This window comes from Micromys minutus (genome assembly GCF_963924665.1).
Source record: "Micromys minutus genome assembly, chromosome: 1".
NCBI lineage: Eukaryota > Metazoa > Chordata > Mammalia > Rodentia > Muridae > Micromys > Micromys minutus.
In genome coordinates, this window is record NC_137969.1 from 233,517,534 (window position 1) to 233,661,712 (window position 144,179).

General features: G+C 37.3%; 3 pseudogenes across 3 annotated transcripts; 1 reads left to right on the forward strand and 2 right to left on the reverse strand.

The window, feature by feature from the left end:
- Positions 1 to 38,175: 38,175 nt before the first annotated feature.
- On the reverse strand, positions 38,176 to 97,387 carry LOC308417712 (heat shock cognate 71 kDa protein-like; annotated as a pseudogene). Its single transcript has 4 exons — positions 97,241 to 97,387; positions 89,399 to 89,478; positions 38,756 to 40,789; positions 38,176 to 38,306 (listed from the first exon to the last, which is right to left on the reverse strand). The product of its transcript is annotated as a heat shock cognate 71 kDa protein-like (transcript).
- Positions 97,388 to 109,999: 12,612 nt separating this feature from the next.
- On the reverse strand, positions 110,000 to 111,160 carry LOC308431940 (adenosylhomocysteinase-like; annotated as a pseudogene). The gene has a single exon. The product of its transcript is annotated as an adenosylhomocysteinase-like (transcript).
- An 11,366-nt stretch (positions 111,161 to 122,526) lies between these two features.
- Positions 122,527 to 123,456, forward strand: LOC308417723 (FMR1-interacting protein NUFIP1-like; annotated as a pseudogene). The gene has a single exon. The product of its transcript is annotated as an FMR1-interacting protein NUFIP1-like (transcript).
- The last annotated feature ends 20,723 nt before the right edge of the window (positions 123,457 to 144,179 follow it).

The window sequence follows — 144,179 nt, forward strand, 5'->3', positions numbered from 1 at the left end:
CATCAGTATAGCAGTTCCCTGGGAGAAACAGGAGAGACAGTGAAAAATAAATCACTATGCATTGCATGGTCACAGGAGAGCCACTGTGACTTGCCTGACTTTGTATCATCTGCATTCCATAACATTGTGCCTGCTTGTTTGTTCACATAGTTACTAAGGGATAGGCTGGGGGTCTTAATAAAGATCAAGGCCCAGCCTTGTATTTTATTGTTATGTGGCTAGCTAAGATGACAATTGGAATACTCAGTTTGCCCTTTGGGCCTACTTAGACACTTTGGCAAAAGGCAAGAGTCTCACCAGTATGAGTAGGTTCAAGGTGAGGGTCTGTCCAGTCCAGATCCATGTCACAGAATGCTCACATCTCCATGTATGAAGTAGCCTTCTCCATCAACTTGAAAGGTTTTGGTTTGTCATCAAACAACAGTATTCACTTTTTCTTTGTATTTTAATAAACATCGAAGAAGCTGGAGCTATTTATTTATCTTAGGAAAACAATACAACTGGTTTATTTGGTGTAATGGAACCTTTTACCAATCTCAGTATACAATTAGTAATCAGCTATTTTGTATACTTGTTTTCAGTGTTCATTTTGACAAGCACTGTAATTACATAGCTAATTTATAATTGTATGTAGTTATTTTGGTAAAGTCTCTTAGCTACTAAGTATAGCAATATGGAAGTACAAAAGAGCAAGGGGAGCCAAAAAATTCTGAACAAAAACAATACTACAGGAGGTATCACAATATATCTGATATCAAGTATATTACAAAGCCATTGTAATAAATACCTCATGGTTCTGCAACAAAATCTGTCATAAAGAAAAATGCACAAGAATAGATTCCAGATGCATGCTCATGCAATAACAGCTACCTGATTTTTGACAAAGATGCCAAAATATATATTGAAAGGAAAACTATCATCTTCCATGAATGATTCTGAGAAGCCTAGGTATCAACATACAGAAGAATGAAGTTATAACCTTAAGTTTCAGGTTGACAAAATTAAGCTCCAACTGGATTACGGATCTCTACATAAGCGCTGATACTATGATATTCCTAGAAGAAACAGTAGTGAGTATAGAGGCACTGGTAAGGACTGTCTGGATAGGACACAGGTAGTACAGAAAAATAAGACCAACTTTTGACCAATGACCCAGTAGAGCAAAACAAAATGTTAACTGAGTAAAGCATCATCACATAGGATGGGAGAAAATCTTTGCCAGTTAGTCATCTAATAGAGGAATCGTGTCTCTAATACACAAAGACACTAAAAAGATAACAACCATTAAGCAAAACAAATAATTCAATTAAAAATTAGCAGAAAGTTCTCAAAACAAGAAAATGGCTAAGAAATAGTTTTAAAGTTTTTAACATCCTTAGCCATTGGAGATGGAGACTGAAGTTACTTTAACATTCTAGCTTAAACTACTCAGAATGAGCATCATTAAGAATTCAAATGCCAACAAATTGTGGCAGAGACGTAGGGAAAGGGGAACACTTTAACATTGTTGATAGTAGTGGAAGCTAGTTGATCCAGTTTAAAAATCTCTCTGAGAATTCACAACTAGAAGGAGAATTAGTAATCAAAGTACCATACAATCCACCTATTCCATTTCTGAGCATATCCCCAAAGGCTCCATATCCTGTCACAGAAAAGCATAAAGGTCTATTTCTATTGCTTCTTTATTCACAATACCTAAAGAGTAGATTCACGAAGATATCTATTAGCTGATAAAAATTCACCATACATACACAATGAAGGTAATTTTTAACATGGGAAGAATAACAAAATAATGAAAATTTACAATGATGAATCAAATGGAAAAATAACTAAGCTGAATAGGTAACCTTGATCCAGAAAGACAAATGTTGCATATTATCTCATACGTGATTCCTATTGTTAAATCTTTTGCTTTATGTGGTTATATTGGAAACTAAGAAGGTAGGAAGGAGCCACAGGGGTATCTTGGTGTAAGTGTGTAGCGTGGGTAGAGGAGATAATAGAGCATAGTTAAAGTGAAATAATTGAGGGGGGAATATTAGGAGTTGAGAGGTTTAAGCAGGAAAAGGGTAGATGGGTTGGTAGGAGGCAGTTGGGCAGGGGCTAAGCAAAATGAAGGGTGTATGGCAAAAGTCATATTGAACCCCTATCTTATATACCAAATGAAAATACAATATTTAAAAGGAGTTGGGGATCATATACTCTCTGGTTAGACAATGTTTCTTCTAGAATGAGTAGGTTTTCAAACCAAACAAAATTCCCAGTGCCATATATATGACATCTCATAATAACTTGTCATGGAGCCTCAGAGCCCTTGTAATGATATAGTACTTCCTATTCTTTTTGATTACTGTTTGGAGCTATATGATAAGACCCTATTCCTGAAATCACCATATGTCTTGGTTGTATGATATAGTGAAATCAAGTGGGGACTGACTTGGAAACTCTCCCTGCTGGCTAATGTATTCCAATGTACTGGGTTGTATGTTGGGGGGAAAGAGACATCCATAGTCTTACCTAGCCACTAACCCAAAAGATTATAACCAACTTAACAGGCAAGACATGTCTACATGTGCAATAGTAGTCTAACTGGTAGGAATTTATGCCTTATACCTTGTAAAGCCGTAAACCTATGCTTTGGGATGCCATACCTCCAAGTGGGAATCTATTTTTGTTTAACTAAAGTAACAGTTTCAAACTGCCTTACACATATCTATATTTTCACCTATAGGCTAATACTACTTTCAGTCTTAACAAGGAAAGGCTCTCTTTGCCATGAAGAACAACGGCAAATGTAGTATCATGACTATATAAGTCACTGGGAATAAATTACAACTGCAATTAGCCCTAAACATTGCTAGTATCCCTAGTTTCCAAATTCAGGGAGCATCATAGAAAAGAAGGTCTAAAGAATGTCAGGGATGGAAAAGAGAAGAGCTAAAAAATGCTATGTTTAAGGTATGCCAGAGCCATTGTAATCTAAACCTCACTGCACAGATGAATGCTCTCACTATACCTGTACAAGGTCGACCTCTTCAACAGTCGATCTGGTGAGTCCTGCAATTCCCTGTTCCTCTCACCTGTCCTGTTAGCTCCATACAGATTTTTGGGAGAAGAGAAGACATTGTCTTTAGCTGTGAGCTTATCGGGCACCAAAAAATAGCTCTATATCCATGTTAAACTCAGTGAGTCTCCAAACAAAGCCAAAAGACAAGGACATAAGAAAGGGATTTCTTAAAAAAAAAAAAAAAAAAAAAAAAAAAAAAGCAGAGGGTTGTCATGGGTAGGAGGAAGATAAGGAAGGGCAGGGATCACAGTGCGTTACACATACGCGTGAAATTGTTGTGGAATGAACTTAATTATTAAAAATAAACTATGCTTGTAATTAGAATGTGTTGATAAGAAGATAGAATTTCATGCAAAGAAAGAACACTCGGGAAAACATTTAATGGTCTATTTGTTTATATGAATGTTAAGCCCAGGACCCAGTGGGAGACGAGGTATTTTAACAAGCAGAGTGTAGAAATTTCTACATATAGCAAAATATCAAGAATAGAGTTTGGCATGAGGACTGGTTAGAGCATAAGGGGGGAAAACAACTACATTCAATAGCAGCTCAGAAAAACCAAAGATAAACTTAGAATCGTAGGCTGTTATTAAAGTTTGTGTTCAATTTCTGCTTTTTCTGTAATTGCAAAGCTGAAACAAGTATATGCTATTCCTCATCCAACTGCTGTCCAATATCGATTGTATATACTGTCATAGCAGGTAGTTTATGCCAAAACAAAACAAAAAGAAGGGGGAGGATCATCACTAAATTAACTTTAAGACAACAGCATCCAGAAAAGATTAATGACATATAATTTACCTTCATGAAAGAAGCAAGCATCCAGTAAATTAGAAAATTCATGCCATCATCCAAATAAATTGTTAAATACCCCACCAAGTGCTTACCTTATTGAGTATTTGACAAATGGATCTCACATCCATTCTATTATATTGATAGTATTTCACATCATTCACTCTATTGTTCATGTAAATACATGAGTTTGCACTAACTGCTATGTGCTTTTAACTCCATTCATAAGCATACAATGAGGAACGTTCAGGATAAGCAATTCTTCTAGAGTACTGAGTGGGTTCTGGTCATGTGTTAATCACACCACAGCTTCGGATTGCTAGATTCCAATGACACTCTCATTTTGTCTATATACAATGCCAAAAGTTAAATTTCTTCATACAAAGATTCCGGTATTATGTCTGACACCTCCAACACTTTATGATTAGATGTTAGTTCCAAGTAGCAATTTCTTTCTGACTTAATAAGAAAACCAGACAAAATTGACAAGCAGGGTTCCTACCCAGGGAACAATGACAGCTAAATAGAAAAGATTGATTTCAAATACACAGCATTGAGTTTTAATTGTGCTGCTGACGGTTCCCAAGATCAATATACAATTTCTGTTTTCTTGCTAAAATTATGAAAAGTATTTGTAAAGCCTATTCTGATTTATTTGCTCACCCCTTCTGTCACTCATAACCTTAACTTACAATAACATTTTTTTCTATACTAACTAGTTTCCTGGTTTTTTTTTTTTTTTTTTTTTTTTTTTTTTTTTTTTTTTTTTTTTGATAAGACACCGGGTATTGGGCAGCTTACAACAGTAGAATTCACTTTGGGGGGTTTGGGAAGCTAGAACTCAAAACAAAGGAATCAGCGAATCTATGGTCTATGAAAACCTGGGTGAACACTCCTTCTTTAAGAATTCGTCTTCATCATGGCTGTTTTCTAGAATCCTAGGCTCTCCTTGATTTATGGCTTCTTGTTTCTAAGCTGTCTTCATCTTTACATAGGGTTATCCCTCTCTTTTTCTGCCACACTGTTTTCTTATTAGGAAAAAAAATCATACAGACCAGAAAGTTCTTTGCCAACCCTCAATAACATCATTTACAAATAAAGTCATATATTTTTATGTTATGAGCTAAACTCTAGCAATTTTTTTTGTCTTTTCAGGATCCATTTCAATCTATACCACTGCTATTCTTGATATTTGGGGTATGTATAATTTCATAACAGTTTCACAGGATAAGTATGTGTTCCAGACCCAGTCCATTAAAACATTCCATTGTCTTCCCACACTGCTGGGTCAGGCCAGTAAGAATGAGTTAAAGTAGAGTTTGAATTTCTCTCTTATTTTAGGAGAAGAGGTATACTTATTGCGCCTCATTCATTCCTTGTTTGTTTCTGTTTGTTTTGTCTTTGACTTTTGAATTTGACCCCAAATGTATGAATCCTTAATTCATGATTAGAAGTTAGTTAGTTAGTTTGCTTTTCCATCAAATAAATAATAAGGTAAAGATGAGGGATATAGAAAAATTAAAACAAAAGAGAAATGGAAAGTACAGTAGTTATAATTCTTGAAGAAGGTGAATCAATAGAATATAATTTATGGATGTTCACATGTCCTCATGCACACGCACACACACACACACACACACACACACACACACACACACACACACACACACACACTAGATGTTCCATGATAGTAAGAGAGTCAATAGTGCACCTTCAGTTTACCTTCAACTCCTGAAAATTTTGAAAAAGAAATAATCATTGGTGGAAGTTCTGTTTTACAAACGCATGCTCAAGGACTAAAAGCAGACTGTTTCAATTGAACACAAAGGCAGGAAAATAGATCTCTACCTCAGAGTCAGGCAAGAGGTAGTTTCTTTTCTTTTTGGAGTGTCTAATGTGTTCTCTTATTCAGGTCAGTTCCTTTATATCACCAAAATCTCCATTGTTTTCCTCATTGTCTTCATGACTCTTGGCCTTCTACAAAGTACTCTTGTTCTCCCTTCCTGTGCTCTTAGCATCATCTTCCTATTCTTTTATACAAGATGGCTTCATTCTTCTGAGTTTCTGAGAGTTACTCCCATGTGTCCAGTTTGGAGTGCCACATAATTAACACTAACACTGGGATGACTTTCTCCACCTGCCACCATCTTCAGATCTTCCACAAGTGTACAGAACTCTGTGCACAGGTGGCTCTTTGTTAATAAATAGAACCAGTGATAGTTCTTTAACACAAGTGGGAGTGACAAGCTATAAGTGTTAATTTTTGTATTTCTAAGGTTATTTTTCTCACCTACAATATGATGGTTATGTATACTCTCTGTTATATTATCTATTATTCTCTCAGGCTAAAATAATTCATTATTAACACAATCAGCTAGTGGCCTTGAAGAACACATAACCTTATGCCTAATAGGGACTAGAGTATTTGTACCATTAAAGAAGATACTAAAAGTTCTCCTCAATTTTATAAAGTTTGTAAACTGCAACTTTTCTAGTCCTTGAGGTCTCTAAACTTACAACTATATAGAGAAGAAATTCATGCAACCAGGGTATAAACTCAGATTGTTTTCTTTAGCATTGCATTCTGCAGGTATTTTTTTAATTACAGTGACACGCAATCATAACAAAATATTGTTTCCCATAAGACAGAAACTGTACTGACTCAAGGGTGAAATAAATTATTTAAAGTCAGAAATATCTCTGAGAGTTAGCAAAAGATTCTCAGAAGGCACTTGATGTTGTGTGTACTCGATTTGCCTTCACTCTAGAGCCTGCTGATGTTTTCGGCATATTAGTTCAACAGTGAAGAAGGTTGAGCTACTGTTTGCATGACATAATAACAGTGCCTAGCCAGATGCATGTGAATATTTCTGAAGTTATTCGTAAACTGAATTACATTAGAGCCCCTCTAAGGGAAAATGTTACTTAACAGGGTCTTACAGAAATCCCTTTTAAGAGAAAGACATTTATTTGATAAAAATAAAATGTTTTCAGATTTGATGTCTATTTTAAAAGTTTGGGTTTCTTTTTTTGTTTGTTTGTTTTAATTTTGGAGTCTTGTTAACAAAGCTTATCTAAAGTTCTCTTTCTGTTAAATTCATCAAAAAAATCATGTAAAATTGAGCTATCAAACTTCTTTAAATCTAGTAAGCACAAGAGAAAAATAGTAATCAATAGAAAACTGTAGAGAATTGAAACTAAGACTTTGACAATTTCCCTTTTGAGTAGTTTTTAAATATTCTGAATGAAATTTTTACACATACAAGGATAATACATTTTTATTTTGGTAAAGCAAACTGTTTCAAAAACTGATAAGAAATAAAAGAAAAATTTAATGTGGAAAGTTTTGCATTCATCCTATAATAAAGGACAGAAAGCAAGCTCACTTTAGTTTGAAAGGAATAAATAGAAAAGATAATTCATGATTCCATTAACTTTCATTTCTATGGGAATGTCTAATTCTTCAAATGGTTGGGATGCTGAACTCTGTTAATTTTCAAAATCAATTTAAAAGGTAGATTTTTATTGCTGATTTCTGTTGACTTTCTGTCTGTTGATTATTGATAGAAATCTCTTCACATTTGTTACTTAACTGATTATTTTCTCCCATGAATTGTACATGTGTTCATTTTATTGAAATGTTTAGTAATCATTCAGAAATGATCTTTGGGTGATGAGGTGTGTGTGTGTGTGTGTGTGTGTGTGTGTGTGTGTGTGTGTGTGTGTGTGTGCGTGCATTTTAACTATACAGTATATATGTTATTTTAAACATCACTTGTCATGCAAGCAACCTGGGTTAATTGTTCCTATATGGAGTAGTATTTCCCATATAACACATTTAGAAAAACCTTAGCACTTAAAATTGTTTTGCCCTTTTATTGCTTCATGTTTTATGCTTCTACACTTTGAATTTTGCTATACTAAGGCTCTAGCTGGCACCTGATCTGCTCTTTGTTTCTTTTAATCATTGGCCATAGAGAGTGAAACAATGACATGCACAAAATGATACAAACATGATTTGGGGAGTTTGATGATTTTGTTTTGGTTTCATTAATTGAAATATTTATGACTCTTTTTATAAATATCTAGTAGTTGTCAGATCTTCTACTTAAAAATCAATTTATCCCTTATACCAAATTGACCAAAAAAAAAAAAAAAAAAAAAAAAGGCGTAGATCCCTTATCCTTGTGATTTCTGTGGATCATAGATTTAGGGGAGATTCGTTAACATGCTGTTGTTTTATCTCTCATAGTAGAGCTGTAGTACCAAGCAGCGCATACCTGATGACATTCATGAAACTTAAGGCTCTGCTCCCAACAAGCCTCACTCACTGTTAAGGTAATGTAATGGTGATAAGACCTCAGATCTACCTCTCTAGGGCCTCTCATAAGACCAATTGAGTGTCTTCCTAATATGGTTTTTGGTGTTTCCCAAAAAAGTTGAACCAAGTCCAAAGAAGCTAAGGTAAAGAGAACTCTGATGAAAAGAAGAAAAGAAAATCAAATTCTATCATATGTACATAAACAAATGATAAAGAAAATGTGGTTAAGTTTTCAAAATGGAGTGTTATTCAGCTTTTAAAAAAATTTAAATCATGATACTCATAAGATAGAATAAGAAAACAATCATCCTGAGTCAGGTAAAAATCAGACTCAGAAAAATAAAAGTGAATGTATTTACTTGTATGCATATATTATCTATTAAGTCTATGATAACCAAGCTATAATCTGTTGAGCAACAGAGGTTAGGTATAGAGTAAGAGACTAGGGGTGATAGATAAATCTCCCTAGGAAAGGGAAATAAAATAGAAAGTTAGGGATGGATGAGAGAGGGCTAAGATGGGAAGATTAAGTGGGGAGGGCGCAGAAATCGAAAATATATAGGAAATACAATATAGCAGAAGCTTACACACACACACACACACACACACATATATACATATATAATGTGTATGTTCTGTATTAATACATATTTATATATTAATAATATATAATTATATATGTTATGGTCTTAGTCGGGGTTTCTATTCCTGCATAAAACATCATGACCAAGAAGCACGTTGGGGAGGAAGGGGTTTATTCAGCTTACACTTCCATATTGCTGTTTATCACCAAAGGAAGTCAGGACTAGAACTCAAGCAGGTCAAGATGCAGGAGCTGATACAGCAGCCATAGAGGGATGTGACTTACTGGCTTTCTCAGCTTACTTTTTTATAGATCCAGCTCTACTAGCTGAGGGATGGTACCACCCACAAGGGGCCCTCCCCCCTTGATCATTTATTGAGAAAATACCTTACAGCTGGATCTCATGGAGGCATTTCCTCAACAGAAGCTCCTTTCTCTGTGATAACTCCAGCTTGTGTCAAGTTGACACAAAACCAGCCAGTACAGTTATCTAATGAAAATACAAATAACAAGGAGAAAGAGCCCTTACTGGCCATCTTTTTGTCACCAAATGAAGTTTCCAGTACCCAAATCAAGTTGCATGTAATTGAGTGTTTGGCCAAAGAGGTAACATGGGAGCTAACTGAAGCTGTTGCCAATACTACAGGTTGCTCTCTACAAACTGACATCAAAGTCCTGTTGCTAAAGACAACACTTAAACAACTAAGTGGACATCGAAAGGCAAGCTTGTCCCTAAAATGAGCCCTTGTCTCTACCTGCTTGTGTTTTTTATATAAAAAGATATGTGCTATCAAAGGAAAATCATAAACATTAATCCTGACCACACCCTTTGATCAATAACGGTGCTAGGGCAGTGGTTGGCATGATGCTTGTAGGAATAACCAACCAATATTCATTATTTGATTTATGGCTCACTTTATGAGATGGAATCCATTTCTGATAATGATTGTAACCATGAGCCTGAGACTAGAGAGCCCTGGGACCTAGTGTAAAACCAAATAATTCTGTTCTTAAAAAATCAAAAAGTATAAAATAATGATAAAATAAAAACTAAGAAACAGGAAAAAACAATAAAAAGCACATCAGATGATGGGTAGCAAAAAAAAACAAGGGGCTCTGAATTAAAATGATCGACACACACAGAAACTTACTGAGACTGACCTAACATACATTGGGCCTACATGGGTCTGCACAAGATGGGAGGCTTAGAACTGAAAGGGAAAGTGGACATACTCCTCATCTGTAACCCAGAAGCAATTTATATCTAAGAACCACTTGCAACTAAAATCGTGGTTTTCTCCAAGAAAGTCTCACTGGGGAAACAAACTATTTTAAAAGTAGCTTGCATGCCCAGCAATAGATGGCCAACAGAAAATGAATTTCAATGGCATCTTTGGAGGTTCCTTGACTCACAACTTCTCTGTCTCTGTCTCTCTCTGTCTCTCTGTCTCTGTCTCTCTGTCTCTCTCTCTCTCTCTCTCTCTCTCTCTCTCTCTCTCTCTCTCTTCCTCCCCCCCTCTCTTCCTCCCTCCCTCCCTTTCTTCCTTTCTTTCTCTCTTATTATATTTTGCATTTATTTTATTTATGTAGATTTTGTTCTCTTTTTACCTACTATTCCACTGCATATATATTATGACTTCCAGTGTAGTGTTTTATGAAATATCCAAGGGTGCAAAATGGCCGAGTTTCTTTGTCTGTATCTGATTTTTGTGCCTTGGGGAGTGAGGGGGTGGAGCATTATTTCCCCTCTTTTTTGTTTTATTTCTCTTTTTTTTTCTATTTTGGTGTGTGATATGTTCTTTTTGCTTTGTATTATTTATTTTAGACTCTTGGAAGCCTGTTTATTTTTTAATGATAGTCAGAAAAGGAGTAAACTTTGATGAGAGGGGAGGTAGGGATGCACTTGGAAGAAAAGAGAAGGGAGACATTAACTGTTATATATTATGTGAGAGAGAAAACTCTATTTTTAATAAAAGTAGAAAATGTAAAAATAAATTATAAGTTTTTTTCTGGTAAAAGACTAACTACATATGATAGTATTTTTGAAATAAAGACAAGATTTTGCTGGTAAAATATCACATTTGTGACCATTAAAATTTTTACTTTAGATATGTGTGTGTGAGGCCCAGATGTGGGTGCCAGGGACTGAACTCTGGCCATATGAAAGATCATCAAGTGTTTGTGTTTTTATGTTGTTGTTGTTTTGTTTTGTTTTTGCTTTTCACTGTAGAACCATGTCTTTAGTTTCCCATACAGCTTCTTAGAACAGCTTTCTGTGTATGTAGCTGCATATTCTCAGACTTAGCATAACTATCTTTGGCTGTATCTTTAGCATGAGTTTATTATTTAAGTTGTTGCCATTGCCCAAAATGTCCCTTACCTATAATCACATGAAAGGGATGCTGTGGGCGTGGTTCTCTATGGTAGCAATAAGTGAACCTACCATACAAAGCAAATGTCTCAGAGTGAGGGTTTTAAATCACATCAATGTCTAGGAAAAGACAACACTCACTTCTTTCTCAATTATGTGTGCTATAGGAAAGATGGAACCCTTGGCATTTTATATGACTACACAGTTACATAATGGGGTGCTTTGAGAGTGTCAGAGTGTGGAGCACTCAGTGTGAATGAATGCAAATGACAGTACGAATGGGAATCAAGGAGAAGATGGAACTAAAGATGAACTACTCACTTCTCTACAGATGCTCCTTGACTTGTCTGTACCTCAGCTTGTGGTGTTTGTTTTAACTTTATAATGCTTAAAAACTGACTCACTTCAGTAGAAACTACACTTCTGATTTGCAAACATGATCGTTTACAGGATAATAATATATGGTGAAAGATTCCCTCACAAATTGCTTCACCAGCTGCAATGAGCCACAGTTTTTCAAATAAGCACTCTGAGTGTGCCATGCTAAGATGTTCAGTGGGTTAGGGGTAATAAAAGCTCTGTCATTCTGCTACAGGTTTGCCAGGACATGACCTCATCATAAACAGTATCTATTGCTCTTCCACAGGAGCCTGGTACTCATTTCCTAAGAGATGTAAAAAAAAAAAAAAAAAAAAAAAAAAAAGAAAAGAAAAGAAAAGAAAAGAAAAGAAAAAAAGAAAAAGAAAGTTCTGGGGTGTGATATTGCTTTGGGTAGTTTCCCTATATTCTCTAACTCCATTATTAGTCAGTACAATGGTTGATTTTTATTGTTCATTGGATTTAGAATCCTAATGGAGAGACATACCTCTAGGTGATTCTGTGTACAATTTTTCTGAGAAGATTAATTTTAATGGAAACACTGAGCCTGAATGTCAGTGGAACCAAGACAATAATAAAAAGGAAAAAAAAGTCAAAGGCTTTTAGTGTTTACCTATGAAGTGAACAGCTCTCCCCAACCATAGCCCTTGACATCCTGATGCTCTACCCAGATATACACCCAAGAGACCATGGGCTGAGTGCTGTGAAATCATAAACCAAGAAAGCTTTTCTTTTGTTAAACACTAAGTATTTGATCATAGCAATGAAAAATTATTAATACAGTTATAGTTCTATAAGAAGAAAACAATAAAAGTATGTGTGTGTGTGTGTGTGTGTGTGTGTGTGTGTGTGTGTGTGTGTGTGTGTCTGGGAACGTGAGTGCAAGAGAGGGAGAGAGAATGACAGAGAGATAGGGATTAGAGAGACAGAGACAGAGACAGCAAATCAAACAGATAGACAGAGACAGACAGACAACAAAGAGATGGATGAGGAGAGAAGAGAACAATGAATTGGGAAAGGAGTAAGGAGATACAGAGAACAAAAAGAAAGACAGATATACTTTAATAAATTGACCTATAAAACCATTCATGGTTTTCAGGGAAAGCTGGCCACTCATGCAAGAGTTTTCAAATTAACCGCTTCTAACTGACTTCCTTCTTTCTCTAGAAAGTCAGCCTTTAAAAAAAACTAAGATCATCAACTATTTGCATGAATCTGAACTATTTTGTTAAGGATAAGCTGTTTGATTCAACATCCACTTATTTAAACACTGATTTAATTTAAAGATATATTCCCCCAAATGCTTAAAACCATTTTGGACCCAGCAAGTTGAATTGGTGGCCAGGCCAAGTTGGCACATAAAACTAACCATTACATTCACTGTAGTCATAGTGGCTGACAAGCACATGAGCTTTCAATTCTGTTTTCCTTCATATGAAACAGCTTTCTGAATGAAGAGTTTCTTGTCCAAACAACCTTCTTCAAAACTATGGCCACAGGAATGTGACATGCAATGGGGAGTTAACAAAACAGTGCTTCTGTCTTATGTCAGCCAGTCACATCTTTGGCAAATAAAATTTACTCATGCCCAAGAAAATTTGGTTTACACAATGCCAACTTTAAGTTGCAGGGATACAGTAATGAAAGGTCAATCATCTGCTCGTGGAGCCCATGCCTTCCAGGACATACAAAGGTGGTGCTTACTTTTCTAATTGAATTTGTTTGTTCACTAACTCAAAAACAAGGTTTAATAGTGTTGTGCTTACATGTGAGCTAACTGGGTCATATATAGAGTTTAAAAATTAACAATCTTTCTGTCACAGGGACAAGAGAAAGGTGGCTTAATTGAATTTTGTATCACCCTTAAAACAAAAAAAAAATGGTAAGACTCAGAAAACCTCAATTCTACATAAAAGAATGAGATGGTTTCCATACTGAGGCTGAAATGATGTTATAATAATAAGAACAGCTTGAAATTTAATTTTGTCCTTTAAAATGAAACAGGACGATTTCACTCCCTCGTTCCTTTCCTTCTTTAGCACTTCCCATTAGTTTCCTCAAGGTTCCCTCAAGCTTCTCCATGCTGAGGTTGATAGCCTCATTTTCTTTGATTCTATTAGTTATATACATGTGTGTGAAGGGTGGTATATACACATATGTTTTGTGTGTGTGTATGTGTGTGTGTGTTCTGCTAAGTCTGTTTTTGAGAAACAACTTTAATAATAATAATAATAATAATAATAATAATAATAATAATAATAATAATAAAAGATTCCTCGAACACTTTCTATGTATCAAGTACAAATTGCATACATATTACATGTATTTATTTACTTACTAAGTGATATTTTACCGGGTATCTTGAGTAGGTGGCATTATAAGTAACAAAATATCATTAATAGTGTCATGGATGGGTCTCAAGTTGGGCCCAGTTATTGGTTGGCCATTCCTTCAGTCTCTGTTTCATCTTTGTCTCTTTATATTTTTTTTTTAGATAGAAAACTGGGGGTTGAAAGTTTTGTAGATAGGTTGGTGTCCTTGTCCTTCAACTGGGGGTCCTGCCTGGCTACAGGAGGTGGCCTCTACAAGTTTCATATCCCCATTGTTAGGCATTTTGGCTAAGTTCACCAGCATTAACTCCTAGGAGCCTACCTCATCCCAGGTCTCTGTGTCTTCCTAGAAATTTCCCCTACACCCACACCCCAATAGTTGCAGATTTCCATTCATTCACCTGTTCCTCTATGCCTCTTTCCTGTCTCTCCCCACACCTGAACCTATCCTCATTTCCCTTTCTCTTCCCTCTCCCACCCAAGTTCCTCCCTTCAATGGAACTAAAAAATATCTTCCTGAGTGAGGTAAGCCAGACTCAAAAGGACATGAATGGTATGTACTCACTGATAAGTGGTTGTTAGCTATGAAGTACAGGAGACTCATGATAAAACAAAAAGAAAGTCCCAAGTTAGGATGCTTGAGTCTCACATAGAGAGGGGAAGAAAATAGTCATGTGGTGGCTTTCAGTTATGTGATAAAACGAGCTTTTCTCTTTCATGTAGGGAAAGAGAGAGGCACACAGAGATACATTTTAATTCTTCCAAGCTTTGTCTTATGGCAGTATCTTCTTATATTTAAATAATATTCAGAGTCTTATCAATATTAATTAATTCATTCTAAGTTTTCTATATATAAATATCTATTTCTCTATACTTTTTTCATCATACCTCATCTATTTATCCTTTTACCTATTACTACTATCTTCTATTTGCAATTAGTAAAAGAGATCAATACAAAAAATAATTTGACTGCTTAGTCAAGTACTTACATGTAAGTATAATATAATATAAATTTTCTTTATATATTAGAAATCTTCATATATTTCTGATTCTGGTTGCATTGTCCTGAAAGGAAAAGTGGAACCCTCCTGACCTTGGACTCAATGACCCTATTTGTCTTCTCATCTTCAGACTCCAGGGGGCAGTTCATTTTGTCTCTAGTTGGTGAGAGCAGGAAAAGACTGCATCTGTGTCTGCTGACTGTCCCAAGAGAATCCCAAATCTTCTTCCTTGATGCTCTTTGTCTTATGTCCTTTCAAATACTGTCCCTTGGTCCCTGGCTGAGGATCAAAGAACATATCAGAATGTTTAATATGCAAACATGATAGCTTATAAAATGTGACTGTCCCAGGTGACAGCCCTTCTGGGTACTGTAATTTTCCATTTCACATTCTAGCTTTCTTCCATGTGTTTGACTTCTTTATGGTAGCAGGGGCAGGGGAGCCAACAAAGGTTGAACAATTCATAGAGCTTAGAAATCAGGAATTTCTGAAGAGTATACTGTTATGGAAATCAAGGAAGCAGGGACAAGATAACTAGGGAATCTGGATTTTTCAATCATTACAGGGAATAGCTCAAAAGGATCACTTTGTGTGAGGATAACACTGATCAAATTTTTGTCAATGCCAACTGGGTTTTTTTCTTCCTCCCACAGGAGACCAAAGAATGAATGGCAAAACTCATTCTAAATCCCAGGCTGGCCTTAATCTTGTGATCCTGTTGCTTTTTACCTGAATGTTAGAACTGTAGGAATGCAGCCCACACCCAGCTGCCTTTTGGGTTTGTATCAGCATTTCCATCATTCTGTTTGAACATATTTGCTGTGGAGACTACTAATCTTTTGAGTTATCATGGCTTAAAACTTTCTTTTTCCTCAAATTGCTACAGAGTTCTTCTGGCACTTTCTTTACTTGTTCTGACTTATTGTTTTATTAAAAATGAGTGGTTTGAGTGCCTCATAATTTTTTATCTAAATTGTTTCTATTAAAAAAATTAAGTCTCATGGAGACAAAATTCGTATAACATAAAGCTCAATATTAGAGGGTTAAAAATTCAATGAGTATAAATATATTTATCGGTTTCAACAACTATAACTATGATCTAATGTTAATGTCTGACATTCTCCTAAAAAATAACCAATACATATTAGCAATTCTTCATTATACTCCTCTCACTCAATACTGACAGTCATGATTCAGCTTTCTTTCTTCCTCTATTTTAACTATGCTGGACATTTCATATAAATGTCATCATACAACAAAAAAAAATTTTAAGTCCCTTTTACTTAATATATTTTCAAAACCCATCCACATTTGAATATGCACAGATAATGTATTCATTTTTATTACTGAATGATACTATCAGATTTGAATTATACCACATTTTGTTTGCCTTTTCTAAATTAATGGAAATTTGTATCACTCACAGTTTCTGTCTATTATAAGAGCAACTGGTGTGAACATTGCTACTGTGAATAGATTTTTATGTAGGAATAGATTTTAGTTCACTTACATGTATTGCTGGGCATGGAATTGCTGGGTTTGTATGGTATTTGCATGTGTAAAGTCTTCAGCAACTGCCAGAATACATTCTAAATGGACCAAATTGGTTTCCATTTGAACCAGAAGTATGTGCAAATTTTACTTCTCTCTAATCTTACCAACGGTGCTATGATACATCTTTTTGCTTGTAGCTCTCCTTTTGTGTGTAAAGCAGTAGCTTGTTGGACTGTTAATGTGCATTTCTCTGTTGACTAATGATATTGATCATTGCATAATTTGCTTATTGTTATTTGTGGATCTTCTGTGGAGAAATATTTTCAAAACCTCGATCATTTTAATTGGGTTGTCTTTTGCTGTTGAGTTGTAGGATACATAGATAGTTCCTCTCCTCAGATATATAATTTTAGAATGTATTCTCCATAGAGTTTTAATAGTTGAGTTTTCTTAATGAGGACTTTGCAACACATAATTTTCAATATTGATAAAATCCAGTCTCTGTCTCTCTATCACTCTCTGTTATTTTCTGATATATATTAGGTTTGCCTGATTATATATATATTAGGTTTGCCTTTCAAATTTTTAAGAACTGTTTTCATGTTGTCCACTCATAAAGATTACCATCTAACCCTGCAATTGAGAAAGTCTGATCACAACTTTCTTTGTACCATAAAGCACCAAAAACAATAATCCTTCATGGGAGGTTGGTTATAGGAGTTAAAGGACAGAGAAGATTGGTTCCTCCCCACTCCCCACCCTACAGGATGGACCAGAGATATATACTGTAGACATTCTGTCAACTATGGCAGGTTATAAATATAGAGATATGTAAAATCCCAAGGCCATAGAAGTCATATCAAAAGAAACAAAATTAAGAAGTTTCCTGAAGAATGAATGGGAATCACCGAATACCATACCGAGCAAATTGCATTGTCACATAAAAAAAAACTATAAGAAGTTTGGGTAGGCCAAGTGTAGTGGCACACACCTTTAATGGAAACACTTAGCCAGCAGAGTCAGGCAAATCTCTGAGTTCAAGGCCAGACTGGATTATGGGGTTAGGTTCAGGAAAACCCAAGCTATATAATGAGACCCTGTTTTGGAAAAAAAAGGGGGGGGGGACTAAAGAAATGACTGAAACTATTAAAGGCTAATTCCAACAGATACTTTACAGTAATGGTAAACAGGGAGGAAGGATGTCACTGAGGCTTTGATGGTGACCTTATCAAGTCCTTAGGCTTGCTAAGATGTAGACGAGTCTGAGAACATACCAAGGAAATTAGTTGGTTTCAATGAGAAAAAAAATCTTTCCGATTAAAAAAAATAGCCACACTGAGTAATGGTTGTTCATTGTTCCAATGTTATAAATTGTTGTCACTTCCTTAACCAAAAGTTATCTAAATTACTCTGTTTATTAAAAAATATTTATAATTTTCCCTCAATACCCAAGGAAGAGATGATGTATAAAAGAGAATGAATGTATTCACTTTGTCATTTTGACTCTTGCTGTAGTGGAGAAAAGATCTTGAACTTTATCTTCAGCTCCTCACAGAAACAACTTAAAATTCTCATTTCTCTATGCAAATTAAGTGCACCTTAAATGGTTGTATGTGTTTCCCTCTAGAAAGAAGAAACAAATTGTAAATTATGTGACTGTAATAACAGATGAGGCAGAGGCAATGTGTTTCTGTGTATTATATCTTTGTAATATATATTACTTCAGTGTAACCCCTGGGGCTTCTCACACAGGTTAACTTTGTACATGAGAGATAAAGGAGTGAGGAGACATTATTTTTTTATCTGACTTCTTTCCTAAACATTGATGAACCTCTAAGAAGGAAAAACAGTTAATCAACTGTCTTACCAAAATCAGGAGATTACATGTAATATACATAGTTTTTAAAAATATAATTACATAGCATATATAGATATATGTCATGTACCATGTAACATATATAATATTTATTAAATTTTTTATCTACTTTCATTCATCTGTTTATTATATATGTATCATCTATTGTCTATCTATTAATCGTCTATAATATATGTAAATTGGACATTAGTTATTTAACAGGAGAGACATGTTAAGAAATCAAATATTTTCTCTATGGATAAGTAGTTAAACTTCTTTTAGAATGTTTCTAATTGTGTTTTAGGGGGCAGCTTTTTGTTTGCATGTGTATTTCTTTTTTTGGTTTCTGTTTGTCTCAGAAGCTTTAGGAAATATGATGAAGTCTACAAACATTTTCCAAGAAAACACATTACAATAATCACATGTAGATATACAGATTGCATTAAAATCTTATTAGACCAAAAGTGATAAACATGATAAGTGAAAATTATATTAAAGTAACTACGTAAGCCAGAAAGGGTTTTTGATAGTACTATGAACTTGACAGAATCTAGAATCACTAGGAGAGGAGGCTCTAAGTATGGCTGTGGGTATTACCTTGATTGCAGTAGATAAAATGGGAAGACCTGCCTATGGTGAGTGGCATCCATCCCCAGATGAGATACAGGACTGTATCAATGGAGATCTTGAAAAAGCAGATATCATCTATTAGCACTTGTTTTGCAGACATGAAAGATATCAGATGGACAGGAGTTAGGGGTCATGAAGTCTTATACTGTGATCCCAGATAAAACTGAAAGCAAGCAAAGTAGGAATCTTGGCAAGGAAGCTCTGGAAGGGTTGCATAAAACTAGGAAGGTGATGCCTAAATTGAAATGGAGACCACAGGATGTTGAAAAGGGTAGAATTACTGAATTTCCGTTGAAGAAAAGCTGCATATGCAGAGCGAGGTCAGTATAAAGAGAGGCTATGTGTGTTAGTGCAGCAAGGCTGCAGTGGCAGGCTGCCAAACATATCTACAAGTTTTACACTCTGCTAGGTATTTGCAGTCTAGTGCTGTTCCTTTCCTTCCTTGTTATGCCCCATTTCTCCCTTTTCATATAGAAATGTAAACATGCTCTATGGTACTGCATATTGGAAGAATATTTTGGGGATTTTTTTTTTGTGGTTTGGTTTTGTGGGGTATTTGTTTATTTGTTTTGAAAACAAGGATCAAAATTAAGAAGTTTTTTTGAATCTCAGAAGAGACTAGGGATGCTGGACTTTTGAGAAATGTTGGGACTCTCCACCATGTTTATAGTAGCCTTATTTATAATAGCCAGAAGCTGTAGGAAACTCAGATGTCCTTCAACAGAGGAATGGATACAGAAAGTGTGGTACATTTATACAACGGAGTACATTATCTATTACAAACAATTATTTTATGAAATTCCTAGGAAAATGGATGGAACTAGGGACTATCATTATGAGTGAAGTAACCCAGTCACAAAAGAACACACAGGGTATGCACTCACTGGTAAGCGGAGACTAGCCTCAGAAAGCTCTGAATACCCAAGAAACAATTCACAAACCTTATGAAGCTCAAAAAGAAGGAAGGCCAAAATGGGGATGCCTCAGTTCTTCTTAGAAGGGATAACAAAAGACTCATGAGAGAAAATACATGGTCAATTAGAGGAACAGGGATTGAAGAAAAGATCATTCAGAGGATGCCTCACCTGGGGATCCTCATGTTCAGTATGATGTTTAGCTGCAAACATGCTCAGCTGCATCTGTATGACTCTGGCAGAGCCCCTGAGGAGGTATCTCTCTCTGGTTCCTGCCAATAAGTGTCTGGCATCAACATGAAAAGAGGCCTTTGGTCCAGGGAATGCACATTTTCCCCAGGTAGGGGAATTCCAAGGCAATGGGGTGGAAAGGATAATTAGGAGCAAGTACACATTCATGAAGATAAGTGGAGGATATGGAGAGACAGGAGTGAGGTGGGAGAAGAAGATAACATCACCAGTGTAAATAGAGAAAGTATCTAATAAAAAATGGAAAAAAAAACAAAAACAAAAACAAACAAAACAAAGATCCTGTGGGGACTTCTTAAGTTGGAATGCATTTTATATCACTAGATGGTTATGAGCCTTCGGGGTCGGTAGGATAACATGTCCTGGATCAAATGTGAAGTGTGTCCCATAGGCTCGTATTTTAAACACTTGTCCCACATAAATATTCATATATTTCATGCAGCAACAACTGGCACCATTTGGGAAGGTTTTGAAACCTTTAGAAGATGGAGTTTTACATGAGGAAGTGAATTACTGGATTCTGTCCTTGAGACAGGAATCCCAACTCCTGTCCAGTATTTCTTGCTACCAAGACTTTGCTGCCTGCTACCCATGTCCTTCAAGGTTTGATGTACTCTATCCTTCTGAAAATTTAAGCCAACAGCCCTTTCTCCTTTAAATCACTTATGAAAAAGTAACTAAAATATGTGTCCTGAATGTCTTGCCATATGGTGAGTAAAATCAGTTGGCAAACTTCTCACATTTCCATCACTGAGCAATAGTCCTTACATAACCAAACCTTCATCATCCTCAACTAAGTCATATATTTTTATATTGAGCCATTTTCAGGAAGATGTGGAAATAGCTTGCCTATTCTATTTTACTTGTGTATTCTTAGTAAGGCTGATTCAAAGTCTATGCTTAAATCAAGATTTACTTAGGGTGAAAGATTCCCCCCACACATCTTATTTGCTGTTTGCATTGACAGAATTAAGCACTTTGTTTTGCCAACCCTTTTCCTAAACTACAGAAAGCAATGGTTATAAGGGTGTTGGTCATACTGGCACATAATACAGTATGCTTTCTTCTTCTGGTAGCTGACTGTTGTGACTGTAAGGAAGCAGCTTCTATCCTGGAATCTTGTCACAGATATCTAAGCAGATGAGCTGGGCTCAAATAGATTGTATTCTGGATCCCCCATATTAGCTGTGGCAGGCACCTAGAAGAAGCACGTGCAATTCCACGGTGGCCAGAAATCTATAGGTCAAAATGTATCTGGCATTGGGTTTCATAAATTAGCAGGAGAAGAAGGACTATTAAAAACAAGGCTCATGGAAGACCCTCCAGAAACAGCTGTATGGGAAACATTTTTCTTTTTCTATCAAAGGTAGTTAGCACATTTTTGGAACCATTCACCTTCCCCTTGACAGTGGTTAATCAATCATGTCAAATTGTGAAGTTAAGCTCCCCGCCCATGAGATGAGATGCCATTACCACTTCCATCAGAGAATAAAAAATAGGCCATTTGGCCAAGCATACTGCTTGCTAGCCCTGTTATGATTCTGGTACATTCTTCGTGCACAGAAAAGTAGCCTTGTCAATTTAGTTTTCCTTTGTCCTTGTGTTTCTTTCTTTTTTTTAATTTAATTTTTTTGACTCAGAGTTTTTTGGTGTAATACTGTCTGTTCTAGAATTTACTCCACAGAGCAGTCTGACCTCAAACTCACAGAGATCTGCCTGCCCCACCTAGAATTTTATCCCATATAATAACACCAAACCCAAACACTCTCCTGGATGTCACATACTGCTTGCTGAGAGAAGCCTGATATAACTGTCTCCAGAGAGGCTCTGCCAAAGCCTGACAAATACAGAGGCAGATGCTCACAGCCAACCATTATACTGAGCACTTGGTCCCAAATGGAAGAATTAGAAAAGGACTGAAGGAGCTGAAGAAGTTTATAACCCCATAGGCAAACAATACCAACCAACCAGCACCCAACCAATTTCCACTGTATTACACAGGTCTACTCCTTCAAACGCCCTTTCCCTCACTCACTGCCATCCCAGGGACTAAATCACATCCACTTCTGCCTCAGACCACTGCTGTGACCACACCCTCTCTTCTGCTCTTCCCCTTTCCTCTGTTCTTATCTCCAGCAAATACTGTGGATACCTCTATATCAAAACAACAATTTAAGTTCAGCCTGAGAATTGGAGGGGACAGTATATAATCTTAGAATCTGTTTTTCATGTTGGGTGTTTGGGCGTTTTTATTTGTGAAGTTTATTTAGTTCTCATGTTTGTCACTTACAACTGCATGCCTGAATATACTTTTCAATTCTCAACATTTTACTCTTCCCACTTATAAAATGAGACAAGGGTTAGTTTGTACCTCACAAGAGTGTTAGGTAAATGCCTTACAATATACTATTACAGTGACCAGCACAAAGTAACTACTTAGTTATTATGATAGCAGTTACTATTAGCACTAAGAACATCAAGTTCTAAGCATAGAATACTGTGGTCAACACTAATTGCTAACCTGAGCTCATCCAATATTACCTAAGGGACAAACCTACCTCTGGGTACAACTATGATAAAGTTCCTAGATTGAATTAATTCAAGTTGGAAGACTCATCCTGACTGTGGATGGTACTGTTGAATGGGATATATGTAGCCTAGAAAAGTATAAAAGGAAGAAAGAAGGATGAACACCATCATTCACAACACTCTATGGCCTGCATAGCTTCCTCATACTTCTGTTGCGATGCCTTCCTGTCCTGAGAAACTCCACTGTGTGAACAGGGAGTCAAACACACCCCCTCCTTATGTTACTTTTATTATAGCAACAAGATGAATAGCTAAGGATTTATATCAAAATCCACTCTCAACAACAAGAAAATATCTTCAGGAATCACCATTCCTGACCTCAAACTATATTACAGAGCAATTGTGTTAAAAACTGCATGGTACTGGTACAGAGATAGGCAGGTTGATCAATGGAACAGAATAGAAGATCCAGAAAAAAACCCTGACACATATGGTCACTTGATTTTTGACAAAGGAGCTGTAAACATGCAATGGAAAAAGGACAGCCTCTTCAACAAATGGTGTTGGCTCAATTGGCACTCAGCATGCAGAAGAATGAAAATAGACCCTTTCTTATCTCCTTGTACAAATCTCAAGTGCAAGTAGATCAAAGATTTCAATACATGCTATCAAACCTCTAAAAGAATTGCCAAAATTCTTTTAAAAATCTGTACGTATTTCTCTTCTTCAAATAAAGTTGAAAGAAAAAAAAAGGATTCTTACTAATTACCATAAACATAAAGTACATGTAGAACAGAAGGTAACATAAAAACAGTCAAAGTTTTCTTGTTGTGTATAGATTAAACATAATGATTTTTGAATACCAAAAATTGCCAGAAGGCTGTATTCTTAGCTACTGAATTCTTTATGATTTAAGGTCTACTTGTACCACACTCTGAGAGGGTGCTATACACTTATTTTTTTCTAAGAAAGACTGTATGGCCTGTGAGTTGTTCCTGGGGGTATTCAGAGCTATCTGGGGCTAGTATCCAATTATCAGTGACTGCATATTGTGTCTGCTCTTCTGTGACTGTGTTATCTTACTCAGGATGATATTCTCTAGAGGCATCCATTTTCTTAGGAATTTCATAAAGTCATTGTTTCTAATAGTTGAGTAGTATTCCATGGTGTACATATACCACAATTTTTGTGTCCATTCATCTACTGAAGGACATCTGGATTCTTTGCAGCTTCTGGCTATTATAAATAGGGCTGCTATGAACATGGTAGTGCATGTACCCTTATTGTATGTTGTAGCACCTCTGGGTTATATACCCAGAAGTGGAATAACTGGGTCTTCAAGTAGGACTATGTCCAATTTTCTGAGGAATCGCCAGAGTTATTTCCAGAGTGGTTGTACCAGTTTACAAACCCACCCCACAATGGACAATTGTTCCTCTTTCTCCACATTCTCACCAGCATCTGCTGTCATCTAAGTTTTTGATCTTAGTCATTCTGACTGGTGTGAGGTGGAATCTCAGGGTTGTTTTAATTTGCATTTCCCTGATGACTAGGGATGTCAAGCACTTCCTTTGATGCTTCTCAGCCATTCAATATTCCTCAATTTAGAATTTTTTGTTTAGCTCTGTACCCCACTTTTTAATAAAATTGTTTGATTCTCTGGGGTCTAACTTCTTGAGTTCTTTGTATATAGTGGATATTAGACCTCTACCAAATGTGAGATTGGTTAAGATCTTTTCCCAATCTGTTGGCTGCCATTTTGTTTTCTTGACAGTGTCCTTAGCCTTACAGAAACTTTGCAATCTTATTTAGTTAACCCAGCAGCATTCCTGCTGTGGTTTCCTCTAGCTGAAAGCAGTTTTGATTTCTCTGTACTGTGTCTCAGTCTGAGTAAAGAGACATAATGAAAAAAGCAGCTTCTGAGCTGCTTCTCCAGCCCTATGGGAGAGTATCTATGGTACTTTCTTGAGTACAGTATCATATGCAGCACTCAGAGATTTTTTGTTGGAGGTAGTGATGGGGGTAATGATAGTGGTGCTGCTTTTGACAATTGTGGTGGTGTGGAAGAGGAGGAGGTAGTAGTGATGGTGGTGGTAGAGATGGTGCAGGAATAGGTGTTAGTGATGGTGCTGGAGGTGGTGCAGAAGAAGGAGGAAAAGGAAGACATGATGGTGGAGGAGGTAGAGGTGGTAGGTGGAGGTGGTGGTAGTGGTGGTGGTAGTGGTAGTGGTAGTGATAGTGGTGGTATGTGTATTGGTTTTCAAGATAGGATTTTACTCTGTAGCTGATGCTTGCCTAGAATTCATTCAGATGTTCTAGTCATTCCCTCGTCTCATTCTTGTGCACTAAGGTACACACAGATCACCATTGCCACTCAAGAGTAATGTAAATGCTTGGGAACTGGATTTGTTCCCCATACTTGCTCAGCCAGTTCTTATCTTTTGACATATTTCTCCAGTCCCTCATAGGTTTTAAGTATAAGTCTAATTATACTGTGAATATAGTACATGCTTGTATGTACCAGATAGTTATTCCCCTGTGTAGTGTAATATGTGGAAATGGGTTGTACAGAATTGCATTGCACAAAACCAAGCCACCCATTTATGTTTTATAAATTCATTTGTAACAAGCAGATGCCATGTCTTGATAAATAAATGGAATGTACAACTCCATTAATATTTTCTTGAAATGTTTCCTTGGTTTTATTTAAGTTGACATAGGTATAACCTCTGCTAAAATTGTAAGTCGGGAAAATGTATTTACCTAATAATCCAGGGCTTACAAAGGAACTGTACTAGACAACTTAGTAGAAAATAGTGAGAAAGTGACCACCTGCAGGAGATGGGGCAAAGGATGAGGACATGTAGGCTGAGTGGGGAAGAAGAGAGTGAACTGAGTTGTGGACAGAAATCTCCCATTCATTACATCAACAACAAAATTGCAGTGACCACTTAACATGTTCTGGGCTATGACCACAAAACTATTTATACATTAGTGGACCAGAGGGATATATCCTCACCCCATAGTGAGTCCATAGGAATGAGGAAAAATAATTTCCAATTACAATGTCTGCCATAGAGTCACATGATGTACAAGGATAGGAACAAAGTTTGAAAATGAATGTTTCTAGTGAGATAAGACAGTCACAGGTCTGTCTGCGAAGATTTTTAAATTCAAATCATTAAGAGATAAGAGATGATCACATAGATGTGATGGGCCAGTCATGAAAGAAATGGTGCCTGTGTTCATGTACATGTGTAAGTGTATGCATATCAGTCTATCTGTCTGCCTGTCTGCTGTCTGTCTGTCTTTCTGTCTGTCACTCTCTCTCTCTCTCTCTCTCTCTCTCTCTCTCTCTCTCTCTCTCTCTCTCTCTCTCTTTCTCTCTCTCTCTCTCTCTCTCTCTCTCTCTCTCTCTCTCTCTCTGTGTGTGTGTGTGTGTGTGTGTGTAAAAAGTTCATTGAGTTTGAGTAAATATGAAGGGACTGATGATTCTGGAGAGCATGGATGTAGTTGGTAAGATCATATGAGGCTACAGGGTAACAGAGACCACAATTTATCAGGTCCTTCTGGTATACATAGAATTTGGGGGTTAGAAAATGTGTAATAGAATGCAGCAGCATTATTCACTGGGTACTGCATGGGAAAGTGGAAGTTTTGACAGCTTTCACTTTAGCTTCACTTTCAGGATAGTCTATGTTCCTATCGAGCCATAAGTCTTACATTCTTTCTATCTCTAACAAAATGATATTTTGAAAAAAAAGAAAGAAAGAAACCTGGATGGTAATAGGCATAGGAGAAACTAGGTAACATAGGAAAGTACTTAGGCCAGTATGTTAGAGTCACAGATAAATGGATCTTGTCTTCCATTTACCATGAGTTAATCTTTCCTACCTGTCAGAATTGTAAGCAACACTTCTGCTTGTCAGGGCTTGATTTCACAACCATTTACTTGCATTAAGAGAACTGAACGCAATCATCTTTTGTACATTCATGTACCAAATATTCATTGTTCCAGACTTAAATGGTACACACTGACACAAAGAAAGGAATGTGCTCTTCTGAAAAATATGTCAGAGTAGAAATCAACTCTGATTTTCTACTCAGACATTCATTAAATGTCAGGTGTTGAAATGTCAATTCTTTCTCCTAAGATGAGAAATAAGATAATGGAGACCAACTGCCTGTCAGTGTCTATCATTGGAGATCTCAGTATGTATACACAACATTTTAGGGTTTAGGGGCTTGACCTTTACAATGTAACAAAGTTGAGGGAGAGTATACTCAATACAAGAGTAATCTCCAGTCTGGAGAGTTTTTAAAAGGCTGTGATTTTTCTAATATAGAAGAGGAACAGGTCAAATAGTCACCAGAAGAAGAGTATTACTTAACAAAGTTTATATCTGGAGAAATTAAGTCTTTTAAATTTTCTCTTAAGAAATAGATGCACGTGAACAGTTCCAACTTTGCTGCACATGTGGTATCACCTCTCAACAGTTTATGAAGCATGTATATTAAAACCAAGGATGTTTGATGAACCCATTATTTTATTAAAATTTCAATGACTCAACATTTATTTTGCATATATATATATATATATATGTGTGTGTGTGTGTGTGTGTGTGTGTGTGTGTATGTGTGTGTGTGTGTGTGTGTGTGTTTGTGTGTGTGTGTGTGTATAGACAATACCAATCTGACTAAACAGATGTGGTGGTTTGAATAAAAATAGCCCCTATAAACTCATACAGTTGACTGCTTAGTCAGCATGAAGTGACAACATTTGAAAGAATTAGAAGGATTAGAAGGTGTGGCCTTCTGGAGAATGTGTATTACAGAGAGTGAGCTTTGAGGTTTCAAGCAGCATGTTAAGTCCATCTGTGTCTCTCTCCTTGCCTATGGTTCAGAATGTACATCTTAGGTACTGTTCCAGCACCTGCATGCATGCTACTATGCTCTCTACTATGATGATAATTGACAAAACCTCTTTTTTTTTCTCTTTTACAACTTTATTTTTTAAAAAAGAGGGATACATAGACAGATTTCTAAAGGCATTGTGGCATAATACTATATGAACATTCTTATCAGTACTTAAATCTTTTAAAGGTTTAATAGCATGCAATAAAATCCCACTAATTACCATAAGTATAAAGTACATGAAGGACAGAATATAACAGGGAAACAGTTTTCTTGGTGAGTATAGATTAAGCATAATCAGTTTTGAATACCAAAAATTGCTACAAGGTTATAGTCTTAGCTCTTGGATTATTAATGAGTTAAGGTTCAGGTGTACTACACTCTGAGAGAGTGCTATGCATTTATTTTTTTTCCTAAGAAGAACTGAGGCTTTCATTTTTTTGGCCTTTGGTTTTCTTGAGCTTCATATAACCTATGAGTTGTTTCTGGGGTATTCAGAGCTTTCTGGGGTTAGCATCCAATTATCAGTGATTGCATATTATGTCTGTTCTTTTGTGACTGGGTTACCTCACTCAGGATTATATTCTCTAGATGCATCCATTTTCTTAAGAATTTGGTTAAGTCATTGTTTCTGATATCTGAGTAGTACTCCGTTGTGTAATTGTACCACAATTTTTGTATCCATTCATCTACTGAAGGACATTTGGGTTCTTTCCAGCTTCTGGCTACTATAAATAGGGCTGCTATGAACATTGTGGTGCATGTGTCTTTGTTGTATGTTGGAGTTTCTCTGGGGTATATGCTCAGAAGTGGAATAACTGGGTCTTCAAGTAGGACTATGGCCAATTTCCTGAGGAACAATCAGACTGATTTCCAGAGTGGTTGTACCAGTTTACAACCCCACCAACAGTGGAGGAGTGTTTCTCTTTCTCCGCAACCTCACCAGCATCTGTTGTCATCTGAGTTTTGGATCTTGGCCAATCTGACTGGTGTGAGGTGGAATCTCAGGGTTGTTTTAATTTGCATTTCCCTGAGGTTTTGATATTAGCCATTCTGACTGGTGTGAGGTAGAATCTCAGGGTTGTTTTGATTTGCATTTTCCTGAGTTTTTGATATTAGCCATTCTGACTGGTGTGAGGTAGAATCTCAGGGTTGTTTTGATTTATATTTTCCTGATGACTAGGGACATCCAGCACTTTCTTAGATGCTTCTCAGCCATTCGGCATTCCTCAATTGAGATTTTCTAAAAAATATTTACTTACTTACTTACTTACTTACTTATTATAAGTACACTGTAGCTGTCCTCAAACACACCAGAAGAAGATACTGGATCCCTTTACAGATGCTTGTGCCACCATGTAGTTGCTGGAGTTTGAACTCAGGACCTCTGGAAGAGCAGTCAGTGCTCTTGACTACTGAGCCATCTCTCCAGCCTGTTTAGAGTCTTAAGTGTGCTTTCAAATGGGGTTGAATAGTACTTTGTCTAACAACTTTGATTAAAACCAAGATCAGCGCCTTCAGAAACTAGAATCAGAACTGAACAGCAAAGGCTAAAAAAAAAATAGTGTTAAAATTTAAACCTGACATGCCTTTAATCCCACTCAAGGGACAGAGGCAAGTGGATCTCTATGATTTTGAGGCCACCCTAGTCTATGTAGTGAATTCCAATTCACTAGCAGGCAGAGTTACATACTGAGACCCTATCTTAACAATGACAACCCCCCCCAACAAATGAGGAAAGGAAAGAAAATAACATAAGTAATAGTCTACTGAATTTTTTCTTTCATCCTGGCAGAAGGTTCATCAATATAAATTGAGCATTAAAGAAATTGCAGGACCAAGCTTCCTACCGTTTCTTCTCTATTGCTTCTTATGTTTGCAAGAGACCAGTTCTCACACTGGAGACAAAAAAAAAGCACCATTTATTACATACTATGTGTTTTTGACATAATTTTTATGATATGTGACCCATGTGTCAGTTTCTCATTCTTATACTGAAATCTTTGAAATATGATTGAACTATGACCATAACGAGCAATTGAAGAATTTTTCCAGGGAAAGTGAGGCATTAAACTAGAATTATTGCTAGAGGCATTAAGTGGAATTTAATCCTGAAATAGAATAAGGAATTCACATCACTTCTTTCTTCACAAATGCATATGATCTCACTGTCCCTAGTATTGCTAAGGCAGTGAAACCTGGCTGTCCTTGTCTTATTGGATGCATACTTTCCAGGTTGGAGTTTCTCACTGTGACTTGGGATGCACAAGCAGTAAGGTAATACACCAACAGACTTCAAGCAGTTTCTTAAAAAGTAAAGTATGTCATAAGAAGTAAAGATGTTGAGACTACTTATAGATGATACTGTTTTTAAGCATAATTTCTATTAAAACGAAATGTTTCCAGGGGTATGAAGAGTTATATGTGAATACTGTGTTTTGTTTTTGTTTGTTTGTTTGTTTGTTTTTCAGACCTGAGATTCCTCAGTTGAACTCACTAGACCAGTGTTCTCAACCTGTGAGTCACGATCCCTTTTGGGGGGCAAATAATCCTTTTGCAGTGGACACCTAAGACCATTGGAAAACACAAATATACTACAATTTCTAACAGGAGCCAAATTATAGTTATAAAATAGCAATGAACGTAATGTTATGGTGGGGGGGTCACCACACATGAGGAACTGTATTAAAGCATTGAAGCATTGAGAAGGCTGAGAACCACTGCATTAGAACATCTGGTGAAAGTAGACGCTCTCTCGATGTTCCAAATGAGTAAAGGAATCCAGACAGAACATGTAGCTGCCACCCCTGCCTGGTCTCTCCTCAGAAATTATCTACCATGCTTGTTTTATAATATTTCTAACATTGCAGGAATGTGATTGGGAAGATTTCCCAAAGCTATAGGGACATTATTATCAAGACCATAAGAAAAGATAAGAAATGTCATATCTAATTGATATCTTCACTGTCAGCCCCTGTACCACACCAGCCCCAGCAATTTGACAGTTATAAAAGGTAAAAATTCCTAAAGCTAAAAGATACTCTGCTCTGAGATACCATCAAGTTTCTTTGAACTTGGCTCTTTTGTGTGTACTTAAACTTTACTTGTCTCTCTAGCCACAAGAGAACGTTTTATAGCCTGTCCTATACAGCTCATCACACAGAGACATGCCAATAGACAAGGCTTCCCTTGCCAAATGTCAGAAAGCAATCCCATGAAACCTCACAGAACCTCTTTACCTAATTAAGGAGACAAGAATCCACTCTTGGCTAATGTAAAGTCTTAAGGAGTTAGTATTTTTATGTACATTTCTTAAAAATAATTTTATGCTAAAAAAGAAATTGAAGATATTTGCAGACATAGCTTGTCTGTTCATGCTAGCCTTTCTTTCTTGAGAAAGACTTAGAAAGGATGCTAGACTGTTAATGGCCTATTGTGTTCTTCTTCTCCCTCCCTTGGGGGTTTGTTTCATCTTGCTCCTGGGGTATGTGAACACTGCTCCAGAAGATAAAAGGAAAAGGTAATAGGAGTGATGGGCTTGTGGAATTTAAGGGAGGCAGAATGCAGCCTAAGATGGGGATCCCAAACTGTGTTTCTTCGGGTGAGAAATGGCAGGGCTGGGGCTGAGGTTGTGATTCTCTAATTCTTGGACACCCAGGCATGCTGGGATTCATGAGAGGTTGAGGAAAGGCTGTGGTTCTGAGATGAGCCCAGGACAGGGAGGCAGAAATCCAGCGTAGCTCAGAGTGAGTGTCAGGAACTTGCAGACTGTCTTCTGTGGGAGACTTAGGCTGTGCTGCTTGGTAATGAAGGCTTCTTTCCAGGGAGGTTCTTGCTGAAAGAGTTCATGCTTGATCAAACTGTTTATTCATGATCAAAACATGGATGTCTAAAACTTACTCAGCACAGACTAAATACCCTTTGCAGGAAGGAGTGTCTGGGAAGAGAAGCTTATTGGCTAAACTCTCAGTGTCAGCCCATCTATATACTTCATTAATATGGAGAACTCTGGTCTCTATGCTACATGACTAGTTATCATGGTCCTCTTAGTGGGGTGCTGTGGTCATGTGCTCCAGGATAGGAACCGGGTCAGGAGCAGATTCAAACATCTACCTTTTATTCTCAATTATGAGAATTGCCGGGGTTCCTTAATCTGCTCAACCTTAACAGTTTTTCTATCTGGTGATCCAGTACCACTTGCCCCACACTCCCTTTCTTCCTTGCAAGCTTTGTGCCTAGTTTGGAAAACAGTGAAGAACACACTAAAATGATGGAGATGGAAGCCATAAATCAGCCTGGTCTGCATTACAATGTCAGTTCTATCATCTAATTTCATCCCCAAGAAACAGGAGCAAAGCTCTGGACTCTTTAGCCAAGGATGGTCCACAAATACAAAACTCACTGTCATGATTGAGCCTATCTCTATATGAGCGCTCAAGAGGTGTGTGCACTGTGAGTTTTAAGTCAGACTGGTCTACAGAGTAAGACTGTCTCAAATAAGTAAGTAAATAAGAAACAACTGAACAGATGAATTAGAAGCAAATGAATGAAAGGTGTATTTGCTGGCTCTGTGCCCCGGGACCCTGTGATAAGCACCTGGACTTTATACTCCGTATCTATCTTCTCAAAGAACTCTGTCCAGAGAGAGAGAGAGAGCATCCCTGCATCTCTTGCTTTATCTTCAAAAAGAGAGCCATCTCTATTCCATGTCATGAGTATTTGCCCATTGCTATTAGGGACTGTGGGAGTGGGAGGGGTGCACTGTGTTGGCATAGGGAGGGCTGGAATCTTTTGCATAGGAGCCTAGATAAAAGACAAATTAATTAACTTGTCAAACTATCCTCTCAGATAGCATAAATGCAATAAATCCTCACATAATGAAATGTCATCTCCAAGTTGTACTGAAACAAGCAGATCCAAAGGCATCTACTAATTTCAGCGTTTTTCTGCAACGTCTGTGTGGTGCCCGAGGAACATTCTGCAACAGTAAGCATTAGCAAATCCATGTTATGTTCAGTTTGTGTACAGCTGGAAAGCGTGATGTCATCGAACATCAGAATTTCAGGGAATAATGTCCAAAGTGAGAATGTTTTACATAAAATATTAAACAGATTTTATTCAAGTTTTAAAAGGAAAAGAAATTGTATGCTTATTTAAACTATCTTCATAACATTTAAATACGTTGCATTTGGCTCTTTAATTTTGATACATTAAAGTATTTAGAAAATGAAGAAATTTCAAATATTTTTGAAGCACAATAATTTGATTTCTTATGTGATTTGTATGTTATTGTTAAATTTCTTGTATAATACCCAAATTTTGATAGACTGTATTGAAATGTGCATACTTAGAATATAGTTATGTTTAAGTTTTTGTATGATTATCATTGATAGCATCTAAAGTATACAAAATACTTTTATAACAATATTATTATTAGATACACTGAAATGTATAGAAGAATATATATATATATATATATATATATATATATATATATCTTTATTACTAAATATATACGACAGCCTTGCATAGATAACATTTTATCACAATAGTGCACATTAAATGTTTTCTTCTGGGGGATAATAGACAAAGATTTTAAAAGATTTAATTTTGTCTTTACAGTATGACAAACTTTAATGTTATAAAACAGACTGCATAAGCTGTCCAATTTTCCTCTTGTGAAAGCATTTGTGTCAAAGAAAGGACTAAGATACTTATGTACTGTTTCTCTGGCTGTAATTGTAATTACAAAGTATGTCCCAGTTTAGCATGAACTTTTCAATTTATACCTTTGCCCAGCCCTTTCACTTGGATGAGACTTAATCTATGATCTTCAGCAAGTTAATTAAACCTCATAGAACTAATTTTGTCATCTGTAAAGTCAACTTGATAACTCTTCTAAAAAAGATGAGGAATAATATTTGGGTAACAGCACAAAGTCATGAGCACAGCAAGCAACAGTCAGACTTTGGCTGTAGTGCTGACTCTTGCCTGAAGTGAAATAATGTCTACGTACTTTATGATACGGCTCACAATGTGACACTGTCTGGTCACATGGCATATAAGAAGCATTGTGTCACTTATTTATAGACTTAATTTGCTGAAAACTAAGAGTGCAAATGGTTTTAGGTTTTTTAATAAAATATTTAATGAGATGTTATTAGATTTCAAAATACTAATAAACATTTCTACTTTATCCAAAAAGTTTTTATTTTTATAACATCTATTTAATTAGTTATTTGTATAGTGTGTGTGTACACATGTGTGGCCCCACATGTGCTATGGCACACATGTACAGATGGGAGATAGTTTCAAGAGTCAATTCTCTTCTACTGTGTGAGTGTGAGTGCTAGAGATTGAACTCAAGTCATCAGGCTTGGTGGCAGATGCTATACCACAGTGAGCTATCTTGCCAGCCTATCCCAATATACTGTTATAATCCCTCCTAAAATTCTGTGAAGATAAAATAAAATGATATCCATAAGGCCTTTAGCTCAGTAAGTACTTTTTCAGGGTACCCCAATTAGGGGAATATTGTTTCGCATAAAATATCTCTTAACTAGCCTGAAATAACACTGTTTCAACTAAATAATGTGCCCAAATAGAATACACACTCTTTGTTTCGGGTTCCAGATAAAAATATGAAAATATATTGTGTAAATTTTTAGCTTCAGAAAGGCATGGATATTTTAAAGCATGCTAGGCTACCAACCTCCATGTTATCATAGTGTGGTAGCCATGGTCTCTGATAAAAACTTTTTTTTCAATTTTATTGGCTATTCTCTGTATTTACATTTCAAATATTATACCTTTTTCCTACCACTCCCTTCCCTCCTTCCCCTCAATTTGTTTCCAGGAAGGTGCTCCCTCTCCCAATCACCCTCTCCAATTCAGTGCCTTGGCTGGTTGATAATGTTGTTCTTCCCATGAGGTTGCAAAGCTTTCATCTCTGAATCAAAAACCTCCACATAAAACCAGATACACTGAAATTAATAAAAAGTGGGGAAGAGCTTAGAACACATAGGCACAGGGGAAATTTTCCTGTACAGAACAACAATGGTTTATTTTCTAAGATCAAGAATCGACAAATGGGATCTCATGAAATTGCAAAGATTCTGTAAGGCCAAGGACACTGTCAAAAGGATAAAACGGCAACCAACAGATTGGAAAAAGATCTTTATGAATCCTACATCTGATAAAGCACTAGTATCTAATATATACAAAGAATTCAAGAAATTAGACTCCAGAGAATCAAATAATCCTATTAAAAAATGGGGTCTCTCACAGAACGTAGCACACTGATTCTGCTAGAATGGGCTGATAAGCACATTCCAATCATCTTTTTGTCTTTACTTCCCTAGAGCTGCAATAATCTTAGGAGGCACTGTGCATGAATGTTTACTCATCTGGCCCATTGCTGTGTGAGTCATCTTCCATGATTATTGAATTTTTAAACATCCTCTTACTTACAGGCTAACATTACTTTGTAAAGAACACATCAGTTAAGCTGTAATGGCCAAATAAAATACCCCAACTTCTCACATAGAAACATAACCTAAGGTTGCTATGCAAATTTCCTAGTGATATTTCAAACCATAGCACCACTCAGTAGGTCTGGTTTGATTTCTATAGCTAGAAAAGTCACTGTCAATGCACATATTCCCTATTTTTTATTCGAAGCTGTGAGGACTTTTAATGTACTGGGTTAAAAGTAGAAAAAAAAGTCCCATACTCTGATGTGATTTGGCAGCTACAGAACTGAAGACTAAATCCCTTGAGCTGGAGAGCTGGACTGATGACCTATTGATTGGAAGCATTCGTTGCTCTTTTCAAGATGCTGTAATCTATTTAACTAGTCTAGAGTGGCTAGAATTAACTATACTTCCAATGATATTTCATCTTTCAGTGTCTAATTTTTTATGTCTTTCTATAAGATGTCATGTTTCTCTTTGATCCCAGGTATGAGGAAGAATGAATATCAATGATTTCATCTGTGAATACTCATTAAGTGGCTCTCAAGTTGCACAGATTAAATAGATACCCACTGAGAACACTCTGAGCTGTTTCCTGTTCCAGTTGGAAATAGAGAGATGATTAAGAAATCTTAAGTTTCTCTTTCTTTTCACAATGAAACATCAAGAATTGGGGCTGTGAGTACATTTCACCATTAATGATCCCACAGTACAAATTGTCCAAAATGAGATACTCAAAACCCATACAGCTTGGCCTAGCTCCACGGAAAGTAACTACAATCCATCTTCCTATAATTCTCAGTGCAGCAAGAGCTGGGTTGGGGTTTACCTTCCGCTTAGCTCAGTGTTATGCAACATCATTGGGTGGCAATGCAACAGCTGTTATGTTTGACTTATTTCTACTGTCACCCAGATTGGGCATCTCAACATTCTTCCACAAAACAGTTTGGCTGAGAACCTAGCAGATAAGATCTAGACATTATTCCTACTTCCTCTTAGCCCAGGCATTCTGATGTTATTATATACTCTCAGCTCTGCAGCCCAATGGCTGCATGATGTGTACATGTTTAAAGTTATCACCAGGCATTTGTTTTCCACCTTCCCTGTCATCAAGAAGTCACAAAATATTCTTTTAATTTCGACTGTAAATAAAGAAATTTATACTCCATGATGAAGCACTTCTTAGATTCATGACCATAAACATAGAGCATGAAAAATTATGGTGCCTATTTCTGGTGGTCAATATCATCACCTGCACTTCATTTCTTGTAGGTCAAGTTAGGTTTATTAATGGTATGTTAAAACCAGAAACCTTTTGTATATTCTACCATTAGCAGATAATTACAGAAGGTAATGTGAAGGAAATAATTAACATTTTTCTTTTCTCATTTATATTATATATTATATAATGTTCAAATGGAACTGGTCAGTCTTGGTGGCCATTGATATCAGCTCAAGGAAAGTAAAGCAATGTCTTTCAAACAGGAGAGTTACTGATTACTATCATTCATCAGAAGCATCTTGTGTGACAGACTGTATGTTAATGGTGTGGCTATGCAATTCTGTTCAATTGTTATAGTAATTCTGTAAAGTAACCTTGATATTCTCAGTTTAAGAAGAAGAAGAACCAGGCTTTTCAAGGTAAGCAACTTGCCTAGTCTCACGCCAAGAAAGTAGATAACTCACAAGGTAAATATCAGGTAGCCTGACCCTGAAATTCTTATATAAATATTGAAATAATAATATCAAATATTATTGTCTTGGGGTAAGAAGACGTAAGGAAGTAGAAAAATAAAAGAGAAATGGAAAGAAGGGGAGGGGTGGAAGAGAACAGGTGAGAAGTGAGAGGGGCGTTTTACAGCAGCTAAGAAAAACTCTCAAGTTATTGGTAAATAAAATGTAATAAATTTCAGTATATTTTTGTGATCTAAAGGGCCGATTACACACATGATAATAACTGTTGTCATACCAAGAAAGGGTACCCAAATGATTTTTCCTCCAAATGAAAAAATTTAACTTATCTTAAATAGAACATTGAGATAATGCATATTGTTTTCTGAGCCTGGATTTAAACAAGAGAAAAACAAGAATGGAATTTATTAAAACACAATCCTTTTAGAAAATGTTTTTCTGTTACCATAAAACAATCAGTAATATTTGGAATAATATACTGAGAATGCTAACAGCACCTGCTAATACAAAAGAGGTTCATTTAGGTTCCCTTTCCCCCAGCTGAAGCATTAAAGTGAACGAACAAACACAATCAAACACATTTGTTTGAGGCCTGCTTACAATCTAATTTGTATTTTGTATTAGTTTCTGTTTTTGTCCCCTCTTTGCTGTTGTTATTTAACCCTTGGTTTTCCAGAAAATCTATTTAGTAAGATGAATGTATTTCTTATGTATTTTGGCCAATGCAGAGTTTGCTGTCAGTCTCTAAGGGAGGGTGAGAAACTAGAACAATGGTATCCTAATCCTATCAAGTTTTTAAAGCAGCTCCTTTCTGACTAGAGATGGTGAGAGAAGCCTGGTGAGTGACACCTAATACTCCTTCTGAGAGGCTCTCAAAACTGTCACAAATGATTTGGGTTACCGTAGTGGTCTCAGGGAAAGCAACGCCCATATGTTCATGTATTTGAATATTTAGTTGCTAGTTGGTGAACTTATTAGTAAGGATTAGGAGGTGTGGCCTTGGAGGAGGTATGGACTTGTTGGAGGAGGTGTGTGTCTAGGAGTAGACTTTGAGGCATCAACATCTTTCAGCAATCCCAGTATCTCTCTGCCTGTTGCCTGCACATCTGGATGTACCTCTCGGTTACCATCTTAGGGTCATACCCACCTCTTTCCAATCAGAATGATTATGGACTAGCCTTCTAAAGCACTAATCAAGTCCCAAAATATATGCCCATTTTTTATTTTTATACAGTTGTCCTGGTTCTAGTTTTTTATAGTAACTATGACAGTTATACACAAGCAATACCCCTATACTCCTAGATGATAATTGGTAAAATTTGATGTGCACTTGAGACACTGGAAGAACTTCATTCCAGCTAGCTCCTACCCTCCGAACTTGGGCTTCATCCTAATGAGTTTCTAATCAAGACTTAAAGACTAAGGCCAAGGATGTCTCCTTCTAACATATGCCCTGGTAATGTTGATACTGCTGGTATGATAGCATACTTTATAAGACTTTTCTTTTTTGTGCCAGTTTAAGTCGTTTTTTTATTCCATGGTACTTGTTTTGGGTCCCTGTGAAACAATACTATTGAACTGACTTAATCCACCTCTTCAAGGGTAGGCCCTGAAGAAGCACCACCAGGTAAAGGAGCTCCTCCACCAGGCAGGCCACCAGCATTCTGGTACACCTCCGTAATGATAGGATTGCAGACATTTTTGGAGTGGCAGGCTGCAAAAGGTATCTTAATTCCCAGTGGAGATAGGTCAAAGCCCAGGAACTTTAAGGGATGGTAGAAGCTCCTTAATCTCACAGGAGATCAGGTTCCTCTCACATAGCTACAGACCCCCACAACCCTTGTACAGAGCTTTGAGACAGATCAGTCACATAGAAGCAGGACCATGCCCACAAATATGTAGATGAGGTAATCCCAAACTCTCAGGCCAAATCAATAGTATCTGCTGTCAGATCCTGACCCATCCCAAAACTGTATATAAGAATCTTATCCAGAAAGATCAAAGTTGTACAGGAATTACTACTCCATTTCCTGAGAGGTTCTGTCATAAGAGCTGTAACACCACCACTTGGGGAAGAGATCTGCTCTCCAGAAATCATTGAGAGAATTTCCCCTGAACTCTTCTCTGGTTAGTCAGCCTCCAGCTGGCTCAGTTCAGACTGACCTCCTACAGCAGCAGCAGCTGAGAAAGGAGGCCTGGCACTACCAGCAGGGGAAGCAGAAGCAGTTCCCCCTCCGTGACAGAGTTCTCTCCCCTTTGCCTGACCCCAAGCACATTTCAGACCAGAGATCTCTATGTGACGCCTCCAGTAAACAGGCCCACATACTTTCTTCAATTCTTTCTGCTGATACTCAGATTCTTTCTTCTCTGCAGTCTGGTTCTTATCCAGCCAGCTGACGAATTCATTGCACTTTTCAAGAATCTTCTGTTTTCTTCATCATTAATCTGGCCTTGAAGTTTCTCATCATCAACAGTTGCTTTCATGTTGAAGTCATAAGACTCTAGTGAATTTTAGGGGAAAATCTTATCTCTGCTTTGCATCCTCAGCTTTGTACTTCTCATCTTCTTGGACATGTACTCAATACCCTCCTTACTCAAGCAGCTGCTGTCATTTGTGATGGTGATCTTGTTCTCCTTTCCTGTGCTCTTATCTACAGCAGAAACATCAAGGATGACATTGGCATCAATGTCAAAAGTAACATCAATCAGAGGAACCCCATGGGGTGCTGGAGGTATGCCTGTGAGCTCAAACTTTCCAAGTACATTGTTGTCCTTGGTCATGACCCTTTCAACTTCATACACCCAGATGAGTACACCTGACTGGTTGTCAGAGTAGGTGGTGAAAGTCTGTGTCTGCTTGGTGGGAATGGTGGTACTGTGCTTGAGAAGGACAGTTATGATAACAGCAGAAGTTTCAATACCAAAGCAAAGAGAAGTGACATCCAAGAGCAGCAGATCCTGAACATTCTCAGACATGTCTCTAGATAGAATGTCAGTCTAAATGGCTGCACCACAGGCAAAAGTTTCATCAGAGTTAATGCTCTTATTCAGTTCTTTTCCACTGAAAAAGTCTTGCAGAATTTTCTGAATCTTGGAGATTCTGGTAGAAGCACTCACCAAGACAATAGCATGGATCTGTGACCTGTCCAGTTTGGTATTTCAAAGTGTCCAGTATGCCACAGAACTGGTCAGCATTCAATTCCTCAAACCAGTCACAGATAATGGAGGTATAGAAGTAAATTCCCTCATAGAGAGAATTAATCTCAATATTGGTCCTGGAGGAGAGGGTGCATTTGGCCTGCTCACAGGCAATGCAGAGATGTTGGACAGCTCTCTTGTTCTCACTGATGTCCTTCTAGTGCTTTTGCTTTAATTTAGCAATGAAATGTTTGGCCATTCAGTTGTCAAAGTTTTTTTCCACCCAAGTGGGTGTCTCCAGCCATTGAGTTGACTTCAAAAATTCCATTCTCAAGAGTGAGGGTTGACACATCAAAAGTGCCACTTCCCAAGTCAAAAATCAGCACATTCCTTTCAGTCCTGACTTTTTTAAAATCTAAGCCATAAGCAATAGCAGCAGCAGTTAATTAATTAATAATTCAAAGTACACTGAGGCCAGCAGTAGTTCCAGCATCTTTTGTTGCCTGCCCCTAAGAGTCATTGGAGTAAGGTGGCACTGTGATCATAGCATTGGTTACAGTCTTCCCAAGGTATGCTTCTGCAATTTCCTTCATCTTTGTCAGAACCATTGAAGAAACTTCCTCTGGGTAGAAACTTTTTGTCTCTCCCTTGTATTCGACTTGGACCTTGGGCCTTCCTACATCATTCGCCACCATGAAGGGCCATTGCTTCATATCAGACTAAACAACAACATCATCAACCCTACTTCCGATCAGACATTTGGCATCAAAGACTGTATTGGTGGGGTTCCTTGCAACCTGATTTTTGGCTGCATCCCCAACTAATCATTTTGTGTCCGTGAAAACAACATAGCTCAATGTGGTGCTGTTACCCTGGTCATTGGCAATTATTTCCACATTTCCATGCTGGAAGACACCCACACAGGAGTAGGTGGTACCAAGATCAATGCTAACTGCAGGTCCCTTACATGTGCTTGCTTGCCTGTAGACCCAGCTGTGCTGGCAAGACCATACAAATGTCCAAGAGCTGACTCCATGTTCTATGAGACCCAAGACTTTTCTGATAAGCAGGATGAATGTAATGTTTTGCCATACTCACATCTTTGAAATCTCTATAGACATATTTGTTCCTTGGCAATTCCTTTTCTTTTTGTGAAGCCCTTCCTAAGTACTGTACCCATGCAGCTCACATAGTGGTGACATGACCATTCAGATAGTAACCAAGGACTACTTGAACAAGTGGACAGACTTAGCTCAAACTTTGTAATCAAATGATATGCCTAGGCTTTGGGTTTCTTACCTTGAAACCAGAAAAACCCACATATTTCTGATGTTGAAATAAGGATTTAATGGCTCCTATTACCCATCTTTCTTTTCATATGATGAAGTCTGATGTACAGAATTGTGTGCAATAAATAGAATGGAGATTCTAGCATCATAAAGGCAGTTGTCCATGAAACACAACTACACCTTTGTTAGATCAAGTACCCTAAGAATCTGCCAGACCAATTTCCTTTCTCCTTGACAGCCAAAGTTGAATTTTCACTGCAAATGTATATACAAGACTTTCTTTTGCACATTGGTGCCTAGCCCAATACTTAAGAAAACAAAACTAAATAAAAATTTGTCATAGTTTAGCATATAATTGAACTAGTTTAGGAAACTTTATCTCAGATCACAAAAATTAGAAAACATAAGAAGGAAATATGTAGATTATTCAAGATCATAAGAGCTACACAGAGAGTAGGGAACCTATTGTTAGCTTCTGTCTGTTAACCGGAAACCTTTAGAAAAATTCCAGCATGAAGGCATATATGGCAATCAAGACCATGAATGTGGCTCTGAAACTTTGAATTCATTGAGTTGTCACATTGAATTGTTTGAATTGTCTCCTCCTGAATCATTGAAAAGGATTCCAGATTTTAGTTGTAAGAACCACACACCCAGAAACTTCCTGGTCCCAAGCAGATGGACAGCCTAATTTGAATGAATTATTTATTGAAAGGGTGATTTGCTACCTCCCTTTATGTGGGGAACTTAAAATATTTCAAAATGGAAGCTTTTTTATTTACATTTATTGGATTTTTTTTTTTACATTTCAAATGTTATCCCCTATCCCAGTTTCCCTTCCATAAATGCCCTATTCCAACACCTCTCTTCCTGCTTCTACAAAGGTTCCCCCTACTCTCCCACTTTCTCCCCACTCCCTATCCTGACATTCCCCTACACTGGGGCATCAAGCCTTGGCAGGACCAACGGCTTCTCTTCCAAGTGATGCCCAATAAGGCCATCTTCTGCTACATATGCAGCTGGAGACATGGGTCCATCCATTTCTACTCTTTGGATAGTGGTTTAGTCACTGGGAGCTTTGGTTGATTAATGGTTTTCTTATGGCATTCCAAACTCCTTCAGCTCCTTCAATCCTTTCTCTAACTCCTCCATTGAGGGTCCTATTCTCAATTAAATGGTTGGCTAAGAGCATCTGTCTCTGTATTTCTCATGATCTGGCAGAGCCTCTCAGGACAGCCATATCAGGCTTCTGTCAACATGTATTTGTTGGCCTCAGCAATATTGTCTGGGTTTGGTGGCTGTATATGATCTTCAGGTAAGGCAGTCTCTGGATGGCAGTGCTTCATTCTCTGCTTCACACCTTGTGTCTGTATTTCCTCCTGTAGATACTTTTGTTCCTCTATCTGAGAAGGACTGAAGCATCTACACTTTGGTCTTCCTTCTTCTTAAGCTTCATGTGGTCTATAAATTGTATCTTGGGTAATCTGAGCTTTTGGGATGCTATCCACTTATCAGTGAGTGCAAACCGTGTTTGTTTGTTTGTTTGTTTTTCTATGGGTTTTTTTTTTTTTTTTTTTTTTTTTTGTAATTTGGCTACCTCACTCAGGATGATACTTTTTAGTTTCACCCATTTGCCTAAAATTTTCATGAAAGCATTGTTTTTAATAGCTGAGTAGTACTCCATTGTGTAAATGTACCACATGTTCTGTATGAATACCTCTGAAGAAGGACATCTGGGTTCTTTACAGTTTCTGGCTATTATAAATAAATAAGGCTGCTATGAACCTGGTAGAGCATGTTTCCTTGTTATATGTTGGAGCATCCTTTGGGTATATGCCCATGAGTGGTATAGCTGTGACTTCAGTTAGTATTATGTCCAAATTTCTGAGGAACCTCTATACTGATTTCTAGAGAGGTTGTACCAGCTTGCAATCCCACAAACAATGAACAGGTGCTTCCCTTTCTTCACATCCTCTCCAGCATCTGTTGTCACCTGAGTTTTTGATCTTAGCCATTTTGAGTGTTGTGAGGTGGAATCTTAGGGTTGTTTTTATTAGCATTTCCCTGTTGATGTTGACCATGTCTTTAGGTATTTCTCATCCATTGGATATTTCATAAACACCCTATCCCATCCCTTTTCCCCTTGCTTCTACCTTCACCCCTGCCTGCCTCCCCACCCTAACATTCCATTATATTGCAGCATTGTGCCTTGACAGGACCAAGGTCTTTTCTTCCTACTGTTGCCCAACACGGCATCTTCTGCTACATATGTAGCTTGAGCCATGGATCTACTTATGTGTACTCTTTGGATAGTGGTTTAGTCCCTGGGAGCTCTGGTTGGTTGGTATTGTTCTTCAAACTCATTTAGCTCCTTCAATCTTTTCTCTAAATTCTCCATGGGGGAGCCCATGCTCAGTTCAGTGGTTAGCTGTGAGTATCCACCTCCTGTATTTCTGCGTTTTTCATGATCTGGAAGAGCCTCTCAGGAGAGAGCATTATCAGGCTCCATTGATCTACCATCCTTGTACAGAGACAGAAAGGTAGATATACAGAATAGCATTGAAGACCAGAAATGAACCCACACACCAATGGTCACTTTATCTTTGGAAAAAGAGCTAAAACCATCCTTTGTATTTTCAACAAATGGTGCTGGTCCAACTAGATGTCAGCATGTAGAAGAATGCAAATGGAACCCTTCTTATCTCCCCTGTATGAAGCTCAAGTCGCAGTGGATCAAGAAGCTCCACATAAAACCAGATACACTCAAAGGGATAGAAGTGAAAGTGGGGGAGAGCCTCAAACACATAAGCAACAGGAAAAATTAATTGTCCTTAAGTAAACCAACTGTAATTTTAAGTGACATTTTTTAAACGACTATATTTTACAAAACAAAGATAAATATACAGATTTGAAACATTTTTTGCTTAAAATTATACATTTTTTGTCAGTACTGTTTTTTCAGATATTAAAATAATTTTTACATAAAACTATGTGAATATATTTTTTAGTCAGTACTTGATTTTTTCAAGGGCTTGACAGTATGCATTGAAAACCAAATAGTTACCATGAGCGTAAAGTACATGCAAAACAAAACGCAACATGGAAATAGTCAAAGTCTTCTTGTTTTGTAAATATTTTTTTTCTTTTCTTTATTTCTTGGACTTCATACAGTCTGTGAGTTATTTCTGGGGGAGTGCAAGCCTCTGGGGTTAGCATCCCAATATCAGTGACTGCATATTATGTCTGTTCTTTTGTGACTGGGTTATCTCACTCAGGATGATATTCTCTAGATGCAGCCATTTTCTTAAGAATTTGGTTAAGTCATTGTTTCTGGTGGCTGAGTAGTATTCCATTATGTAAATGTACCACAATTTTTGTATCCATTCATCTTCTGAAGGACATCTGGGTTCTTTCCAGCTTATGGCTATTTTAAATAGAGCCACTATGAACATTGTGGTGCATATATCTATCTTTGTTGTGTATTAAAGTGTCTCTAGAGTATATGCCCAGAAGTGGAATAGCTGGGTCTTCAGGTAGTACTATATCCAATTTTCTGAGGTATCACCAGACTGATTTCCAGAGTGGTTGTATTAGTTTGCAACCCCACCAACAGTGGAGAAGTGTTCCTCTTTCTCTGCAGCCTCTCCAGCATCTGCTGTCATCTATTTTTTGGATCTTGGCCAATTTGACTGGTGTGAGGTAGAATCTCAGTGTTGTTTTGATTTGCATTTCCCTGATGGCGAAGGATGTTGTGCACTTCCTCAGATGTTTTGCAGCCATTCAGTGTTCTTCATCTGAGAACGTTTTGTTTAGCTCTGTACCCCATTTTTAATAGGGTTATTTGATTCTCTGGTATGTAGCTTTTTGAGTTCCTTGTATACCTTGGATATTAGGCCTCTATCTGATGTGGTGTTGGTAAAGATCTTTTCCCATTCTGTTGGTTGCCGTTTTGTTTTCTTGACCATGTCTTTAGCCTTACAGAAACTTTGCAATCTCATTAAGTCCCATTTGTTAATCTTTGACCTTAGAGCTTGAGCCATTGGTGTTTTGTTCAGGAAATTTTCTCCTGTGCCTATGTGTTCTAAGGTTTTCTCTACTTTCTCATCTAATAGTTTCAGTGTATCTGGTTTAATGTGGAGATCTTTGATCCACTTACACTTGAGCTTTGTACAAGGAGATTAGAAAGGGCCTATTTTCATTCTTTTGCATGCTGAGTGCCAGTTGGACCAGCACCATTTGTTGAATAGGCTGTCCTTTTTCCATTGAATGTTTACTGCTCCTTTATCAAAAATCAGGTGACCATATACATGAGGGCTCATTACTGGATCTTCTATTCTATTCCATTGATCCACATGCCTATTTCTGTACCAGTACCATGCAGTTTTCAGCACAATTGCCTTGTAATATAGCTTGAGGTCAGGGATAGTGATTCCCGAAGATGTTTTTTTTTTTTTTTTGTTGAGGATGGATTTAGCTATTCTAGGTCTTTTGTTATTCCATATGAAATTGCACATTGATCTGGGTTGGAAGAACTGGGTTGGAATTTTGATGGGGATTGCATTGAATCTGTAGATTGCTTTTGGTAGGATGGCCATTTTTAAGATGTTGATCTTTCCAATCCATGAGCATTGGAGATCTTTTCATTTTCTGAGATCCTCCTCAATTTCCTTCTTTAGAGGTTTGAAGTTCTTGTCATACAGGTCCTTCACTTGCTTAGTTAGAGTCACACCAAGGTATTTCATAGTTTTTGTGACAATTGTGAAGGGTACCTTTTCCCTAATTTCTTTCTCCACATGTTTGTCCTTTGAGTATAGGAAAGCTACTGATTTGTTCGAGTTAATTTTGTATCCAGCCACTGTGCTGAACTTGTTTATCAGATGTAGAAGTTCTCTGGTGGAATTTTTGGGGTCACTCAAGTACACTATCATGTCATCGGCAAAGAGTAATGTTTTTATCTCTTCCTTTCTGATTTGTATCCTCTTTATCTCCTTTTACTGTCTAATTGCTCCAGCTAGGACTTCCAGTACTATGTTGAATAGGTAGGGGGAGAGTGGGCAGCCTTGTCGAGTTTCTGATTTTAGTGGGATTGCTTAAAGTTTCTTGCCATTAAGTTTGATGTTGGCTGTTGGTTTGCTGTATATTGCTTTTATTATGTTTAGGTATGGACATTGGATTCCTGTTCTTTCCAGGACTTTTAACATGAAGGGGTGTTTGATTTTGTCAAATGCTTTCTCAGCATCTAGTTAGATGACCATGTGATTTTGATCTTTGAGTTTGTTTATATGGTGGATTACATTGATGGATTTCCTTATATTAAACCATCCCTGCATCCCAGGGATGAAGCCTACTTGGTCATGATGAATGATCGTTTTAATGTGTTCTTGCATTCAGTTTGCAAGGATTTTGTTGAGTATTTTTGCATCAATGTTCATAAGTGAGATTGGTCTGAAGTTCTCTTTCCTTGTAGGGTCTTTGTGTGGTTTAGGTACGAGGGTTATTGTAGCCTCAAAAAATGAGTTAGGTAGTATTCCATCTGATTCTATCTTTTGGAATAGTTTGGAGAATATTGGTGTTATATCCCCAATAAATTTCTGATAAAATTCTGCACTGAATTTGTCTAGACCTTGGCTTTTTTGGTTGGGAGACTTTTGATAACTTCTTCTATTTCTTTAGTTGTTATAGGGTTATGTAGATGGTTTACTTGGTCCTGGTTTAACTTTGGTGTCTTGTATATGTCTAGGTATTCGTCCATTTCCTCCAGATTTTCCAATTTTGTGGAGTATAAGTTTTTGTAGTAGGATCTGATGATTTCTTGAATTTCCTCAGTTTCAGTTGATATGTTGCCACTTTCCTTTCTGATTTTGTTAATTTGTATACTCTCTCTTTGCCCTCTAGTTAGTCTTTGCTAGGGGTTTTTCAATCTTGTTGATTTTCTCAAAGAACCAACTCTTGGTTTTGTTGATTTTTTCAATGGTTCCTTTTGATTCTATTTAGTCTATTTCTACCCTAATTTTGATTATTTCTTGCCGTCTACTCTTTTTGGGTATATCTGCTTCTTTGTGTTCTAGGGCCTTTAGCTGTGCTGTCAGGTTGCTGATGTAAGCTCTCTCCAGTTTTTTTTTTTTTTTTTTTTTTTTTTTTTTGGAAGCACTTAGGGCTATGAGTTTTCTTCTCAGTACTGCTTTCATTGCATCCCATAGATTTGGGTATGTTGTATTTTCGTTTTCATTAAATTCTAGAAAGTCCTTAATTCCTTTTTTTATTTTTTTTTTGACCCTGTTATGGTTTAACAGAGGGTTGTTTAGTTTCCATATGTATGTGGTCTTTTTGTTATCTTTGTTGTTGTTAAAGACCACCCTTAGACCATGGTGATCTGAGAGGATGCATGGGAGTATTTCAATCTTCTTATATCGATTGAGTCTCGCTCTGTGTCCAATTATGTGGTCAATTTTCGAGAAGGTGCCATGGGGTGCTGAGAAAAGGTGTATTTTTTTACTTTAGGATAATATGTTCTGTATATATCTATTAATTCTAGTTGGATCAAAGTCTCTGCTAGTTTTGCAGTGTCCTTGTTCAGTTTCTTTTTCCATGATCTGTCCATTGGTGAGAGTGGGGTATTAAAGTCTCTCACTATTATTGTGTAAGGTGAAATATATTTTTTGAGCTTTAGTAGGATTTCTTTTATGAATGTGGGTGCTTTTTTATTTGGAGCATATATGTTAAGTATTGAGAATTTCTCCTGACAGATTTCTCCGGTAATGAGTAAAAAGTGTCCTTCCTTATCTTTTTTGATAACTTTTGGTTGGAAATTTACTGTATTCGATATTAGAATAGCCACTCCAGCTTGCTTCTTGGAGCTGTTTGCTTGGAAGTTTTTTTTCCCACCCTTTAACTCTGAGATAGTGTCTGTCTTTGTCTCTGAGATGAGTTTCCTGTATGCAGCAAAATGCTGGATTTTGTTTATGTATCCAGTCTGATAGCCTATGTCTCTTTATTTGGGAGTGAGTCCATTTATGTTAATAGATATCAAGGAATAGTTGTTTCTATTTCTTGCCATTATTGCTTTTGTGGGTTGAGTTGTGTCTGTGTCTTTTTCTTCTTTTAGTTTTCTTTTTTAGGAGGTTTCTTGTTTTTACTAGGTTGTATTTTCCCTCATTGCATTGGGTTTTCTACATATAATTCGTTGTAGTGCTGGGTTTGTGGTCAGATATTGTGTAAATTTTGATTTGTCTTGAAATATCTTCATCTCTCCTTCGATGGTGATTGATAGTTTTGCTGGGTATAGCAGCTTGGGCTGGCACTTGTGTTCTCTTAGGGTGTGCATGATGTCTGTCCAGGCTCTTCTAGCTTTCATAGTCTCTGTTGAGAAATCGGGTGTGAGTCTGATTAGCCTGCCTTTATATGTTATCTGACCTTTTTCTATTACTGCTTTTAGTATTTTTTCTTTGCATTGGGCACTTGATGTTTTTTCTATTATGTGTCAGGAGATATTTCTTTTCTGGTCAAACCTATTTGGAGTTCTGAAAGCTTCTTTTATGCTCATGGTCATCTCATTCTTGAGGGTAGGGAAGTTTTCTTCTACAATTTTTTTGAAGATATTTACTGTGCCTCTTAGTTGATACTCTTCTCCCTCTTCTATTCCTATTATCCTTAGGTTCGGTTTTCTCATTGTGTCCTGGATTTCCTGGACATTTTGGGTTATTAGCTTTTTGTTTTTTGCATCTTCTCTTGGCTGTTTTGTCTATGTTTACAATGTTGTCTTCTGCCCCTGAGATTCTCTCTTCCATCTCTTGTAATCTATTGGAAATGCTTGCTTTTGTGATTCCTGATTTCTTTTTTAGGTGTTCTACCTCTAGGATTATCTCTTTTAGTGTTTTCTTTATTGTGTCAATTTCTGTTTTAAATTCCCTCTTCTATTCCTTCATCTCTTTGATTCTGTTTTCCTCTAGTTCTTTGAGTTCTTTGAGTGTTTTTCTTGTTTCCTCTTTAAAAGCTTCTGAATCTTTTTGCTTTTCCTCCTATTCTTGTTTAAGTATCTCTATCAGCATCTTGAGGTATGATTTCAGGTCTGCATCTTCTTTTTCTGGAGTGTTTGGCATTCCGATATTTGCTGTTATGAGAGAGCTGGGTTCTGGTGTTGCCAGGTTGTATTGGTTTCCTTGGGATATACTCTTTCGCTTTCCTCTTGCCATTTTGTTGTCAGTGATATGTTCTTGCCTTTCCCTTGTATCTGGTCTGTGTCCCTGGATCTCCACTTGTCCAGGTGGCAAATGGGTCGAGCCCTGTTCTATGCCTCAGAGTCGCAGGGTGGGAACAGAAGTTCCAAAGTTGTGTTCCTGGTACCTGGATCAGACAGGGCGGGGCAGGGCAAGGCAGGGGGTGCACTTTCCCTGTGCACTCTGCAGAGATCTCTCTGCTCCCTGGCAGCCCAGGTCTCCCAGGCACCAGTTGCTCAGCCTCTAAGAGCTGCCGTTCCGGATGGCAGATGGGCCAGGCTCCGCTCTGTGTCCTGAAGTCGCCTCCGGGTGGAAACAGAAGTTCCTGAGTTCTGTTCCAGGTCACAGTTGTTCAGCCTTTACGAGCTGTAGTTCTGGGTGGCAGATGGGCCAGGCTCTGCTCTGCATCCTGAAGTCGCCACCGGGTGGAAACAGAAGTTCGAAATTTCTGTTCCTGGTTGCTGGATCAGGCAGGGCAGTCTAGGGCAAGGGAGGGGGTGCACTTTCCTTGTGCACTCCGCAGAGATCTCTCTGCTCCCTGGCAGCCCAGGTCTACCACCCACCAGTTGCTCAGCCTCTACAAGCCGCCATTCCAGGTGGCAGATGGGCCAGGCTCTGCTTAAGTGACATTTTAGGAGATATATTTATTCAGGTCAAAGGTAGTAAATATTTGGTATTTATCAAATTATTTCTGAGTATTGGCATATTCCTGTGTGGCAATCTGAATTTAAAAAGTTGAAATACATTCAGATGTATATAATAAAACTGAGGCCCTATGTACTGTGCTACTGAAGCACCATCAAATGTATACAAACAAACCACCCATCACTTCTTGGTCATAAGGTCCATCAACCAGAAATTTTGTGTGTCTTTGTGTATGTGTGTGTGTGTGTGTGTGTGTGTGTGTGTGTGTGTGTTAGAAATAAAATTTATTGACGTTTCTATCCATATATATGATACATGGTAAATATCAAAGCCAGGCCTCCCCACCCAACTGGTTCCCCACACTTATTGCTCCCCTCTCTCCCCCGCTCAGTAAGAATCACTGCTTAAAGACACTTTACAACTGCTGCTGTTTTACCTCCCACCTAAGATGTAAATGAAAGGCCCTGTCCCTCTTCTACCTGCTCCACCCACCCTGGGGAAATTCTGGTTCCCAGTGTTAACACTGTTTTAACTTTCCCCTCCTCCCCTAATAAAGGGAGTAGAATGGGTAGTTTCTGGCAACCTCCCTGTCCCCCAAATCTTTTCAAGGTGGCAAACAGGCCTTGAAAGAGGCCAGAATTGGGAATCTGATATGGGAAGAGGGGCATGGATAAGAGGGAGTACCAGAAAATAGAAGAAAGAGTTAACCAGCTATTCTAAGTTTTTGACACTCCTTCATTTCCAAAGAAACACTGTCCTTCCTCTATTTACACAGGATTGAAAATTGGAAGTCTGCTTTCACTTATACTTCATGTCAACATATCACATCTTTTAAAGTGCCTGTAGAAATTTCTTTGTTGCTATTATTTTGTTTCAAGTTTTATTAGTTTCTTCCTGGACCATTTTAGCAACCTCCCATGTAGAGATATTTTCTCACTTATCCACTATAATTCTTTATGACATGTAATTCATATGAACTCATGAAATATCACTTGTTCATACTAGTAACACTAAGTTAAAAGTGTTAAAAAAAACACTAAGAATTATTTGTTGTTGTTTTATTGTTTCATTGTTTGTTTTTATCTTTTTTCTTTGTTTCTTTGTTTCTTTCTTTGTTTCTTTCTTTGTTTCTTTGTTTCTTTCTTTGTTTCTTTGTTTCTTTCTTTCTTTCTTTCTTTCTTTCTTTCTTTCTTTCTTTCTTTCTTTCTTTCTTTCTTTCTTTCTTGAATCTTACTGTTTAGCTCTGACTGTCCAGGAGTTTCTATGTAGATCAGGCTAGCCTCAAATTCTCAGAGCTCTACCTGCCTCTACTTCCAAACTCTTATGATTAAAAGCATGTACTACTGTGCTGGACATAACCCTCAGGATTTTTATATGACGGTTGTTGCAGTAAATATTAAATTATAGATACTTATCTCTTTATCAGCCCCAAGGTCTCTGCTGGCACCGAGCACAGGGACTCTGTCACTTGATCTGCAAGCTGTACTCTCTGCATGGTTCCCTTCTCTGGCAGTCTATTCTGCCTGCCTTACTGCCTCTGTCCCGGGTGGAAAGTTTCTTTACCCCATTGCCCAACATAAACATGACTCTAAGGCCTGATAGTTTTTCATACAGGCTTACGTATTCAATTCTCAATCCACAAACCTTCTATACAATAGGATTACATCCAATAGACAAAGATACAGACTGCCCTTCCATATGAGAAAAAAGACCTATAAAATCCTTAACATGTTCATATCTACCTAATGCCAATTAAGTACACCTGGAACCAGCTCATCCTTCCTGAGTTCCATCTTGATCCTTCTCTCTTTCCTCTTCTCCTCCTACTTCTTTGACCCTCTCTCTCCACCTTCCCTTTTCCTGCCCAATCATCAGCTCTCGCCTTTATATTAAAAATTAAAACTGAAAGAAGGTTCTGATGAAGTCACCTGAATTTGTGACTAGGCAGCCCTTCTTGGGGAAGTGGAATTAACATCAAAATATGAACGGCTGCAGGACAATCCACAACAGACTGTTGTATAAAATTGCATAACACATATAAAATAACTACAATCCCTAAAATATTTCAGTTATCAAAACTGTATTTTTGCAATAATTCTAACTGCAAGTCATTACTTACACAAGACTTGGAATATTGATGAATGTCCTATAGAGAAGTTTTGTTCTCAGATGCTGGACATTTCTAAGAAGAAATAGCACCATGTGTTTTATTTTGATTTACAGGGAACAACAAACTGGTAGTAATAGCTCTGAGCTCCCAGAATAATTCCCCTATTTTGTAAATATAAAACTCTACAGCTCCTAAACTAATGAACTAGCCCAGCATAGAGTCTTAATTTTTTACCATGTTCTTTTCTTCACTTGAAAAAAAAAAAAAGGCTGTTTAAATTTAATTTAAAAAATGCCTAACAAAAAGGCAATACTATATGACAGTGTTTGTCACAAAACATAGCCATGAAAATAAATATTTGAAAACATTAATGCCACCTGAACCCCTCAAATAAACATGAATACTAATAACCAAGAAATTTTGTGCTGTAGGCATGTATTATATGAAAAACGATGTCCAGTTTACTCTTTCATTTTGCTCAGTCACCACAACTACAGTGGAAAATATTGTAGGAGTTTTACCTCCTGGCAGATTGAGTATTGACCTACTATAAGCACATCCAGAGCTCTAGCTCAGGGGCAATACTCAGAAAAGACACAAAACTACCCTTTGAGAGACATCCCTAAAGTAGTTTTGTGTCATTGATAACAAACTCAATAAGGTCAATAACCAAAGATGATTATCATAGATTGTCTAGCTTGTACTTACTTTGAATTTTATGATTTGAACTGAGTAACTTTATGCTTATGCTCTATTCCTTAAAGACTCTGGCTCCAAAACATACCTTGCTAAACTAACAAAAGACCATATACATTGCTAGTGTCTATCGGCACACTGGTTCCATCAGATAAAAAACAAAGTAGACATCCTGACTAAGCAAACATCCTGACACAAATCATTGAGGTAATCCTGCTGCTACCCAGTTAAAACATGAAATACATATAAATATCCTGGTTGTTTCTTGCCCAGTTATTAATTTATTTAGTCTAGTATATTAGTGTGGGGCTCAGAAGGGAATACAATCATTTATTTCAGAATTCATAGGGATAATTATTGGGGTCATGTCACCAGGAAACTAAGTTGAGCAGAAATGATATCAAATGGATTAATTGGATAAGAGAATAATATGTGGGATCTCTAAACTTGGGATGAATGACAGTTGTATGGGTGAATCTACCTATGCTATTTCTTCTACCCCTTCTCATAAAACTAGAGGGAACATTCTGAAAGACCATCCATCTAAAATATGTGTCCACTGGGCACTGTAGCAGACAGATATTGGTAAATGTAAAAATATGGTCCTCCCAATATGGGATTTCCTTTCCACTGTAAGAATTTTGTTGGCTAGCTATATTTTTTAAAGATGAGTGGTTGTATGCAAAAAGCTTTAGCTGAGAGTCTGGCACATAACTGTGGCTAATATGTGTTATGTCAAATGTTACTTAACAAAGGCTAAGAAATAAACAAGTATATACTGTTGATATCATAGCATATTATTCATGATCTCCATAGGTTTAATCCATGACAGAAGAGACATAGAAAAGTGTTTCTACATTTCCATGCACACCTTTGGTTTTTAAAGAATGAAAGATTTCAACTGGTCCATCTTATTACATGGGTGGTCGAGTTATTGAACTCTATTGACAAAAGGCTAGGTTTTCTAGCAAGATGGAGCTTCATTAAAATTCTGCAGAGACTTAAAATTCAATAATCTTTCTCACAAAGCACTGCATGAGCTGGGATGATTAGGCAATTTCTTTCTCATTCCATTCCCTTTGCTAAAAGCATTGCTACTTCTTGTCTGGTACGAAAAGGCAGTCATTAAATGAACATTCGCTATAGGTGATTAAGCGGAAAGTTTTAGAGGTTCACTGACTCCTTTCTCAAGACCTAATTGAGGGCTTGATGGGAGAGTGGAGAAAAAAAGGCAAAGCACCACTGCCATATTCTGGTCTAAAATACAGAAATGGTCATGCTAATAAATACTTATCTCCTCACTTCTTTGAGATGATTTTCTCTTTCTTTTACTTCTGTACCCTCCCAGGATAGGAACTTCCCTCTCTATTTCCCTGACCTCTATCTCCTCTCAGACTTCTCTCTGGAAATGTTAGCTCATATGTGGCAGGGAATGCAGATGTACTCCATAAACCTCTCACTGCAGGAGTATTTATTGGGAGGGAGTACAAATAAACAAGCATATGTACCTTTCTGGACTCTCATAATGTTTAATACTTAATTAAATTAATAGAGTGAATCTGAAAACTTGAACTAGAAAATAAGTCAACTTTTAAGATAACTACTAAAACAACTTTCCCTTTTATCTGTATATAATATTCTATTGATAGATTGATGAGAAAAGAGATGATAAATAAACAAATGATTGATGATAAAAGAAGAGATAATAGAGAGATAAATGCTATGTTGATTGATAGACCACCTTCTCAATCGTCTATCTATGTGTAACTTTGAAAACTTCTTTTATTTTTTCAACTTTCAAATTTATACAAAACTCATAGAAGAATATGAAGCACTTGTAATATGACTACCTGCCCAATGGAAGCCTGCAGTTATATACAGCTTAAAAACATATTTCACTAGTTATATTTAAAGAAAAGACACCTACTGGATCCTGGAAATCTCTCCACTTCCTTCAATTAAAGTGTCCTTGATATGGCTTACACTGATATTCCCATATCTCTTCCCTAATTCAGTTCCTATTATTCATGTACTACAGATATTTGGCTGTTCCTCTCAGAGCCAGATCATTTAGTCATATCCCATACTATCTGGTTCTAACATGCCACATTTTAACTCAGGCTTTTTATTCTCAGTATTTAATGAACTGAATATCTGACTGCTCTATCACTATAAAGCCTATTCTGACCGTTGTTTCTGCAAAATAGATGTTGTAGGTTACTCAGCTAGTCATTTCCAGATGGTCCTATGTACAGTCGCTGATCTATGCCTTTGAAATAGAATGTGTATCTTGTTTTGTTCTTTTTATCAGGAGGGAAAGCAAGGGAATTATGATAAAGGCTAAATATCTATATTTCAATCTATATTTGAATATATGATGATCAAAAAAAAAAACCATGAAATCAGACTTTCTCTAAAGTTACCATAGTTTGGCCTATGTTGTCTTTAATAGATGAAGAGAAATAGTCTATGTACACTGTTGGAGAAGGAGAAACGTCATACTCCCTTTATATCTCTTTTCTTCTCCATAGCTCATGAATGATACTTTATGGTCTGATACTGGATCTACATTTGGTCTGAAGAGTTGGATAGACAGTAATAAGTGACAATTAGAAAAGAATAGGTCTTCATTGTGCTTGCCTGGTTGAAAGCACATTACAGTACAGTTGGGCTGGGGGCCAAGATAGGGAATCATAAGCAGAGAGAGCAGAATGTACAGAGTGCTGGCATCTAGTCACTGTCAGATGGCTCACAGTGATAGCCTCCTGAGATGATCTAGTAGCAGAGGCAGCTGGGAACCAATGCAGCTGACAGCCTCACCACCCGGCCTGGTATGCTGCAGTGAGAACTGAGCATTATGGTTTTAAGGGCATTCAAAATGACTGAAAGCAGTGAAGACAGTAATGTATCTAAGGTGTGTCATCAGAAGCAAAATATCATTAACATTTATATAATTTCAGCCCAGGTCTATGAAAACACAGGTCTAGGAAGACATTTCATACCAAATAACCCAAATCTCTCTATATAACTAGATGCCCCGTGCAAACTCATAGTCAGTTATTCTGTTTACATGGTTATTGCTTTCATTTTTGTTAGTTTGGTTAGATTTTCCATTTGTAAGTTCCATATCTTTAGAAAATTTCCATCTTCTTTAAAAGGCTTCATCCCAGAGACACAGAGATGAACACGTCCATAAATTGATAAATGTTATCCACCATATAAGCAAACAGAAAGACAAAACCCCCATGATCATCTTATTTGATGTTAAAAGACCTTTGAAATGAGCCTAATATATCTTCATAATAAAAGTCTTAGAGAGATTAAGGATACAAGGGACATCCCCCAACATATAAAAGGAAGGTTACAACAAGACCATCGCCAACATCAACTTAAATGGAGAGAAATTTAAAGCAATTGCACAAAAATAGGTCCACTCTCCCCATATGTATTTAATATAGTACTCGAAGTCTTGGCGAGAGTACTGAGATACTATATTAGAAAATAAAACAGTGTGGTATTTACACAAAAATGGGCATGTTGATCAATGGACAAATGACAGAATCTTCAACAAATGGTACTGACCAAACTGAATGGCTACATGTATAAGGAATGCAAATAGATCTATGCTAATCACCCTGCACAAGCCCAACTCCTGATAGATCAATTACTTCAACATAAAACCAGATACACTGAAGCTGACAGAAGACAAAGTGAGGAATAGCCTTGAACTCATTAGCATAAAAAGACTTTTTGAAAAGAACAATGTTAGCAAAGGCCCCAAGATCCACAATTTAAAAATGGGTTCTCGTGAAATTGGGAAGCTTCTACATGGCAAAGGATAGCATCATTATGACAAAGGAACCTCCTATAGAATGGGAAAAGATTTTCTACCAACATCGCATCCAACAAAGAGTTAATTTCTAAAACATGTAAAGAAATAAAGAAACCAAAACACCAAGAAATAAATAAGCCAATTATATATTGGGTATACAGATCTAAACAGAGAATTTTTAATAGAGAAAACTCAAATTGCTGAAAAACACTTAAATAAATGTTCTGAGGCTGGAGAGATGGTTCAGTGGTAAAAAGAAATGGCCACTTTTCCAGAGGTCCTGAATTCAATTTCCAAGAAGAACATAACCGTCTATAATGTGATCTGATGCCCTCTTCTTTCTCCAGGCATACCTGTAAAGGAAAATGCTGTATATGAAATAGATAAATAAGTAAGTAAATAAATAAATAGCAAAACAACAAAAGAAATGTTCATCATTCTTAACCATCAGAAAAATGCAAATAAAATTAATTTGATACTTCAGCTTATACCTTTAAAAATGGTTAAGATTAAATAAAACAAAACAACAACAAAAAACCAACCAAACAAACAAAACCAAGTGACAGCTCATGCTGCCAAGAGTGAGAAGAACACATATCCTGCTGGTGGGAATGCAAACTCATACAGCCACTGTGGAAACTATTGTGGTTGTTTCTCTAAAATGATAATTGATTTTCCTCAAGACCCAGCTAAACCACTCATGAGCATATACCCAAAGGATACTTTATCCTACTACAAAGACACTTGTTCAAACATATTCAAAGCTTCTCTATTCATAATACACAGAAATCAGAAATAGTCTTGATGTCCCTTAACAAAAGAATGTGTGAAGAGCATGTAGCATATTCACGCAACAGAAAATTACCTAGCTATTTAAAAATGACACCATGAAATCTACAGACAAGTGAATAAAACTAGAAAAATCATTCTGGGTGAGGTATCTCAGACCCAGAAACACAGAGCTGGTATGCATTTGCTTCTGTGTACACATTAGCTGTTATGTCTATGAGAACCAAGCTACAATCTATAGCTACCCTAGAGGGTAGGTAGGTATAGAGAATGAAACTAGAGGGAAAAGATAGATCTCATTAGGAAAGGGAAATAAAATGAATACAGATTAAACGGCTGGTGTGGGAGTATCAAGTGAGGAAGTGGAGAGAGAAACAAAGTATAAGAGTTTACATGGGAACAGCTAAAATAATAGCCATTAGTATTATGGTTGGTTACCTAATTCAGGAGAAGCTTCCTACAATATATACATAGGAAAGCAATCTAAGTGAAATCACCAAATATTGAGGGAGACGGAGTTCCAACTGCTATCTAGTCTCACGAAATGAAGCTTCCAATACCTGGATTAGATTATATCTAATTAAATTGTTAGCCAGATGGGCCCCAAGGAAATCCCCAAACAATCTAGGGTGTTGCCAAGACTAGGTTATTTTATATTATGTATTATAAAGTGACAGCAAGGTCCCATTGTGGAAGACAAAACTTACACAACTCACTGAACATGGAGAGATCAAGCTGGTACCTGTAGAGTTTTCAAAAAATAAATGTAAACACCAGAGTAGCCATAAACTCTATATCTACAATGGTGCACTACATCAGAGATATGCGAGGGAAATGGTGGCCCAAAGCTTATGGGAGTAAGCAATCCATGTCCTTTTCAACTGAAGGTCCACCAAAACAGATGGAATCCATTCCTGGTACTGCTTCAGTGACCAGGAACCCAAGACTAGAAAGCCCAGGGACCTAGGGTAAAATGTAATTTTTATCTGGTATATACCTATAGGCTTATCAATTTTCTGAGACATTTTATAGAACTGATTTTGGAGCTCACTGCTACTTGTGTAGTTTATCTATTCTTTATATCGTTTATTCAATGTTTACTCTTAATTATTTCTTTCCTTCTGACTTTGGATTAGTTTAGCCTTTTATCTTCAAGTTATAAAGTTAGGTTGTTGCAGGTATCTCTCTTTTTCATGTATAGGTATACCCACCCCTGCACCATCGTAGCTTCATCTTCATTCGTAACTTTGGCTGTGTTGTAATTTTGTTTTCCCTTCTTTCTAATTTTTTTTTATTTTTAAATTTTATTATTTCTGTAATTTTTTTTATAGTCCAGTCATTAACCCCATGCCGGTCCACCCTCTGTTCCTTATCATATAACTCCTTGCCTGTCTCCAAGAGGATGTCCCCACCACCTCATCCCCAACACACCACACTTCCTAACTCCCTGGGACCTCAAATCTCTCCAGGGTTAGGTGCTTCTTTTCTCACTGGAGCCAAACCAGACAGTCTTCTGCTGTATATGTGTCTGGGTCTCATATCAGCTGGTGTATGCTGTCTGGTTGGTGGCTCAGTGTCTGAGTGATCTCAGGCCTCTAAGTTTGTTGAGACTGCTGGTCTTCCTAGGGAGTCACCCTCCTCCTCAACTTCTTCCAGCTCTTCCCTAATTCAACCACAGGGGTTCCTGGGTTCTGTCCATTGATTGGGTGTATCTGTGTCTGTCTCTGTTAGCTGCTTGTTGGGCCTCTCAGAGGACAGCCATGCTAGGCTCCTGCCTGTAAGTGCATCTTAGCATTAGTAATAGTGTTTGGCCTTGGAGCCTCCCCTTGAGCTGAATCCCAATTTGGGCCTGACACTGGACCTCGTTTCCCTCAGGATCTTCTGCATTGTTGCCACTGCAGTTATTTGAGACAGGAACAATTCTGGGTCAACAAATCCCTCCAATTGATGTCCTGTCTTTCTACTGTACATGGGACTCTACAAGTCCTCTCTCTCTACTGTGGGGCATTTTATCTAAAGTTCTTCCCCTTGAGTCCCCAGAGTCTCTCACCTCCCATTTCTCTGATACATTCTAGAGCATCCCCCCACCTCCTAACTCAAGAAGCTGCCTGTTTTCATTCTTTCTGCTAGTCCTTGGGGCTTCTAAAAGGGATTGATGCATCCTTACTTGGGCCCTTTGGCTTGTTAACCTTCTTGAGTTCTGAGGATTGTATCCTGAGTATTCTGTACTTTTATGGATCATATCCAATTAATAGTGAATACATGCTAGGCATGTCCTTTTTGTCTCAGTTACCTCCCTCAGGATGGTACTTTCTAGTTTCATCCATTTGCCTGCAAAACTCATGATGTCCTTCTTCTTAATGGCTGAGTAGTATCCCATTGTGTAAATGAACCACAGTTTTTTGTATCCATTCTTCTGTTCTGGGACATTTGGGTTGTTTCCAGCTTCTGGATTTCACAAAAAGGCTACAATGAACATAGATTTCTCTTCTAACCATGCATTTCAAGTTTCCTTTGGTGCTCTTTGAAATATTGGTAGCTTGAACATTGGCATTCAAGGTTTTATGGCTTTAGTTCTTTTCCCCAGTTACACTTCTGTCACTAATTTGTTTCCCTCAGGTAATCAATGATACTTTCCAAACTATATTTTAAAGTCATTCATTATATTTTTGTAACTTAACATATAGTGTGTCCTGGAAAATGTCTCATGTACTTGAGAATAGTGTGTGCATTATTAGTATGGAATAAAGTGTTCTATGTTTTCTTCTGTACCTAATTGGTGTATAGTGCTATTTAGATCCTCAATTTTCTTACCCATGTAGTTGTTGTTTTGTCTGCTACTGAAAGTGGCATGTGTCCACTTCCCATTAGACTTCCATCCATTCAGGCCCTGTGAATGCGGCCACGGGCTCTGTAGGTTCACATATGTGTTAGTCCTGCTCTGTTTGAAAGGCCTTGTCTCATTGGTGTCCTCCATTCTCAATGATTCTCAATCCTTCTGCCCCTCCTTTCATAAGGTTCTTTGGGCTCTCATGAGAGTGGTTTGATGGAGAAAGACCATTCAGGCCTTAGCGTTCCAGGGTCTTTCACTCTCTGCACATTGTGCTATTGTGGTTCCTTGTATTAGTTCCCATTCCTTGCAGCAGAATGTTTCTCTAATGATGACTGAGCAAGTTGCTGAGTCTCGCTGTGTATACAAACTACTTGCAAGGACAGACCCCCATGACCAGCATTAGATAATCAACACAAAAGGAACTCAATGGTATTTTTAGAGGCTATTCATCTCATAATGCTTGTATGAGAATTCTTTTAATTTTTCCCTTATAGGTCTTTTGAAAATAAAATACAGTTTTCAGTGTTATGCTTTTACAGAATTTCTGTGTGCTTCAATGTATGTGTCTCTGTATCTATATGTGTTCCTTGTGAGATTTTTTAAATTCGTTTTGTTCTATTAGTTTCCTTTGTCCTGTTTTAGTTTGTTCATTTTTATTTTATATTAATTTCTTTTATTGTTTTTTAGATATTTGCCAGTTTGCAGTCTAATGAGAGCAGGAAAGAAAAGATATAAATTAGGGTCAGTGGGGAATTGTGGAGGAGGAAACTATAATCAAAAAATAGTGTATGAAAAAAATCTATCTTCAATGAAAAGAAACTATAAACACATAAATAAAAAGCTAAAAAGAGAGAGTGGGATATAAAAATTAGAAGTAATACTCTATTTACTTCTTTAGTATATATCTTACATATTTGATAATCTTTTATTAGGGGCATACTATAAACACATAAAAACAAGGTAAAAGTGGATTAAGACTTAACTATAAGAGTATAAGATTATTATAACAAAACATAAGAAACTCTTCATAAGTTAGTGTATAAAAGGCTTTTCGGAGACTATGGTGCAAAAGCATAAGCAATAAAGAAGGCTTCTTCATGCAGACGGTTACCAGAATGAAGAAAGTTGATATAATGGAAAAACTCTTGCAAACTATACATCTAAATATGAGCTAATACCCAAAATACATAAAGAACTCAAGTCCTATTGTAATAAAACTGCCTGATTTTTAAAATGAGAAATGGGTTGAGATGTAGCTCAGTTGGTAGATTGCTTGCTTATTAAAGATGGCTGCTTATGTTTGGTCTGCAGCATTGAATAAAGTGGGAGTGAGTGCTGGAACTTCCCTTAATCCCAGCATTTTGGAGATGAAGACAGTAGGATTGGAAGTTTAACAAATTTCCTTTTAAGAAATTTGTTGTCAGCCTGGGATATAAGAAACTATTTTAAAATAAACAAAGAGAATCCAACAAATATGTTAGAAAGCATTCAGGGTCATTAAGCACTAAGAACATTCAAACCTTGGAGCTAAAGAGATGACTTAATGATTAAGAACATTTGCTCTTGCAGCAGTCAGAGGTCAGTTCACAGCATCCACATGGCAGCTTACAACCGTCAGTAACTCCAGTTCCAGGATATCTCACACCCTCTTCTGAGCTTCACCAGCACTCCATCCATCTGGTGTATGTATACATAAAATAAATATGAATAAATAAAAGTAAGAAAGGTAATGAAAAGGAAGAAAGGAAAATATAAATAAAAGCCACCGTGATAGTTCAACTTTTAGAACTGCTATTGTATACACACACACACACACACACACACACAGAGAGAGAGAGAGAGAGAAACACAGAGAAAGAGGGAGGGAGAGAGTGAGAGAGGGAGGAGAGATGATAGAGAGTAAGAGAGAGAGAGAGAGAGAGAGAGAGAGAGAGAGAGAGAGAGAGAGAGAGAGAGACTAATAGCAATTAAGTAGTGATAAGGATATATAGGAAACAATACCCTCATAGATTGTTGTTGGGGATATAACGTTGTAGAGTTTTTATAAATATGGATTTAAAGTCTCATTAAAAGATGAAAATCGTTCTGTTTTATGACCTTAAGAAAGAACATCACTAATGAAGGTATGGTGACACACTCAGAAGCTACTAAGTAGAGGAGTCTCGTCTCACGTATGAACCTCCTTTACACCAACCGTGAAACTCTACATTAAAAGAAGACATGAAGAAGGAATAGTTTTCTACAATAAGTTGATCTCCTCTCACCAAACAAAAGATCTTCTAGAACTACTGAGCATCTTTATTTATTACAGTGCTAAACTATGACAATGTCTAAATCCTGTTGTAAGGAAGGTGTAAAAAGCAGAAAATGAATGAATGTGCTTCTGTGGATGATTGACTGGAGGTCATTGGTTATTGGAAGAATCAATTCTGTTTGAAGGTGGTTGGTGAACATACTGCACCCAGTGATAATTTCTTCTCTTTTAGGTATGAATTGACACTGGAAACGTCTTACTATATCCAGTTTATTTCAGGTACAGAGAGCTTCTTCCATGATACAAGAAAGTAGTGTTCCTGGAAAATCTTGTTTTATCATTTTTCCATATTACTAAGTTTCCCATGATACTCTTTAGACATGATTAAGAGATATACCTGAATCGTAGTACAATCACTTTACTTAGCTGTGTTTCATTAGTACCTTATGTGATTAACACTATGTGATATAAATGCAGAAGGCCATCGTAGACCATGGGACCTTTGGATTTGTTCTGTTACATAATTTTTAGTCAATGATTGCACCAATAAAATAACAATAGCCAATGTTCACTGTGTTTATACTGTAGCAGCAGGTTATACATACCTACTTGTTTAATCTTTCAAAGCTTTGTAAACTGGATGCTAGTTAACCCATTTTAAATAAGAGAAAATTATACTATGGACCCCAATTCTAGTTACATAGCAGGAAGTAAGAAGTGCTTATTCCCACTATTATTTTTGTAACTCTACAGAAATCCCAAAAGCAAAAGAGAAATACAGATTCCCAAAATCAAGTTTAATATGAGAAACATAAAATGCTATAAAGACTTTTCCTACTGTCAGACATAGCAAAGATAAGAAATGTAATTTAGATATATCCAAGTAATAAAAAAGAAAGAAATTTAAGATATAGACACGTAAAGCTGTTTGTGCTGCCTTCTTGAATGGGAGAATTCAGCAGCAGTGATCCAGACCTCCAATGCAAACTTCTTCAGGGTAAGAGCAGGTAGTTACCAAGACCCTGGAATAAGGAGTTGATGAAAATGCACATGCTTTCCCCATATTCTCTAAAAATTTCTTCCTTATGCCTTCAGACCAAAACCCCAAGTCCAGCACTATGCTCCAAGAAAATAATCTTTGTTTCTGAAGCCTAAAAAATAAAGCTAAGATAAAACAGATTATAGGACAGTGGCAATAAATAAGGTGGGTAATCCAAAGATCTCTGGTTTCTGGAGTCCTCGGCCCCTAAGTTCATTGCTTCCCCTTCTCTAGAATCAGTAGGCTCTAATATAGATGAGAGCATTTCCACAAAACCTTCTGTAAGTTACAAGTACCAGTAGGTAGTGCATTCAGCAGATACAAAGAGACTACAATAAGTGGGTAACAGAGCCCCATTACAACTGCAAGGACTTGGATTGTATATGTACTACATCAAGTAAAGGGATTAGAGAAAAGAAGAAGTGAGATCTTTAAAATACTTCAGGATTTAACATAAAATATAACTAATATATAATTGTAATTTAGGTGTCTATGGGGTTATTAAGCACAAAACTGTAATAACTTTATTTTTCAACCTAGATATAGTAGAATAAAATGAAACTAAATGTGTGACATAAAGATAAACAACTAGAAAAATGAAAGGTATGTTTTACACACACACACACACACACATACATACATACATACATACACACACTCACAATGCTAACAACCTCTAGACACTCAGCAGCATCTGAGAGAAAAAAAACAAATTAGACGAATTGATAATTATGCTCCACTAGAATCTGTACCCTACACTGACAGGAAGAGCATACTAAAACTGAACCAAAGAACAGAGAGTGAGTCTTGATGTGGTTAGAACCTATGTGACTCACAATCAGAAGCAAGGATAGCTCAAGTCAAAACACTTTCTACTTCCCTGAATAGTGAGTGAAGTAGTTCCAGGGGAAAAAATCCTGAGCTTTGCTTTACACGCTTATGTAAACTCGTCATACGCAATCTATTTCACAGAACTAGTCAATCTTTTCATGTTCTGAGATAGCAAGCCTTCAATGGAGATGTATGATATTCCGTAAAGTCCCTTCATGATGAAGAAACTTGGCAACAATTTTCAACATGTGGGGTGCATACCCCTGGAGGTGTCTCTGGGAGCCTGTGAAGTCATAATTAATTTTAAAAAAACAATTAAACAGCAAAGCATTATTTGCATTTCATTACATTAACCTTTAGGATAATGGTGCAAAATCTGTTGTGGCTAAAATTTCAAATGGCTTAGCATAAATCAAGGCAACAGGACAAAACTATCTAAGTCAGATGTGTTCTTTTCTTATGGCAAAGTACCTGACAAAAGTAACAAATAAAGAAGGGTTTATGTTGCTTACAGTTTGAGAGTACAGTTTATCATGGAGGGAAAGGTGTGAAGGCAAGGGCAGTGGGAGCCATGGTGGCAAGAGACTAGGGCAGCTGGTCCCACTGCTTCCACTGTTAGGAAGCTCAGAGGGATAGATAGATGCTGGTGCTTGGTTCATTTGTCTCTTTTGATTTAACCTGAGACCTCAGCTAATGAATTGTCGCAATCCACACTCAGGGTGGACCCTAACTTCTCAGTTAAACCTCTATGGTAAGATTTCATTTACACTCACAAACTATGTCTCTTCAGTGACTCTAAATCCCATTGTACTAGCAAAGAAGATCAATGAAAATTTATTGTGTGTGTGTGTGTTCTCATCTAAGAGGCTTGTACATTTCAATAAGATAATGTTAAATTATTCAAGGTCAAATAGAGAAACAGGGATTGAAGAAAAGATCACTCAAAAACTGCCTCACCTGGGGATCGACCCCATATGCAGTCACCAAATCCAAGCACTATAGCTAATCTCAAAAAGTACTTACTGGCAGGAACCAGACAGAGATGCCCCCTCAGGGACTAGGCTTGAGTCATATAGATACAGCTGAGCATGCTTGCAGCTATCCATCGGTCTGAACTCGGAGATTCCAAAGAGGGTGCTAAAGAAAGGACCTAAGGTGCTGAAAGGAATTGCAACTAATGGGAAGATAACAACATTCTCAACCAACCAAACCCTCCAAAACTCCCATGAAGTAAAAGACCAACCTTTGTGCACACTTTGAGAGACCTATTGATCCAGTTGCATATGTAGCTGAAGATAGCAGTGTCTGGCATCAATGTGAGAAGAGACTTTGGTTCCAGATAGGGCTTGTTTTCCCAATGTAGGGGAATGCCAAGGCAATGGGGTGGAGAGGGGGATCAGAAGGGAGTACACCTTTATGAAGGCAACTGGAGGGGGAGGGGGGATGAGAGCAGGGCTGGGTAAAGGGATAACATTTCAAATGTAAATACATAGTTTATAATAAAAAAGAATATTAAAAATAAAAAATAGAAAATGTCAATTACAAATAAATACAAAAAACAAATAAATACAATTTTCTATTTATCAGAAAATGTTTTTTACATAAAATCTGAAAAAATTCAAAACAACCATAAGTAATCTGAAGAAAATATAACAATATTAGAGAAGTGTGAGAAACAAAAATCAATTATACGCTTAAATATTAGGTAATAATTGAAAAATGTTTTTTTTCTAGTTTGTAAATATATGTATATTTTTTTTTTTTGTTTTCTTTATTTCTTGGACTTCATACAGTCTGTGAGTTGTTTCTGGGGAAGTGCAAGCCTCTGGGGTTAGCATCCCACTATCAGTGACTGCATATTATGTCTGTTCTTTTGTGACTGGGTTATCTCACTCAGGATGATATTCTCTAGATGCAGCCATTTTCTTAAGAATTTGGTTAAGTCATTGTTTCTGGTGATTGAGTAGTATCCCATTGTGTATATGTACCACAATTTTTGTATCCATTCATCTTCTGAAGGACATCTGGGTTTCTTCCAGCTTCTGGCTATTATAAATAGAGCCGCTATGAACATTGTGGTGCATATATCTTTGTTGTGTATTAAAGTGTCTCTGAGGTATATGCCCAGAAGTGGAATAGCTGGGTCTTCAGGTAGTACTATATCCAATTTTCTGAGGTATCGCCAGACAGATTTCCAGAGTGGTTGTATTAGCTTGCAACCCCACCAACAGTGGAGAAGTGTTCCTCTTTCTCTGCAGCCTCGCCAGCATCTGCTGTCAACTGAGTTTAGGATCTTGGCCAATCTGACTGGTGTGAGGTGGAATCTCAGGGTTGTTTTGATTTGCATTTCCCTGATGGCTAAGGATGTCGAGCACTTCCTCAGATGTTTCTCGGCCATTCGGGGTTCCTCAACTGAAAATGATTTGTTTAGCTCTGTACCCCATTTTTTAATAGGGTTATTTGATTCTCTGGTGTCTAGCTTTTTGAGTTCCTTGTACACCTTGGATATTAGGCCTCTATCTGAAGTGGTGTTGGTAAAGATCTTTTCCCATTCTGTTGGTTGCCGTTTTGTTTTCTTGACCATGTCTTTAGCCTTACAGAAACTTTGCAATCTCATTAAGTCCCATTTGTTAATCTTTGACCTTAGACCTTGAGCCATTGGTGTTTTGTTAAGGAAATTTTCTCCTTTACCTATGTGTTCTAAGGTTTTCCCTACTTTCTCATCTAATAGTTTCAGTGTATCTGGCTTAATGTGGAGATCTTTGATCCACTTACACTTGAGCTTTGTACAAGGAGATAAGAAAGGGTCTATTTTCATTCTTTTGCATGCTGAGTGCCAGTTGGACCAGCACCATTTGTTGAATAGGCTGTCCTTTTTCTATTGAATGTTTACTGCTCCTTTGTCAAAGATCAGCTGACCATATACATGAGGGCTCATTTCTGGATCTTCTATTCTATTCCATTGATCCACATGCCTATTTCTGTACCAGTACCATGCAGTTTTCAGCACAATTGCCTTGTAATATAGCTTGAGGTCTGGGATAGTGATTCCCACAGATGTTTTTTTGTTGTTGAGGATGGATTTCGCCATTCTAGGTCTTTTGTTATTCCATATGAAATTGCACATTGATCTTTCCAATTCCATGAAGAACTGGGTTGGAATTTTGATGGGGATTGCATTGAATCTGTAGATTGCTTTTGGTAGGATGGCCATTTTTAAGATGTTGATTTTTCCAATCCATGAGCATGGGAGATCTTTCCATTTTCTGAGATCCTCCTCAATTTCTTTCTTTAGAGGTTTGAATTTCTTGTTATACAGGTCCTTCACTTGCTTAGTTAGAGTCACACCAAGGTATTTCATAGTTTTTGTAACTATTGTGAAGGGTACCTTTTCCCTAATTTCTTTCTCCACATGTTTGTCCTTTGAGTACAGGAAGGCTACTGATTTGTTTGAGTTAATTTTGTATCCAGCCACTTTGCTGAACTTGTTTATCAGCTGTAGGAGTTCTCTGGTGGAATTTTTGGGGTCACTCAAGTACACTATCATGTCATCGGCAAAGAGTGATATTTTTATCTCTTCCTTTCCGATTTGTATCCCCTTGATCTCCTTTTGCTGTCTAATTGCTCCAGCCAGGATTTCTAGTACTATGTTGAATAGGTAAGGGGAGAGTGGGCAGACTTGTCGAGTCCCTGATTTTAGTGGGATTGCTTAAAGTTTCTCACCATTAAGTTTGATGTTGGCTGTTGGTTTGCTGTATATTGCTTTTATTATGTTTAAGTGTGGGCCTTGGATTCCTGTTCTTTCCAGGATTTTTAACATGAAGGGGTGTTGGATTTTGTCGAATGCTTTCTCAGCGTCTAGTGATATGACCATGTGATTTTGGTCTTTGAGTTTGTTTATATGGTGGATTACGTTGATTTCCTTATGTTAAACCATCCCTGCATCCCAGGGATGAAGCCTACTTGGTCATGATGAATGATCGTTTTGATGTGTTCTTGGATTCGGTTTGCGAGGATTTTGTTGAGTATTTTTGCATCAATGTTCATAAGTGAGATTGGTCTGAAGTTCTCTTTCCTTGTAGGGTCTTTGTGTGGTTTAGGTACGAGGGTTATTGTAGCCTCAAAAAATGAGTTGGGTAATATTCCATCTGATTCTATCTTTTGGAATAGTTTGGCGAGTATTGGTGTTATATCCTCAATAAAAGTCTGATAAAATTCTGCACTGAACCTGTCTGGACCTGGGCTTTTTTTGGTTGGGAGGCTTTTGATGACTTTTTCTATTTCTTTAGGTGTTATAGGGTTATTTAGATGGTTTACTTGGTCCTGGTTTAACTTTGGGACCTTGTATCTGTCTAGGAATTCATCCATTTCCTCCAGATTTTCCAATTTTGTGGAGTATAAGTTTTTGTAGTAGGATCTGATGATTTCTTGAATTTCCTCAGTTTCAGTTGTTATGTTCCCACTTTCCTTTCTGATTTTGTTAATTTGGATACTCTCTCTTTGCCCTCTAGTTAGTCTGGCTAGGGGTTTATCAATCTCGTTGATTTTCTCAAAGAACCAACTCTTGGTTTTGTTGATTTTTTCAATGGTTTTTTTTGTTTCTATTTGGTCTATTTCTGCCCTAATTTTCATTATTTCTTGCTGTCTACTCTTTTTCGGTATATCTGCTTCCTTTTGTTCTAGGGCTTTTAGCTGTGCTGTCAGGTTGCTGATGTGAGCTCTCTCCAGTTTCTTTGTGGAAGCACTTAGGGCTATGAGTTTTCCTCTCAATACTGCTTAATTGCATCCCATAGGTTTGGGTATGTTGTGTTTTCGTTTTCGTTGAATTCTAGAAAATCTTTAATTTCTTTCTTCATTTCTTCTTTGACCCTGCTATCCTTTAACAGAGCATTGTTTAGTTTCCATGTGTATGTGGGCTTTTTGTTGTCTTTGTTTTTGTTAAAGACCAGCCGTAGACCATGGTGATCTGAGAGGATGCATGGGAGTATTTCAATCTTCTTATATCGATGGAGGCTCGTTCTGTGTCCAATTATGTGGTCAATTTTTGAGAAGGTGCCATGGGGTGGTGAGAAGAAGGTGTATTCTTTTACTTTGGGATAGTATGTTCTGTATATATCTATTAATTCTAGTTGGTTCAAAGTCTCTGCTAGTTTTGCAGTGTCCTTGTTCAGTTTCTGTTTCCCTGATCTGTCCATTGGTGAGAGTGGGGTATTAAAGTCTCCCACTATTATTGTGTGGGGTGAAATGTATTTTTTGAGCTTTAGTAGGGTTTCTTTTATGAATGTGGGTGATTTTTTATTTGGAGCATATATGTTAAGGATTGAGAGTTCCTCCTGACAGATTTCCCCGGTAATGAGTAAAAAGTGTCCTTCCTTATCTTTTTTGATAACTTTTGGTTGGAAATTTACTTTATTTGATATTAGAATAGCCACTCCAGCTTGCTTCTTGGAGCTGTTTGCTTGGACGTTTTTTTCGCACACTTTTACTCTGAGATAGTGTCTGTCTTTGTCTCTGATATGAGTTTCTTGTATGAAGCAAAGGCTGGATTTGGTTTATGTATCCAGTCTGATAGTCTATGTCTCTTTATTGGGGAGTTGAGACCATTTATGTTAATAGATATCAAGGAATAGTTGTTTCTGTTTCCTGCCATTATTGCTTTTTTGGGTTGAGTTGTGTCTGTGTTTTTTTCTTCTTTTACTTTTCTTGTTTAGAAGTTTTCTTGTTCTTACTAGGCTGTATTTTCCCTCATTGTATTGGGTTTTCCACCTATAATTCGTTGTAGTGCTGGGTTTGTGGTCAGATATTGTGTGAATTTTGATTTGTCTTGAAATATCTTTGTCTCTCAATCGATGGTGATTGATAGTTTTGCTGGGTATAGCAGCTTGGGCTGGCACTTGTGCTCTCTTAAGGAGTGCATGATGTCTGTCCAGGCTCTTCTAGCTTTCATAGTCTCTGTTGAGAAATCGGGTGTGAGTCTGATTGGTCTGCCTTTATATGTTACCTGACCTTTTTCCCTTACTGCTTTTAGTATTCTTTCTTTACTTTGGGGGCTTGATGTTTTTACTATTATGTGTCGGGAGGTATTTCTTTTCTGGTCCAACCTATTTGGTGTTCTGAAGGCTTCTTTTATGCTCGTGGTCATCTCATTCTTGAGGGTAGGGAAGTTTTCTTCTACGATTTTGTTGAAGATATTTACTGTGCCCCTTAGTTGATACTCTTCTCCCTCTTCTATTCCTATTATCCTTAGGTTTGGTCTTCTCATTGTGTCTTGTATTTCCTGGACATTTTGGGTTAGGAGCTTTTTGTTTTTTGCATCCTCTCTGGCTGTTTTGTCTATGTTTACAATGTTGTCTTCTGCCCCTGAGATTCTCTCTTCGATCTCTTGTAATCTATTGGAAATGCTTGCTTCTGTGACTCCTGATTTCTTTTTTTTTGGTGTTCTGACTCTAGGGTTATCTCTCTTAGTGTTTTCTTTATTGTGTCAATCTCTGTTTTAATTTCCCTCTTCCATTCCTTTATTTCTTTGGTTCTGTTTTCCTCTAGTTCTTTGAGTTCTTTGAGTGTTTTTCTTGTTTTTTCTCTAAAAGCTTCTGAATCTTTTTGCTTTTCCTCCCTTTCTTGTTTAATTAACTCTATCAGCGTCTTGAGGCATGATTTCAGGTCTGTGTCTTCTTTTTCTGGAGTGTTTGGAGTTCCGATGTTTGCTGTTATGGGAGAGCTGGGCTCTGGTGTTGCTAGATTGTCTTGGTTCCCTTGGGATATACTCTTTCTCTTTCCTCTTGCCATTTTGTTGTCAGTGATATGTTCTTACCTTTCCCTTGTATCTTGTCTGTGTCCCTGGTTCTTCACTGGTTGAGGTGTCAGATGAGTCAAGCCCTGTTTTATGCCTCAGAGTCGTCGGGTGTGAGCAGAAGTTCCAATGTTCTGTTTCTGTTTGCTGGATCAGGCACAGTTGCTCAGCCTCTATGAGCCGCCGTTCCGCCTGGCAGGTAGGCCAGGCTTCGCTCTGTGTCCGGAAGTAGCCTCCTTGTGGAATCAGAAGTTCTAATTTTCTGTTCCCAATGGCAGTTACTCAGCCTCTATGAGCTGCCTTTCCGCCTGGCAGGTAGACCAAGCTTCGCTCTGTGTCCAGAAGTCGCCTCCGAGTGGAATCAGAAGTTCGAATTTTCTGTTCCCAATCGCAGTTGCTCAGCCTCTACGAGCCTCCATTCCGCCTGGCAGGTAGGCCAGGCTCCGCTCTTGAAAAATGTTTTAATAACTGCTTTTAATGTAAAAATGTCTCATCTTTATGGATTATAAGATAAAATGTATTTTAGTTTGCTCCCAAATGATAAATTGATTTAATGCATTTCCAACAACATAACAACAGTAATAAAAGAATATAAGCCATATTCTGTTTGTAGGCTGGTTATGATATAAAATCTCATTACATAGTCTTCACTGGTGTAGAACTCTCTATGTAGACTAGGCTAGCCTTGAATTCAGAGAGATAGCCCCCTCACATCACCACATCAGTATTTTTAAACTTGATTTGATGATTTAAGAATCAATGAAAATCAAAATATAGAATAAAAAGAACACAGCTAATAAATGTATACCATCTGATTTAAAGATCTAATATGGAGAGAAATTAGGAATTTCAGTAAAACACAAATCCATAAAACAAAACAGTCAAAAAATGGAGCTAGAAATATAAAGTGGCTTCCCACAAGTATATTAAGACAAGGGGAGTAAAAGGAATGTAAATGGCTTTTTAATAAATGATGCCAGGCAGACTAAATATTTGACTGATAGAAGTGAATATTGTTCCTTACACTCTATAGAAAATATTTACTTTCATTCTGCAACTGTTAAGTTTTTACAGGAAAACATGGGAAATAATTGGACCTAGAGTAAGTAAATGTATCTTAGACACAAAGCACAAACCAAAGAGGGAACTCCATCAAAATCTAAAGCATTGGCTCTTCTAAGGGCACGATTTAGAAATCACAGCCAGCTAGCTGTACAATGCAAGGAAATGCTTACCGCTCAAAGATCGTGCAAAAGACATATTAAGGATGTACAAGGAATTTTTGGACCTTATAATTACTCAAACAATCTAATAAAAATGTGGGTAGAGATTTCACAGGCACTTGACAAAACATGTAGCCAGAACTTTAAGTAGAAAGCTTAGGCTTGTTTTTTATTGGGGCAACTAAAATTGAAACGAGGGGACATTATCACCCATCAGTTATACTTACTACAACTGAGGAGACCAATATTAACAAACAGGAAACGGAGCAGCTAGACCTCAACACAGCAACAGAACATAGAAAATGATACAAGGGCTTCGGGAATAAGCCTGGCAGTTTCTTATACAACTAAATATAATGATTATTATGTGATTCCTTTTCTTTCTTTCATTTTCCTTCTTTATTCCTTCATCTTCCCTCACCCCTCTTTTGCTGTGTTTTTTTCTTCTTTATTTCTAGTAACCCACACTTGGAAATATCAGACAAGAGAATAGATAAAAAAAAAAAAAAAAAAAAAAAAAAAAAAAAAAAAAAAAAAAAAACTGTGTTATAACCACACCAGGAACTACTACCACAGTTCAGAAATATAAGAAACTCTTGATAATCACTGCAGTGGGAATCTCCTAAACAATTAAGTCAAGTGAAACCTGACCAACGTTATTTTATATAAAATTCCATCTGGAGACTGATTGCTTAGGAGAAAAGGTGGGAGTGGGCACAGATTATACAAAAGCCTGAGGGATGTTTTGATGATGAATGCAACCCTATCACGACTGTGTTTCTGCAGGTGTTTGTATATGTGCCCAGACCATAACCCTGCCGTTAAAAATTTTTAACCCAGAAGTAAATTTTAATTATCTCTTTTTAATGGCATGCTCAGAAGCAATGAATATGTGCAGTCACCATAAAGAAAATAGAATCTCTGCAGTTAAGTGATCCTCCTGCCTCAGTATCCTAAGGACTGGAGCTACAGGTGCATGCCATTGAACTTGGCTACCTTTCTGAATTTTAATAGTTGATTATTGTTCATGTTGTTACCCATGTTCTGTTTTGCTTTGCTTTGCCAATTAATTTTTACCATCACCATAATTACATATTGACATGTTGCCAAGGCTGGTTACTGGGTAGGATTTAGATATGAATAGAGGTTATATGGATATCTCAGCTATCTTCCTTCGGCTTACTACTTAAGTCTAAGAGTCTCAGAATGGTAGAACTGCTGTTCGAAAAATAAAACAAAACAAACCAACCAAACAACAAACAAACAAAAAAAAAAAACCCCTACAATATATCTTTTAGAAAGGAATTTGGTGATAGTTTTAAGCATATTCATTATCATCCCAACATTACCATTGCTTTCATAAGTGTGACCTGTTTAATAAGTACTTGGTATCAGCCATTTCGCTTAATAACTTCAGGAGCCTGTCAGGCTGCTGGGTAAATGCTCAGTTTCCAGAGTGCTCTGTTCCCTCATCTGATCCTTGCCAGCAGCTACCTGGCAAGGCTTCCGCTAGATCCTAATGAGCCATATTTGCTTCAATTTTCCTGTTAAAACTAGATCCCACGAAGAAGTTCATACTCTCAGCCATTTTGGTATCATCGGTTTCATAATGAACAGCTCTAATTTGCCCTGCTCTTCTCTTCCCTGGGCATATTTATAAACATCTTTCTCTCGTACTCCATAATCCTTTCCAAATGAGGCACTCATTGCCCTTTTCCCCTGCCCATTTTTAAATGACATAGGATGATTTTGCTCCTTGGAATGTGAAGTGAAGATGCTCCTCTCTCAGCAGTGTGTTGTGCTGTCACATTGAATTCTTCGTGCAGTTGTTCTCCAAAGAGTGGAGGCACCGTTATCCTATCATCAGCATTTGAGCTCCACTTCTGCCTGAGAAAAAGATAACTGTAATATGTGTCCGGGTGGTCATGGTGGGGTTCTACTCTGATTGCGCATATGATTAATGCTTTACGCTGGGAGATGTAAGTATGAAGAAAGAGATTCTAGAAGATAACTCATTAAGAGAATTTTTTCTCATTTTATTTTTATTTCATTCACTTTGCATACATCTCACTGGCCCTACTCCCAGTCACCCCCTCCAATAAATCATTTCTCTTTCCTTGTCCTCTGAGAGGCTGAAGGCCCCATGGGTATCCCCCTATCCTGGCACACCAAGTCTCTGAACTTTACAGAGGGTGATGATCTTCCTGCCTACATTTCTGAAAGGAACTACCTGCTGGCCACCAGTATGCCACTTACCTGGTGTCCTTCTATTTTGAGTGTCTCTCTGTGTGTGAACTGCTGTCTAGCTGGCCAAGCCTCAGCTGCTATTTCACACAGCCTAGGACATTTGTTCTTTTTTCCCCATATATCTTTGGTGACTCAAAAGGCTCAGGGCATATCAGAAGTAAAAAGAAAGATTATCAATCAATCTTCCAAACTTCATACACTGATGTCAAAATTTTGTAGACATATTAACTAAGGCCCAGGACAACAAATATAACACAGAATTGTTCACAGAAAATCACTACGTGTACACAAAAAGTTATAAACTAGTGTTCCCATAAAATGAAAAATCCTAAACTAGTGTTAGGTTTATCTTCAACTAAAATGTGTATATAATTTAAAACTTAAGTTAAATCATGCATGTAATATAGGAAAAATCAGAACCAAGACAAAAAAGTGATGACCTCAAAGGAAAGAGAGACAATGTCAGGACTAGATGGACATGTTCTCTCTTCTTCTGCATTATCTGTAGGGATATGCAAGCAAAAAGCTACCAGACAACATGTAAAATTCTTTATTCCACATATCTATGATTTAAATACTACTGTTACCTAGAAGTAGATGGGGGCTAGTGAGATAGCTTGGTAGATAAAGGTACTGGCTACGAAGTTTGATGAACTGAGTCCTATCCCAAAGACCCACATGGTAGAAGGAAATAACCAACTCATAAAAGTACCTCTGACCACATGTTCATGGGTCATGCATCCCAAAACCACAGCACTATATTACATTGGCACACACACACTCACACACACACACACACACACACACACACACACACACTAAATGTGCTTTTACAGTGGTTTTAAAGTAGATATCCATGAGGAAAATGAGTCTTCCCTGTAGGTTCTCTCAATAGTTAAAGAAAAGGAACACATAGCAGATACATATCTGAGGCTTTACAAAGAGTCTATTTACCTCTTCAATTTTTCTCTAGTTCCTACAAAAGGCTCCATCCTTCTTCCTGTTCTCATTTCTTCCTTAAGCATGCACCTGTGTATTTACATGTTTCTGTGTCTATGTGTGTGTGTGTGTGTGTGCGCACGCGCACACTCACACACACACACACACACACACACACACACACACACACTAATTCATCTATAACTCATCTGCTGATGTCCAAGAAAAACCTGAAGTTTTCCTTCTTGCCTTTAGCTTGGAGTCTTTGTACGAGAAATTCTGACAGTGAACATTGCCTACCACTAGAGAGCAGCCCAAGCCAATGATTTCCTGGGCAAAACTGTGTAACAAGTTGTTTTCAAAAGAACCAGGTTCTCTTATTCTTCTCTTGTCTTTCTCTGGGCAAGACACTACTAGTCCCCTTCACAAGGAATACTTTCTGTACCTGTTCTGATGTCAGGGGAAGGCTGAATATCAGGCCAGTTCTGCCAGAGATGTCATAGTCAAAAACATCCATTCTTGAGGTCTCCATGTTTTAAACCATTAGCACAAGCATTGACTTATGTCAATCATAAAGTATTGGAAGTCGGGAGAAGGTTGTGGTTAAAAGAAAGAACTACTTGCATTCATGGGGAAAAGCATTAGATGCTTACTGACTCTTCCCAAGCTTTTTCTACTGAGACCAAAGGCAGCCAGGCAAACCTAAGCAGGGTCCTATGCACGCCTTTAGACATGACTTAGCCCTATGGACACTGATTTTTTTCTAACATTTGTGAAGACAGTAATTTTGTCTCATATGAACTGATTGTTAAGCTCCAATAGGCCAGTATCTATATTATTTAATTTACTTTAATGAACACTGAAAAGAATTATTGCTGATTGGAATGACACTCCACAGGAAGAGCTCTTGTGTCTACTGCACAGGGATATGGAGATGAGGAGAGGAAGAGAGCTTTTGGAAACCGATGTAGAAGAGTCTCCTTCAATTTAGATGCAATTTAAGATGACATTTAGTACTGTCTCTGTCTCTTGCCTCCAGTGTAACCTCAGGCAAATGACTCAAATTTACCCTCAATCTTGGTTCCCTCTTTTTTTTTTTTTTTTTTTTTTTTTTTTTTTTTTTTTTTTTTTTTTTTTTTTGCATGATACAAGCCATAAATGTTCTCATCAGACAGAACTGAGGATTAAATGTAACAACATGGGGAAAGTGTTTAATAAAGATTGGCTGTCACTGTTCAAATGGTCCACTGCGATCCAGCATCCCTACTGACTTCTTCTTGCCTTATTCATCTTGTCATTTTATTTCCATTTATCCAATTTCAATTTTAATTTTGTTAAATATTCATTATACATGTTTTATGTTCCAGGTATAATAGAATTCAGCACCTCAAGAGGATAGTGTAGCTTACGAAAGAGAAAAGCTGTCAGAATGAATACAGAGAAAATATATTTCACATTTCCCTTTAAAGGCAAACACATAAGGCAACCTTTGTTTATTGTCAGAATTGTTTTCAGGAGTATCTTGGAAATACATATCATATATGATTTTGACTCTTTTTATCCAGTATTGTCTGAGGCCTAAAATGACTTTCTACAGTCACTTTTGATATTGCATCATTAATAACCTATGTGAACACCAAGTGATATGGACCACACCCCAGCTGTGATGGAGAATTCTTAACTTGATTAACGTAATTTTCTGAAACATTCAGGCTTTTTTGCTGTTGCTACTTGAGAAGTATAGAAAACACAATGGCCCCTCAGCCAAGAAGTTGGAGTTGGATTCATGCAAATGATTGGCAGAGTCAGATGACTTTTAGGTTTACTGAAGTTCAGTGTGCATGTGGTTGGAGCACAGAGAGGTTGCTAATAGGTATTAATGGGAAGATCCATAGACAATAATGTTGAACTCAAATGATGAATGGGATTTTATCAACATTGAGGGTGTGGAAGAGAAAAGGTCTACATAAGAGTGTAATAAAGCACAGAGAGAAAGAAAAAGAAAGCTATGAATTAATTCCTGGGCACCTTGGTTTCCTTAAGATGTTCTTTTGAAAAACTCTTGAGCTGAGGAGTCATGAGCCTATGGGAACTTCTCAAAGTTGCACATTCAGTAAGCAAGGAAATCATAATTTTAACTAGCAGAGTTCCAACATACATGTTCTCTATGCCACATTGCCAGAAGTATAAACTTATAATTATGGAAAAGAATATATTGAAAGAAAAAGAAAAAAAAAACATGTATTGTCTTTTTTCAGAGACAATAAAAATGTCAACATAGATTTCTTTTTCATTAAAATGGGTGTGATAAATATTAAAAATGTCATAACAAACTGCTTTTGGTCTTCTTGGTTGTTAGGATGTACTTGTATGACAGCACTGATAATTTTAAATCAACCAACAATAACTGACAAAAAAAGTTACCAAAATGGTAATTACAAGTCAATCAGATAAAAAGGTTCAGGCTAGCTAGAAAATGTGTGCTGAAATGGAGAGGAAGCTGGAGGTGGCGAGAGAACCTGGTCATTATGGCCATAGCATGTGGCCAGCTGTACCCATCTTGGGAAGCTGGAACTTGTCTGTTTGAAATTGGGATATATCTTTCCCATGCTATTCTTCAATTAAACCAAGCTCCTGAATTCTGAATTCTAGCCACTTCCATAAGTACCTACAAAGATCTGTTCTTGAAGCATCAACAGAAATGTCTATCATCAAACCCTATTAACCCTTCTAGCTGGGGTTCAAACCTCACTCACTTTATTATGGGGTATTGGTTTGTATCTGTCTTCTTTGTTTATTTGTTCTGTGTTATATAGAGAGGTTCAAACTCTCTATCTTCCTATCTCATGTTCTTGAGTGCTATGGTTGTAGTTGTGTTTCACTATGCCTTGCTATTATGCTATTTATTGATAGTGCAATCTTTCTTATTAGACACAGTATTAATTGTATGATCAAATACCTGGGAAAAACAACTAAAGAGGAGATAGGATCATTGTTCTTATAGTTTGAGTATATAATAAATCACAGCTGGAGAAGGATTGTGGCATGAGTTTTTAGCTACTCTGTTTTATGCTTCTGGTGGGTTGCACGTCAATCCACCTGCCAGGGAATCCTTGGATCCACCAATGAAACACACACACACACACACGCACACACACACACACACACACATTAGCTTATTAAGATGCCATCGAGCTCAATCACTGGACACTTTTAATCTTCTGCCTACCACCCTAAGTCCAATTGGGAAAGTGGCCATTGGCCACTTACCTGGAGTCACACATGGCTGGTTGGCTTTATCTACTGCAGCTCCTATGTCTATCCATATCTCTCCCCCTAGTCATGGTAATTCCTTTTCTCCTCCCTTCTGAGTCCTAGACTGTGCAATTCTAAGGGTCCTGCCCCATCTCCTTTTGTCCAACCATTAGTCACTGGGATCTTTATTTATTGATCAAAAGCACATTGGGATCAAAGACCTTCAGCATTTGGACATGGGGATTCCCAGTTAAATCAAAGCATTTGAACAAATATCCAACACCTCACCTTTTTAGTCCAAATTAAAAAACAAACAAACAAACACACACCAAAAAAACCCTAGTCTCTCAGACATAAACTGAGTACAACCACAACAATTATGTCAATCACAGAGTATGATATATAATCCATACCTAGTCCATCATATTTGTCAACTAGACAAACTATTCTCCCAGCATTCCTAACTTAAAGATTTTATAATTCTATACCTAAATTATGTTTGATTTTAGCCTGTAGCACCATCCGGAAACCATGTTTTCAACTCTATGCCATATCTTTCAATGCTAAATAATTCATGTTTGCTTATGAGACTATATCTAGTCTTCAACTCTGTCAGAAATTCAAGAGTGAATCAAATATTACCTGAATATATAGGAAGCATAAAACAATAGCTTCTAAAACTTAAACAATTGTAGAGACAGCTGACTCCTTGGACAGTCCCCTACTTTCTTATAACACTGGAGCATCTGTCTTCAGCCTTTTGGCTCAGAGACACCTGGCAGAACCAGGAATGAAGTAGGAACATGATGGACTAGCTTACCCTGTCATGGTTGAGCTTAGGAGTCGACTCTCCTGAATTGTGTGTTCGTTCCTGAACAGTATTTTTTTTTCTAAAGATGGATAGGGCAATTTCTACCACAATATGCCACCTCTCCTGGAAGTAAAGACGCTCAGTTCTTCCTTGAAGAAGAATGGGGAAGCTGTCTGGAGCAGACATGTCTCATTGTCAAATAACGAAGTATCAAATGTCACATTCTGTGAATTTCTGATGATTTTGAAGGCCATCATAGCTATATAAGTAGTATATATATATATATATATATATATATATATATATATATATATATATATATATATATGTTAAACCTTAGCTACTCTTAGCCATTTCTATTTGAGTACATTTAAAGCACTTTATTAAGATTAAATTAGAATCTAACGTAACCATGAGCTTACTAACATAACCATAAGCTTACCCTTAGCTTGTGTTACTAACAGTTTGTAATAGTAATAGCTGCAGCTATTCAAAGGACTGGGTCAAATCCTTGTACTCATAAATGAATTGCATAAATACAATGCCCATCTAAGAGTAACTATTAATTTCAAACTTTGTATCAATACACAAAATTGTTCCAATAAAAATCTTAATTTTATATCAATATATAAATTGTGTAACAATGTAAGAAAATTTAACTTAAATTTTGCATCAATTACAAAGATTTCTATCAATCTAAATTTATGGCTACAGAATGTTTTGTTGAAGAATAAGATTTAGTAATCCATTCCATCTATTTCCTTCATGTTCAAAATTATGACCATTTCCAAATTATCCCTTAAAATAAAAGCCTATCTATAATTTGTAAAATAACCATACCAGATACCCACAACCAGGGAACAGAGCTATTGGATCCCCATGGCTTCTTCTTGCAGAATAGGGGCAACACAAATTTTTAAAGGGTACAGAGGGGTAGGAAAATTAGAAAAGCTGGTTTAGAAATTAATAAAGCTAATTTAGCATCTGTTATCAAGTCTCTGTATGTTTAGAAGGCTCAGTACTTGACTTATGTTCTGACTGGATCCACGTTGCAGTAAATATTAAAAGGATAGCTTATCTTTTCCCTTCCCCACCTCCGGGGGGGGGGGGGGAGTTCTCACTCTACAGATGCTGCTCTAGTGTGGAGCCAAGCACAGGAACTCTTACTCAGTCCACAAGCTGCTCTCTCCACAAGGTTTCCTTTCCAGGCTGTTCACTCTGCCTGCCCAGTTGCTTCTATCACAGGTGGATACAACACCCCCCCCGCACCCCCCTACCGAGGGGGGTTCTTTTACTCCATCACCTGACATAAACATGACTCCAAAGCCCAGTAGTCTTTCAAGCAGGTTTATAGATTACATTCTCAATTCACAAACGTTCTGCATGATAAGATTACATCCAATGGACAAAGATACAAACTGCCTTTCTATATGAGATAAAAAAGACCTATAGAATCCCATAAAATATTCATATCTACCTATTGTCAATTAAGTCCACGTGGATCTAGATCCTCCTTCTCCAGCTCCATCTTGACTCTTCCCAGAATCTCTTCCTTCTCCCCTCCTCTTCTGTTTTCTTAACCTTTTCCCCACCTACCTCTCTACTGTCTAATCATTTATCACCTTAACATCAACCCACAGATCTATCTGAAAGGTTGGATGAGGCAAGATCATCTGGAATCAGTAGCGATGTTTGAAGCTGTTTGGGAAGCAAGCTGTTAGACAGTACCAGTTTAGCATCTGTGGAGCTGAATCTTGCCAAAACTGTACATTCTGTAATATATGAATCTAACAACCACAATTTTAGTACCATTAAGATATTCATATGGATTGTGCAAAGTGTATCAGATCAGTTAAGGATGAAATTTTGTTCCTTGTTTGAGCAGGTGAGTGACAACTGTCTTTTTTATGACTTAATTGTATCAAGAACCAATTATAATAAAATTTCATCCATGCCATATGAAGGAGGAGATGAAGAATCTTAAGGATTCCATAACCAAGAATATTTATTGTGTTGTTTTAACTGACTTTTTGGCTAGAGACATTTTTTACGACTAAGCCAATTTCTGGGTTGTTTCCAGGTCAAGGAATCAGCAGATCAAGTTACCACTCCTTTTTGATTTTCTCGAAATTGTTTGAGACTTTCAGGGGGTCTTTGTCTGTCATTTCTGATGTGTATTATCCTAGATGGAGTCCAAAGCCTTTTCTCCATTTTGGTCAACACAAATACAGAGCCTCTCTTCCAAAATAGCATGTCCAGTAACTGGAAAGCATTAAAGACACAGCTTGACCTCTCTCTTGGAGGAATTTTAATATAACCACCAAACTCATAACCACCCACATTTTGATAATTAAAACAAGTCAAAGCAACTAAAGCAATCTAAATAAATATTAATCATTGAGACAGTGCTTCTCACCATCTTCGGTTTTTGAACTATGGATTGAAAGCTTCAATAAGCATACATCTCTGTATTTAACTTTAATAAGTTCTCCTTACTTACTGTATAAGCCTATTTTCAGAGTCTATTTCTGTCATGCCAGGCTAGGTAATCCCAGAAATCCCATGCATACCCATTTGAGAATTTGCCCTGGTGAATTTTAAATTTTTTTAAGCATTTTTTCATAGACTCTCCCTAACTTCTCCCTCCTGTGGAGCTTAATATCTCTGAATATTTAAGAACAGTTAAAAAATTACCATTATACACTCTTCTAGCCTTAAAAAGAATTAAATCAAATATATAAATCTCTGTCCATTGATTGTTGCTTGTTGGAGACAGAAGTCTTTCTTTGTCTGCTTCTCATTGCCTCACTCCTAGCACTAGGTCAGGGAGCCAGTCAGCCTCTTTGCATAGCTGAGGTTTTTTTCTCTGGTGGCAGCTGGGTTCCTTTGTTCTAGTGGAATCACGTGACTCAGCTCTGCTCACCGAGAAACCAGTTGCATCCAGTTTAGCTACTCTGCTTTCTGCTTGAGGGGTGGGGGGTTGCATTTCCAGCTACCTGCTCAGGAAATGTTGGATCCATGAAAGAAACACAAACACACACACACACACACCCCACACACACACACACACTTTAGCTTATTTTATTATGCTCTCTAGCTAAACTGCAGGGCACTTCTAATCCTTCTCTTTCTAATCCTCCTCCTCTCGCTACTACCCTAGGCCCAATTAAGAAGTAGCCAATGGCCACTTCTCTGAAATTCCATGTGGCTGGTTGGATCTATTTTCTGAAGGTCCTATATTCATCCATATCTCTCCCCGTAGTCATGATGATTCTTTTCTCCTCCCTGTAGTCCTAGCCACTGCAACTCTAAAGGTCCCCCCTCTGTCTCCCTTTGTCCACCCATTGGCTGCTGGCATCTTTATTGATAGATCGAAAACCAATTGGGGATGAGTATCCTAAGCATTTGGACAAGTAGATTCCTGGTTAAATCAAAGCAATAGAACGAATCTCCAACAAAAGATGACAACAACTCCATGGTGGAGCCCAACACATTAAACCTGCAGGTAGAAAGGAGACTGAGGTAGGTGCTGGTGTTCCGCTGGTTTTCTTGTTCTTATTCATTCAGAATTTAACACATAGAGTGATGCAGACCATATTTAAGCTGTCTTTTCACTTCAATGAACTCAATCTAAAAACTACACACATAGATATACCAATAGGCTTATCTCCCAGGTAACAAGATCCCATCGAGTTGATAATCAATACTAACCAGCATGAATAGTAAGTTTCTAAAGTTATATTAAGTTGGATTCATTATTTTATGTACTGATCCTCCTTTATACATAGTAATCACTCAAAATACTTATTTAGAGGTGTGTGTGTGTGTGTGTGTGTGTGTGTGTGTGTGTGTGTGTGTTTGTTTATTGCTGTTGTTTAGATTGAGGGATTTTTCTAAAATCAAATATCAGAGATATATAAATTACTTTTGATTTATTATTTTGTAGGTGCTTTCTTCCAATAGTCATTCCATTATCACTGTGGGAATGATTCATAGACAGTACCACATCCTAGGTATATTTGCAACAATAGTGAATCAGGATATTTATCTCATTTGGATTTCCAAAAAGGAAACTGACATTAAAAGATGAGAATTCTGCCTACACTTTACTCTTTATTGCTATTGGTACAAAGGTGATCATAGCTTTTGTTAAAGCCAACTAATAAAACTTTTTGGCAATAAGGCTTTATAATTTCAGGATTGAAAATATTTAAAAGTGACATTTAAAGTCCACCAAAAATGAGAAAAAAACACAAGACACAATTTGGTGAGAATGTGAATAAATAATATCAAGGAAAACAAAAACCCAAGCTCATGTGTGAGGCTGAAAGTCAAGACCCTGGGTCTATGGTCAAAGCAGTCTGGCTTAAACAGGATGATGTAACTTTTGCCAAATCCTAGTGACTGCAAGCACTTAGTGAGAGCCAACAGGTGAAATGATTCTCCTACTGGAAGCCACAAAGGGATGCTTCTTAATCTTAAGAAGGGGGTATTTGCAGAAATTGGTTCTCCCTGGAGCAATAGCCATTTAATGGGCTTAACTTGGAGATAATTTTAACTTACAGGAAAATCATTTAACTGAAAATACGTTTATTCTTATTCCTCAATTGATAGCATTTTTATGATTTGATTTATGATTTCTGTTATATATGTTTATTATTTATTATTATTACTGTTTAGAAACCATTTGAAAAAATGCAGTAATCATGTAGAGTCACTCTCAAATGTATATGCATGTCCTAAACACAGTAGAATTATTTAAAGGAAAGTAGCACCGATGTAACAGTGCTGTAAAATTAACAAAGCTTAAAAAAACCTTTTTTATAGAAAACCAAGGTGTTTTATAGAATGTGCCCAAATTTATGTAATTTTTGTTTCACCCAAATAAATCTTTTTGATTTCTTCCCATCTTTCTTCTGTCTCTTTTTTAATCACATAAGTGCTCTTGAACACCTCTAATTTGTTATTTTAGAGGTATCCTTCAGGTTTTGGATGCCAAAGTGGGTCTCATGATTATATTTGGGCTCATTTTATCCTCTTATCAGTAATGTTATAGAATCACCTTGTGTTGTGGAAAACAAGTTCTTAACAAACACTGCTGTGATTTGTGTCTTTTGGATCACTAAATGCTGCTATATCTACTGTCTGACACTGTTCTTATAAGACATTGTTCATCTACAACCAGTTTTACATAAATTTTATTGCCAGCATTGTTGTTGAAGTTTCTCCAAATATATGATAAATTAGTTAATATTTTATTATGTTACTGAATCTCTACTTATGTTTTTAATTTATCTATGCTCAATAATGTATTTTTCAGCTCTGCAATTGTGCTGTCTGTCCTGCTGAAGATCCTCTTCAGAAATTTGCTTTATTATTACATCTCCTATATCTCTCCTCTTGATGTTTATATTTCCCTCAGTTTGTATGGGCCTTTTGCACATAATGTCTATTTAATCATCATTTCCTGCTATCATTTTGGTATCTGCTTACATTAAATTAATTTCTTCTAATTACTATCTATTTTCCTGATTCTTGTCATTTGGATGCATTTACATATTTCATTGAGAGAGTCTCAGCAAAGGAAATTGAGAAAATGTTTACAGAAGAATTAGGAATATGAATAGTTCCGAGTTAGGGACTGGTACACAGAGCATAGCACGAAAATCCAGCACTGAGATGTCAGGGATTATTCTTAAGAGGAGAGAAATGACATAACAGAAAAAAAACTAATGTTTGTCAATCTTATTCTTGTAGTGTGAGCTTGTCTAAAATATGATGTGGGTGGGGATTAACTTATGCTTGTCGTGCAGGAACAGAAATATGTTATCCTGTTGCCAGTATCTCTGATTGTTATTGCCCCTGCCAATTAGTATATATTAAAATGTTGAATTTGGCTTAAAGGGTCAACATACAAATATAAATATACACAGAGAAATATAGAAAATTGACTGAGCTTCTAAATAAGTGATTGAGATTTAATATTTGAAGCACTCAGAATTCCTTCACATACTATTTTGAATGTGAATCAAAATCCAGAGACTCAAATTGACATAATCACAAAGTTCATAGTCAAGTGTGGAATTAACACTCTTCCTCCCAGGAGCTAGAATACAATGATGACAAAACTTATATGTATAGTTAATTTGAGTAAGATTAATATAACAAATATTTTAATATCATTCTGTATATAACAAAAAATATTTTAAGTACTTATAAAATATTTATGAAAATAACCAGTAATGAAGTCTAATATACTCCAAGAAAACTGATATTATGGATTGTTTTTCTGGGTAAAATTTGATTATTTAATAAGAAAAATAACATCTCCCAGAAGCAAATATGCAGAGCTTATGAATTTTTAAGTGCACTACCAACCTGAACATCAACTGCAAGTTAAGCACACACCATCGTCTCTCTACCCATTGCCTTCCTTTCTACCAGTGTAATTAATAAACCTGACAATTGTGAGACTGGGCTTCAGCTATGGTTCGTATTACAACACAAGCTTCAGAAATCAAAGGGTTGTGTTGAAACATTGAGAAATGGTGCATTTGTTAATTTTTTTGAATCAAAGGTTTTTTTTTTTGTTTTTTTTTTTTTGTAAGAAACAAGAGTGCTTCTGAGAAATGTGGTAAAAATAAAAGAGTCCTTTGTATATTAATAAAATATAATAAAAGATTCTTAATGCAGTTTTACTATTTTGGAAAATGAATGCTTTAAATTACATATTGTGGTACATTTTAATATTTAGTATTGCAAGAGGAGCTTTTAACAGCGAGTTTCAGGGATTATTTTTCTCTTCCTCTTCTTAACCACATTTGGTTAATAGTTGCATTTTACCCACAAAATACTTTAAGTTTCCAAACTCCCAGTCAACAAAACATCCAATTGTCTTGTTGTTGTTATTATTACTGTTATTATTACTATCATCATCAATTATTTTTAAAAACATTGCTTTGATGATACTGATAAAAATTTATGAAGGCTCTTTCTGGAGTCTTTCTTGTTAGAAAGCTTGCTAGTTTGATAGATAATTTATCAATAAGAAGATGAGACAAAGTCCTGTGACTGAAAAGTTGTTTAGAGATTAAAGAACGTGTCATAACTGTGAGTTAATAAGTTTCAAGTACAGGATCCTAAAAGTATCTTAACTTTCTTTCTGATTTTATTGGATATATTTTATTTACATTTCAAATGTTATCCCCTTTCCGGGATTCCCCTCCATATTCCCTATCCCATCACCCTTAGCCCTGCTTCTATGAGGGTGTTCACCTCTCCAATCTGACATTCCCTACACTGCAGTATCAAGCCTTGTCAGGACCAAGGGCTTCTCCTCCCATTGACTTTCTCAAGCTGTGCACTCAGAAGAGTGACTCATGATGAACCTCTGATTTGAAAAAGAAAAAAGCCGAGCTTGTGTACTCTAAGTAGAGAAAAACATAGTTGAGGTACTAACAAGATTAAAGGGTGATAATACATGCACCTCATTTTTCAGATTTACTAGGCAGGAAAGAAACTTTCCTTTGAGTAAGAGTAAAAGTAATGGGAGACTCTGAATAGGTAGCCATGAAGGCTTTTCAGGTCAGCATCCCCATAAAGCACAATGAACATGTAAAATTAGACATCACCAATCCACATTTTCTTTGCTAATTGGTAAATAGGTGAATGAGAAGAATCACAATTTTGAGTGTTGAATTTTTTTATCTGAAATACAAAGGAGTAAAATGCTAAAGATTTCTCCTAAGATTTAGGTGCTAGGGCTATAGTGTGGAAGAAAGATGGATAATACAAACTTGTAAAATCAAAAGAGTTAAAACCTGATAAGTTTTACATGTACTTTGTGCTCATTGTAACTAGTAAGATCTTAATGCACACTATTAAACCTTTAAAAAAACCAAGTACTGACAAAAATGTATTTGCATACTTTTATGCAAAAATGCATAAAATTTGTACATTTATCTTTGTTTTTTAAAATAAAGTTGTTCAATTAAAAAAAAGAAAAGAAAAAAGAATTGAAATTAAAAAACGAAACCTAATAAGTAACAACCCAACAACAAAAGCAAGGTGAGATAGTACAATGGGTCAGGTTTTCTTCTAGTATTTGCTGAAGACCCAGGTTTGGAATCGCAAAACCTATGGCTAAATGCCAGATATGTCCTCACATACCTGTAATTCCAGCACTGTGTGATGGAAGAAGATTGACTGACCGCAAGGGTTTACTGACCAATGACAAACAAGCCTCATCTCAAAAACTATAGTCTCCCTCCCCACCACACACACACACACACACACACACACATTTCATATATCACAAACTACAAAATATGAGAGAAAAGTCTATAGTAAGCACAGTAGAGAATTACTTCAGCACAGTAACCTTTATTAGATTAACTTTGGGGCCTATTTCTTCAATTAGTCTTGTTGTTGTTTGGTTGGTTGGTTTTGGTTTTGGTTTGATATTCAAAGTCATTATATCCAGTTGAGGTATTTGGTGCAGTGATGTTCTTCTCAAGTTAATTTCTCAAAGAAACTATTTCTTAATTTCTAAGAAACTCATTCTAGACCAACTTCCACTTACAGAATTCCTATAGAGTAGTATATTTTACACAGACCATTGGAAATTCAAAGAGTTCAAATAAAGTTTCTCATAAAGAATACTGAAATGTGCCTGTAAAAGAAACTCCCCTGAAAGACTGCATTATTAAATGCTTTCTACATTATGTATTGTTTAGCAAACATTTAAGTACTTTGTTTTATATCAAGGTTTTTCAGGAAGATATAAATGTGAAAATACCGACTGCTAAAATATAACAAATGAGAACAGTCTTTCTTGAGGATAATACAAACATTCCTAAAAAGCCTTTAGAATCTGAAAGTAATTTTAATATTTTAATTTAAATTAGAATTTTGAAGAAAAAGTGAAGTGTAAAATATTTACATAAATACAAATGTAACTAACTGACCATTATCAAAATCATAACTAGTAAAATTGATTGAACACAATGACTCTGGGATATAAACACAGATTTGGGAAGTGATAAAACTAAGGTTTAAAATAAAGAAATGATCATAAATATATGTGTAGTTTAGATTTCTCTGAAAATAGAACCTAAATATAGAATTATGCAAGAATAATCAGAGAGAGAAAGACTGGGAAATAAAATGGGGCACATAGAATACCAGGATGCTTTATGCAACTGGCATTCATCCTTTTTAGAATCTCCAGATCTACTCAATACCTTCTGAAGTGCTAGAAACTAGAATAGTTACCCATGAAGTCTGAGACTTATTGGATGGTCATTTTCCCTGGTGGAAAAAAAAATCTATCTGCTTTTGCTATGCATTTCCATTGACAGTCAGCAAAAAGGCACATGCTGTCTTTAAAGGTTTCTATCACCATGAGCTGAAGAAAGGACCACCAGAGCACCAAAAGAGGTTTTTCTACAGAAGACCTTCCTTATCAAAATTTAGAGCATGGTTTGTTCAGTTAAAATGCTTTAAATAAAGAGTCTGATTATTTACATAAATAACTATTAGCTCTATTCCTTTAGAGAGCCATGGCTAATGTATGAGCTTTCACAGTTGGAGTGAATTACATTTTCAGCTTTTCTGGTTTTCCAGGTTGCTTGAATATAACACATTGTAAGTTCTTTAGGCATCAAGTTGTATGTTCCAATTCCCCTAATACATTTATATATGTATTATATATGTATCTGTATCCTAGTAATCTTTTTTCACCAGAGAACACTGGATTAAAGTATTTCTTTAAAAAATCAACAGAGCTGACAAACCTTCTGGTAAACAAGAAAAAATGCAAGGACATGCATTAACAAACTCAACATGAATGAGGCAGCATCACTACCAACCTTACAGTTATTAAGAAGATTTCAAAGAATGCCACGAAAGCTACTTCTCTGAAATAAACATAGATAAAAATCACAGAGTCCTAAAAAGATAAGACAACCACAAACGAAGCAATGAAATCCAGAAAAATCTACATAAGCACAAAACAATCACCAAAGGATATGAATAAGCAACTTGAAACTCCATTGGGCCCAGAAGAAAGCTCTGTGGTAAAATCAGTGAAAGTGCTTGTCATACAAATCTGAGAATCTGAGTTCTATCTATGGAACCACAAGTAGAAACAGAGGACAACTCCCCAAAGTTGTTTTTTAAATTAAACATATGTACATGTGCAATCTTATACCCACATATAATTGAAAACAAACAAACAAACAAAAATTCTCACAAAGGAAAACTCCAGATAGCTTTGGTGATTTATAACAAGTGTTTTGGAAAGAGATATTTCTGAAAATAGAGGAAAATATAATTTCCAACTCATTCTATGGGGCAAGTATTTTTATATGCCTACAAAAACTCTGCAGTTTGAATTCATATCCCTTATGACCAAAATCACAAAAGTCTTTTAAAATTAGAAAATTGAGTCCAATAACATTATTCTATGTAATGAGGTAGAATATACCTTTATACAAAAGATTAGTATAGTTTCAAAAATCAGTATTAATAGCATAAAAAAGAATTATTTCTAAAGAGGTCAACATGTATATGACAAAGTCCAAATACCTTCATAATAAATGTCTTCAACAAAGTAATAATAGATACCTATAAAATACCTAATTAATACTAACCTAGTAAATACCTTAGGGGTTCTGGAATATCCAACTGCTGCCTGAAAAGGAAAAACTTGTTTAGATAAAGGAAATGCTCTAAATCAGTACAGTTATGGCTGCACTTTTTAATCATACACAAGAGCTTAGAGAATGACATACTTTTACTATTTGCCTCATTGTTATGTCAATATAACTTTATACAACTGTAAAATCAAAAAAACTGTAAAATCAATAACCATCATTGTGCAAGTGGAGGTGAGGATGTTGATTAAAGGAAATTTAATATTATCTTGGTAATTTACTAATATTTTAGTAATTGTTATAGCTAATTATTTTTACTTATATATGTTTAAAATATAATAAAATCTGTATTTATACAACCTGATAAGATGGAACAAACAATACTGAGTTGAGGAGACTAAAACACCTGTTTAGTTGCTCACACAGTCTTTTCTGGTCTCCTTTAAGACACAAACTTCCTGAATCTTCTGTGTTCCTTACAGATATTCCCTTGAGTGATTATGGCATTTGATCACAACATTTGGAGAACAAAAATCTCTGTTGCAGAGATGAAGTTCACAATCTAAGGTGACCAAAATGGAAAGGGGTAAAGTTGAGGACAAAGTTTGAATTTCCAGTGTTCTGTCAATTATGCTGTAATGCCCTTTGGGTGCCAAACCCTGGTCAAGGTTGAACCCAAGCCAAATTACGCAGTAGATGAAAATTCTCTGTATCATTGCCCCAGTCCTTAATTGCCCTCATGGGAAATCTTTCCCCTCACCTGACCTCTTTGACATTTTAGCCCAACTTTATATCATTGTCCCTCAAATATACACATGCTTTTTAATACTCCTTAAGGGCCATCCTTCCCTCATTTTACCCTGTCCTTCATTTCTATTTTATTGTACCTTCCGTAGATGACTAGGACCCCTCTCTCTAAAATCTGGTTAAAAATAGCTTTAGAACTTTTTTCTATTTATGCGTGCTTGTATAGGTGTTCACGTTTATTTTTGTCAGTGTGAGTGTAGGTTATCCCATTTGTGAGTTTCTGTAATCATAGAATAGTGTTGAGACCCTAAAAACTGGAGTTATGAATATTCTTGAGCTGCCTAATGTGGCTGCTGAGATTTGTGATTGAGAAGTAAGTGTTCTTAACTGCTAAACCATCTCTCTGGACCTTTAGTTATAAATATTTAATAAAATATTTACATTAAAGGGTTACTAATATATTACTAATTTTATGCGGGACATTAACCATTTATAATAGAACGTAATAGAACTGGATAGCCTTCTGATAAATGTTTCAGATTGTAGAATGTTGATAGGGAGAAGAAGGTAAAGGAAGAAAGAACCTTTTATAGCTTTTCATAGTGCAATTTATTAGGCCAACTTTTTGGTCCAAGATATCATGAATAAATACTGAGGAAGATAAATAATCTCCAGGACAATAAGTCTAGTTTCCAGTTATTCATAGCCCAAGGTAATTCTTCAATAAATAATAAAGAAAGAAGAATTATAGTAAGTTAGATATAAATTCAGTTAGCATAGGCTTCATCTGGCAACAATGGTATAAGGTGTTTGAGAATTTGTCTATGCAGACAATTTCCTATCTTATAATATGGGAGCCAAAGGTCATTCTTACATTCCACTGTGTCTCAGTGAATAAGAACAGTTTTGAGTACTTGCTGCTCTTGCAAAGGAACTGAGTTTGATTCTCGGCACCTACATGATAGCTCATGATTATCTATAACTCCTGTTTTAGTTCTGACTCCTCTTTCTGACCTTTGCTGGAATTTGATATGCAAATGGTATACACTAATACATACATACACAGATACATATTATATAATACATACACATACATAATACATACATACAGACAGATAAAACATGCACACATATAAATATAAGTAGGTAACTATAGTATTGTGTATTTGATTTAAAGTGGATATTTTTTCATAGAAATCTCTCCACCAGACTGTTATTTAAATGCTTTTCAATTACTTAATTAGGGTCATTGGGTTGCTTATACATAGATATTCAAAGTAATGTGTTAAATTATATAAGATGGTTAGAATTTGTAGGTATTATGAAAAGTTAATAGTGAAAATAGGTCAACACTAATGCATTCATGGAACATTTGAAGGGTACCAGAATGTTCAGCTCCCTCTAGAAAAGTGAACTGGGTAGTAGGATTGATGTATAAGACTTAGAAGAGATGTTGGTTAGCTTTAATAGAAGGAGCAAGCTTTGTAAAGACTGCTAGAGTAGAAAATGCATCAGTCATACCCAGCTATAAGCCCTGTAAAACCTGAAAGCTTCAGTAGCAGCTTAAATGGCAAACTATATTCATGAGCACAATGCCATTGTGAATGTCACAAAGATAACCAACTGATTTCTGAACAGATTTAAGACCTGCTTCATAGGAAGAAATGCATAGCAGGTAGTGTAAATGTGACCAAGAACAATGTTTGGTGAGATCATAGTTATTAAGGCCTTGAACCCACTACTCTTACCCTGTAAAATTGATATAGTACAAAATTTACCTTTAAATTCATCTTTCTATACCCATAAATTCATGCCGTTTCTAGTGCTCATCAGGGAAATTTTATGAAGTCAACAGTGATTAATGCAGAAACTCACAACTGGTCAAAGTGCAAAGTAATAGCATCCATGAGGTGCTCAACCATAAACAGGGTTTATCGCCCTGTACCCTAAGGCTTAGAAACCATTGTAGCAGAGGGTTAAAAAATGTGTAAGATTTAGGGGCCATTGCTCTCATAAACTCCCAGCTACTATGGTTGTTTTCATGAGACTGGTACGAGATTATGTCAATCAACTTTCTAGTACAGCAAGGGGAGGGGCTTTCAGTCCCCCTCACCTCTAGCTGAAGAGCTATTGATAAGTGGCAGCTTCTGAAGGAAGTAGAGTCAGTTTTTGTTAGACATGTGGTTCCCTCATAGGTTGATACAATCTAGTAAATGTGCCAACATACCCATGAGTGTACAAGAAGCACAGAGTGGGATTACTATGTTTTGTTTTTCTCTTTTTCAAGAAGGTATGAATTTGGAAGGAAATAAGAGATGGATCTAGGAGGAGGCAAGAATAGCAGTTCAAATATGAAGATCTCAAAGAATTAATAAAATATTATATTAAGAAAATAACTTTGTGGAAGGATAACCACAGTTCAGTAGGTAGTAAGTGAAGCAGAAGTAATGAGAATTGATGCAGGAATCAGGCTGAGACCTCAGATTATAACCTACACTCACTATCATGTACTTTGGCTCCATTTCTGACACAGTGGACGTGAAAAGGAAGTACTACATTTGAGATGTAGCTTAGAGAGGCATACAGGAATAAAAGGCATGAAGTATGGCTCCATCCAAAGCTACAGTTTGTTTCTTATGGTCCCTCCACATTTTGACCTTCATGAATCTTCTATACAAATAGTAATTAGCACTATAGGTTTATGATGTATTAGTGTAAATATATTAGATTATAATAGGTTATTTTTCTTGTGATTTAAAAAAGAAATTTAAATGTTTTCAGGAGTCCTCTAAAATATTAAGCATGTCCTCTTAAACATGTACTCAGAAAATGGGTTGATCCTGGCTCTGTTATTAAAAGAAAAGAGTAGAAGTCTTAGTAGATTCTGTTGAAAATGATAAACACCAAAGCACAATAGATGTTCCACTATTATTATACATTTATATCTTAAGTAATCCTGTGTGTCTGAGTTTTTATGATTATTTATATTACTTCTTAAATCCCTTGCTTACCAAACCAAATCATTCTTCAATGCCCCCCAAACAAACAAACAAACAAAAAATCAAAACCCAGCTCCTTCATGACATACTTCAACTTGTCTTGATCCTTCTTTGTCTTCAAAGTTCATACTAGTATCTGTCTCAGAATGCTAATTAGATGTTTTTCACTTATGTTAATGTATATACTTCTCTCCTTTGATGTTCAGTGATGTTACACCATGGCCCTATCTCTTTCTGTGCCTAGCCAACTGTCTTACTTAGAATGAAGCCCCAATTAATATTTATTGACCTTAATATCTAAGAAAACAGTCTGCCAGCCAATTATTCTCACCAAAGCCTGTTAAGGCAGGATGGGTCCTCATTATTGTTGCCTAGACTGTGTGTGTGATCGCTGTGGGGCTATTAAGCAGACAAAAATGCTAAGAGGGATGCCAACTGTCACTCCTTACTTCATGAAAGATGCTGCCAAGACTCTTAATAACAACTTCATGGAGGATTCATCCGATACCATTTGGAGTACAAACAGAGGCTTGAAACTCCTTGACCCCCAGAGCCAAAAGTCTAGAGCCCTGGCTAAATGGAGACTTCAGTTAATGATGACTGCAGTCAATATAGTTGAAAGACATAGATATTTATGTCACATAGAAAAGAAATTACATTTTTGATAAATCATGTTTATCTTACTCATTTAAGTCATGATCAATTGAATATTTGTTAGAAGGCACTGTGCATGAAACCTTGGAAAATACAAGTGGACAAGAAAAGTCTTATGCTTTCTCAATGGGACTTTTCTATAGGATAACAAAGGGGGAGAAGAAAAAGAAATGTTGATGAATGTGAAGATGACTGTGTCTCCAATAAGAAAATAAACATTATTGCCGCCTTTATAGATGGTGTCTGCCATCTTGGATGAATTATTCTATATTATTTAACTTTAGCCATTTTTTGGAGGAATACCTTTGTCAGGATTGCTGGATAGTTTCACTACTTAGTAAACAGAAATTTCTATATTGTTCAATACATTTTAATTACCAAAATTTTAATTAAATTCATGTGTTGCATCTTAATTTGCAAGCTATTGTTTTGAAGAAGGTAAGTTAATATCACAATAAATTAATAAATAACCGTAATTGATATCATTAATTCAGAAACTCATCAAATGTATTTATTATGGGCAAACTAAGAGCAATTAATTTTGGTTATGTATATTGTTAGTTCTTACAGGGTGGCTATGTTTCCCCTCTGAGAACATTTAGCACTGTGTGCAGATTTTCTTGGCTGCCTGTTAAATTGCCTATACTTTCTGGGGAATGACACTTTCTCCTGAATAATTGTGCTCGGGACCTTTCTTAACCAACATTGTTCTCTTTGTACTCATGAAGTCAACAGAAGTGGTTGACTGCATAGAACCTAGACAAGACCAAACCTATCAACCTCCTACCGCATGGAAGGTAGAGGGGCTTACCAGACTACATTCCTGCCTAACAAACATTAATTGGGCTCAATGGATTATATACAGCAATAACAACAACAAAAGAAAATGAGAAGTTGCTTGTTGGAGGGACACTCAGGGAAGTAGCTTTGGAAGAAGCTGTAGGGAAAGTGATGGAATAATGAAATCAAAATATAAATGTGTATAAAATTTTCAAAGAATAAATAAATACTGTGTTTATGAACAACAATATCAACCAACCAGATCCCCCAGAGATCCCAGTGATTAAATCACCAACCAAAAAATACACATGGAGGAACCCATGGCTCCAGCCACATGTGTAGCAGAGGATGACATTGTCTGGCATCAATAGGAGAAGGCCCTGGTCCTGTGAAGGCTCAATGCCCCAGTGTAGGAGAATGCCAGTGTGGTGAGGTGGAGTGAGTGTGTGAGAGGAGGAATATTCTCATAGAAACTGGGGAAAGGGGAAAACAGGGAAATGAGATAAAGTTTGCATTGTAAATACATAAAATACCTAATAAAAGTAAAAACTCACCTGGAAAACAAATAAAAATTATAATATTTTAAATCAGATGGATTTTAATAAAAAGAATGGTACTGTGGATTGGAGGAGGATGGATAACAAGAGTTCCTAGCCCTACTTTCTAAGTGTTCAGAGGTGTGAAGAAATAAATTGTCAAAGGAGGTATCTTAGTCTATGCTCTATTGCTGTGAAGAGACACCATGACTACTTCTACAAAGACAAATATGCTTGATGAGTTTATTCATTCTTTTTGATTGGTTATTTTATTTATTTACATTTTAAATGTTGTCCTCTTTCCTAGTTTCCCCTTTGCAACTCCCCATCCCATTCTCCCTCTCCTCTGCCTTTATGAGGGTGCTCTTCCCACCTCTACCTCCATTCCTGCCTTACTGATAAACATTAGTTACTTTTTATACAATTACAAATTTCTTAATGTTTATTTGGCAATGGAATATGATGGAATTTAAGAATTATATTAAAAAAGTGACCTCTGCCTAAAAAAGTGTTTACCTGTGTGTACTGTTGACTAACAAAGGTCTCTACTATCCAGCAGCCTAAATGTCAAAATATGTTACCTCATTTTATAGGATCTCCAAAAACCAAAAGGATACACACACACACACACACACAGAGAGAGAGAGAGAGAGAGAGAGAGAGAGAGATGCACAAGCGTTCACACGCAGACTTGCACATGCACACACACACACACACACACACACACACACACAATTTTCTGTGGCTCAAGACACAGTATTACAGCCTATCTGCAAACAACTCACTAATGATTGCTGAAAGATTAATTAGTGATGGGAAAAATCCTTTCAGTGATGAAAATATATTTAGCAGTTTCAGTTAGCTTGCTTTAGTTCAACTCTAAGCAAGGGATCACAACCATCTGCTACTCCACATACACTAATCTTTGTCAAAGAGGGACTTGACTTTGTAGCAGTTGGAGTCAAACCTGTCTTTCTCCTCAGTGTTCCCCTCCCTGATTTGAGTGTTGATTCCAGAGCCTCCTTTTCCTTTACCCTTCTCTTGTTTATCAAGTCTTCTCTTTTAAACTCTGTTTCCATGTTACGTTCTGTTCTACATGTACTTTATGCTTATGATAACTAGTGGGATTTCAATGCATGCTATCAAACATCTAAAAGAATTGCCAAAATGCCTTTAAGACTCTGTATATGTATCTCTCTTCTTTAAATAAAGTTGTAAGAAAAAAAAAGCCAAGTGAGGTCTTTCATATTACTTCCTTAAGATGTCATATATTGAAAGACTTTATCTGGAGGCAGTTTTGGATGATCTGTAGGTCTGTCTGCTCTACTGAAGGATCAAACTTTGGCAAAGGCTACAATGGAGTTCTCAATGTTGATGGTGTAGAAGATGTGCTCATAGCAGATCTCCACCTTGGAGATGAGGCAAATCCTGCTGCCCATGTAAGGAATGTTCCCGCCTATGGCACCACCTTTGACAGTTGCCTGCATTCAGGCAGATCCCTTGCTGAACCCTCTATTCCACACACCCAAGACCTCACTCCATCTCTACTGACAAGATGAGATGACTTGACATCTCATCTTGACATCTCATACCTGACAATCAATGGGGCAGCAGCTGATTATGTCCCTCTACCCTCGCCCAACCTCCACTCCCTCCACTCTTTTTAATCTTGCTGGACTTTGTGTTGTGGCTTTGAGTCTTGTATTTTTATGGGATCCCTGGGTCTGTGACCATATGAATCTGCATTTATGTGTGTTTCCTATCCATTTTCTTTAGCTCTTTTCTTCTGTTGGTTTTGTCCCATTCTGATTTGTTTGGTCAGGTTTATTTTTATTTTTTTAGATGCAAAAATAAACAGCTATGTGTCAATCCAGATGAGAGAGGAGGAAGGTGGGAAAAATCTGTGAGAAGTTGAGGGAGGAGAAACCATAGTATGTACATGAATATATATACATATTGATAATAAAAAAAGGTAAATAAAGTCACCTTGATATTTCATAAATCTGTAAGGGCCCTTACTTTAATTTTTTAAATAAACAAAGTAGAACCAGAAATAACATGGCCATCCTCCAACCACTGATAACAGATGGGTTAGCTAGCAACTGTACTGGGACTTAACCTGTTTTGCCTCCCTGACCAATGCTGGGATTCTAGATGGATGCCATAATGCCTTGTTTTTATGGGGATACTAGTGATCCAGACCGAGGTTCTCATGTTTGCATTCAAGCACTATACTCACAGAACCATATCTATGGTCTTTTAAATATGGTTATTTTTCTTATTTTTCAATTCCGTATGTTTTCCCATGAGATGCAGATATTGGCAACTTCCCCCTTCACTTTTCAAAACACACTCTGATATGAAATGATAAAGTGGTGCCATTAGTAGTATCCTCTGTAAAATGGATTAGAATGTTTTCTTCATGCTTTTATGACATTATTTTGATAGAAGGAATATTGACTGTACAGTTGGCTTTCCTTTTTTTTTTTTTTTTTTGGAGGGGGGGGAAAGAGCAAATGATCAGTAGTTGGTCCTTCTTTTGCCCCTAAATTTGGCATCCAAGGCAAACCTCTGATGAAGTGCATTTGCATTTGAATTATATCCACCCCCAGAGCCAATCCCAGGTCTCTTCCAAAAGCTTTTATGTGCGATGTGAGTTCTTGTTCAGCTTGTTCCAATAGTGGGCTTCAACTCAGATAAATGACTTCCAGTTTAACAGAGTGAGTGTGGGGCCTGCCAAGAGCAAGCAGAGCCATCGCCTTATGAATATGAAGCTTTCATAAAAGAAAAAGCTTCAGTAGTTCATTCCTCAGAGGAGATGCTGACAGCACGAGATTCCAACAATCATGCTGCAAGAGATGGCACATCCTGTGCCTCTGTGAAATGCATCTATTTATTGTCCTCAAGGTACCACTTTCTTTCAATTGTAGACAACTTAGAATCAAGCAAAAAGATGTTTTTAAGCATAGCGCTAATGTGTAGGAATTAGGCTTTTCTTGTAACTTTTTGTAGTATTAAATTAAATGATAGATACTGTGTTTGTAAAGAATACAACACACAAACACACACACACACACACGGGGGGGGGGCACCCAATGGTGACTCATCTCTTTGAGCAATGCTAGAAAAATAATTTATTACTCTCTTTGTAGTCATATCTCATTGAGTCAATGCAGGAGTGTTTTGAAAATTGATCTTTTCCTTAGCTATGCTGAAATTATGGGTAACCACACACATCAAAATAACCATGATTTTCTTTCAAGTCAAGCAAAAGTGCCAATGTCCTCTCCCTGTGATATTAGTCAATGTCTATGTTCTTTCCAAAATACCACTGGACAATGTTGTTCCATTTGGTGAGATGCAACAATGTGTTCCACAAATGATGTGCTCTGCCAGGGAACCCACTGTGGGAGTGAAATTCTTCACTCTCAGGGTACAACTGCAGCTGCTGCCTGAACTCATCACTCCTCTCCATAGCATGCAAGCTAGTAAATTTTCAAGGAAAACCCATCCATAATGCCCCATCCTTTCTGTGCACTGTGGGGTCTATCATATGTATGCCTGGCTGAGTGGTATAGGATCCTGTGTCAGCTCATAAATACCCAACACTGGCACAGAGATGACCTGAGGACATAGTCTTACTTTCAAACTGACATAACTACCTCTCCCTTTCCACAGCAGTTTGAGCTCTGCCCTTCAGTACAGTGATATTTGAAATGAGGTACATTTCAAAGAACTTAGATAGATCAGGAACGAAAGTCAGAGACTCATTACTCTAGTCACTGCCTGTACTGTTAACACACAGTTCAAGGGTTTCTGGTATGCAAAGGGATAAACAGACTGTAAAACAGATCTTGTCTTTTATATAAAACTTGAAAACACCCTTATAAATTTGACTATATTCCCTTCATTTTACAAGTTTAAAAACTGAACCTTAAGAACAACTCAATGAATACTCATAGCTGATAAAAGCAAGAGAGGATAGAAGGTATTTAAAGAAATACATGTTGTTTGTATCAAGAAATTATTTATGCAACTGAGGGATAGCTGTGTCTGGAAACTATTTGCCTTAGTTCTAGTCCCAGAACCCATGTTTAAAAAGCCAGGTGTGGTAGTGTATTAGTAATCCCAGAACTGTGGCAGTGCAAACAGCAAGATCTTAGGCTTAAGGCTAGTGAGAGTTGTAGATGCTATCACGGCTTACATGGTGTACTCTATAACAAACACTGAGAGACCCTGTTAAAGAGGTGGGAACAGAGATATATAAGAGATGATAGATAGATAGATAGATAGATAGATAGATAGATAGATAGATAGATAGATGATAGATAGATGCATATATAAGTAGATACATATATAGATACATACATAGATAATAGGTAGATGATATATATGAGATATAGATACATAGCTAGATAACTAGATAGACATGAATAGATGATGAATAGATAGATAGATAGATAGATAGATAGATAGATAGATAGATAGATAGATAGATATAGAGACAGATAGACAGATGAATAGACGATAGTGTCCTAGTCATGGTATCCATTCCTGCACAAAACATCATCACCAAGAAGAAAGTAAGGAAAGAAAGGGTTTAATCAGCTTACACTTCCACATTGTTGTTCATCATTAAAGGAAGTCAGGGCTGGAACTTAAGCAGGTCAGTAAACAGGAGCTAATGCAGATGCTATTGAGGGATTACTTACTGACTTGTTTCCTCTGACTTGCTCAGCTTGCTTTCTCACAGAACCCAGGTCTACCAGCCCAGGGATGGCACCACCTACAATGGGCTGGGCCCTTCCCCCTTGATCACTAGTTGAGAATATGCTGGATCTTGTGGAGGCATTTCCTCAACTGAGGCTCCTTTCTCTGTGATAACTACAGTCTGTGGAGGTGACACAAAACTAGCCATTGCAAAGAGATAGATAGATGGACAGAAAGACAGACAGACAGAGAGATAAATAAACCAAGGAAGACAGCTCCTGAAGAATTACTGAAGTTGTCCCAGGGCCTCCACATAGAGGCACATATAAACACAAATGGTCAGGCACATGCACATACACAAATAACTTTTTCATGCCTTATAAATCCTAAACTAATTTAGAGATTGTACCGTTTTTGATCTTTTCAAGCATCATCTTCCTCAGATTAGCAAAGCAAAGATTTTACCAGCATAATAAATTTTCTGATCCATACCTTTTGTACTTTTAGGAATGTCTAAAGACAAGCTTGTTGAGGAATACAGGTTGAGTTCAAGTCCATCGGCAAATATACTACACATATACTGTATACAAAAGATGATTTAGAAACGGGGGGGGGGGGGCTAGAGTAGGAACTGAGAAGACACCGAATACAGACCCATATCAAAGGATAGTAACACCCGAGTTTGAAAAAGTAGCTAAAACCTCGGACATCTTAAAGGGCCATCAGAATATTTTGGGTTCTATGGTATGATTATAAATATTTACTCATGATGAATTTCACACAATACGAAGATAGTTTCATCCATGTATTCTTGTCTCTTCTAACACTCTTCAATAGCTTCCTTTATAAATTTATTTCACTAAGATGTGATAAATTTTGATGTTATATCACATACAGACTATATGTATTAAAATAAATTCTGGAATAAGGCAATTTTAGAACAAAATAAAAATCTCTAAAGGAATGGGATATAGTTCCATTGGTAGAATTCTTGACTGGCATGGGCCAGTACCAAGCACCAGTACCTGTCTCCCCAACACACACACAGTGATCATTGTGCAAAACTAAACTGTGATCCTACCACCCACAACACAGAGGAAGCAGGGGGGTGGTCTGTAGCTTAAATCTAGACTCAATAATAATGACTTTGAGGTAAACATAGGCTATATAAGGTCCTGCCTCAAAACATTATTTCTAGTACAAAGTCTTTAGGCAACACACTGGCAAATAGGGATGAAAGCTCTTTTGGGATTCCATATAGCTCATTCTATTCAAAGTACTATCACACAGATGGACAATTTCTTTTTCTAAAGACTGTCTTAAGATAGCTCTTGGAGAACGAAAAGTTACTAGCCACCATGCCTGTATCTTATCTTCAAAGTTCTCTGAGTTCTCAAAATCCCCAGGCATCTTCCCATCACAAGTTCCCTACCCCTTGCAAATGATCTAAGTCTTCCTCATCTTCTTAAGCTTCACTTCTTATGCTATGCACTGTCAACATTGCTCTCCTTCAATCCATGATACAAGATACTACTTAAGAAACAGATTTGAAGACATGACGTGGTGGCACATGCCTTTAATTCCAAGACTCAGGCGGCAGATGCAGGTATATCTCTGAGTTGAGGCCAGTCTGGTCTGTATAGAGAAAGTTCCAAGACAGCCATGGCTACACAGAGAAACCCTGCCTTGGAAAAAAAGTGGTGTGTCTTGGGGGTGGGGTGAAACAGATTTATTATATTGCTCTTTCACTTAAAAATATTCTTTTGTGGATGATGCCAAGGTTCAAAGTCCTTGTAAGTGTAGATTATGTAACCTCTAGCTTGATCCACTTTTCTATTTCAAGTGAAACATCTTTTCCTTGTCTAAATAAATTCTTGTCTATAAATTAGTTTAATGTAATCAAACTTAACTTTGAATCATAATTGCTACTCTGCATTTATTCTTGAATTTAATTTGTCATTTTCAATCTAAAATTAAATACATTTTAGGATTATTTCTGATATCATGGCTTCATTTCTTTTTCTGTCTCTACTTCCACATAGTAATGATTCCAAATCTCAGAGTAGTTCAACACAGAGTATGAGTCTGTATAGCAGAGTAAGTACTCAGTTATGGCATGGCATTATGTGGGGCCATGCTGACATGTGCAGTTGAAGTCCCTGATATGTATATCTAATGCCAATCTTAGAGGCTTCCCAGTGTTGTTTGAGAGATGGCAAGTGGTTCATCTTCCATTTTTGCATTGACTTTGACATATGTTTGTGTCTAACATGAATGAAATTGCATTCTTTCCGACTCTATTCAGGTAACTTGGATAAAAGGTGGCCAATGTGATTCTCTAGTTAGCATATTGACCTTTAATAGTTATATATTCAGAAGATCCAAAACATCTCCAATTTCTTTGAAGATGTAGGAAAATTATTAAAATTAAAATTTACATAAGAGTAAAATTGTGTGTAAGCTTGTCAAATCCATCATTGGGAGCATATGTCCATATTAGAAGAATAGTATTATAAATGAGCATAATAAATTACTGACAGAAGAATGTACAGATTCCAAAGTCCCATTTGATGATAATTGCACGGCACTGCTAATAATCAGTGAATAACCAGTCGATATGTTTTTCTACCCAAACTACAAGGAAAATCTAAAATATGATGGTGTTATCTGAGACTTAATGTGCTATAGAATCTTCATACAAATCTAGTTCATTTTGTCAGAAAGATGCTCTTCAGGGTTCATAGATGTTACTTTGCTTTTCTGGTCTCTTTCTATAGAATCAGCTTCCTATTTCCTCACTTAGGAAAGTTTTTTTTCTTTAATATTGATGCTTCTCTCTTGATATATGGTTCTGACTATTAAACATGATGCTTAAGTGCCAAGGCTATGATTTCTGAGCAGCAGTGATAACAAGTTTTTCATTAGTAGACCTTATAGAATGGTTTCAGCAAGTAAGAACAAATAAACATTGATCAGAAGTATATTTTATTTCAATCTACAACTATGAATGATAATTCAAATAATTTAACTAAGAAGCAATTGTTAAAAATATAGAGAACTATGGTTTTAAAAGAAGATCTCTCTCTCTCTCTCTCTCTCTCTCTCTCTCTCTCTCTCTCTCTCTCTCTCTCTCTCTTTGTGTGTGTATGTGTGTGTGTTGTGGTGTGTGTGTGTGTGTTTGTGTGTGTGTGTGTGAGATGTCAGGCTAGTGACAGCTAGTGACAATAATTTTTATGTATAACAAAATTGTGTGATCAGGCACTTGAATGAGCCAGAGCATAATCCAGAAACGTCTTCTTTGTACCTTTGGCCATTCAAAATAAGCTGCATGTTGAGAGAGATCAATGCTACAAACTGGAAGAGATGATGAAAAATGGGTAAAACCAGCCGACGGAACACTTTCAATGAACAGGTTGCCCCTGATTGGTCTTGAGCAATAGTATAGGACTATCTTAATCACCAGTTATTAGTTTTTACATCGATTTGGCCAAGAGTCAGAACTGTGGCTCCAAGCATGCATGAGCTAAGCACAGCACTATGATACCACAGCTGAAATTAACCTATACAGTTCATTTCTCCCAAGTCTTTGCCAAACTTTCCTAATTACATGTGTCTCCTCATTGTACTTCCTTTTGCCTAGTTTATGCTGTTTCTATGCAAAGCCAGCAGACCTGTCACAATTGAATGAATCCTATTTGAATACTGTTGAGTTGCATATTTAACAGGGAATCTAATGGTGTTTTAACTTCTTCCTTTGTATAATCTGTGTGGCCTTCCCATCTCTGCTCTTCCTTACTTCCTAATAATCATATACTTGACAGTGATATAAAGAATAACGAAAGAGTAGAGGCAGTCAAAATCTTCTCTGCTATTCCTTCCTCATTTTCATTTGTGGTGAGTATGAGTTGTGGTCAGAAACAGTAACACATGGCAACCAGCATCTTGACTGTCACCTACAGAGTCATATGATTCTATCTCTAAGCTCAAGTGAGCTTTGAACAACACAGCAACACAACACAACTAAAAACATCCTCCTTTAAAATTAATCTGTTGGATGAGATAATTTGTGTATACACATACACATGTGAGTATGGTATATGGGCATTTATTCATTGAATCATTTGATAGAAAGATGTGGTCCTATCATTCTGGCCTATCTCATACATGCTTAGATTTTTTTCAGAATAGAAAACCATTTCAGAAACTAATTTTACGCAAGTGTTTCACCCAAGAAAAGATCTACAAGTCCACATCTCTTCATAGTCATTCTATCACATGAAACAACAAAGAAGTTAGGGAGTAGTTACCCATCTAAATGCTTTCTCTGAAAGTTATCAGGGGTCTCTCCCTAAAATGCTATGACCTTTGTTCTAGTTAGTCACTAATCATGAAGCGTATTATGAAGAGGTAATTATTTGGAGGTAATAACTGTCTCCCATTGACTTTTATTAATAATGACTTTAAAGTATACTATATTTAGGAAACACGCATAGGGAAAAAGGATTATGAATCAGAAATAACACATTACTCTTTAATGGTAGATTTTATAGTCCCTAAGAATAAGTCTGCTGGGAACTTGGAGCTCTGTATCATTGTCTACCAACAAGTATATCAAGGAAATGAGTGGCTGGCAAGAAACTGATTTAAACCACTGTAAAGAGGGCATGGTACAGACTTCTGCATGCTCTGTGCATGCCCCCTCAGTTTCTGGGAATTCACATACACTTTGATTGTGTCAATTTAAAGTACCTATCTTGGGATCCTTTATCCCCTCAGGCTCTTAAAACTCTCTCTGCCTCCTTTTTAGTGAGCCCCGAGGGGAAGGATTTAATGTAGACATCCCATTTAATTCTGAGTATTCCAACATCTCTTACTTCTTGCATAATGTTTGTTTGTGGGTTTCTGTATATTTTTCCATTTCCTGCAGAAGGAACCTTCCCTAATAATGGCCGCGGAAGATAGTGATCTATGAGTATAGCAGAATATCTTTGTTGCTACCTTTTTATAAAGATCAGCAGTATTTGATTTTACCCTAGGTATTTGAGATATCTGGCTTTGTATCACCCAACCAGTATTCAGATCTAACTTGTGAAGTTAGTTTTAAGTCAAATAAAATATTGGTTGGTTACTCTCTCAAGCTTTTTTTACTTCCATTGCCCTAGCATAGATGATAAGCAGAACACCATTGTAGATTAAAAGAAATGCAGGTGGCTTAGCGTATCTGCCTGCCCAGGGATAGTACCACCCACAGTGAACTGTGCCCTCCCATATCTGTCATCAGTCAAGAAAATGCCCTATAGGTCTGCCTTTTGGCCAGGCTGGTAGAGACATTTTCTCAGTTGAGGGTCCCTCTTCTCAGACATGCTCATTTTGTGTCAAATTGACATAGAAGGCCTACTGACATAAAACAATAGGCCTTCCCACTTGGATGAACATAATCCAGATAATTTCTCTCCCAGATATGACCAGAGATCCATATTCTAGGAATTCTAAATTCTGTCAAGTTGACAATTGGCAATAGCCCTCAAACACAGGGCTTGGAATACTTTTAAGTCATGTAGAACTTGAATTTCACCAGAAATCCAGAACCAAAACTATTTAAATTGCTCTTATTTTTTAAGGGGTAACAATGGTGTGGTTGTCTATAACAGTGGAGGCAATGATGATTATAATCAGATATTGTCCACTTGGATAAAATAAAATTTAGTATGATTTCCTACCTGCGATGGCTAGCTTTGTCAATGTTATAATCTATAATCACCTAGGAACACAGTCTTAATGAAGGATTGTCTATACCGGCATGACTGTAAAGAATTATCATAGTTATTTAGTGGTATGAGAAAATCGCCTACTGTGGGCAGATCGATTGCCTAAGGAGAAGATCTTTAACTCTGTAAATGCAATAAAAGCAAGCTGAGAACAATCAACAAGCAAACAAGCAAACACAAAATTGAGTATATATGCATTCATTTTACTCTGGTCTACAAGAAATGTGACAATGTGAACAAGTTCTTACCACTCTTCCTTGCCTGCTGTGATGGACTATAACCTGGGATAAACTTAAAATGCCCTCAGTTTTTGGTAGTGATATTTCAACATGATATGGAACTAATATGAAACTAATAAGAAACATAATAAGAAACTTAAGGATGGGATCATTAGATGTAAGTCCTGATTATATGGTCAGCTTGACTACCATATGAGTGTTTTATGACTAAAGCGGCTTTTTTTCATCATTTAAAAGATTGGCAGTCTGAGCTCTGTGTACCATTGTAGGCAAGTCCTATTGAGAGTCTTCATTATGAGTTGTAAGTAACTGTCTTTTCTCTGAACACTTACACAGTGGTAAATAAAAGTTCATATCTCTTGCTTTTCATAGTACAGTTTTACCCTTATGACTTCATCTAAACCTAAATTTCTTTCTAATGTCCCTAAGCTCCAAATGTACTCACATTAGAGATTTGGGATTCACTACGAAAATTAGGTGGAGACACATATTTAGCTCATAACAGTGTCCTAGCGTATCCTACCTGAAATTCTCCCATATGAAGTTGAGAGAGTGTACAAGCAGAGCCCTGCCAAAAAGAAGAGCACACCACACAAGTGATTCAAGTGAGAAACTACTGGTGGTCAACTGTGGGCCAAAGGAAAAAAGACAAGCATTCAAAAGAACTTCCCAAGAGCTCCTGCATATACCCATGCTCCAGCTGCTCCTTTGGTTTTCACTCCTTATTTAAAAGTGAGGTGAGATACATGAATGAAAATGGTTCTACTAGACCAACTGGATTGGTTTTTTTCAGTTCAAGCATCTTCTGAGAAGCAGACCCATATTTTCTAGTTGATGCTACTAAAGGCTGTCCTTGTCTCCCCATTCAATTATAGTCCTATGAAGAAGGCCAATTCTATAAAAATATCACCTCTCCTGACACATGCCTAAATTATCACCATGAAAAACCAATGCCAAAGTTCTGAGCAAAACTATTGATATTTCTGTGGGGAAATTTGCTCGCACTAGTATTGTTGGCCATGTTAGACAATAAAGCTGAGATATACAGCCAGTTGTCTACCTTTCTACCATATGAGAAAGACTTGACCAAAGACTAAAAATACACAAAATAAAAGAATGCCCAGATTTGAAATAAAACTATTTTAGACAAGCAATTGGAGGATGTAGCTCTTACTATCTAAGAGTTACTAGGAAACTTTGGACCAGTAAGCAGTAGGCCAGGATTCTGATCTTAACTAGGTTCTTCCCCATGTCTAAGTTGGTAAGCTTCTAGACACTTAAATCTCACCCTCTAAAAAAGTTGAGGAAATTAAAATCAACCAGTGGATATCTTCAAATGTTGGTGTGTGGTGATAGAAAGGCGGAGCATTGAATGAAAGAAAATGTAACAGATTGCAAAATTGTTCTGATGCAAATCAATATTGCGGCCATTGGAGCAAGTACTGCAGTGTATGAAGACCATCCAAGTGGTCAAGAGCCATGAATGGTCAAAACATGACCATGTGTATTTATTTTGCCTGGACTTGATTAATGATTTACGATCATAACCCTCTTTCAGGTCACATAACCTCTGAAAATTGTTGCCCTTCTCTGGAATTCTGCCCAAGTTTGCTGTTGCCTTTTACCCCCTTTTGAACGCAATATTTGGGCATAAATAGCAGCACGCAGTAAATTGTCCCCAGGGCACAGTGAGAAACTACCTTATCAGTTTCCCTTCCACCTGTGAGTCTCTGACCAACATCACAGATTGATTTGATGAGCATATCCACAATGCCTCATCATACTAATTTTTTTCAGTTTATAATCAGTCTCTTTATTTAGAAGCAGTTTAAGAAATCTAGAAATTAAAAAACCCTTCTATATATGTCTCTTGACATCTTCAATTTTTTGAGATATTCATGCATTTCAGAGGTCCATGTCACTTGAAAACTGTAAGTCATAATTTTATATCCTTGAAATGGAGGGAAAGAAACAGCACTTGATTTCAAAAATTCTTTTTTATGTAAAAAATTACCTTAGACAATGAAACAAAAAGAATGGGATAGCAAATTGTCCTAAACAGAGTTTTCACTAGGGCCCTTCCATTCTTTCCTGAGACATGATTCTTTCTGTGTTCATGATATTAAGTATTAGGAGTCTTTGGTTTCCTTCTTCCTTTTTCATTTATTTTTTTATTTATCTATTCATTCATTCATTCATTCATTCGTTCACTTTATATTCCAGTATTCAACCTCCTTCATCCAAATCTCCTCCTCACATAGCTCTTCCCTCAATCCTTCTCACCTTTTCCTGTGAGAATGGAGAGGACCCGTCCCTCGGTATCATCTCATCCTGGCATATCAAGTCTGCAGAACTAGGTGTGTCATTTCCCACTGAGGAATCCCAGTTAGGAGAAAGGGATCCACAGGCAGGCAACAGATTCAGGGACAGCCCCTCTTCCAGTTGTTAGAGGACTCATATGAAGACAAAGCTGCACTTCTGCTGAATATGTACAGTTGGGGGGGAAGGGGGGTGCTATGTTCTTCCTTTGTGGTTGATAGTTCAGTTTCTAGGAGCCCCCAAGTGTTTGTTGCTTTTCTTGTGGAGTCTCTATCTTTTGGTCCCTCAATTCTTCCCTCTACTCTTCTTTTTCCTTTCTTTTCCTTTCTACCACACACTCAAAATTTAATAAAGGGCCCAAATTCTTTAGGCACTAGAAACTATTTTACTCACCTTCCTTTGTTAGCATTGTAAATAGTATATAAACATTATAGAACAAATTAGTCTGTTTGTGACCCAGGCTTGTGATAGGAACCATCAATTATACAGCAGTGACAGGCCTTTTTCTATTTGTTTTTCCAGCCCCTTTCAGGCTCTGTCACTTGTCCTTTCTTGGTTAATCTATCCTAACCCTTGTGAAATAGGGACCAAAAGTACTAAATCGGTGCTATGAGGTTTAAAAGACGGCCCAACAGTGAAAGGGCCAAACTCTCAGGAGCCTTCAGTGCTTCCCACACTTTGGTAGACAGAGCTCTTTCTTGGGTCCCGGGCTCAGAAACCAGCAGATCTAGAAACCAAGCACACAAATCTAAAGACCAAATGAGGATCTGGATAGTTAGGTGCATGACCACCACTAGCCACATCCTGCCTCAGGACTTCCAGAACCTCTGAGCTCACATTCCCTGTGAATACCTCCCAGGTACCTCTCTGTTCCCTCTGACACACAGGGAACAGTATGAAGGATACATAAAAAAGATGTACAAGAAAGGCCAGCCACAGTGGAGGGGGATGAGGCAAAAACACTGTCGAAGCAATTACAAAGTTGGTGACATTTGCTTTTGGGATCGAGAGGTAGGGCCCGGAACAAGGATGGCAGCTGAAAGATGAAGGGCAGTCCCAGCTCTCAGTAGCGGTAGTGATCGGCCTTGAAGGGGCCATTGATGGGCATGCCCAGGTACTGAGCCTGCTTCTCAGTCAGCTTGGTCAGCTTCACATTCAGCTTGCCCAGGTGGACTTCAGTCTCTGCCTCATCCAGCTTCTTAGGCAGAAAGTGAACCCTAATGGGATATTTATCTGGGTGGGTCCACAGCTCAATCTGTGTCATCACCTGGTTCGTGAAGGAGTTGCTCATCACGAAGCTGGGGTGGCCCATGGCACAACCCAGGTTGACCAGACAGCTTTTAGCCAGCAAGATGATGAGGTGTCCATTCATTAGCTAGTAGCGGTCCACCTGGGGCTTGAGGTTCACCTTCTCCATGGCGTTCTCACTGAGCCACTTCACATCAATCACCACATCAAAGTGTCCAATGTTACAAACAATGGCATCATCCTTCATCTGTTCAAAGTGCCGGCCAAGGATGATATCAACACAGTCTGTGGTGGTGACAAAGATGTTGCCCTCCTTACAGACCTTGTCCTTGGTGGTTACCTTATAGCCCTACAAGGCAGCCTGCAGTGCATTGGTGGGGGGGGGGGGTGATAATGACTCAGGCCCCAAAACTCCTCACGGCCTGGGTACAACCTTTGCCCACATCCCCATAGTCTGCTACCACTGCCACCTTCCTAACAGTCATCACATCTATGGCCCGTTTGATGCCATCTATGAGGGACACCTGGTAGCCACAGAGGTTGTCAAACTTGCTCTTGGTGACAAAATCATTGACATTGATGGCAGGAAACTTCAGTATCCCATCGGCTATCATCTTGTGGAGGTTGTGGACCCTAGTCGTGGTCTCCTCAGAGATACCTTGGATGCCTGACAGGATCTGTGGGTACTTGGTGTGGATGAGGTTAGTAACTATGCATGGTCCTGAGGAGAGAAGATGTTGCAGCTGAACCAACTCACCTCAGCCCCCAGGGCCATGAAAGTCTCAATGAGGACAGCAGTCTTCACAGTCATGTGCAGGAAGCCAACAATGCGAGCACCCTTCAGTGGCTTGGGAGCCGAGTACATCTCTCGTATGCGCATCAAACCTGACATCTAATTCTCAGCTCTGTCCAGGGCCTTCCATCTCCAGGCAGCCCGTCCAATGTCCTTGAATTTGTAGGGCAGTTTATCAGACATGTTGGTGGCGCTTCTGCTAGGAGTGATGAACTCGGTGAAGGGGGCCAGGCGGCGCCTACCACGGCTTCCCTCAACTCTTCTACAAGATTCCTGAGCTCTGCCGAATGTTTGGTTGTGGTTCTCTGCATTTGTTTGGGTCAAGTGTTGGGTGGAGAACAGTATCATTCATAAAAGTGTCAGAGACTGGTTCTTTCTTACGGGATAGGTCTCAAGTTGGGCCAGTCATTGTTTAGCAATTCTGTCTGTCTGCTCTATCTTGTCCCTGCACATACTGTAGTCAGAATAGGTTTGGGGTAGATTTGGTGGGTGGGTTGCTGTCCTTATCCCTCCCCTTGGAGTCCTGCCTAGCTATTGGAGGTAGCCACTTCAGGATCCATATTCCCTACATCTGGAATTCTCAGTTAAAGTCACCCTCATAGACACCCTAGGTCTTCTCCCAGTCACAAGTCTCTAGCATGTCCTAGAGATATCCTTCCATTATCAATTCCCATTCCGACCCTGCTGGCCCCCACCCTGCCCCATCCACCTCTGATATTTATCTTATTTCCCCTCTGAGAAAGAGCTAATTATCTTCCCTTATTGTTTAGCTTCTTTGGGTCTGTGGGTTGCAGTGTGGTCATCCTGTACTATGGCTAATATACACTTGTACATGAATACATACCATGATACCTTTTTGGTCCTGGGTTACCTCACCCGGGATGATATCTTCTAGTTTCATCCACTTGCCTGCAAAATCCATGTTGTTCATGTTTTTAATATCTGAGTAGTATTCAAGGGTATATATGAACCACACTTTCTTCTGAAAATTAATTTGATGGTTTCTCAGAAAATTGGGAATAGTTCTACCTCAAGACCTAGCTGTACCACCCCTGAGCATATACCCCATAGATGCTCTACCTTGTTTAATTATGTTCATAGAAACTTTATTTGTATTAGCCATACTGGAAACAATTCAGATATCCCTCAACAGAATAATAAATAAAGAAAATGTGCTTTCCTTCTTCAGGTTAGGGCCAATCAAATTTAACTCCCAAGACTTAATTTTTGTCTACCAAATTATATAGCTTTTGCCTTACTAACTTCATATATATGTGAAAGTAATTTCCATCTACATACCTAACATCCTAGAGAGTAAGTACATCAATATAATATTTTAAATAGTCTGGTATCCATTGCTGTTGAACACCAAGATTTGGGATAGCCAGCATTCCAAGAGCAGTGATAAAGGTAGTAAGAAATAAACAAAGACACAGAACTGTACAAACAATGGGTCACTATCACAACAATATTAGATACAAAAAAATACTAGAAGACTTTTGGTAATAGCAAAAAGCATTTCTTTTGCTTATGGTTCTTGGAACAATTGCAGCATTCCTTTTGGTCTTCTTCATTTAGATAAAAACCTCATTCAAGGCCCCTGCCAAGGTCTATCCTATGAGTAATTCAAAAGGGATAGGAGATTTTCTTCTTCAGAGTTTATAAGCAAAATGTTCATTCTAGGTCCAAAAAGATATAGTCCCCTGACTTAGGGTCTCATCCAGCCTGTTCCACGTGTATAAGTCAGAATTTGTTATAGATAGTAATCATGAAGTACTCACACCTTTTGGGAACTAACTACATTTATGAAAATAAAGGAGACATGTAATGAGTCATTTGTATACATGAGCTAGCCACTTTCCTCCCAGCATGGAAGCCTTATGAGACATGACTAGGCCTTCCCAACACAGTTCTGTCCTGATCAGAATCAGCACTGACAAGCTTATTGGATCTTTCTGGAATTTGCTTTGGAAGATTGTTTTTTTCATCTGCTTTTTCTTTAGTTTTCAACCTTAATTTCACAATAAGAAGGAAACTAGCATGATTTATAAAATAAGCCTCTGGATGATCTGGCAATGATTTCAATGTTTATTCTCGAACCAACAACAAAACTCATGACAGTCAAACCAAATGATCACTTAGAGAAGGGTCAGGTTGACTCAGTGGCCTACCGAAAGACTGGTTCTAAACTAACTGAATTGCTTTTAAAAATGCAGGTACTAATTAGAATGAAAATATTTCACCCAGAACAGGATAGAAAACCAGATAACATTTATCTACCTGAAAAATAAAATTTAAAGTGTTAAAAATCATAAATACACAGACTGCAAGGAGCAAAGCCAACGTAAAAAGAGAGCAAATGGCTCATTAAAATAAGCTTTGGCTTTGGATTTCAAAGTGTTTGCTGATACCTAAAATAAAAATAAAAAATAATGTTTATTTTGCTTGTGTTGTTTAGTTGCTTAGGCTTAAGGCCTGGTTAACAAATCAGGTCTGAACAGTTCTTCCTGTCATCTCAACACTTTGGAGGAAGAGGAAATAGGATAAGGAGTTCAAGGACAGCTTCAATTCCATAGCAAATTTGAGACCAGCCTGAGCAACAGGAAGCCTGCCTTTAATGAATCATTTAAAAAGGAAAGGAAAAGAGAAAAATATAATTTTCTAAGAAAGTTGGCATCTTACTCTTTTGCTGAAAACTCATAGCCCTAAATTAGTGAATAATTACAGTAATAATGATAATGATAATAATAACAGCCATCCTCATATTCCAACAATGAAAAGAACATCTCATTTGAGCCTAGGAAAACTGACAGGGGGTTGGACTATCATCCCTCTTCTGCCACAGGTAGTAGAAGCCTTTTGGCTGCCACTTTCTTGGTTACTTAGGACAAAACGTTTTTCTCAAGAGAATGAGCAGTATCCATCTAGAGAGACCTAAATGAAAATGAACTTCTTAGATAACTGCTCTGGACACTGGTGTACCAGGAGATTCTGGGCTGCAGAAGGGCTCAGGTGTGTGTAGCACAGTATAGAGCTGTGCTTCTCAACCTTCCTTATGCTGTGAACCTTTAATTCAGTTCCTCATGTTGTGGTGACCCCAACCAGAAAACTATTTTGCTGCTACTTCATAACTATACTTTTGATGCTGTCATAATTCATAATGTAAATATCTCTCTTTTCCAATGGTCTTAGGCAATTCCCGTGAAACTGTTCTTTATCTCCCAAAGGGTTCGGGACTCACAGGTTGAAAACCTTTGATCTATAGAAATTATTTGAACCTCCCATTTTTTTTCTTTACTACAGGGTGAGAAGCTACTAGTGAATTCCACACAGGCCCACTCAATTCTGGTTCCTCAAGACCACATCAGTTTTATGAATATGAAAAAGGCAGAATTTGGAATCTCAGACATTCATAGGAAGCCTGTCCTTTTGATCCTTTAATCACTCCATACAGAAAAAGAATTATAAAAAGGTTATTCAGGGAATTTTGTCAATACTTAATCTTCTAACACAGACACTTTCCTTTCCCATTAGAGCTTGGATGCTCATCTGAGGAGACTGAGGCTGATATTTGTAGAAATGTGTGTGTGTGTGTGTGTGTGTGTGTGTGTGTGTGTACACGCGCGCGCGCGTGCACACACACATTCATTTGTATGGTTATAGAATAACATGTTATATAACATAAAGAACTCATGCAGGAGAATAGGTCCCTTATTGCCATGAGGCAGGCAGCAGCTGCTAGGGCTGGGGCTTATGTAAGTTTCTGTTCTCAGCCCTGGACCTCAGTGCCCAGTTTCCAGCCAGGATCCAAGGGGTCAGCGTGCCAGGTGAATGAAATCCTGCCTTTGTTTGACTGCCCTAGAGCCTCTCTCATTCTGGGACGTTCCGTGCAACAGAAACCCAGACACACTTATTATACAGAAACTCAGGAGGAGAAGAGGAAGCAGGCTTTTGGTGCCAAAGGCAGTGGCAGGAACTGAATAGGCAGAGAGTGCTTTCCAGGCCAAGACAGCAGAGTGTCCCAGCGTCTCTGAGATTCGACAGTTTGGGAGGATGGGCGAAAGCATCCTATGAAAGCAGTCTATCAACCTACATCCAAGATACTGTTGTTCTGAAACACTCGTATACAGAAAGGATTTTTTTAAAGGGCCTTCAAAAACATATTTTCCTGGTGCTTCTGAATTGTGTGTTAGTGAAATGGAAAGCTTTGAGGCCCGGACTCCACAATAATGATGCCATTGACCGACCAAGTTAATAGTAATAAAACACACACACACACACACACACACACACACACTGAAACTATTAAGGAATGTCATGTAAAGCACATAATTATTTTCATTATGTAAATAGTAGAAAATAAACAATGAAGATATTACAATGACATTAACATTCACATCACCATTACAGGCAAAACGTTTTAAGCCAACAATTGAATTATCCATCCAGAGTTCTAGTTCCTATGAACATGACCAAAGCCAAAGTTTGGGGTGGGAATTCTGTACTAGATACTTGCAAACATTCAAATGGAAATATAAGGAAAGGTACGCAGAACTACTGAATCCTGCCAATAAGAGAGAAACATGCATTTGTTAAAACCTCACCCCATGTCTGCCACTGAGCTATTATTACTATCTCACAGTACATAATTCATGACTTTTACTTACCCTAACACTCAGTGTTCCCTTACCCTTTCCATAAAGTACTGCTATGGCTGTGCAGCTGCTTTTCCTCCATGTGACAAAGGTCCACCCAGGCTTAACTCAGGCACCATGGCCTTCTCCATTATCCTCCAGGCAGCTGTTGAGATTGGCAGCTTGCCTGTCTCAGAGGTTTTTTTGTTTATTTCTTTTTAATTTTAATAAAAATCAAACTGAAACTTTCAAAATAATAATTCAAGATTCCTGTAAAGTAACCAATATGACAAAGTTGTTTTCCAAGATTGACTGTTTCAGTCACTCTTCATGGAATAGAATGTGTAAAGTTGTTTTCTCTTGCTCTCAGTTCACTGTATTATAGGCTATAAGGATGTTTGAATGTGAGACTTGACTGAATAGGAAATCTCAACAGTTCAGCAGTCTTCCAAAAAAAACCTTCACAGACATGGACAAGACAGGCCTGTGTTCGTTAACAAGCAATTTCTGACTCTTTTTACTCAATGTGTAAGATTAAGTGCTGAGATAAAATTTTTAAAAAGGATGGATCAAAGTGCATTGTCCTGAAAGGTTTTCACCTAAACTCAGAATCCATACCTGCAGACTGTCATGGGGGTATTTACAAAGAAACATGGGAAACTGGTATACTTCAAGCTGAAGTCGGGGAAGCCTTACAGTATATGCAACAGAGGAGCTGGCATGGCTAGGTGGCTTCATAACAAGTCTCTGGGAGGGAAAAAGAGAAGTTTGGGGTCTGGCTTGTTTTATTTGGAAGCCTCATGTTTCAATCTGCACATTCTTTCTTCGTTTCAATGGTTTAATTTTGAAAAATCTGCCAGTTTGAAAATATAACGTGCAAAAACACTGTTGGAGATGAGGCTCTACTTACAAAGACCTGGCGACTAAGATTAAATGAATTGGTACCAGTGGCGGGGGACTGCAGTTTTCCCTGCAGTTCCAGAATGGCTCCCTGGAAGCCTGTCTAACCACAAGTGACAGTGCAGGAAGACCGCATGACAGGATTGAAGGTGCTAAGTCACTCTACCTCATCTGGGATTACTGAAGGATGAGATCCCAAATTTATTAAGAATTCAGATTTTTATTTCATTTTGTCTATTTGTTTAGCTGGCTGGTTAGCTATCTACTTGTCTATCTATCTATCTATGTATCTATCACTATCAATGTATCTATCATCCATACATAATATATACAATATATTATTTATTATCTATCTATTATTGTTTATTGGCCTGTCTCTATCTATCTATCTATTTATCATTTATCTACCTACCTATATATCTGTCATCTTTGTATCTATCTGTTTATCTCTCAATTTATTTATCTAACCACCCATATTGGGCCTCTGAAGAGATTTGTCAACTGCTCTGTAATTCGTTCCAGCTCTGTGGATGGGGTATTCTTTGATCATCAATATCAGGAACATCATTGGGTAGGCTTCCTTGCTAGCCATGCTGGAGCAGTGTGCAGAGGACCACTCTGTATCTTTTGCAAAGCAAGATACACTTTTTGCCAAGTAAGTGCTATTCCCAGAACACTGACGGGAGAGAATCCTAGAGATTGAGAATTCCTGGGGCCCAGAGTGATTATAAGAACACCAAGAAGAAGTCCTGGAAACATATTGTTCAAGAAAGCTACCAGCCAGCTGTTGAGAAGGGCTACAGCAATGGTGAAGTGAGGAACTCAGAGTTGTCCAACTTTCCCTAGCCTGGGGAATCAATTCTTAAACATAGTCTAAAATAATATACTCTGATAAGCATGTTCATATTAAACACATTTAAGCTGCAACTTCACTACTTATTCATTTACTCAAAAGAATATTCCAGAAAATGTGTAAGTATAACAATTATTATTATATGAGTATTTTAGAATTTTTTTCTATTTAAAAAATTTTCCACTTAGTTAACAGTTTAGTTAAAACTAATTTTGAGAGGGTGGTTGCAATCAATGTATTAAGGTTGTGTAAGGCATAGCTGTTTAACTTATTTAAAATATTCTGTTTTATAGAAAAGTGTGATTTCTATGTATCAAAATTCCATTCATGGAAAATAAACTTGATTGCAACATTTTAAGAATACAGCTATATTCAGCGTTTGGTGGTTAAAGCACTAGTCCACAAGTGAAAAGACTAGAGTTTAGACCCCAAACCCAAAATCAAAGTAGTGGCAGCAAGCAGAAGATAAACACATGGACTCCCTGGAGCAAGCTAGCTACCCAGATTATTCATCAGTGAGCTCCGAGGTCAACTAAGAGACAGATTCTGCCTCAGTGAGTAAGGTGAAAAGCTATAGAGGAAGCCACCATATGTGACCCATAGGCTTCCACATGCATATTCGCACACATATATGTGTAGATTCATAGACAAGTACACACATCACATACACATGGGAAAAATTATAGTAACCTTGAGAAATTTTCTCTGACACTTCTAAACAGTTTACTTTTAAAAATCCGGAGCCAGTATCTCTTGGATTCAAATAAAGAAGGAAAAACATCCAAGAGACAATTTGCATTCTCTTCTCCCTAAACTTCCAAGATATTACACACACCACTGTGCTCCATTTAGCTTGTGTAATTTCAAAATTATGACTAACCTCAGCACTTTCAAGTCATTCTAATAAGACTTATGTTGTGAGCTATGAATTCTGCTTTCCTTATCTTTAATAAGAAATTAAATTTTCTTCTTTGTGTCTGAAGTTTACATTCACTTTTAGATTTCTCTCATTTCTATTTCTTAAAGAGGATTATTTATAGTCATTGGTACTTTATCCATTAGCAATTACAGTTTGCAAAAGCTTATAAATAATGTCAGTACACTGAACTACTGTTTGGGACCACAGGGCTCCTAGGTGCTTCCCTTAAAGACATTAAGTAAAGGAGAAAGAACTGCATAGAAGACTGAATTTAAAAAAACTAAAGAAAGCCCAGCTTCACCTGTGTCAAGAGCCAAGAAACACACTTTTGAGTCCAATGCCCTGTAAAAAAAAAAAGGCAGCAAGACACACAATTGAAATATAGATTTTTCACTATCAGAAAAAAATATTTGAAGGGACCTTTTAAACTGTTTAGCAAATTAGTGTAATGTCTGATATGTACTGTGAGATAGAACACTTGCCTAGCCCTCTCATGGTGGAATACTGCCCTTTGAAATGTTATACCTGAAGGACCTGACTCCCTCTTCTAGCCTCTGCAAGCACTAAGCATGTACACAATGTACAAACATAGATACAAACTAAACTCCCGTATGCATGCAGCATTTTTAATTGAAAAATCTGTCCCTAAAGAGTTGACAAAAAAATGGCTTTGGTCATTATTCTGATGCTTAGATGAAATCTACCTCACTAGGGTTTGTCATAATAGACACATATATGGAATACCAAATTCACTTTGGTAAGAGTTACGTATTTGAGAGTCAAGTACCATGTTCAAGGCCTTGACCTTTTCTCTCAAGATAGAAAAACTAAATTGTTATATCTCTTATCTAAAACCCAAATGGAAACATTGCATCTCAGTGAAGTTCCTTTAACTCTACTGTAGCTGAGTCTCTTCTACACATGATAGGAAGTTCTGCCACAGGATCCAAACCAGGTACAGATGTGCTTGTCTATCTCATGATTTCAGCAGAGAACTGCACTGGAATTCTAAACAAAGACTCCCTAACGTCAGTGAACAGAATTACCCAACACCAAGCAAATAATCGGCATGATTAGTTCCTTCTGCTCAGGCTGGATAATTTTATTATGAACTCAGAATGAAAAGCAGGAGACAGAAGAAGCAAAGGAAGAATGCTCATAAGAGAGTCCCAAGCCAGTCTCCTGATAGCCTTGTTTTAACTTGCTCTCTTCTGGCTGAGTTTTAAAACAAAATCAGCAAAGGAAAACACAACAAGAAATGTCAGGGAAACAAATTTCAGCTCAGACCAAAACACCAGATTTTTACAATGAAATAGTTTTCTGTTTATTAACACATTCATCCACCATTTCCTCAACTAAAAACCTCCTTTCATTGAGCAATAGACCAAATTCTGCTCTAAACTGTGAACAAATGTCCTTTCAATGAATAAAGCTTCTTACATATAAGTTGGGCAGCATTTGCCTCAACACACTATCAGAATGGAAATGGCCTCCAACGTTTTCTTCTCTCTAGCAACCGCATTTTTTTGTTTTCATAGATACAAAAACAGGGACAATGTAAAAGGTAATGGCCTGCTTGCATGTTTTGTATGGAGAAAAAAAAAATGTGTGTTTTTAATATGGCTCTCATTTAAGGGCAAACTTCTAGAAATGAGAGTTCCAGGTACCAAAACTATTCCTTTTAAATCTGTTTCTGAACCATGGAGAATAATGTCTCAGAGAAACTAAATAAAAATATATTTCATGGTACTATGACCTAAAACAAAATGAATAAATAAATGGCTAATGCGATGTGTTGACCTGCCCCTACAACTTGACTTTGTCATATCTTCATTCTGCTTATAATCATCATTTACCACCTTTCCCAGGCTGATAGCTAAGCTCTTTGTGAAAGATGACAGATCACTTTCTAAATTTACCAAGCTAATGATCAGCAAATTTATGGTTTGCCTTGCCCCTAATTTCCAATGTCATATTCCTGACAGCCTGATTGCATGACTGATTCATGGCTTTTAAAGGAAATACGTGGTTTTGGAATATTGTCGTGACAACACTGAAGTTAGCATTAACTGCCCATTAGAATGACTGCAGAGGATATTTATTTGCTACCAAACAACAACCTTAACTAAGCTGCTGAACATAATGAGTGTGGTGACCAAATGCTTCTGTCAGGAGTATCCAAATAAATCCTAAAGTAATTTACTGAGCACACTTGGGGTATATTTTTGCACTTTACTGGACAAAAAAAAACCAGTCATTTTTTAAAATGTATATTACATTTAAATTTAAAGTAAAGAGTATTATAAGCATGATAGAAAATCAAAAGTAACATCTCTAAGGCTCAGTCACCATTTGGGGAATAGGAACCAGAAAGACTGCAAGGGTAGGTAGATGTTCTGGATGAATACTGCTTTACAGACAGGACAGAATGACCACACTTGTGGACTTATACCCTCTGTGGTTGCTTCTACAAAGTAAAGGCAGTCAATGTTCTAGCATGCAATGGGAGAAGTTCAGGTGCCCCTACCTGTTGTCAGCTGAGGAACTCTGGAAGTTGGTGGCTTCTGGGGTAAAATGAGTTAGTTTTATTTAAGGATAGGTGACAACACTTCAGTGGACTGCTCCCAAACCCATATGAGTACATAGGTAAACAAATAAGGGTTCATAGATAAAAGAAGAGAAGGAAGAAGGGGGAAGAAGAAGAAGAAGGAGGAGGAGGAGGAGGAGGAGGAGGAGGAGGAGAGGAGGAGAGGAGGAGGAGGAGGAGGAGGAGGAGGAGGAGGAGGAAAGTAGGAGGAGGAGCAAGAGGAGGTGGAGGAGGAGAAAAATGTGAAGGGTTGGGAACTGGAAGTTAAGGGGAAGAGTTCAGTGATATATGATCAAAATATATTGTATGAAAATTTCAAAGATTTAATAACAATATTATATTAAAGTATAATTTACATTTTAAAGGGACAAAGCTTACTACTGAAATCTAGAGTAAAGGAAACTCAGCAATGTGTGGAGCTATGAGTAAAATTTTCAACACATCAGTGAAACTTAAAAGGTAATTTAAACAGAGCAAATTTGAATTAGAAAAGGTAAGTGTTTAGAACATTCCAAAGTAGGGTAGGGGTAATCTGATAAAAACAAGGTCATGCACTGGGTTTAGAGTAGTCATCAGAAAACAAAGACTTCCAGTCATTAGGAAGAAAATAACATGGTACTAAAAATCAAACAAAAAGCAGGAAATAAAACAGAAAACTTGAAAATGCAAGCCCGGAATCCAAGACACAGGTACTTAGAATTGACAAAAGAACCTGAAATGACCGCCTTCTGTAACCAGGCAAGCCTTCCAATGGAGAGATGGGGACACCAACCCATGGAAAATACCTTCAACCCACAATTGGTTCTCCCTATAAGATGTGTGCAGGGATAAATAAAGATAGAGCAGAAATTAAGGAAATGGCTAATGAATGACTGGTCCAACATGAGACACATCTCATGAGAGAGAGAGAGAGAGAGAGATCATCCCTCACACTATCAATGATATTCTGGTATACTTGCAGACAGGAGTCGAGGATAAATGCTCTCTGAGAGCCTTCATTCAGTAACTAAGAAAAACATATGCAGAGACCCAGAACCTAACACTAGGCAGAGCTTGGGAATCTTGTGGAAAAGGGGGAGGAAAAATTGAAGGAGCCAGAGAGGTCAAAGATACCACAAAAAAAAAAAAAAAAAAAAAAAAAAAAAAATCTCCAAAGAATCAGCTAACCTTGGCCTTTAGGGGCTCACAGAGACAAAAGGACCAACCAAACACTGTGCATGGGATAGACCTAGGACCCCTACATATATGTAAGAGATATATAGGTTGGTCTACATATCTAACAACTGAAGCAGGTGCTGTTTCTAACACTGTTGCTTACCTTTGGACACTTTTCCTCCAACTGGGATGCCTTGTCTGGATTCAGTAGGAGAAGATGGGCTTAGTACTATTTCAGCTTGATATGCCAAGACAGATTAATATCCATTGGAGGCCTCCCCTTCTCTGAGTAAAAAGGAAGAAGGGAGGAAGCAGAAGAGCAGAGAGGGACAGACTAAGAGGGGAGTCAGGGGAGGAGGAGAAGCTGCAAATCAGGGTGTAAAACACACTTTTTATTTTGCTTATGTTGTTTTTAAGAACTGGCTATCAGTGCTCGCTTCGGCAGCACATATACTAAAATTGGAACGATACAGAGAAGATTAGCATGGCCCCTGCGCAAGGATGACACACAAATTCGTGAAGCGTTCCATATTTTTTACAAAGTGCCCTGAAGTAGATTGCTCTTTTAGTGCACATGAGAAGATTGTCCAGTTTCATTGGAGAAATATGCACGCTCCTGGTATGAAGAAGATCAAGCTGGACACTCCAGAGGAGATTGCAAGATGGAGGGAAGAAAGACGGTAAAACTACCCAACTCTGGCCAACATTGAAAGGAAGAGAAAGTTGCAGCTGGAAAAGGAAAAGAGAGGCGAAGTGCTGACAACCACGAAGTACGGCAAAATGAAGGGCATGTTCAGACATTCACAGATGGCAAAGATCAGGAGTCCTGGCAAACATCAGAAATGGAAAAGTGCTGGGGCTAGACAGAGAGCAGTCATAGGACTGGGCAGTCATGCCAGAGATTCGAAGCCTGAAGTTCCGTCCAAGGATAATGTAGACCCTCTTGGTGCTTTGACCCACACCGACTCTGAGTCTGATAAGGAAGACAAAGCACAAAGGGCTGTAGTGCCCAAGGAAGTGACACCAGCCTTGTGTTCACTGATGAGCAGCTATGGCGATGCCTCGGGGTCAGAGAGTGAACCAGAAGAAACTCCCATCAAGACTGAGGCGGAGGTCCTGGCAGAAAACCACGTCCTTCACGGCAGTCCTCCCAAGAGTCCGAGGCCCAGTGTCCAGACAACCAATAGGACCCTCTCAGGACCCAAGCGGGAGAGCCAGAGGAACGGACTCAGAAGGATACACCTGAAGCGGAAAAAGAGCCACTGCCATCCATTGTTTGAACCAAGAACACGTCACCCATATCTCCTGGAAATGCTTCTAGCTCCAGATATTCGACATGAAAGAAATGTGATTTTGCAGTGTGTTCGATATATCATCAAAAAAGACTTTTTTGGACTTAATACTGATTCTTTGAAAACTGAAGATGTGTAGATGTCTCATGTCTCCAAGCATATATGTAAAGCATATGAGAGAGTGAGGAGAGAAACCAGCAACTCGTGAAGACAGTAATTTAACTGTACACCTCATGGGATGTTATGTTGGATTAAGTTCATCCTTTGGCTTTATGCAAATAAATGCATAGCTGGTCTTTTCTTAAAAAAAAAAAAAAAAAAAAAAAAAAAAAAAAAAAAAAGAACTGGCTATCAAACCAGGCCTGGTCAGTTCCTCCTGTCCTTTCAGTACTTTGGAGAAAGAGGAAGTAGAATCAATACTCCCCCCTTGAATAATGTCCCTTCTTAGCAGTATTTGAAGTTTCTTGCCATCCAAAGTTGGCACTAGCTAAAGGAGCCACTAACATTTGTTTAACTATCCAACCAATCAGAAGAAAGTTCTTCTGTCCTGTCCCATCTAGCTGTTGTAGGAAAACTCCAAGCAAAATCAGAGGGGACCAAATGTCTATACACCGCTGGCTACATCCTAAGTGAAAGCATCCAATAGTGAGCAAATAACCTCATCATATCTGGAATGTCAGCAACAGGCTCCTAATGGATCATCTGATGCAGGGAAATGGACTCATCCTGCCAGATACAATGAGATTGATTAAAAGGCAAATTAAAGTTATTTTACCAAATATAAATGGCACTTTCTGATGGTAAACACATTCTAGGAATCACAAATTCTACATATATTTATTGAGCCCACCTAGTCACAAAGCATTTATGGAAAGTACAAAAACAATATCTATAGTTTTAAAAAGGCAATGATCAATCCTGGTGAAGAGAAGTACCCAGAATTTTTGGTTGCAGGAGGTCTTTCTAAAGGAAATACAGCAATAGAGGGTGGGCAATACTTGTGTGCTCAGCATGCAGGAAGTAAAAGCAGGAAGACCTATATTTAAGATGACCCTGGGCTACATACAACATCCTTCACAACTTTGTAATTCATAGTAAATCTATGAAGTCATATTGATCGGACTCAGGATATAGAAGTGTCATTCTCTGAGCACCTAATATTTTGCATCTCTTTCCTCATTGAATCCTCCAAAATGTCTTGCAAACTAGTTATTATTACCTATATAGAGATAAACAATTTAGGTTCCAGAGATATGAAATAAATCTTCAAATCATCTAGCTATGAACACATTGAGTTGTGATGTCAATACTCTAAGGATTCCCAGGCTGTTTCTCACTTAAATACCTACAGAAAAAAAGTCTAGGAAGTTAGGAGTCATTAAAAATTACTGATCAACCTTCTTCTTGAGCTTCATGTGGTCTGTGAATTCTGTGGTCTTGTTTAATCTGAGCGTTGGGGCTAATATTCATACTGTGTGTGTGTGTGTGTGTTTTGTTTTTGTTTTTGTTTTTTTTCTTTGTTTTTTGTTTTGTTTTGTTTTGTTTTTGTTTTTTTGGGTTTTTTTGTTTGTTTGTTTGTTTGTTTTTTGTAATCAGGTTACCTCAATCAGGATGATATTTTCTAGTGCCATCCATTTGCCTAAGAATTTCATGAAATCATTGATTTTAATAGCCGACTAGTACTCCATTGTGTAAATGTACCACATTTTCTGTATCCATTCCTCTCTTGAGGAAAATCTGGGTTCTTTTCAGATTTTGGCTATTATAAATAAGGCTTCTATGAACATATACAGATGCTTCAGTCCTTCTTAGAAGGGAAAACAAAAATATTTACAGAAGGAAATAAGGAGACAAATTTTGGAGCAAAAAAACTGAAGGAAAGGCCATCCAGAGGCTGCCCTACCTAGAGATCCAGCTCATATACAGCCACCAAACCCAGACAATATTGATGATGCCAAGAAGTACATGCTAACAGGAACCTGATACAGCTGTCTCCTGAGAATCTCTGCTAAATCATGACAAATACAGAAGCAGATTCTTGCAGCCAACCATTGAACTGAGAACAGGGTCTTCAATTATGGAGTTAGAGAAAGGACTGAAGGAGATGAAGGATTTTGCAAGTGTATAGGAACAACAATACCAACCAACCAGAGCTCCCAGGGACTAAACCACTATCCAAAGAGAACACATGGTTAGACCCATGGCTCCAGGTGCATATGTAGCAGAGGATGGCCTTGTTGGGTATCAGTGGGAGGAGAAGCCCTTGATACTACCATGGCTTGACACCCCAGTATAGGGGAATGTTGGGGTGCAGAGGTGTGAAGGAGGGGGTGAAGGAGCACCCCCATATAAGCAGGAGGAGGGGATAGGAAAGTTACAAAGGGGAAGTAAGGAAAGAGGATAACATTTGAAATGTAAATTAAAAATATGCCAAAAAAAAGAAAATTTAAAAAGACAATTACTGATCAAGAACCTAAGTTTGAAAGATTGGTTTGGAATTAATTTGCAACATAGATTAGAAATAGGAGTGATACAACATAGACGACCACTAAATAACTGTGTTTTCTGACTGGAGGGAATAAAAGTCTGGTCTAGACCCATAGTAACAGCATTAAAAGAACAGGGCAGGTAGACAAAGCAATGCTCACTATATTACATATGGTAAGTATCTATTGTAGAAGAAACCAAACTGAAACCATAAAGTTCACTGGTGGCTAAGTTAGTTGCTTATTTTTGAAGATACTGAATCCTGTTCTCCATCTGCAAGTAAGATGGACTCCTTCTGAAATAAAAAGTTCCATAATTTTAAGAAGTATATAAATGGTTATCTATTTATATCAAAAAATGGATTTTTGAATGCTAAAAGTCATCCTACATCAAGCTTAAATGCAAGTCTACAAAAAATTACTCAAGGAATATAAATTGTTCTTAAATGTCCATCCCTCCTTAAGATATGTAGTTTAGGCTCCCCTTATCTGTGACTTGAATTTCTGTGTATTAATTTGCAATTCAAAGATGCCAAATAAAAAATTTCAAGTATACACAATAAGTTTTAAGTTGTGCACTTTCCTCGATATTGTGATGATATTTTAAATGATCCTGCTTACTTCTGTTGCATTCCAAATAGGACAGAAACCAACCCTCCATCTGTTCCTCATGTTACCTGTACTGCTCAACTGCAACCAAGTAGACCAAAACAAAATGGTAGTGAGGACAGTGGTTGAAAACTGCCAATGGGAATCCCAGGAGTGTTCCCATAATTGAAAAGGTATACATTCTTCATCCATTGTATTGAATGTAAAGAGGTTGAGACTGTATCTACACTGAGCCTTCAGCCCTACATTCTATACTCTGGCACAAGAGGGTACTCTGTAGGCTATGGAAAGAGAAATTTAGATACCAACTCAGCCACAAATCACTCAACCTATGATCTGTCCTTTCTGAAAGATTTGCTGAAACAATGGTGGCACAGAACTTGTGGGAGCAGTCAACTAATGTTTGCTTTAATTTAGGCTCAGCCAACTGTGCCCTATACTGACTGATGACCAAGAACCAGAAACTGGAAAGCTCACAGACCTAGAGTAGAACCACACAACTGGTGAAAAACATCAATGAGATTATTTCTAATGATATTTTGCTGTACTTGGTGCCTTATCCGATCATCATCAGAGAAGTTTCATTTGGCAGTAAGTTGGAGTGAGTGTGTGGAGGCAACAACCAGACATTATGAGGAGAGAGGGATAATGGAGGGATCTATCAAGCTCCCCACCCCACAGAGTCTGGGAACTCCTGTGGAAAGGGGAGAGGAAAAAATTATAGGACACAGAGGAGATGTAGGATGCTGGGAGAACATGGCCCACTGAGGCACACTTGGGCTCACGTAGACTAAAACATGAAGCATGGGACCTGGAAAGGGAATGATTCTTGAGGAGAATGAAGTGAAGGCAGAACGAAGGGGAGTGGAGGGAGGGAAAACTGTGGTCAAGATGGATTAGGAGGAAGAATCTAATTTCAATAAAAAAAAGGTAATGTACTGAATCTCATAAGATCTAAAGTGGAATAGAATACCTACCTTTGAGATTGTAAGGAAGGAAAAAATTCCCTTTGTTTATAAATTATGGCTGATAGCTTGGGGTTTGTGTGGGACTCCTAACAGTAGAAACAGGTGTGTCTCTGACATTTTTTTTGTTGTTGTGCTTAAGACTTTTCCTCCTATAAGGTTGTCATGTCCAGACTCTATAGGAAAGCTTTTGCCTTATCTTATTGTATCTTGTTTTATCCTGTTTGGCTGCTGGCTCTTCTTGAAGGTCTGCTCTTTTCTGAAGAAAAAAATGAAGGGATAGTAGATCAGGAGGAAAGGAAACTGGGGGTGGGGACTGGGAGGACTGGGGGAAGGGGAAACTGTGGTCAGGATGCATTCTATGAGAGAAGAATATATATTCAATAAAAGGGGGAGGTATTATGCCGAGGTTTATAAGACCTGCAGTGGAATGAAGCTCCTGCTTGTCAGATTGTGAAGTGGAAAAAATAAATTCATACTATTTTGAATTTATAGGTAAAAAATAATAACTATATTACAGAATATGTGTTTAGTGAAGCAAAAGCATTTTGAATATCTTTCTCTCTCTCCCTCTCTCCCTCTCCCCCTTTATCTTTCTCTCACTCTCCCACTTCCTCCCTTCTCTCTCTCTCTCTCTCTCTCTCTCTCTCTCTCTCTCTCTCTCTCTCTCTCTCTCTCTCTCTCTATGTGTAAAGAAATAAAAGATCATAAAAATGGGGCTTGACTATATTCACTTTTCACATATGACCAATTCTTTTTTATTTTTTTTAGAGAAAAGTTACTTAAGAGTGATAAGAAAAACTGTTTCAAAGTATTTCATGTTCTAAACCAACATGTACTCCAAAGGCTTCCTGGCATGCCACTTCAGGTACCACTTACCTCTTTTTAAACTCATAGAGCTTTCTGGCTATCTGAGAATCTCTCTGGCCACCTAGGATTTAGTTACTCCACATGTGTTAGCAAGTGGCAATGAATCATACCAGATCTAATATGCAAAATGACTGCAATAGCAAACTCCCTCTTGCCAATTTTAATACCATTCAAATCATTGCACACATGTGATAGATCTGCTGGCTTTCATCAGCCAGAATCTGACCAGAGTTACCTTCTGTCTGCTGCATGCAGCCAAACCTATGTCTATCTAAAAAGAAAGAGTGTGTCTACTAACTTTGACCTTGTGATTGATCTTTTATTGAATCCATTAGATTCAACCCTGGAAGGCCATCTTTCTAATCATTTTGATATGGGGCAGCTGGACAGGAGAACCTAGGGAGATATCACTGGGGCCTGATAAAACCACAGAGATGAAACGGCAGTGAAGTGTAAATGAGGCAGGTGACCCCATTCGTTCTTATATACATGAAAATGAATCAGACTTTATCAAAAGCAATACAAAAATATAAAGAGGAATTGTTATATGGACTTGAGCTGTAAAACCAACAAGACCTAGTATTGACTAGAGTTTAGTGGTCACGGAAGAGAACTGGCTTCCACAGGAGGAGCTGCCCTGAAGGGAATAAAAAAGACTGAAGATGAAATCCACTTGGCAAAGAAGAACCTGATGAGATCACAGCTCCGTTCTTGTCACCACTCCATGTTGAGGAAGTGGAGAAAAGACAGATTTCCTCAGTGATGGAGCAAACTCTATAGGACAAAAATATCTCTGTCCTCAGTCTTTGGAAGCTTGTGGTACATATTAGGAATCAGTGATAATGTTCAGTCTTTAAACCTACACCATTAGTGAAAGAGTTAAAATTTCAAGTTAGCCCCACTAACCCTGCCTTGAGGAAAAGTATGTCTCATGGCTGAGAACAAAAGCCACAGAGCACCTGGTCTCGATAAGGTCTGACTCTGCAGTCCTGAGAAGAACAAGTATGAAGGTCAGTGTGTCCCAAAACAGAGTGGCCTTAAGTTGAATCATATCCAAAAGCAGACAGAGAATGCCAATTTGAATGAACCAATGAAATTGTTATATGCTTGTTGCTAACTACCTATGTAATTTTTCCTATAAATATGTCCTCCTAATTGAGGTCAGGGTGGACTCCTCTATCTCCTGCAAGAGATAGGTGTCATACCCAGAACTCTGGCCTCCCCAACCCCCTAAAGTAAACCTCTTGCCTCATTGAAGCAAGATTGGATCTTGAGTTCTTGGTTTCATGTTCTCCCAGTACCAGAGTGAGGGGCTTCCAAAATTAAGGGGTCTTTCATTAGTTCTCTTTCAACTCTAGAAACTTTTATTGTATGTGTGTGCATGTGTTTGTGTGTGTGAGTGTGTGTGTGTGTGTGTGTGTGTGTGTGTGTGTGTGAGAGAGAGAGAGAGAGAGAGAGAGAGAGAGAGAGAGAGAGAGAGAGAGAGAGAGAGAGAGAGAGAGTTTGTGTATGTGTAGGAGGAGCGCATAGGGAAATCATACTGTTAATTCTAAAAGTCAGAAAATTAGTAGAGCTTTGGAAATCACTGACCACAACTCCCATTTCCAGAAAATGAAAACAATAAAGTTACTTGGCATTTGAGATAAAAATGTTAATAATTATCTTTTTTAATTGAACAACTTTATTTTAAAAAACAAAGATAAATGTACAGATTTTAGGAGCATTTTTACATAAAAGTATATGAATACATTTTTGTCAATACTTGATTGTTTTGAAAGGTTTGATAGTATGCCTTAAAATCTTACTAGTTACAATGAGGATAAATTACATGTAAAACAAGATGTAACCTGGAAATAGACAAAGTTTTCTTGGTGTGTAAAGATTGAGAATAATGATTTTTCATCATTTTTTGGCCTTTGTTTTTCTTGAACTTCATATAGTCTGTGAGTTGTTTCTGGGGTGTTCAGAGCTTTGTGGGGTTAGTATCCAATTATCAGTGACTGTATATTAGGTCTTCCTTTATGACTGGGTTACCTCACTCAGGATGATATTCTCTAGATGCAGCCATTTTCTTAAGAATTTCATAAAGTCATTGTTTGTGATAGCTGAGTAGTACTCTATTGTGTAAATATGCCACAATTTTTATACCCAAACATCTACTGAAGGACATCTGGGTTCTTTCCTGCTTCTGGTTATTATAAATAGGGCTGCTATGAACATTGTGGTGCATGTGTCTTTGTTGTATGTTGGAGTACCTCTGGGGTATATGCCCAGAAGTGGAATAACTGGGTCTTCAGGTAGTACTATGTTCAATTTTCTGCAGAATCGTCAGACTAATTTGCAGAGTAGTTGTATCAGTTTACAACCACCCCAGCAGTGGAGAAGTGTTCCTCTTTCTCCACATCCTTGCCAGCAACTGCTGTCATCTGAATTTTTGATCTTAGCCATTCTGACTGGTGTAAGGTGGAATCTCAGGTTTGTTTTGATTTGCACTTCACTGATCACTAAGGATGTTGAGCATTTCCTTAGGGGATTCTCAGCCATTTGATATTCCTCAATTGAGGACTTTTTGTTTAGCTCTGTACCCCATTTTTAATAGGGTTGTTTGATTCTCTGGTGTCTAACTTCTTGAGTTCTTTGTTAACCTTGGATATTAGTCCTCTATCAGATGTGGAGTTGGTAAAGATCTTTTCACAATCTGTTGGCTGCCATTTTGTTTTCTTGAAAGTGTCCGTAGCCTTATAGAGACTTCGCAATCTCATTAAGTCCCACTTGTCAATCTTTGACCTTAGAGCACGATCCATTGGTGTTCTATTAGGGAAAATTTCTACTGTGCCTATGTGTTCTAAGGTTCTCCCTACTTACTATTCTAATTGTTTCAGTGTACCTGGTTTAATGTTGAGATCTTTGATCCACTAGCCCTTAAGCTTTGAACAAAGATATAAGAAAAGGACTATATTCTTTTGCATTCCGAGTGCCAGTTGGACCAACACCATTTGGTGAAGAGGCTGTCATTTTTTCATTGAATATTTACAACTCTTTTGTCAAAATTGAATCTGTAGATTGCTTTTGGTAAAATGTCATTTTAAAAATGTTGATCCTTCCAATCCATGAGCATGGGAAATCTTTTCATTTTCTGAGATCTTCCTTGATTTCCTTCTTTAGAGATTTGAAGTTTTTCTCATACAGGTCCTTCGCTTGCTTAGTTAGAGTCACACCAAGGTATTTCATAGTTTTTGTGACTATTGTGAAGGGTATCTGTTCCCTAATTTCTTTCTCTGCATGTTTGTCCTTTGAGTAGAGGAAGGCTATTGATATGTTTGAGTTAATTTTATATCCAGCCACTTTGCTGAAGTTGTTTATCAGCTCTAGGTCTTCCTGGTGGAATTTTTGGGGTCACTTACATACACTATCATGTCATCTGCAAACAGTGATGTTTTTACTTCTTCCTTTCCAATTTATATCCCTTATATTTCCTTTTGCTGTTTAATTGCTCCGGGCAGGACTTCCAGTAATATGTTGAATAGGTAGGGGGAGAGTGGGCAGCCTTGTCTAGTCCCTGATTTTAGTGGGATTGCTTGAAGTTTCTCACCATTAAGTTTGTTGTTGGCTATTGGTTTGCTGTATATTGCTTTTATTATGTTTAGGTATGGGCCTTGGATTCCTGTTCTTTCCAAGACTTTTAACATGAAGGGGTGCTGAATTTTGTCAAATTATTTCTCAGCATCTAGTGAGATGACCATGTGGTTTTTTCCTTTGGGTTTGTTTAAATGGTGGATTACATTGATGGGTTTCCTTATATTAAACCATCCCTGAATCCCAGGGATGAAGCCTCCATTTCCTCCATATTTTCCAGCTTTGTTAAGTATAGGCTTTTGTAGTAGCATCTGATGATTTCTTGAATTTCCTCAGTTTCAGTAGTTATGTCTCCACTTTCATTTCTGATTTTGTTAATTTGGTTACTCTCTCTTAGCCCTCTAGTTAGTCTGGCTTGGGGTTTATCAATCTTGTTGATGTTCTCAAAGAAACAGCTCTTTGGTTTGTTGACTCTTTAAATGGTTTTTTGTTTCAATTTGCTCAATTTGTGATCTGAGTTTGATTATTTATTGCCATCTATTCCTCTTGGGTGTATCTGCTTCCTTTTGTTCTAGAGCTGTCAAGTTGCTATTGTACGTGCTCTCCAGTTTCTTTTTGAAAACACTCAAAGATATGAATTTTCCTCTCAGTACTGCTTTGATTGCATCCCATAGGTTTGGGTATGCTTTGTTTTCATTTTTATTAAATTCTAGAAAATCCTTAATTTCCTTCTTTATTTCTACTTTGACCATGCTATCTTTTAATAGAACATTGTTTACTTTCAATGTGTATATGGGCTTTTTGTTTTCTTTGTTGTAATTGAAGACCAGCCTTACACCATGGTGATCTGATAGAATGCATGGGAGGATATCAATCTTCTTATATTTATTTAGGCTTGTTGTGTAACTGCTTATATGGTTAATTTTGCAGAAGGTGCCATGAGGTGCTGAGAGGAAGGTGTATTCTTTTGTTTTAGGATGATATGTTCTGTAGATGTCTATTAATTCCTATTGCTTCATAACCTCTGCTGGTTTCACTGTGTCCTTGTTCAGTTTCTGTTTCCATGATCTGTCCATTGATGAGAATGGGGTTTTGAGGCCTCCCAATATTATTGTGTGCAGTGTAATGTATTTTTTGAGCTTTAGTAGGGTTTCTTTTCTGAATATGGATGTTCTTGTATTTGAAGCATATATGTTAAGAATTTAGAGTTCCTCCTGACTAATTTCCCCTGTATGAGTAAAAAGTGTCCTTCCTTAGCTTTTTTGATAACTTTTGGTTGAAAATATACTTTATTTGTTATTAGAATGGCCACTCCCGCTTGTTTCTCAGGGGTGTTTGCCTGGAAGGTTTTTTCCCAACCTTATACTCTGAGATAGTGTTTGTCATTGTCTCTGAGATGAGTTTTCTGTATGTAGCAAAATACTGGATTCTGTTTATGTATCCAGTCTGATAGTGTATGTCTTTTTATTGGGAAATTGTGTCCATTTATGTTAATAGATATCAAGGAATAGTTGTTTCTGTTTCCTGCTATTATTGCCTTTGTAGGTTGAGTTGTGTCTGTGTCTCTTTATTCTTTTGGTTTTCTTGCTTAGGTATTTTCTTGTTTTTACAAGGATGTAGTTTCCCTCTTGTAGTGGCTTTTATACCTATAATTTGTTGTAGTGCTGTGTTTGTAGTCAAAATTTGTGAAAATTTAGCTTTGTCTTGGAATATGTTGGTTTCTCCATCTGTGATGATTGAGAGTTTTGCTGGGTATAGCAGCTTGGGCTGGCACTTGTGCTCTCTTAGGGACTGCATGTATCTGTCCAGGATCTTCAGGCTTTCATAATCTCTGTTGAGAAGTCGGGTCTGATTCTGATTGGTCTGCCTTTATGTTACCTGACCCTTGTCCCTTACTGCTTTTAGTATTCTTTCTTTGCTTTGGGCAATTGGCATGCAGGGACTGGGATTCAGGGACAGTTTAATATAAGGAAATCCATTAATGTAATCCACCATATAAACAAACTCAAAGAACAAAATCACATGGTCATCTCGCTAGATGCTGACAAAGCATTTGACAAAATTCAACACCCCTTCATTTTAAAAGTCCAGAAAAGAACAGGAATCCAAGGTCCATACCTAAACATAATAAAAGCAGTATACAGCAAACCAACAGCCAATATCACACTCAACGGTGGGAAACTTGATACAATCCCACTAAAATCAGGGACTAGACAAGGCTGCCCACTCTCCCCCTACCTATTCAACATAGTGCTGGAAGTCCTGGCTGGAGCAATTAGACAGCAAAAGGAGATCAAGAAAATTCGAATGGGAAAGGAAGAGGTAAAAACATCACACTTTGCAGATGACATGATAGTGTACTTAAGTGACCCCAAAAATTCCACCAGAGAACTCCTACAGCTGATAAACAAGTTCAGCAAAGTGGCTGAATACAAAATTAACTCAAACAAATCAGTAGCCTTCCTATATTCAAAAGACAAACATGTAGAGAAAGAAATTAGGGAAAAGATACCCTTCACAATTCTCATAAAACTATGAAATACCTTGGTGTGACTCTAACTAAGCAAGTGAAGGACCTGTATGACAAGAACTTCAAACCTCTAAAGAAAGAAATCGAGGAAGATCTCAGAAAATGAAAAGTTCTTCCATGTTCATGTATTGAAAGGATCAACATTTTAAAAATGTCCATCCTACCAAAAGCAATCCACACATTCAATGCAATCCCCATCAAAATTCCAACCCAGTTCTTCATTGAGTTGGAAAGAGCAATGTGCAATTTCATCTGGAATAACAAAAGACCTAGAATAGCAAAATCCTCAACAACAAGAAAACATCTGTGAGAATCACTATTCCTGACCTCAAGCTACATTAGAAAGCAATTGTGCTAAAAACTGCATGGTACTGGTACAGAAATAGGCACATGGATCAATGGAATAGAATAGAAGATCCAGAAATGAGCCCTCAAGTATATGATCACCTGATTCTTGACAAAGGAGCCATAAACATTCAATGGAAAAAGGACAGCCTCTTCAACAAATGGTGCTGGTCCAACTGGCACTCAGCATGCAAAAGAATGAAAATAGACCCTTTCTTATCTCCTTGTACAAAGCTCAAGTGTAAGTGGGTCAAAGATCTCCACATTAAACCAGACACACTGAAAATATTAGGTGAGAAAGTAGGGAAAACCTTAGAACACACAGGTACAGGAGAAAATGTCCTGAACAGAACACCAATGGCTCAAGCTCTAAGGTCAGAGATTAACAAATGGGACTTAATGAGATTGCAAAGTTTCTGTAAGGCTAAGGACATTGTCAAGAAAACAAAACAGCAGCCAACAGAATGGGAAAAGATCTTTACCAACTCCACATCAGATAGAGGCCTAATATTCAAGGTATTCAAAGAACTCAAAAGGCTAGACACTAGAGAATCAAACAGCCCTATTAAAAATGGGGTACAGAACTAAACAAAAAGTTCTCAATTGAGGAATATTTTATAGCTGAGAAGCATCTAAGCAAGTGCTCAACATCCTGAGCCATCAGGGAAATGCAAATCAAAACAATCCTGAGATTCCACCTCACACCAGTCAGATTGGCCAAGATCCAAAACTCAGATGACAGCAGATGCTGGCGAGGTTGTGGAGAAAGAGGGACACTTCTCCACTGTTGGTGGGGTTTTAAACTGATACAACCACTCTGGAAATCAGTCTTGCAATTCCTCAGAAAATTGAACATAGTACTACCTGAAGATCCAGCTATTTCACTTCTAGGCATATACCCCAGAGACACTCCAATATATCCCAAAGGTACAGTGCTAAAAACACAGTGTTTATAGCAGCTCTATTTATAATAGCCAGAAACTGGAAAGAACCCAGATGTCCTTCAGTAGATGAATGGATACAGAAATTGTGGTATATTTACAGTGGAGTACTACTCAGCTATCAGAAACAATGACTTAACCAAATTCTTTAGAAAATGGTTGCATCTAGGGAATATCATCCTGAGTGAGATAACCCAGTCCCAAAAGAATAGACATAATATGCAGTCACTGATAGTGGGATGCTAACCCCAGAGGCTCGGACTCCCTCAGAAACAACTCACAGACTGTGTGAAGTTCAAGAAAAAAAAGAAAAGAAAACAAAAAAAAAAGTCATGCTCAATCCTTACACACCAAGAAAATGTTGACTAATTCTGGGTTACACCCTGTTTTACATGTACTTTTGCTCATTGTAACTAGTAAGACCTTAGTGCAGAGTATCAAACCTTAAAAAAATAAAAAAGCCAAGTACTGACACAATTGTATTTGTATACATTTATGCAAAAATGTTTAAAATTTTTTTCTTTTATCTTTGTTTTTTAAAATAAAGTTTAAAAAAAGAAATTATTTTTTTCCTCATGCAGTATATCATGATTACTGTTTCACTTCCCTCACATTACTCAGGTTTGTTCACCTCACCTCCCATCTGAATCCACCCCTTTTCTGTCTTTTATAAGAAAGCACAGGATTTTATGGGACAATAACAACAACAACAACAACAACAACAACAATAATAATAATAATGTTACATAATATACTATAATAATATCCGACATTTTGGAATTTGACAAAACAAATAGAAGAAATAGAACCCAAGAGATGATACAAGAAACATAAAGCTATTCATTCACACACTCAAGAATCCCATATAAACACTAAACTGTAAGCCAGAATATATAACCAAAGGAGCTGTAGGTTAAAAAGAGAAAAGAAATTAATAATAACAATATGTAAAAAAAATCCCAGAAGAACTAGGACATGACTTAATGAGATAAGAATTTTTTAAGGACATATTTGGACTTTGTTTTCTCTTGGCCACCTACTGCTAGGCATTCAGCCTACCCTTAAGAGTATTTTGTTTCCCCAGTGAGACTCCCTGAGAGGAAACTAAATTTCTACAAATTCCAGTCAATTTTAGATAGCTTCTGTGTTAGGAATGAGGGTATGTGTTCATTTCTCCTTTTAATTCTAGGAACTCAACAAGTGCAGGCCCAGCCATGATGCCTCTGTCTCTGTGAGTTCATATGGGCATTTATTAGGTTGATTTAGAGATTCTTGGTTTCTCTTCTGGTTCTTTTGCTCTGTCTGCCTTCTCTTCTAGCAGGTTTCCTGAGCTCTTAAAGACATTCCATTCCGGGTTGAATGTTCTAAGGTATCTTACTCTGTGTATACTGTTTGGCTGTGTGTCTCTGTATTTGTTCCAATCTACTGTAGGAGGAAGCTTCTCATGATAGCTGAGCAAGGCAATACTCTAGGAGTATAGTCTAATGTCATCAGGATTCATTTTATATAAGTTCTATAGGTGTTGTCTTAAGCAGCAAGGCATTCTCTTTGGTTAAATAAAAGCAACCTATAGACTTTGGGATGATTGGGGATTCCCATGAGACCCCTTTGGCCATATAACCCAATCCTGGTACTAGATGTTTTATTGGTAACAGGGATGACCAGTTGGGGCTATGCCTCCCCAATTGTTTAGTGATTTTATTTAGATTGCCTTCATATTTGGATCTATTTTAGAAAGTTTCTACTGTTTAAGTTTCTATGCTACCCTTTAACTGGCCCTTAATTTTAGCTATCTCTCCTTATACATTCCATGTTACCCTCTCCCTAACTCCTGTCCACTTGCTTATCCCATTCCAGTACCCTCTTTTAAGATGCATTTATAAATATCCATTCTATTTATATCACTTAGAGAGATCTACCTACCCTCAGTCCCTAAACCTCAGTTCTTTTTACTATACCTATTATCTATGGTTCTACAAATTGTAGCTTGGTTACCATTGACTTCACAGTTAATATCCACATACAAGCTACTACATACCACACTTCCCTGTATAAATTCAACACATTTTAAAAGCCATTCATCTATTGGCAAACAACTAGGCTCTTTCTAATTTATGGCTATTATGAACAGAACAGCAATGAACAGAATTCAACAAGTACATCTGTCACTGGATGTCACAACAAGTCTATATAAATTATCATTAAAGTTTTGTTGGTCTTCTCTCAAAACCAACATTAAAATTACAGATTGTGTCCAGTTTTCGGAAAATTTAAGTAGAAAACCTAAAGATAGTCAGTAAGCTTAAATTCTTTTCTTTTCTTAAAATCTATTTACCTCAGTGATATTTTCTATGAAATCTTTCTCTTCCAGAAGCACCCAGGATACTTTAAAACTGAATTTTGAAATAAAAAACAAATTCCAGAAGAAAATTCTACATGCAATAAAACCTATTGACAGACATAGTCTATATTTTAAGATGCTTTTGTCTGGATCAAGTTCTGAAGTTACAAGTGATATCTGCATTATGTGACAAATAAATATTTTCCTAAAGATCAAATCTCATTGAGAGTAAAAGTCAAATTCCATACAATGACCCTCAGGACCCCACAGTATCTTGCTCCTGCCACTCAGGCTTCAGTGCATCCACATTTTCTTTCCATTATACCTACTGGCTACCTTTTGTAAAACTAGAAGATACCATGCACGTTACTGAGGAAGAAAATAATATCAATCATGTCTAGCTGTGAATCTTGCTTGAATCTGCATCTTGCAAGCTATATATATACCCTGATAAGATATAATAGTGGGTACAATATTGGCAAAAAAATGTTCTGGGAGTAATCAAACACTTCATGATTGGAACTAAGAACCACCTCAAAATATGAAACTCATACCTAGCACCATTACTAGGACAAAATTTGTAGTTAGATAGGTCATAGGCCATAGGAGAAAAACTTATATTTTGCTAAATGGATATAAACAGGCTCATAATGACTATACATTAGGTGGTTGCATTTTACAATGTTCGTCAAGAAGTTCTTGTAGTAAATCTCAGTTAACACAGAGATATACAACTGGTCAATATGCAGAGAATATTTACTGAAGATTTATTTAGGCCTCAAGTGGGATACCTATATCATATTTTTTAAGGCTCAGTTATCATCATGGTGGAGAAGGAAGGGATTTAAGAGCTAGAAATGATAGATGACTATACAAACAGTATTTTCTAGGCACAACAGGGCAGTTTCACATATTAACTCAGAGCAATTGGGACAGAATACACAGGACCTGTGAAAACTCAAGCCAGACAAAAATCTCAGCACAGAGAATGAAGGAGATATAATTCCCACCCTTAGCTGAGAAGTTATTGGGAATTGATAGTTATTCAGGGAAGGGATGGTGAATTTTCTATAAGGTGTGTGATCCTTAGTAGGTCAATCATTCTTCAGAGAGTGACCTCAGATCCAAAAATATGTGTAAAACACAAGTAGTATTCAATAGCTATAAGTATAAAACAGGGTAGATAGAGAGCTGGGGGTAAATTTAGGACAAGTTGAGAAAAGGTAATGAGCATGATCAAAATATATAGTATAAAACTCTTAAATGATTAAAAACATATTATTTAATAATAATACATCATATGAAGTTCCCAAATAATTAGCAAAAATAATTTTTAAAGAAATAACTCAAGCCAGAAATTTAAAGAGTGCTGTGTCTCATGTTTGTTACTATAAAATTACCAGATATTGTAATACCTGACAATAAGATCAGGTTTGTGTCTTATTAAAGCATTTACCCCTAAAACGTAGCTTACCCAAATATGACATTTTGCACAGTGACTAATGCTCATGAGAGATTGGTCCCAACAAAGGCTGATGCACAAATATAAAATGCAGTAGAAAATCTGTGAATCTTGCCTGAAACTATGACTACATGTCTAATCTACCCTAAAACAGTGAGTGTACTACGCACACCATACTTCAACCTCAACCGTGAAAAGCACAAGACATTCTTTTCCTTGATCTATGGTCAACATTGACTGAGTAAATCCATGTTATTCTAGATTTCTTATGTAAAACTCCTTTAATGTTTTGTGTTCAGTTACGTTTAGGGTCTACTAAAATGTGTGCCCTAAAGAATGATTTTTAAGGCAGTCTTTAGTTTTATGTAACTCAGTTGTTTGCTAGCATGCTTGCTTGATAGACAAATGGTAGTTACCAAGCTGATATCATGTAAAATTAATATTTATATTTTACTTTGGCATCTTCCAAACAGCTCATAATAGCCTGGTTATTAAAGGTATGGGCCTTAGGAACAATGATAATTCTAATCTTTCCCTTACAAATGTCAGAATGTTCTTCTGAGTATTCCAATGAGTTCTAGCAAGTCACTATTGTAACCTTCCTTTCCCCATTTCCTTGATAAGTGAACTCATTTATTTTCCAGGCCAAACACCCCTAATTCCTCACTAGTGGGGGGTGGGGTGTTAGAACACAACAACTTATGTACACCATCGAGTGTGATTTTTTTTAAAAATTGTGATGAATTCACAAATATGAAGTCCTCTCAAGGAAAAGTTAGTTGAATTGGACCTGTGAACTGGTTTTAGGAATAAGCATCAGGTTATCAATCATCTTACACTGCTCTTTATAAATTCCTTGTTATGGACAAGTTATTTAGTTTCCCTGCAGCTCAATTTTCTCTTCTTCCCAGAAGAATAAAAACATTGTTTTCTTCTTTTACCCTCAAGGAATATGTGAGAAGTATGTAAAATGATGTGTTTGTATCACTTTCTAAGCTAAGTGCTAATGAATGAATGCATATTGTAAGAATGTTTCCAGTGATTTGACTCTGACATTTGACTCAGATCTCTGCTGGGATGACATACATCTCTGTTTGAGCACTTGGCACCACACAAGCTGCACAAGTGACTTAGCTGCATTGGACATTTGTGAAATTGATTTAAAAATAGATTTGAAGGTTTGGTTTTTTTCCCTTGAGATATATTTGTAATTTTTCTTCCATTAGATTGACTCTAGGCAAAATTATGCAAGTATATTTCTAGTACCTACCATTATTTTTCTGCATTACCAATCTTGGACTTTACAATGTCCTTATTTTACCTTCAGAATCTAATGCTTCCTCTGACTTTGGTGACAGAAGAAATGGTCTTAGAATAGCTGTGCTCATTTCTCAGCAATGCATGGAGAGATCATTTATTGGTTCCCACTCTCCAATGTATCTCAGCAAATGTTATCTATATGGAGCTCTTTTCTACCCAAATAGAGTCAATCTTGTTGTTTTCTATTGACTTAATTTAAATTCTGGATGTTATAATATTTTTAATGCCTTAGGTCAAAGACCATAAGGCCTTTCTAGTTCTCGTTCCTCCCATGGGGAATTCCCACTTTACATTTGCCCTTCTTTGTCAATTTAGTATTTTCTTGTTTGTTCTATTCATATTTTTAATTTAAAAGGCTTTTGTGGCCTCAAGACTAATTTCTCTCAACAAATGTTACTTCTCACAGAATCATTGTTTTAGTTGAGAAAGAGATTTGTGTACGCACACATGTGCATGTATTCCCCCCCGCCGTGCGTGTGTGTGTGTGTGTGTGTGTGTTGTGTGTTGGCCTTAAATAGCTCAAGCTATAAGCTGGCCTGAAAGTCCTAATCATTCTGTTTCTACTGATCAACACTGATAAGCATATAGGAGTTATTTCATTTTTCCCTCATAGTTTTAATTGTGTATTTATTTGACCAATTTTAATGTTGTCCATCCTAATGCTATCAACTTCCAAGAGAAAACAGACTAGGGCATATTTTACCTTTCATCTTTTTGCCCCAGAGCCTAGAATATATCAGACACTGAATGAATAAATAAATGCATTGGCAGTCCTAATTCTAAAAAATTCATGTCCACATGCAAAAGATTTTAGTGTTTAATCACTTTCAAAGATAGTCAAGAAAGGCCAGTGAAGTTTCTTAACATCAAGCATAACCTTTACCTTTATTCTGGTGGTTTGATGTCATGACTGATTTCCTTGGAATACTTTAGGAAAATGAAAGCAATTAACCATGAACAATTCATCTGGTCTCTGGGAAGCCAGATATGAACACTGAGGAAATGAGAATTTCTGATGTCAGAAAAACAGAGATGATGCATGGCCATCTCCTAGGCAAGAAATGCTAATCTAGATGTCTCTTCTGCTGTTTGTACTCTCTTGCTCTGATCACTAATACTGCCATCTCTCGATCAGAATGAACCAGATTTCCCAAGGCTACCATCTTCCTATGTTTATCTTCACTGAGCTTGGGTCATAAAGCAGGCATTGCTAGAAGGAGCCTTTGTGATAAGAGATCATAGAAATCAGGTAACAGGAATTATAATAAGTCCAAACTATATATGCATCATAGGTGGAATTACGCAAGCTTATGAAGAGATGTGGATTAAACAGGAAGAATATGTTCCACATTCTTCATTGGAATTCCATATTTATCACTGGAATTCAGTGACTGGATGTTATGGCAATAAACTCATCACACGCTCTGAGAGGAGCAGATACATTGCTGTGGGTACTCCAGAGAGACTTCTGTAATTCCTCACTCTTCACTGAACTGCCTCCCACATCCATGCAATGTGTGCTATGTTTTGGTCTCATGAGCTCCTTTAATTTACTTTCCCTTTGTCACGTTTCTGTACTTCAAACATTTTTTAATTTACGCAAAATAAGTATGGACACACATAGGACACTCTGTAATTCTTCAATACGTGGATATAACTAATAATTATGAGATCATATTAACTGATTATCCATCAGTTCAAACATTTATCATTTCATTTTGCTGGAAATACTCAAAATCCTCTACTGGACATTTTACTTTTTACTCTATTTATTTTTAGTATTTTTACACAACATATGTTGATCATATTATTTCTCTTCCAAGAGCATCCTCAGAATCCCCTCCCTACTCACAACATTTCAGATTACTTCTCTCTCATACAAGAAAAAAACACAACATAAAACTAAAATAAAAAAAAAGCACACACATACACACAGAAAGTCTAGGAAAGGAGATACAGAGGAAAAGAGATAGATAGATAGATAGATAGATAGATAGATAGATAGATAGATAGATAGATGATAGATAGATAGATAGATAGATAGATAGATGATAGATAAGCTGAGAGGCAGGCAGGTAGACAGACAGACAGACAGACAGACAGAACAAAACATGGATTCTGTTTTGTTTTATTCAACTATTCCTGAGTATGCCACCTTCCTCAGAAGGTTGTTAATATACCCAGTATCACTTCATTGAAGAAAACTGGTTTTCCTTCCAGCAACCACCAGTTGAAATTAGCTTCTTGGTTTTGTTGATTTTTTCAATGGTTCTTTTTGTTTCTATTTGGTCAATTTCTGCCCTAATTTTGATTATTTCTTGCCGTCTACTCTTCTTGGGTATATCTGCTTCCTTTTGTTCTAGGACTTTTAGCTGTGCTGTCAGGTTGCTGATGTAAGCTCTCTACAGTTTCTTTTTGGAAGCACTTAGGGCTATGAGTTTTCCTCTCAGTACTGCTTTCATTGCATCCCATAGGTTTGGGTATGTTGTGTTTTCGTTTTTGTTGAATTCTAGAAAGTCCTTAATTTCTTTCTTTATTTCTTCTATGACCCTGCTATCGTTTAACAGAACGTTATTTAGTTACCATGTGTATTTAGGCTTTTTGTTGTGTTTGTTGTTGTTAAAGACCAGCTGAAGACCATGGTGACCTGAGAGGATGCATGGGAGTATTTCAATCTTCTTATATTGATTGAGGCTTGTTCTGTGTCCTATTATGTGGTCAATTTTCGAGAAGGTGCCATGGGGTGCTAAGAAGAAGGTGTATTCTTTTACTTTAGGATGAAATGTTCTGTAGATATCTATTAATTCTAGTTGGTTCAAAGTCTCTGCTAGTTTTGCAGTGTCCTTGTTCAGTTTCTGTTTCCATGATCTGTCCATTAGTGAGAGTGGGGTATTAAAGTCTCCCACTATTATTGTGTGGGGTGAAATGTAATTTTTGAGTTTTAGTAGGGTTTCTTTTATCAATGTGGGTGCTTTTTTATTTGGAGCATATATGTTAAGGATTGAGAGTTCCTCCTGACAGATTTTCCCGGTAATGAGTAAAAAGTGTCCTTCCTTTTCTTTTTTGATAACTTTTGGTTGAAAATTTACTTTATTTGATATTAGAATAGCAACTCCAGCTTGCTCCTTGGGGCTGTTTGCTTGGAAGTTTTTTTCCCACCCTTTTACTCTGAGATATTGTCTGTCTTTGTCTCTGAGATGAGTTTCCTGTATGCAGCAAAAGGCTGGATTTTGTTTATGTATCCAGTCTGAAAGCCTATGTTTCTTTCTTGGGGAGTTGAGTCCATTTATGTTAATAGATATCAAGGAATAATTGTTTCTGTTTCCTGCCATTATTGCTTTTGTGGGTTGAGTTGTGTCTGTGTCTTTTTCTTCTTTTAGTTTTCTTGTTTATGAGTTTTCTTGTTTTTACTAGGCT